The following is a 143,166-nucleotide window of genomic DNA, read 5'->3' as shown; positions in this document are numbered from 1 at the left end:
AAAGGTTAGCTGCCATCATTATTGTTGCTAATAACGAATCACCTCTCAGATTCAAGGCATCAGGCTTTTTTTCCACAAGAAAGTTCTCATTTTATTAGTATACTTAGATCTTATAAATCAAGAAAATGCAGTAGAAACATGGGTTCTAAGGATGAAAATCCACAGAAAACTTTAAAATTTTTCTGAATATCTAAATATGATCAGAGTAGAGAGGAGGAAAGGGGTCACAGTCTGGGTCTCAGGTACTCCCATATCTTCTTCCCTCTAGTGTTAAGGAAGAAGGAAAAGCAAACAGGCAAGTGCCCCTTCCTGGGAGGGGAGGGTTGGGGAGGTGACTTTAGGCTCCCTTCTCTGTGGGAGGTTTCTGCTTCTCTGGCTGACACAGCCTACCATGACGCCCTCCCTGAATGCCAGCTCTTAGAGAGCACACGTGTAGTTCTTTGGAGGTCACATATCTATTATCACACCCCTTAACACACCCCTCACCAGAAGTTTTTTTCTGGGACTTAACCAGTGATGTCTCATACACGCAATCCAAGAATTCCTGTGTGGCTCTTGCCATTGTTTCCTCCACTCCACACCTTGGAGTACTTCCCCTGTCCTAGGACACTGCTGTCACTGCTGCTAGGGTTTCACTACCTGGGAGCCATGACGTTTTCCTCCAAATGTAAGGGGGACACCCCACTCCCCACTCCATGCCACACAGATCCAAGATAAGTGGGGCGGTACTGTTCTCATACGGGGATTTTACAATGGGATCCTCCAGGGAGATTTAGCTGCTAAAGAATCTAAAGGGCCTCCCCTGGAAGTGGTCTCAGAGCATGAGCAGGGGTGAGTATTGGGCTTACGATCCTCTATTCCACAGTCAGTCCATTTTTCCCCCCTCTTTTCTACCTTTTCTTCAATTTATTCCCTTCTTGAGGTGTCAACAGGGCCAACATCCCCTGGAAAGTTGTTAGAAATGAAGACTCTCAGGCCCATCCACAGACCTTCTAAATCAGAACCTACATTTTAACAAAATCCCCAGGTAATTACTGAAGTTTGAGAAATACTGATAGGACACAATTTTTGAATTCTCCCAAAGGGGAATTTTAGCCAAAGGAGCTGAATTTCCCCCCATTTTACATATGCTGATTATTGTACAGGCATTCCTTGGCTGCTGAACTAGTCAGCCCATGGGGTCTGCCACAGTCATTCTGCGGAGATTCCACATAAGCAGCCCCACACCTGTTCTTTAGAGATACCCTAGTAGTTTAAAAAAAAAAAAAAAAAACCCACCCAGCCCAGAATGATAGGTTATCTTCTTTTTTTTTTTTTTTTTTTTAAAGATTTTTATTTATTCATGAAAGACACACAGAGAGAGAGGCAGAGACATAGAGAGAGAAGCAGGCTCCATGCAGGGAGCCTGATGCGGGACTCAAGCCCAGGACTGTGGGATCACACCTGGGGCCTAAGTCAGGCGCTCAACCGCTAAGCCACCCAGGCGTCCCAATGATAGGTTATCATACACAGGTAAATGGTAAATCTTGAAGGAATGTTGAAATAATCAGTACCTGTAATTCGATAATGCCTTCTTCACATATGTCTTATGATACTTCAGTATATTAGGGAAGGAAAATGATTGTAATGTTTTGTGAGTGATGTACACATTCACTGTACTTAGAAATACACAGCACAGCTTACACTGAAATTGTAAATTCACATGATCCTTGAAGGTAGTTCTCTCCTCGAGAGCTTGTATAACTTGTATCAGAGATTGGTCTGAGGACATGATTGCTCTCAGAAGAAAGGTTGAAAAGGGCTCTAGCTGGTGTCCACCTGCCACCCCAAGGTGCAGTGTTTCTAGAATTCATCCAGAGGTTCTTTGGCATGCTTCCTAGGATATAAGTCTCATAAAATACAAAGAACTGTCTTGTGAATGAGTTCTTAGAATTTGTTGCATCCTCCGGTTTGATTTCTCCCTGATTCTGACCAACTAACTGGATGAGCTGGCATTGTTGTTTTTCCTCCTCTGATAAACCGAGCTCTAGAACTTGCTGTCTGAGGAATCTCGTGGAATATTCAAAACAAGAAGATACCCCTCCCCCCCCCAAAAAAAAGAACATGTGAAATCATGCTATTATTTTCCTGCTTGGCTCCTGTGTCTATGTGGTTGACAAGTTTCTGAAAACCTGCAGGGTCTTTTTCTAGCTTGGATATGCTGGGGATGGAAATTTCTGAAGTCCTGTAGAACTATTTTAGGGCAACAGTGGTTGGCTTACTAGATAATCAGGAAAGAGGGGGTCTTCTTTGGAGCAAACTGGTTTACCCATTATGTTAAAAAGGGTAGCCTCGATAGGATGTGATCATAAAGCAACTTCATTTCCGTCCCTGCTCCCTCTATTCAGAGGCTGGTTCTTCAGGTGGGTACCTGTAGTTCTTGCAGACAATTAGAAAAAAGGTCCTCCAGTCAATTTTAGTCATGAAGTAGTCTCAGTCGTTAAAACGTCCAGTCCCATGTAATAGTTAAAACTCTGAATTTCATTTAAGGCAAGTATTTCTCCTTCCTCCACTTCCCCAGTTCAGGTTGCTGCAGGCTGGAAGCCTGCCGTTGTGGAAAGCGAAGTAGGGGCCAGAGGAGCTGGGTAGCACAGCTGGCTTCTTTGCTTTCCCACCTAATGCTTCTTCTGCTCCTTTCCCACACCCTCTAGGGTGTGGGTCCTACAAGGACTTCCGGGCTTCTGGTGGAGGTGGACTGAGGAAGGAGGGGGAGGGGGAGGGGGCTTCCTTTAGGGGAACTGAAGCGCTTAGTGGTGGTGTTCCAGGACCTCGGTACATGTTCAAAGTGGACTCCTCCTCTTAAGCCGCTCTTCGGTAGGGGTGGCAAGGTGGAGGGAGGGTTGTGGAGGGGTGAAGGGCTTGGGGATGGCTCCACTGAAAACACTGGACAACAGCACCTCCTCTGCTGGCCACTTGCTCCACTGGCTTCTGCATTTGATTCCAGGCCCCTGTTGCCTAGCAGCCTCTGGCAGGCAGCCCACTTGTGCAGGGGCTCCTTAAAAACAACCCTCACGTTCATTTTCTCCCTTCCCCCATGTGACCCACGGGGTGCATGTGCTTTTCTGTTCTGCATTAAGTAGTGTACACACTCCTCCTCCTACCCTGACTCCAGCCATGGCCTTCTGCTTTTAATTTTCTCTGGCATGCATCCAGTACCAGTCGATCTGGTCCTCTGGATTCTAAGGAGCACGGTTTGCCAACTAATCTTTGAAAACTCCTTCTGAGACTTGAGAGGAGGAGGAGCTCAGCCTCCCCAAGAGGGAGGAGGTGAGAGGGGAAAGGCCACAGTGCTGCGACTATGTTTCCCAAAGTCTTTTTTCAAATTCCTCAAACCTCACTTGAAGGGTTGAGGATTGAGTGTTAATCTCAGGGTCACAAGGCTGTCTCCAACAAGCAACCTTGCAAATCCTCGCAGGTGGTCTCTCAACCTGCCTTTGAAGTAAGGGGAATTGTCACTGTTTTCTCCTTTTCTCTGGATCTTGTCTGCATCCAAGACATCTCTCATTTTAACAGGTGCTTTCTAGCTCCACTATGCACCCATAGGATTTCATTTTAAATCCCCGCTAGGAGAAGGAAGCATCTTTATCTTTTTCAACATATGAATGACAGATTGCCTTCCTTTTTGTCTTTCTGTCCTTATTAACTGTTAATTACACTATATTTTTGTGAGAATGCCTTTTTTCCTTTTTTTAGCCGTTTAGAAATGAAATTGGACAATTCACCATAACTCAGAGTCGTGCTTCAGAGAAGTAAGGGAATCCTTCTGTTTTTCTTACTGAAAGTAGTCGAAGGAAAGTTCTTTTAGCTTTATGGGTGTTTACATTAGAAACTGAAGTTAGGGAGATTTTTAAACAAATTCAAGCTTAAAAATATACTTTTTAATTTTTAGCTTTTCACATCAGGATTCAGACATATAGGAGAAAGGTTGAAACATAGGAGAAAGGTCGGGTTTTTTCCCCATGTGGGTGGCCAAGCTGAGTATAATGTGGGTGCTAAGTGGGAGTTCCTGGCTTGATTGGATGAAAGCTGTGGGGCTGGTTGGGCTTAGGGGGAAGAGATAAATATTATCCTGGAGTAATAAAGTGGGGCCTGGGAGTGGCTGAATTATAGGCAGTTCCAGTAGCACCATATCTTCCTGGCCCAGGGAATGGCACCAGCATCTTAATGATAACCTTATGTAGGAAAAATTTTGAGCTTCAATAACACTATGTATTATCTATAATACCTTCTTCTCATTATCTGATTCTGATTTTCCTAGAACTTATTTTACAGCTCAGAGTTGTAGGTAGCAGCAATGCAAAACACCTGACCCTGACACCACTCCCCACTCTCTACTACATACACAATAAACTAACTTCGGCTCCATAATGCACATGCATTTCAGTATTCCTAATCCATAAATATGTCTGTTCTTTAGATTCCCCTTTAAACTGGTTATAACACCTTATCTACTTCCTCATTAGTGAAGATTTTAAATAAAATCTTTAATATGTATATATGCAGGAGAGTCATGCTTTTTTCTTATTTTGAAAATGACCTTTTTTCAGCTTTACAGTTCTTTCCCCAAGATGCCCAATGGATTCATCTGACAGAGGCAGGTAAACTTTGCCATCAGAGAAGTGCATCTCCTATAGGCTGCTTATATCTGAGTACAGCTCTTGGCACCTGGAGGTGAATCCAAAGTGACAAAGCATCTTTGCTATTTTTCTAATTTTAATTTTCCTCTCTGCTAATTTGATATTTTGGTTTTGGTTCATTTATAGCCACTACTCATTAGTAGCAGCAGTGATGGAGAATTTGCTTTTAGAGTCTGACCCTGTGGTGATCTTTAGAAATGGCTTAATGGATTACAGAGATCTATTCTATGCTGAGTGAGAAACAATGGAGAATCCGGATGTTAGTCCTTTTTGTTTGTCTGTTTTGAGCCCAAATCAATTAAGAGTTCTGTGCCCATTGGGAAGGAAACTTTCATACCAGGGCTGGTGGAATTTGGGGTTTCTGGTCCTACTCTTAACTGAAATTGCAGAATTGAAGCAATAAGCTCTCTTTATGTGTCTCTCTATGTGCCTGTAGTTCAGAAAAGCTTTCAACTCTTTTTTTATTTTTAAGATTTATTTATTTATTTATGATAGGCATAGAGAGAAAGAGAGGCAGAGATTCAGGAGGAGGGAGAAGCAGGCTCCATGCCGGGAGCCTGACGCGGCACCCGATCCCGGGACTCCAGGATCGCGCCCTGCGCCAAAGGCAGGCGCCAAACCGCTGAGCCACCCAGGGATCCCCTCAACTCTTTATTTTGTGATTAGATAATATTTTCCTACCACCAGAGGATATTAATACATTTGATTACCAAGAACTCTATTCTGATTGGCTGATAGGAATAAATAAGTGCTTATATATAAAGCAAATATTCCCAAAATTCCCAGAAAGCAATAAAATTGAACTTCTAATATTTTAAATGTGCTACATTAAAAAAAAAAATTCTTACAGAAACCAACTCAATAACATTTTAAGACTTCAAGTACCTAAATTTAATCTTCAGAAAATAAAACTAGTTTAATATTTGGGGTTTAATAATAACAGCTATGTTTTCTCTGATTTATTAGTGTTAAGTATAATTCCTAACAACATTCTACTTTGGTATTCTTTTTTGTATATCTTACTGATCAAAATAAGTTAACATTCTTCATAATGTTTAAGATTATTAAAAAAATGAAAATTGTGCTTAACTAAATTGAATCATTATTCTTAAAAACTTTTTATTTCAATGGTAATTTTTTTTTATACTATGTCAGCTTAAAGGTAACTTCCAAGTTATCTTTAAGGTAACTTAAAACCTTTGTGTACGTGTATATTGAAAACTGCAAGCTGGGGGAATGGGAGGTCTTAACCCTGAGATTTACCATATTAGAAATTGAAATTGAGAAAGGTTTATAATTCTTATTTATTGAATCACTTGAAAATAGCAACAATGAATGCATTGCATATTAATATTCTTAGGAATCTTGTACAACTAGTTCCAACATTGCAAATGCCCTGACATGGGTCTTAGAATAACAGATTAGTTTGTTCCAGAATATAAAATGAAGGACAAAACTTGGAAATAATTTATCATTTTAACATGCACAGTTCAGTAGCATAAAGTATACTCACATTGTTGTGCAACCATGACTACTATCCATCCCCAGAAATGTTTGATCTTCCCCAGCTGAAATTCTGTAATTACCCAATCCCCCCAGTTCCCAAGATCCTAGCAGCCACCATTCCACTTTCTGTCTAGAAATACATTTTAATTGTCTTGGTTTATAAAACCTGAGTCTGAAAAGCTACAAAATGTGTTTAAGTCTTTGCAAAGTTTGCTTGGTTTTGATGGTCTTGTTTCCTTGGTTTACTGTTTACCCCCTTTTCCTGTAGTATGAAGTTCTCTCTTCTGTGTAAACTGTCTAGATTACAAAATATTGTCTTACCAGAATAATTTTATGTGCTTTATGTTAACTTTATTATGCTCTTGATTATTTTTATAAAGCAAACAATGTTTCTTTACTTATGAAAGAACTAAGGTTCTTTACAGTCCTGCCTATTTTTAGATGTTTTGTTGTCACTTTCAGATGGAGCCAACCATTGTTCCTTAGGTACCCATGGTACTATGTCAACTGTTCATATCTCTTGACAACTTTGGGGGTTTACCTTCCTAAAATCCAATGATTTTTTCTTTTACCCTATAAAAGAAAGGTGTTAAAAATAATTAGAGTTTATTTGTTATGTTACTGTTGATGATTTTCATGGAAAGAGTCGTTCAAATTAGAAAAGATGCTCAGCCTTCCCTAAGTTAAATTTATATAGGTAAAATATTATTAATGTAAATATTTTAGAGCCTAAATGCTTATGGGAATACCCTGACAATTTGTCAATGTTTCTAGTTATCAGTGTCCTGATATGCTTCACCTCATGTTAGCAACAAGAATGTGGTATGACCAATATAAATTTCAGTTATTATTTTAAGTGTTTGCTTGGTTGGAATCTTCTTTAATTTGGACCTTGCATCTTCTTTAATTTGGACCTCTGGTTTTCATTTGGGGATAAACATCAGACTTAAATCTATAGGGTTTTATTAAAATGCTAATGTTTAAGACCTACTCTAAATCTCTTTACTTGATATTGTCGATATATTTTTGGTATATTCTTAGTATATTAGTATATATATTATACCTCAGGAATTTTGTACATCTCAAGAATTTTTCCTCTGTAAAAAGTGTGCTCATCCATTATTATAAATCAGATTTCATATTCAATGTATTTTTGGAAAATGGCCTTAATTATCTGTATAGACATGTTGACTAAAGCTTTATATTTCTTTTGGATCATCTTTGTTTTGCATGACATAGAAATAACCAGTATCTTTGTATATATATAAATAACCAATAATCTTTGTCTAGAAGTTGCATCAGTCTTGTTATGAACACTCCAGTAATTGTCACAGTCATTTTAAGTCTCTGGCATCTACAGATAGTGTTGGTATTACTTGGATGTTTCCCTGAAGGCTCTATAATCATCTACAGGCCAGAGTTCACATCTTCAACAAAGAAGCATGATCCCAGAGTCCATGGAAAAGGACTGTACCAGATACTTTAAAGAATAGATCTTGGGTACAGGTTTCTGATGTCATTGCCTAAACAACTTTAAGACTATACAGTGGGCTAAGTCAAGATTTCCAGAAACTTTTTTGATCAAGAAGCCAATGGGTTCATGATACTGCCAACCTAAGATCCAGCTGAACAAGACTTGATTACACAGGACTGAATGAACTGAAGAGAGATTATTGTAGCCATTTGTTCGAATGTTGTTGATGTCATTTTAATGTTCTATTTTCTGGGTATAAAAGGAAGCTCTTTCTCTTTCTTATTAAGATTATCTATAACCCATAACAATTTAGTAGATTCTGGTTATGTGAACTGAAATGGAATATTCTTTTTTTAAACTTTTTAAAAGATTTTATTTATTTATTCATGACAGACAGAGAGAGGCAGAGACATAGGCAGAGGGAGAAGCAGGCTCCCTGCAGGGAGCCTGATGCAGGACTTGATCCCGGGACCTGAGCCAAAGGCAGACGCTCAACCACTGAGCCACCCAGGTGCCCCTGAAATGTAATATTCTTGAATGATATTCTCCCTGCCTGACTGCCCCTCCCAAATTCAGAAACTTTTATTATGTGTTCTTACTTCTAATTGTAATAGAGTTATTTACATAGGTTCAATAAGAATCTACCTATCTTTTTACTGAATATAATTGGAAAAATTGTTATGCAACTAAGGTCTTGTCTGGAATGTCATACTTGAGAATGATGCTTAGTTAATTGGGTACTGCCAGCCACAATTTTTTCCCCAAGAGAATATTTTAAAATATTGCTTTCAACTGTTCACCCCAAATTATGGAGTACGAACCAGCCATTTACACTTTTTCCTTTGTAAAATGTGTCTCCCTACAAAATATTTTTCTTAATAATATTGTCAACAGGTTACTCATTTCCTGTACTTGAGACACAACATTCAAAATTAGTTGTATTCTGTCTCTTGATTCTTCTGGATTTCTCCAACTTTCCTCCATGCTTCTTACATAGGAAGCAAAAAACTGTTAACCAAAAATACTTTTTTACATTTTAATTAGTCTGTTATTTATGAAGATTAGCTTTTCAAAGCAGTACTGTTATTCCTGTTGTCTTTCTTAATATCCATCATTATAGACACAAAGTCCAGTTCTAAATTTAAAAAATTTTCCCCATCTCTGCAAACTATATCCCAGAATGGACAAGCTGGACTGAATAATGATTTGTGATACAGTGTGAAGATTTAGTCTATCAAGTGCACATCTGGCTTAAGACCATAACACATTTTTTTTTTTTTTGCTTTTACATACTCTTTATTGCCAATAGTTTAAAATGATCAACATAAAAAAGAAATATTTTAATAATAAATATTGATATTTTGGCTGTAATAAATAGTTTATGCATAAGGAATGCACTTTTCCAGCCACAAGAATCTTCAAAAATTAACAACAACAAAAAATTATAGATGGCCATCGTTCACAGCTGAGCATCCAAAACCTGCTCTGATTACAGCCTTTAAACAACATGGGAGCTTCCTCCCTTCTGCCTCCTCTTTGGGAAGTCTTCTATCTGAAATGCTCTCAACAGAGAGAAGAGACAATGCACCTTTCTGTGAAGTTGTCTGAAAAACCTTTTAAAACAGGTATGTCAAGAAAAACTGCATTCTGGTTCACTCTCAGATTGTCCAAAGTTAAGAACTGTATGCCTCAGCCTGGTCTGATTCCATCCAGTCCAGCAGGCCATAGAGGAATTGTTTTCGTACCACCACCGGTCCATTTTTTTCAACATGCCGTAAATCATCTGACTGGCTTCCCTGTAGAAAAGAGGAGTCCCATAGGGTCCAAGAAGTCTTTTAGTTACATCTCTGTAAGAGCACTTTCAGAGCATATTCCATTTGATTTTTTGATTCTGATGAACAGCCAGACATCAGCAGAGTTGTCAGTCTGAACGTTGTAGATATCCTGTCCTCATTAATGTAGTGAGCAGATATTCTTCATTTTGGCTACAGATGATTATCTTGTTTGATCGTGGTAGAAATTCACCTGAAAGGTGCCATCATTGAAGAAGCAGTTTGAAGAGACTGTCCTCAAGAATACTTCAAATGTTCAAGATCTTGCTGTAACCTGCACAGAAAAAGGCCAAATGGCATGGCTTAATTCATGAAACATTCAAATGCAATGAAGGCAACTATCTCTTCCAAATTGAGAATGGGCATTGCCTCAGTGAAGGACATCCCTTGGACATAACATCAGGTCTGTAACCTGAATATACTCCTAAGGTACTATGTAAAACATGATGACTTGGACTTTCTGAAAGAGGTAGAGGTGGAAATGCATAGGATATGCCTAGCTTAATTCCAGATGAGCATCTGAATTATCAACAGATACACACCTTCTGTATCACGTTTACGGAGAATCTGTTTCACCAAAGCCTTTCCACTGTTCCTTTCCTCTGGAGAGAAATAAAAGTTCAGGAGCAATATTTGGATCACTTCTTACAGCTAGACTCTGAACTTTTACCATGAACAGTAGGGGGCAATCTCTATACCCCAACTCTCAAACGTTTCTTTTACTGTGCATTACTTCCCAGTTGGAACAGTATTTCACCAGTCCAAATCACCACTGAATTTGTAATATACTTTTTCTCCTTAAATTGTTCTTTTTCCCTTTTTTTTAAAGATTTTATTTATTCATGAGAGACAGACAGAGAGGCAGAGAGACAGAGGGAGGAGCAGGCTCCATACAGGGAGCCCAACGTGAGACTCTATCCCAGGTCTCCAGGATCACGCCCTGGACTGAAGGCGGCGCTAAACCGCTGAGCCACGGGGGCTGCCCCCGTTTGTTTGTTTGTTTGTTTGTTTGTTTGTTTGTTTGTTTTAAATACTGCTTTACTTACTCAATTTTGAGATTCAGCCAAATGGTCTAATGTTTTTTTCAAGTAAGGTAAAGCTTCCTCCACAGATTTGACAGGAAGATTTCCCTGGAGTATGCAAAGTTTACTAAATAGGACACAAAAGCAATCCTCAATCACATGATGGCCCATACTCAAGAATCAGAATGGTGGTAGAATCAAATTCAAAATTCTCATATCCTAAAAATTGAAGTGGTGATTTATACGTCCACCCTATTCATGTTTCATATTCCTGCTGAATGATTTTTGGAAATTTTCTGAAGATTCTCTCTGGGAGGGTCCTTACCACACAATTTCCACCAGAACCACTATGGACAACTGATCTGAGCTCCTTTTGTCCTTTTTGGAAAAAGTTTCAGATGACCAGGGGCAGGTGGAGGAGCGCTCTGGCTGGGGATCCTCCTCAGACCCTCTTAAGGCCAACTCCTGGCTGCTCCAAGTCTGTTTTTGGATCCACAGCCACCAGGCAGCAGTACTATGGAGGACAAGGTGCCTATGTCATCAACCACTGCATTGCCAGGCTCCTTCAGGTGGGCATGACTCCCAGGACAAAGGAGGAGAGGCTCCTTGCTGACCTGGGGAAGTTGTCAGCTCCTGACTCGTCACTTTTATGGAACTAAGGTTGACTTTATGGAAACTGGTTTAAAAGTTCCAGCCTTAAAGCTGGTAAGGGAGGTTACTTTTATGGCGGGGCAGAAACCTATAGATTCTTTAAGTACTTTGAGAAGAGATGAAGTCACCCAGAACAGATGGGTACTGCAGACGTAATCTGGTGGATAAAGTTTCGTGGACTTGGCCTCCTAGCCTCAGGATAGCAAGTAATCAAGGCTTTCAGAAGTCCAACTGAGATTCCTTATGGAAACATCTAGCAGAGCAAAATGTAACCAGGTCTTTTGGTAAACATTCTTACTGCACCTATGTAAATAATTAGGCCAAGAGTAATGAGGCAAACTCACTTTGTAATCAAGAATCTTTGAGATATTTTTTGATCAGAAGTGGGCAAACTGTAGGGAAAAATTTGTGCTCAGATGGAAAATTATGTGTGGTCATTCTAAATTACACCTGGGTTGTCTGATTCTGATTCTGTAAACTATTGAGAACTAATAATAATGCTAATGAATTTTTGTCCATAGACATGCAAACAAATTATGTTCAGGAATTAAAGAACTGTAAAATCAATTTTGGCTCTATTTGCACATCCCTTACAATATCCCTAACCTATAACTGTGTCTGTCCTTGGGATTCTCCTTTGTCCAGGTTGTAACACATCACTAGTTTATTCATGAATGAGTTAAATAAAAATTTCATATCTGTATGAAAGTCACGATTTTACCCGCTTTTAAAAATTAACTTTTAATGTCTACTTGGAACTAAATTGCCATTTAATGATTGATCACGTGTGCCTGAGTCTTTGCTTCGGCCACAAAGGGCCTAGAGACTTTCAGACAAGTGTCAAGAGACTTTTGAGGCAACCCAGTTTGGTGATTTTGCAAGCGACCTAGCACAGGAAGCTTTATGGTGGCAGCCCTGTTCAGAACCCACTTTTTTTCTGTTCTACCAGTTAAAGTGGGCTGAGACTTCTTAGCAATCATTGTTCTGGTCATTAAGCTCTTCTTCAAGGGCTGCTCACACTCCAAAAGTATACTGAAGAGGAAAAATACAAATTAAATATCCTCATATTCTCTCAAAGACAAGAGCAAGATAGTGCTGAAGCAACTGCGACATGAAGATTTATAAGCTTGTTTAAATCAAAGTCATGTAAAACTTCATTCTTGTATCCAGATGGCAGGTAGAAAGTATGGTCATATAGTCCTCAAAGAGGGCTGACCTATTCTTTACTACTTTTTGATGACAGAGTACTACTTCCTCACACACTTTGTTAGAGGCTGGCCAAAAATCTCCTGACCTAGAGTGCAGCAACAGTCAGTTGGGCCCCGGGAAATCATCACCTACTTAGTTATCTCTTGATCATAAGGGCAACTCTCTTGTTTTCCATTTATTTGCTTTTTTTTAGAGACAGAGCAGGAAGGAGCAGAGGGAGAGGAGGAAATCCCAAGTAGGCTCCACATCCAGTATGGAGCTCCAAGTAGGGCTCAATTTTACAACCCTGGGATTATGAACTGAGCCAAAATCAAGAGTCAGATACTTAACCAACTGAGCCACCCAGGGGCCCCTCCATTTTTTAAAAATCAACTCTTGCTCTCTCTATAAAACAGTGTATCAAAAGAGAAATATATCCCTTCAGCAACTGAGGAAAATCTTTAAGAACCATAAGTAACATATGGTAAGGACTTTTGTTGTCATGGGGATGGTTTTATAAGTAATTCTAGTAGGTCCAAGTTACTCTACTTCAGTGCTTGACAGCAGTGTCCTGAAATATTACAGTCCTTCTTTCATGCTTCCTTGAGTATATGAGATGTGCATAGCCTGCAAAGCATTTGTATAAGACTCCTTCTAAAGCAATACTTGTCAGGGAGGAATTTTTAAGTCTATTAAGATGGTATTTTGTAGAGGTTCTTAGTGTTATACTTCTGGAAAAAAAGATGACAGAATGAAGGTATATCCGTTGAGCCAACATGGTTATAATTAGTCATGGTAGTTGTTTAAAAGAACTATTTAGAATTCATAATTTTATGGTGTGGTTTCTCTTTTCCCTCACAGGACACATTTTGAACAATGTTTACAGAATCCCTTAGGATTCTGGAATTCTTGACATAGAGAGCATTGTTCAATTATACTCTTGTCACAGGCTCTGTCCATTAACACCCACACTCACTATGTTCACAATCCATAGGAATTGGTTCATATAATTTTCCGTAGCTGTTTTCTAATTTGAACATTAGATAAACTGCATTGCACTCCCTGTACAAAGACTGCCAGAAGTGAGCACTCCCAAGTACAGTTTTATAAAGAAACTTTGATAATAAATATTGGGATATTAGAAGGCCCAAAACATGGCATCTCTTTTCCCTGCCTAACTTTTGAAGAAGTAAGGCAGATAGAGATGAAAAGCCACTTTCACTAACAAAACTTGTTTGGAAGTACATGGCTTATGGATGACAAAAGTAAACTTCCCAACCCCAAACTCTAGAATTAGACAAACTTACCTAGTTATAGTCCATCCTAAAAATCCACAAGGTTGGAAGGTGGGTGGGAGATGGGCTAGATGGGTGATGGATGGGTATTAAAGAGGGCACTTATTGTGATGAGCACTAGGTGTTGTATGTAAGTGATGAATCACTAAATTCTAATTCTAAAACCAATTTTGCACTGTGTCTTCACTGACTAAAATCAACAACATCATCCATGGGGTCAAATAAAATCAGCAAGGCTTTCCACCAACAGGCAGGCTCCCAGAGTGAAAGGGATATCAGGGCTGGGTGTACAAGCCCAGAAGGGAGAAATCCTTCTCATGAATACCAGAGGCATGGGAAAGAAATCTTCCCCCACTAACAATATTTTTTCTCAATTTTCTGGAAGTTTATTTTCCTACTGTGAAATAGCTTTGTCTCAAATTAGATGATCCAGAAACAAAGGACTCAGTCATGATAGGTTGTATAGCAAACTGTTAATGTCATTCTTGCAATACAACTTCTCGTCTTTTTTTCCCATTTATTTTGACTCACTTTTGACTCACCTGTTAGAGAAGCCTTGTGCAAAACACAGATGCTTCAGAGGGTTTCTTCCCTGTGCTATAATTAAATCTTCCAAATTGTGAAAATTGTGTCACCATGCTTTTAGTCTTGACAGTGGATTTGCCAACTGCTGACTTGGGGCTTTATAACTATCCGCCTTTACTTGCTCCCAAGGTAGCTTTCACTTATGGGTTTGCTTGGTAATACTCTGATATTTAAGGACATATTAGGAGGACCCCCGAGGGTTCCAACTCTCTACTGTTAAGAATGCATGTTTTGCTAATGACATTGGTCACACAAGTCCTAAAGACCCAGGGGGGCACATACTGTGGTGAAACTGGTGTGTGAAGATGCAGGTTGTCTGAGCTGTACAGGTATTCTTTTGCATTCTAACAGAAGCCACTATCACATCATCTATGAACTGACATAGCATGTATTAGCCATCTCTAAGGTTGAATGCACACATTTCAAGGGTGGCTCAAGACAGTCTTTTCTTTTTTTTTTAAGATTTATTTATTCATGAGAGACAGAGAGAGAGAGAGAGAGAGGTAGAGGGAGAAGCAGGCTCCATGCAGGGAGCCCGATGCGGCACTTGATCCCAGGACTCCAGGATCCTGCCCTGGGCCGAAGACAGGTGCTAAACCGCTGAGCCACCCAGGGATCCTCCAGTCTTTATTTTCTATTTTTTGTGTATCTGTTTATTAGTACAGTAGAACATGTATATAATTTGTAAATATACAGATATTGAGGTTTCATGTCCAACATTGTTCTTATAGGATGTGCAGTCAAGATGAGAAAATAATAGGATATATCATCAAAATATGAAAACATCTTGCTAATGGGTTTCCAAGGTATCTTCATCAAATTGGTAATAGGCAAGTTTGGCCATTATGCTCACTTATCCTACAATTCATTCAGAAGATGCATGTCAACCTGCTTCTGATTACATGCCTGAAAACTTGTTCTCTGAAAGGACCTTTTTCTGCTTACCTATTTCTAATACTCAGAAAAGTGCTTGGCGTATAGTATGTACTCAATATTTGTTGAATGAATCTTGTAGTGGTTTAATTCAGTATCCTATTTTAAGCAATCATTTCTCACAATATAGCCTTCCATAGTTTAGAAATGTCTCATTTTTATAGCATGGGTTGCTGATGAACATATTCACTTAGAGTTACATGAAAGTTTCTTTAAAATGCTAGACCATGCACACACACACACACACACACACACACACACACACACACAAGAATATTACTCCACCATCAAAAAGAATGAAATCTTGCCATTTGCAACAACATGGATGGAACTAGAGGGTATTGTGCTAAGTGAAATAAATCAGAGAAAGACAAATACATGATCTTACGCATATATGGAATTTAAGAAACAAAACGAGCATAGAGGAATGAAAGGAAAACTAAGATGAAAACAGGGAGACAAACTGTAACAGGCTCTTACCTATAGGAAACAAACTGAGGGTTGTTGGAGGGGAGGTGGGTGGGGGATGAGATAACAGGGTGATGGGCATTAAGGAGGGCATTTGATGGAATGAGCATTGGGTGTTCTATGCAACTGATGGAATCACTAAACTTTACTTTTGAAATGAATTTGCTATATGTTAATTTGAATTTAAATTTTAAAAAATGTTTTTAAAAATGTTAGACCTCATAAATCTTATTGGTTCCATCCACTTCAACCAGAGCCATATTCAGTTTTATTTGTTCAGCATGGGTAACCAACTATCTTGATTTGCCTGAGACTGAAGAGTTTCGTGGGTGAAGACTTTTAGTGTTAAAACAGCACAGTCCTGGGCAGACCAGGATGAATCAGTCACTTCAGTTCCACTGGACACAAAACCTCTAGAAGGACTGTTACTTTACTTTTTTCATACAATGGACAAGACATGAGCAGGAGCATCTGGACATCAGTTTTCTATGCATCCTAGAAAGCAGGACAAGGCAAAATAGCCCCAGGGTAGGAATACACTTATACTTTCCTCAGTGCAAAATAGCATTGCTTAAAATCAACACTGTCAATTTTCACTAACCCACTACAGCAGTTCACCTTGTTCACAAGGATCAGACTTGTGAAGACATGACTGTTTTATCCTCCCCCCAGGCTGAAACAAGGTGTAGGTTAAGCACATGTTTACAACAACCCACCAACAAAAGAGCATCCCAACGGTTCTAGAGGCTATGGGCAAATGCCATATCCGAAAAAGAACTGGAGCAAGAATTGTCCCTTCTTGGTTTTCTTTTTTTGTAATGGGTGACACCCAAATGAACAATATACTCAAGACCTGAGGCCGTCCACAAGGCAGAACTAACCAAAGGTCCACTGTGATGTTGCTCAAAGGTGATTTGTTTCACAAAGTTGTGGTTTCCTACAGTCATAAGGGGCTGGGAAAGAACAACCATTGAATTCAAAGGCAACTTGGCTCCTCTGATCACAGCAAAGCCATCCGGGAAGTAGTACTTAACAAGACCCTTGGCAGGGATGGCATGCTTGACAACCCTCAACTATAAGCCAAAAAAGCATAATCTTTGATGGAAGAGGAGTGCCAATGAGGGGATGATACAAGAGCTATTTTTATGGTTTAAAAGCTTATATAGATCCATAAGGACAGACCAGCATAGGGACACCTGGGTGGCTCAGTGGTTGAGCATCTGACTTTGGTTCAGGCCCTGATCCCAGGGTCCTGGGATCGAGTCCGCATCAGAATCCCCACAGGGAGTCTGGTTCTCCCTTTATTTCTCTGCCCCTCTCTATGTCTCTTATGAATAAAATAAAATCTTTTTTTAGAAAAAGGATGGAGCAGCATAATACAATAAAAGGAGTCAGTATCTTATGTTTGTTCTCGTTAGCTCACCCATCTTATTAAGAGCTAGCCTAGGGATCCCTGGGTGGCGCAGCAGTTTAGCGCCTGCCTTTGGCCCAGGGCGCGATCCTGGAGACCCGGGATCGAATCCCACGTCGGGCTCCCGGTGCATGGAGCCTGCTTCTCCCTCTGCCTGTGTCTCTGCCTCTCTCTCTCTCTCTCTGTGACTATCATAAATAAAAAAAAATAAAAAAAAAACCAAATATTTAAAAAAAAAAAAAAAAAAAAAAAAGAGCTAGCCTAGGACACACATAATATTGACCCAGGGCCTTGTTAAACGATGTGAGTGAGAGGGAGGTTGGGGTGACTGGGTGACGGGCACTGAGGGGGGGCACTTGACAGGATGAGAACTGAGTGATATGCTATATGTTGGCAAATTGAACTCCAATAAAAAATAAATAAATAAATAAATAAATAAATAAATAAATAATAAAATTTTTTTTAAAAGATGTGAGTGATATCCCCTTATTCACCTGAAAGGTCTTAGCTTTTGGCACCTTCAGGGAAGATTAAGGGTCATATGCCCAAGAGCTTCACACTCACACACTGAGGTGACCTTCACACTAGGTCACATGTTAGCCACCCCTAATCCCCACTCTGGACACAGAGGTGTTTGGTATTTACTACCTGGCCAAAAAAAATATTTTTATTTGTTCTCTGCTCACCCCCATCCTTCCCAACAGTCCCTGCTAAGTTTGAGAACATGTCTGCAACAAGCAATGAGTTACTCTAACATGTTTGAAATGTGTGATGGAGGGCAGCCTGGGTGGCTCAGCAGTTTAGCGCCGCCTTCAGCCCAGGCCATGATTGGAGACCCGGAATTGAGTCCCACGTCAGGCTCCCTGCATGGAGCCTCCTTCTCCTTCTGCCTGTGTCTCTGCCTCTCTCCCTCTCCCTGTCCCTCTCTCTCTCTCATTAATAAATAAATAAAATATTTTTTAAAATGTGTGATGGATAAGTTTCCACATGCAGCTCAACTGCCATCCCCACATAAGAACAAAGATTTGCTTGACCCTCTCCAATCCATTGGAGCTGAATGTAATATTCAGGACTTATTTCCTTGTGGTTTTGTTTTATCTCTACCCCTCTTGGCCATCTTCTGGGAAGTTAAACAGGAAATTCACCGAAATATTCAGTAGCCCCAGTATGATCCATAAGCCTATTCCAGTGCTTAATGCTTTCCAGAAATACATCTATCTCCAGACATCATTCTTTGTAGCCCCAGGCACTAGCAAGCTTCCCCTAAGCATTTCAGTACTTTCCCATCTTAGAAGGCCTCTCTGTTCCCTCCTCTGAGTCTTGGTTGAGCTGGACAATCCAGCAAACCATGCACTATGACAGTAAGGTGGCTGCTCTGATACAACTATGATTATAAGAAGCACAACTCTCAGGTCGGCTTGAGGCTCTGTTTTAAAGTCCACCTTGTTATAGGGGTGCCTGGGTGGCTCAGTCGGCTAAGCATTCGACTTTTTCAGCTCAAGTCATGAATTCAGAGTCATGAAATTGAGTTCTACAGTCAGCAGAAAGTCTGCTTGAGATTCTCTCTCTCCTTCTCCTTCTGCCTCCCCCCCCCCAAAAAAAATAAATCTTTAAAAAAAATCCTCTTTACAGTCAAACAAACTGCTGACAAACCTGGTCACATACACTGGCCTTAGTGCTCTTTTCTACATCATTAAGCCTCCTTTACCTTCCTGTGATGATGGTTATGTGTATCTGCCCTAGATTTACACGGTCTCCTTCTGCTTATGTTTGTTCATAAAAACATACAAAACAAATTTGTGGTTTCCTACAGTCATAAGGGGCTGGGAAAGAACAACCATTGAATTCAAAGGCAACTTGGCTCCTCTGATCACAGCAAAGCCTGTGTAATCACACCTAAATCACAATAAACATTTTAAAATAATTCTTAAATACCTTTGACAATGCATACATATATATATATACATACTCTAGTCCTCTTCCTAAAAACCACTTCTTGCAAATAATCTTATATACATTTGCTCACTTTCTTTTTAAAGATTTTATTTATTCATGAGAGACACAGAGAGATAAGTAGAGACACGGGCAGAGGAAGAAGCAGGCTCCCTGCGGGAGGGGAGCCTGATGCAGGACTCCATCCCAGGACCCCGGGATCACACCCTCAGCTGAAGGCAGATGTTCAACCACTAAGCCACCCAAGGATCCCTACATTTGCTTTTATTTTGCTTTGCTGCTGGTTCTGATATTGTTTGTTCACTGGTGCCTTTTTGATGACACATCCCAGAACCCTGTAGCATTTTAACAAAGACTCAAAGACCAGGTGTCTTGGTAAAGTGTGCTAGCATTTCTGAAAAGAAAAACAATAAAATTTCCCCCAAATTCTTATGAAAATACTTACACACACTGAGTTTTTTTGTTGTTGTGGTTGTTGTTGTTGTTGTTGTTAACATCACTGGGAGCAAAAGTTTACCCTAAATTAACTTTGCATCTTTTCCATCATGCACCATAGGCAGAGAATTAGACAATAGAGTCGTTGCAACTGAAATAGCTGGTTTTGGATTACTGGATGCCAGACTGAGTAAGGGATTCATTATGACTGATATTAAAAACCGTACAGTTAACGCTTCAACACAGTCTCTTATATTGAATGTTGTGGAGAAAGAGCCATAAGGAAAAAAAAATAAACCAAATCCTTTCTCTAAAAAACAATTTATCTGAATTATGACTTATCTCATTATAATGTTTTTGTGAATTCTAGGCAATGTCTTTTCTCTGAATCAAGAATAAGTAAAACTTAAAGTTCCCCCATTTCACCATCACTTATCAGGGGAATGTTTTTCATCCAATTTTTTAAATTAATTTTTTAATAATTTTTTTATTTATTTGAGAGGTGGGAGGGGCAGAAAGAGAGGGAGAGAGAGAATTCCAAGCAGACTACCTGCTGAGCAGGGAGCCAGATGCTGGGCTCAATCTCATGACCCTGAGGTTATAACCTGAGCCCAAACCAGGGGTGGAACACTTAACCAACTGAGCTACCTAGGGACCCCTCATCTAACTTTTAATTGTACATACCCATATGAGGAACAGTCTGGGTAAGGCCCAAACCAAGGATCAATCAACTGTGAAGTTTATCAATCTCAGTACTATTGACACTTTGGACAGGCTAATTCCGTCGTAGGGGTTTTCCTGTGAATTGTGAGATGTTTAGCAGCATTCCTGACCTCTCTACCTACCTGATGCCAGTTGTGACACTCAAAAGTGTCTCCAGACTTTGCCAAATGTCCCCTGGGGCAAAATCATGTCTAGTTGAGAACCAGTGGGTCTAGCGAAAGGACTGTGATGGACCCAGCTTGGATGTAAGGCTTAGTCCTAGGCCATTCAGCTGTGACCAGGGAAAACAGGGATCAGTAAATTAGAACATAACTCTAGCTGGATCTATGTGGCTGCCTCCTTAAGGGGTGCTGAAAGATACAACCACTCAGTGCCTACCACACTGCAGAGATTCCCTCTAGGGTTTGGCTTTTGCAGATTTGGTCTTTGCAAATGTTTGCAGATGGTGTTAAGCTCTTTAATTTATCATTATACTTGCGTTTTACTTTTGTCTATAGGTACTGAAATTTCTTGTCTTCTTTTGAAAGCTTTTCTTGTTTTGGAAGCTTTTCTTCTGTTTTTAGGTATTTCTAGTATCCTTATAGTTTTTGTATTGTACCATCTTCAAATAAGCTTTAAGTTGACTTTTGTTTCACCTAGTTCAGAGCTCCATTTTTCCTACTCAACTCCCTCTCATTAGTATAGCCTGCAAAGTACTAGGCAAACGGATGGGTCTAATTGTGCCAGTCCTCCAAGAAGGAAAAAAAAAAGGACAGAAAGATGATCATAACTAAAAATCCTATATTTACTTGCTTATAGCCCTTGGAAGTCTGGGACTATATTAATGGCTAAAAGCAAAAGCTTAGAGGAACAAACGCCCTCACACACTATGTTAATGTCTAGAGTATTTAATGGTTTGAGTAATTGCTTGAAAATCAAAGAGCCGGGCACCCTGGTGGCTCAGCAGTTTAGCACCGCCTTCAGCCCAGGGCCTGATCCTGGAGGCTGGGGATCCAGTCCCACATTGGGCTCCTTGCGTGGAGCCTGCTTCTCCCTCTGCCTTTGTCTCTGCCTCTCTCTCTGTCTCTCATGAATAAATAAATAAAACCTTAAAAAAAAAAAAAAGAAAAGAAAATCAAAGAGCCATAAGTCTATTTGAGGCACTCTGTTAGATCCCTCAACTCACTGGCCCAGAGAAAAGATAAAAATCCCAGCCCTTCTCTTGAGAGAAAGTTTGCACTGAGTTTTTCATAAGACAGAAAAATTCTATAACACAGGACCTTCCTTCTGAAATAAGAATACTTAAGTGGTGCCCGGGTGGCTCAGTTGGTTAAGCATCTGACTTTGGCTCAGGGTCATGATCTCAGGGTTCTGGGATCAAACCCCATCTTAGGCTCCTCACCCAGCGAGGAGTCTGCTTGTCCCTTTCCCTCTACCTCTCCCCTCGACCTGTGCTCTCTCTCTCTCACTTTCTCCCAAATAAATAAAATATTTGGAGAGAAAAAAAAGAATACTTGAAAGAATGAGCTTCCAGGGACATGGTGAGAGCACCCCTAACCATGGCTGGAGCAAAGGCAGAGAGGATCGACTTTATTGCAGAATACTGGAGCACTGGCAATGGTAAAGTGGAAGAGAGCATGAGGAACAGAGATTCCCAGCAACAGAGCAAAGAGCTCTTAGGAAAGTAGGCAGAGCATCCTTCATGGTGGTGACAGCGTAACAGCAATCAGTCCTGAACTATATGCAATTAAGAACTTGTGTCTATCAAAGTGGAGGAGCTGCATCTACTTGTGCCTAGTAGTAAACACTTTATGGGCAACAATCCCTAACAGAGATAAAGGTGCCAACACCTACCAGCAAACAGGTAGTTGTGGAAAAAGGATGATAACCTCAATATTTTTGACGGACTGCACATTAATGTATTTCCACCACTGACTGAGGATATGGGAGGCAACAGGTGCTCAGGAAGTAGTTTTGTGGTTCAGAGAGGAAGCATCAGCCCCATTTCTCTCATCTAAGGCACGCTTTAAGAAGGAGCTCCTTGGAACTGAGGTAAGAGGGTAACAAAGCTAAGTTAATAATTATGTATCAAGGGCCCACGATTATATGAAACAAGCACTGTTATGACTTTTATTTTTTTTTGTTATGACTTTTAAATACATGTAGCATTGAGAAGGACTGAAAAATAAATTCAATGTATCCTTGCCCTCAAAAAGTTTACAGTAGAGCAGGGAATGGAACAATTATACAAATAGAATATAACAAAGTATCACACAAGAATGCAACCTTGGCTAAGAGGAAGAAATCAAAAGTTTTTGAGAAAATCAATAATAACATTTTGATCAACCGATTATATCACCTAGATTTGAGTAGGAGCATTTAAGAGATAATTTCAAGAGCTCATGAGAAGCAATGAGATTCTAAGTGAGGATAATGGAAATGTAACAGAAATAAGGGACTAGATTTGTGAAATGTTGCGTACTTGTTGCATACTTGTTGAAGATTTGTTGACTAATTGTATATAGGAGATGACTGCAGAGAAGACAAAATGAGCATTGGGAATGGGGACAGTGGAGGTCAGGTTAACAGAAGTTTAAATGACAAAGTGAAGCATATTAAAGTTTTTTAAAAGATTTATTTATTTATTTATTTGAGAAAGAGCTAGAAAAAGTGGGTGGGGGAAAGTGGGGAGGGAGAGAAAGAGAATCTCAAGTGGAATACTCACTGAGCATGGAGCCCTAGGCAAGGCTGTACCCGGAGATTCATATGGGGTTCCACTCAGGGCTGGAGGCTGAGCTCCATCTCAGACCCTGAGATCTTGACCTGAGCTGAAACCAAGAATTCCAAGGTTCAACCACCTGCACCACCAGGCACCCCAAGTATATTAAAGTTTTTAAGTTTATTTAAGCATTTATTCATTCCAACCAGATAGCACCTAGTAGGAAGTAGCTAGGATCACAGGAATCAGGGTAAAGACTTATACAGAGAGTACAGAAGCAAGATAGGGAAATAGACTGGCTATTGCTTAAAGCCTAGCTGGCCATTTGGGACTGGTTGTCCTTAGGTTTCAATTTTTTAACCTCAAGGCATTTACAGGTTTAGAGTTTGGTTTGCTTAGATGGGCTGCCCCAGCATTAGAGCTACCTCTGTCTAATGGCCTTCTTCTTTATTTTTATTTTTTTAGATTTTATTTGTTTGAGAGAGAATGAGTGAGAGAGCACAAGCAGGGGGAGGGGCAGAGTAAGGAGAAGCGGGCTTCCCACCGAAAAGGGAGTCCTAATGCAGGGGTTGATCCCAGGACCCCAGGACCACAAATCATGAGCTGAGACAAAGGCAAACACTAACCTAACTGACTGAGCTACCCAAGTGTCCCTAATGGCTTCCTTCTTTAATTAACAGAACATAAATAAGGGAGAAAAAAGGAGATGAAATGGATGATGACAAGCTTACTTTTTGAAATGCTGCTTTAAATGCAGTATATATAAGAGGTTGCAAATTATATAGGGTGTGGCCATCTTTTCTTAGTTTTCCCCAGCAAAGACTCCTGTCTTTCCATGCTGTCTGTTCAGTTACATTCCCAGTTTGTAGATACTCTGTGCACCATAAGTATTTATGCCTTGAAAGCCGTGCTTAGGATCCATGCCATCACCACCCACCTCCACCCTGTCGCCTCTTTTTTTAGCTTTAGCTCCCTATGAGTAACTCAGATGCCTGCAGTTTTATTTTCTTCTATGTGCTGACAAGATGGAGATGAGCCTGCTCAGCTGGACCACAGGAGCACACCACTACTGAAGCTCAGTCAAGAAAGGAATGGCTGCCTGCAGAGATTTGGGCTCTAACGAAAGATTATCTATCCTCTGCATTTTTTTGGCTTCTCAGCACAATATGAAAGTCCCTGATTTGGATACTGAAAAAATAAATGTACAAGATCAAGACACTATTCTCTATAAATCAAATGAGGTCATCTTACTAAATAGAGTCTCTTCAGCTCTTCGTATTCTCCATGTGTCAGCATAGAATTGCCTCTATCTTCCTACTTCTGCTTCACATTCATAAATTCCATTCTTATTTCTGACAGCTTTTACTTATTTGAATCTATATTTTACTGTTTAACATTTTTAAAATATTTTTTTCCTAATAATAAAAATTATTACTCATTAGTAATAAGATGTACTCATTCAACTTGACTTGGAAACTAAGGAAAAAATATAAAGAAGAAAATATGTGACCTGTCCTCTCGCCACTGTTAATATTTTGGTCTATCTTCTTCCTCCTAGGCACATTTTAATTTTAAGATGTAGCTGGGATCACGCTGCATAAATGATTTGGTTTTCTCATATTTTAAATCATTGTATTTTGAAATTTTTCTCATATAATTAAAGTTTTAAAAATTTTTTAGATTTTATTTATTTATTTAAGAGAGAAAGAAAACAAGCAGGAAAGAGGGACAGAGAGAGAGAGAGGGAGGAGCAGACTCCCCGCTGAGCATGGAGCCTGATGTGGGGCTTGATCCCAGGACTCTGAGATCATGACCTGAGCCAAAGATAGATACTTAACTAAATGAGCCACCCAGGCACCCCTAATTAAAATTCTTTTAAGCCATTATTTTGATAACTGCATGAAATTTCATTACTGTGAATGAATCTTCTATGCTGATTCCTTAACTCTTCATAATGGAATTTTCCTGGGTTACAAATATTCCTATTACAAGAGAAAAAGGAAAGAATAAAAGCCAACATTTATATAAAGAAAAAAGTTACAGAACTCTTAATTCAAGATTTCTGCTCATTCTCCTGTGAAAGATATATACAGAGTGTTTAAGAAATACACAAATTTTCTGACAGTGATTGTATGAAATATAGAAAAATAGAAAAGTTAGAAAAATAGAGCTATTTTCCTTGTAGCCTAAGGACTTTTTTTCTTAAGAGAGAAGGTAGGCAGAGGGAGAGAGAGAAAATCTTAAGCAGGCTCCACACCCAGCACAGAGCCCAATGCAGAGCTCAATGTGGGGCTGGACCTAACACCCTGAGATCATGACCTAACCCAAAATCAAGAGTGAGACACTTAAAAGAAGATGTGGTATTCACACACACACACACACACACACACACACACACACACACACACAGAGGAACATTACTTAACCATCAAAAAGGATGAATACCTACCATTTACAGTGATGTGGATGGAACTGGAGGGTATTATGCTAAGTGAAATAAGTCAATTGGAAAAAGACGATTATCATATTGTTTCACCCGTATGTGCAATATAAGAACTAGTGAAAGGGACCATAAGGGAAGGGAGGGAAACTGAGTGGGGAAAAATTAGAGAGGAAGACAAACCATGAGAGACTCCTAACTCTGGGAAACAAACAAAGGGTTGCAAAAGGGGAGGTGGGTTGAGGGATAGGGTAACAGATGATGAGCGTTAAGGAGGTGCATGATGAGATGAGCACTGGATGTTATACTATATCTTGGCAAATTGAATTTAGATAAAAAAAAGAAAAAGAGTGAGACACTTATCTGGCTGAGCAACCCAGGTACTTCTAGCCTAAGGACCTCTGAATTAGGTAGAGTTTTCCATTTTTATTACCAAAATTCATACACATTCACAAGTGCAAACAATTGAAGATGAATAGAAAACAAAAAATATAAGTATATGTTACCAAAAAGTAAGTCCTTTTTGTTTTTTTAAGATTTGTTTGTTTGAGAGAGAGAGAGAAAGAGCAAGCACAACTAAGCACAGAGCCCAATGCAGGGCTCAATCTCACAGTACTGAGGTCATGACCTGAACCAAAATCAAGTGTCAGATGCTTACTGACTGAGTCACTCAGGTGCTCCAAAAAGTAAATCATTTTCTTTGATATAATTATACACATATATTTTAATGGAATCACACAATTCATATTGTCCTACATTTGTTAATATTAATGACATATTTTTATATTTTATTCTTTTTTCTTATCCTATTACATAGGGTAGAACTCCTAGAATAATTTTGAATCATAACAATCATAATGAACATTTTTGTGTAGATATGCAGAGGGTCCTTTTCACTAGTAGGCACTATAAGTAGTTCATCTGTTCACTGAACTAACAGGAGGATTCTTTGGTAGTGGGAAGCAGTTCCCATCCCCCTCTACAAATGCATCTCATGCCTGCCACATTTTTCACCATGGCCTCTGTTAAATCTACAGCACCATTTAGGGATCAGCAATTTCCTAGTACCAAAGCTTGTTCTTACGTGAGATTGCCCAGTCTTTTACAGGCTTCCCTTAATGGATGCTATTTGGGTTTTTTCCCTTTTGCCAATGCCTCTATCCTCTGATCCTCCTGCGTACCCCTGGGCACATCAACTACTTGAGATCCACATAATGTTCTGCAAGTTTTCAAAGCAAATTCTACTAAATCAAGAAGGTAATAATCCCCACATTATGTAAAATGCCTTCTACATGTCAACTTTAAAATAGAGAGGATCTAAAATAATGAAAAATTTTAACTCAGCAAAGTAAATTCAATAGAAGTCAAGGTTTTAAATATATGGATAGATAATAGTGTAGATAGGTATAGTCTCCAAATTCATTGACCCTTAAAAGTAGTTATTAAATTTCCATTCATAAATATGAGAAACTCCTTTCTGAAACTTATTTTTGATGAGTATGTTTTCACCAGAATTAATGTATGATTTATATGTGTGAGAAATTGAGAAATTATAAGTCTTATCAATTCTCATTAAATGTGTGATTTGCCCATGAAAACAATTTTTAAAACTACTAGTTTTGTGTATTCTAGATGATCAATGGTTCTCAAGTATACTGAAGTAAGGCGGAATCCATTTAAGGAAAGTAAAATGCCACGATGATCTAAATCATCCCTAAAGTCATAACTTTTTTCCAGAATGAATTTTTCTTGAATTTTTTTCTTTCAGCGATAACTATGATCTTGATAGACTGAATCAAGTAACATATCAGGGAGAAAAATACAGGTACTTAAAATGAAATATACCCAGAAAATTATCAAGATGTTTTTCCCAAATAGAGATTCTAGAGGGAGAAACAAGGATAGAGGGGGTTCTTTTGAGCCAGTTAATAATTCTGCCTTAAGAGCTGCTTCAGAATCAAGAAGGGAAAGGAATCTATCACAACTCCTACTTTAGTAAAATTCCTTTATGAAGTTTCTTAAATTAATTTGCACAACTCCAATTTTGGTAACTTTTATTCTAAATGTTTTGTTTAGCCCAAAAATACCACGGCAAAAGTATATAACAGAACTGAAAGATGTTTTTCCCCATCTCACTCAAGTGGGTATTTATCAATCAAGTGGGTATTTATTTGATGTTAATTAAAATAGAAAAATGTTTGTTGGTGAAATAAGTTATCTATGAACCTTAATTCTTAAAGACGGCCACATGCTTTCTCTCTGTCATAATTATGAAAATTATAGAATAATGCACTTGGAGGATATTCCATACAAAGAATCAGTTACGATTTATGCCAGAACTGAAGTGCCTGAAATTTTTTATGACTTCAGTTTTCTAAATGTTCTCTATTTATATAAAAAAATTATAACATCTGGCTTGATACTTGAGAAAAATAAATGTAAATGATATCATGAGATAAAATCTATAATGTCCTTTGTGAATTGATTTTGTTAAAATTAGCTGAATTTACAGATACTGCTCTACACAAACTTGCTTAAAGTCTTCAAAAATGTAATTTTATTTCTTTATTAAGTTTCATTTTATTTTAATGTTATACTAATTTAGTTGTAATTTGGCATTCTTAACTGATTGTGGAAATTTATGAAATATGAAAATTTTAAAATATGAAATATTTTATGAGGTAGAAAATATACACATTTGTATATATGTACTTAATTGTATATATATTTATGATATATAAGTGTATGTGAGTGTATTCATACATACGTATATGGGTATGTATGCACATGGGTATATAGATAGAGAGGTGTTTTCAAAGGTCTTCCAAGAAATTGAATTTAACTAAGGTAAATATTGAAATGTTTTAAAATCTCTATGTAAATGTGTCTATATGTGTGTATGAAAAAGTAAGTTTCGAGTTTAACTCTAAGGAAAAATTAAGTCCATAATTTAATTCCCCCTCCTAAATTCTAAGGACTGGAAATTTTTAGATAAAATTCCATCAATAAGTGTTTGTATGTGTTATCTATTAATTACTAGTCTCTGTTAAATGTAGGAGGACACCGTGTGAGAAACTAGGTATTCTAGTTTCTGGAGTAACTAGTAATTCTTGCTTCGTGTTCCCCAGTCTTCCCTGGATGAGTTTAGAGTTTCCTTTAATTTTCAGAAACGTTTGTGTTACGTTCAGATGATTCTAACATCCTCTTTGGATCTATATTCTATAAAATCAGTCTTAAGTTTCTTAAACTGTCAGGGGGATGAAATGGTACATACTTATTATAGCCATAACTGTTCTACCTATATATTTTTCTTATCATCTTATCACCGTGGAAAAAAATCATAAAGTAGGAAAGAGGAACATAAATGTAAATTCTGTCCATCTTTGATGAAACTAGGAAACATATGAAAGTCCTAACCACAAATAGGAAGTGCTGCTAAAAGCAGTGAAGATCAAAGTAAGGATGATCCCAACTTCAAATCAGAGAAGATACACATGTGCAGAACTAGCAGAATGTAGTTCTCCACGGTGAGCTACATTGCACACCCTCAAGTACAGAAGACACAAAATTTAGTTTGTAGCAATGAGACTAGAGTCCATAGGCTGCTGGCCTGAGGAGCTTCCTTAAAATGAGTAGTTTCCTTCTTATAGGAGTAGAGTTTGCAGAGCTGAACACGAAATCAGACAATCATCTTGCAGCAAGTAATTCCAGGAAGCAGAAGAGAAATTTTGCATTGTTAATTGCTAAAGAAAAGGAAAAATCCATACTACCAACTCTGTGGTAGTATGGTAATGTGGTAATAAGAATTCCTGCTAGCCTGGACAACTGCCCTGGCTCATTCACCATGTAATAAGCATCCTCCAAGTATAATCCACAAGAAATCATCTTTTTCAATGATAGCAAAGTTTAAAAACTTGTACGAAACTTAAATAAAGTTACTTGGAGGGGGGAAAGGGGAGGAAAAGAACTGGCAAAATAAATGGCAGATGAAAAATATTTTTAAAATGTTGCTATAGAGAAGATGAAAATTGTGATCTAATATTTCTTCATCAATTTTAAAGACTTGGCAGTTCAAACTACAGCATAGAGATGCAAAACATGGGAATACCAATGTGCTGTGGTAATTCAGGTCTTCCATTAGTTTTTACAGGCTATCAATTTTAAACATTTAAAGATCCAGAAGGTCTTGAATTGGGAATTATCTAAACTAGTAATCAAATGCAATACATAACTTGTGACATTAGGCCTGATTTTCTTTATTTGTAAAAATGACATGATAATGATCCCTACTTTATAAGGCTGACATGGAAATCCAATGCAAAAGTTTAGGATAGAGCTTGGCATACAGAAAGTCTTAATAAATGTAACCTATTTGTGACCAATTCTTGGGGAGTGCAATCTCAGGAAAGCAAGAGTGAGGTCAAAGGAAGAATTGAGACCTCCCCAGAAGAGGAAGGAAATGAGGCCCAGAAAAGGAAGGAAAGCAAATACAAGATGGTACAATAGGAGAGCAGGACTATAGCATCTCAAAAAATGTTGATAGATGGACCACATGACACCACTTCAACCTGAGAATAGTCCCTTTGGGCAGCTGCTTGGTTGGACCTGAGTGCTAGACATGCTGCAGGTTGCTCCCACAGTGCCTGGTGCAATGGACCTCAAACCAAAGCCTGGCCCTTGCCCCCAGATAGCCAGATCAGCAGTCAGTCTTAGGTGATGAGACAAATGTGGCAATTCTCAGGGCTTTGCCTCCTCAGCCAAGAAGCCAGGCTGGTGGCTGAGGGCCTGGGGGCAGCATGGGTATGGCTACATGGATCAAGAAAGGACATAAAGCAACAAGTGTTGGCAAAGATGTGGATAAAAAGGAACCCTAGTGCACTCTTGATGGGAATGCAAACTGGTGTGACCACTTGGAAACCAATATGGAAGTTCCTCAAAAAGTAAAAAATATAACTACCCTATGATCTAGTAATCACACTACTTGGTATTTGCTCAAAAAAGCCCCACAAAAACACTAATTCAAAGGGATACATGAGGGATCCCTGGGTGGCGCAGCGGTTTGGCGCCTGCCTTTGGCCCAGGGCGCGATCCTGGAGACCCGGGATTGAATCCCACGTCGGGCTCCCGGTGCATGGAGCCTGCTTCTCCCTCTGCCTGTGTCTCTGCCTCTCTCTCTCTCTGTGTGACTATCATAAATAAATAAAAATTAAAAAAAAATCAAAGGGATACATGAACCTCTAAATTTATAGCAGCATTATTTATAATAGCCAAGCTATGGAAGCAGCTCAAGTGTTTATCAAATTGATGAATGTAAAGAGAAGATACATAAACATACAATGGAATATTAGCCAGCAAAAAGAATGAAATCTTGCCATTTGCAACAATATGGATAGAACTATAATGCTAAGTGAAATAAGTCAGTCAGAGAAAGACAAATATCACATGATTTCACTCATATGCAGAATTTAAGAAACAAAACACAGGAAAATAAAAAGAAAAATCAAAAAACAAACTCTTAACTATAGAGAACAGATAGTCATCAGAGAGGAGGTGGGTGGGAGGATGGGTGAAATGGGTGAAATAAGTGAAGGGGATTAAGAGTATACTTATTATGATGAGCACTGAGTAATGTATAGAATTATTGAATCACTGTATTATATACCTAAAACTAATATAAATTGTATGTTAATTATACTGGAATTAAAACTTGATAGATAGATAGATGACAGATAGATAGATAGATAGATAGATAGATCTCTCCCTTAAAAAAAAAAGGTCATGGGGTGTCTGGCTGGCTCTGTCAGTAGAGCATGCAACTCTTGGTCTTGGGGTTGTGAGTTTGAGCCCCATACTGAGTGTAGAGATTAGTTAAAAATAAAATCTTTTAGACAGAGGTAAACAAACCAAAAAGGACTCTTAATAATAGAGAACAAACTGAGGGTTGATAGAGGGAGATAGATGGGGGATGGGCTAGATGAGGAATGGGTATCAAGGAGGGTGCTTGTGATGAGCACTGGGTGTTATATGTAAATGATGAGTCACTGTATTCTACTCTTAAAACCAATATTGCACTGCATGTTAACCAATAGAATTTAAATAAAAATTTAAAAATAAATAAATAAATAAATAATAGAGGCACCTGGGTGGCTCATTTGGCTAAAGATTCAACTCTTGGTTTCAGCTCAGGTCGTGATCTCAGGGTCATGAGATTGAACCCCAAGCTGGGCCCTGGGCTCAGCATGGAGTCTCTTTGAGATTTTCTCCCTCTCCCTCAGCCCCTCCCCCTCTTCTCATGTGCTCTCTCTGTCTCAAATAAATAAATAATCTTTTAAAAAATAATAAAATAAAATAATTTTTAAAAATAAATAAGGACATAAAGTGGGCCTAGAATATTTTTAATAAAAAATATTTGACATTAATTATAAATAATAGCCAAAGAACATATAGAAATAATGTGTCAGATCAAAGAGAAAATTAAGGGGATCCCTGGGTGGCGCAGTGGTTTGGCGCCTGCCTTTGGCCCAGGGCGCGATCCTGGAGACCCGGGATCGAATCCCACGTCGGGCTCCCGGTGCATGGAGCCTGCTTCTCCCTCTGCCTTTATCTCTGCCTTGTCTCTGCCTCTCTCTCTCTGTATGACTATCATAAATAAATAATAAAAACAAAAAAATTTTTTTAAAAAAAAGAGAAAATTAAAATCAAACTAAAGGACTGAGTATGTGAGAATGAGTGTGAAGGGAAAAAGAAATGAAAACTCTAAGGAGAAAGAAGACAAAGAACAGACAAAAGAAGCAAGACTGCATTGTGGCTTCCACGGACTCTTTGCCTTCATGACTCCTTCACCCATTAAAAATAATAATAATAAATAATAATAATAATACAAATACATACACACATATATATAATATTTTATGATTGCATTGGTATAAAGGCCAATATAATATTAAAACATTTCATTTTTTTACCTAAAAGTTCATTTTTTTCTTCTGATTAAAAAAAAAATTTTAAATACTCTTATGACCCAGAAAGGATTGTGGGCCCCAGCCATTGTCTCTACTGTGCTTTAATGGGCCCTGAGAGGAAACAACAGAGCTCCAAAAACAATTAACAGGGCTCCCTCCAAAAGCCAACTCCTTCAGGCAGGTTCTTGTTTATCCTTGTGTTCCCAGCACCTCCTGGAATAAATTTGCCTATTTTCCAAGTATTCAGCTAATGCCTACTCCATGCCAGGTGCTGTGCTAGATGCTAGGGATATGAAGAGAAATAAGATGTTGCCCTTGCCTTCTGTGTTGGTTACAGTGTCAATGGGACTATGTCTATTAAGATTTATATATTTTCAGGAGAAAACCAAATATACACACTAAAAAGCTAAAGCTGGGGCTAAACAAAAAGTATGTTTATTAGTTCACATAAATGAAAATGTGGCAAGTGCTGGATTCCTGCCTGACTGAATTTAAGGATCAAGTGTGATCATAACAAAACCACCATGACCAGTAAGCTCTCATGGGCCTGGCACCATCCTGAGCACTTTACACATATCCACTCATTTAATTCACAACAAACCTACAAAGTAGGTAGTGGGGTTTTTTGGTTCTGCTTTGGTTTGGTTTTTTGGTATATAGCCATGTAATAGAATGTTACTAAGCAGTAAAAAGGAATGTAGTTCTGATACGCTGCATAGTGTGGATGAACCTTGACAATAGTGTGCTAAGTGAAAGATGCCCATCACAAATGGGCGTATATTGTATCATTCACTTTATCTGAAATGTCCAGAATAGACAAATCTGTAGAACCATGAAGTACATTAGTGATTGCCAGCCTTGAGGGAGGCAGGAACGGGGTACTGGGTTTCTTTTGAAAGTGATGAAAATGTTCTAGGATTAAGAGTATTGATGCTTGCACAATTTCGTGAATAGACAAAAATCATTGAATTGTATACTTTAAAAAGGTGAATTTTATGGTACATGTGTTATATCTCAATAAAGCTGTTATTAAGAAAGAAAAATGTCATCCCAACATTCTGTCAGGTTGGTGGCTTTGGGATGGTGAAGTGAGCGATGGGACCAGTGTATCCTGTGTTCATGTGCCGGCACCTCTTTTGCTATAGTGGGTTCCTTGATCCCATAACAAAGTAGGCAGTGTTATTAACTCCATTTTGGCCAAAAGCAAATGAATACTCAATGTCTCTCCATTTCTCAATGTGTCTCCATTTCTCAGCTCTGCCTTCCAGTGGACAGTCTCTTAAGTCTTCATAGTGGCCCAAACTTATTGGTTATTTATGAGAGAAAAATTCACACGAATTCTTTATAAAGAATCTACAGGATTTGGTAACTCACTGGATGTAGGGATTGGGATGGTGTGGGGGCAAAGAGACAGATCTTTAGTTGTAACACTTTCTAAGGTAAATATAGAAGAGAATCTTGACTTTTGAGAAAAGATGCACACAGTTTGGCATATGTTGGATTTAGCATTTCAATAAGATACTAAGATGAATATACTTTTTTTTTTTTTTTACTATATCTCAGGTCCTTCTAAAAAGTCACTCGAGAAACTTACATAAAAATAAATAATACAGGGCTTCTGTGTGGCTCAGTCTATCAAGTGTCCAACTCTTGGTTTCAGCTCATGTAATGATCTTGCGGTCATGGGACTGAGCCCCACGTCGAGCTCTGTGTTCCATGCAGAATCTGCTTCAGATTCTTTCTCTCTGCCCCTCCCTGCTTGCTCTCTCTCTCTTTTATCTCTCTCTCTCTAGCTCTCTCAAATAAATAAAATCTTAAGAAAAAAAAAATCTTGAGAGATACTACAACAACATAAATAATAAATAGAAAAAAGAGAGATACTACAACAACATAAATAATAAATAGAAATCAGCGGGCACTGGGGTGGCTCAGTTGGCTAATGGACTGACTCTTGATTTTGGCTCAGGTCATGATCTTGGGACTGTGAGATAAAGCCCTGCACTGGGTTCTGCACTGAGCTGGAAATCTGTTTGATATTCTTTCTCTCCATCCACGCCCCCCACCCCTCTCTTCCCTCTCTCTCTCAAATAAATAAATAAAATTTTAAAAAATAAATAAATAGAAATTAGGTTGGAGGGAAGATCATTTCTCCTCAGGAAACCTCCCGTATAATTACTACCACCCCTGCTGTGTTAGAAGCCCTATTTGTATGCTCCCATAGCACCTTATATTTCTCTCAGCATAGCATTTATTTAAAACTTTATTATTACTGTCATTTTAATATAAGTTCTATGATGGTTCTATTACAGTCCTATTACATATCTATCCATGTAATATACCATCCATCTTCATTATGTAGCACAAGAAAGAGAAAACGAATGAATGAATGAATAAATTAAAAATCTTATTTAATCCTTCTAAGACAGCTGGAAAAAGGAAATTATCATTCACCAGCAATGAAGCTTGGATGTCTTTGACTATGAAAGCCATGTTTCTTTCCATGTACCTTGACACATACCTATTCAAAATGGATATGAGTAAACTAAAACAATACACAAAAGAATGGCCAAGATTTGGGATGCTGGTTAAAGCAACTGCCCTAGGGCATGATTCTGGAGCCCCAGGATCGAGTCCCACATGGGGCTACCTGCATGGAACCTGCTTTTCCCTCTGCCTGTGTCTCTGCCTCTCTCTCTCTCTCTCTCTCTCTGTGTGTGTCTCTTATGAATAAATGAGTAAAATCTTAAAAAAAAAGAAGAATGGCCAAAATTTGATAACAGATCCCAAGGAATGGCTGAATAAACCAGCAATGTTTGGCCTGAGGAAGATATTATGGAAGAAATTTTAGATGGGCCTGTCTTGTATGTCCTGCTGGAGCTGAACTCCAAGGATATACACATCATAAAAATAAATTTTGTTTTACAGATGTTGCTGAAGGGAAGCCAACCACCACATAGGAGAAACCATAAAGACAGATTTTGATCTTAGTATAAAGAAGTCTCCTATCAATCAAAGTTGCCCAAAAATAGAGATGCCTGAGAGGTAGTGAGTTCCTTGTCATCTGGCTTTTTCAAGCACAGGCCAACTAGGGATAGAGATGGTAGTGGATGTTGTGTTGGAAATGCAGAGGGATTGGATGGCTTTTGGTTCCCTTCAATGCTGAAGTTATGTGATCCAATTCTCCATAAAGAAAAGTCAAAAGGGTCTCCTGTACTTAACAGGGAAAGAAATTTCCTACCAGGAATGTATATATTTTTACCCAAGTTGGAGGAATGCCACAACAGAAAATGGTCATCGCAGTTACCTGGATAATCATGTCAATTATCTTCATCCCATTTCCACCATTCTATTTTCTTACACTTTAAGATCTTACTTTGGTTACCCATGTTGCAGAATGGAAAATGTTCTGACTAGCTAGCTAAATTAAATTAAAATTAAATTCATTTAGCATTTGGATTTATCAGGGAAATTAATGAATCCAGCACTTCTGTGGTCAGTTATTGCCTCTCTCAGCCAAATCATGCTGGGACGCATAATAAATGTGTGCTTCTTGTCTGAAGAACTGAGAACCAAACTCTGAATTTTGGTAAGCCACCAGTGTGCCTCCATCCTGTTTAAAGCGGTCATCTAAATGCTACATATGCTAGAAGACAAGTTGGTACTTTGTGTCAGTCTCCACTACTTTTTTTTTTTTTTTTTGCCTTTTTAAAAAAGTTTTATTTATTTATTTGAGACAGAGATACAGCAAGAGAGAGCATACGCAAGGGAGAAGGGCAGAGTAAAGGGGAGAAACACAACCCCGCGAAGCAGGGTGCCCAAAGAGGAGATGGAATCCAGGACCTGGGACCTTGGCCTGAGCCAAGGTTTCTCCTCATCCATCAATGAGGATGGCCTAGCAATAGCTCATTTTATACTTATTATCCAGTAATTACCATCCAGTCTTCCCTTGGATTCATATATACATTGATCTCACTAATATCTGAGAACCACCACTCAGGCAGTGATACTTATTCTGTGTCCTCCTAGATGTTGCCAAGGCTGTGTTGCCAGATTTTGTCCACCAAAACTCAGTGAATGACTCTCCACCCACTTCTATGATAAGCCTGTCCCATTTTCCCTGAATTAGAAATTCTACTCTCTTGGTTTTCCTCTTTTTGAAGTGAATACATGTAAGGTAATGAACAGTGTATTTTTTTCGGTTAAGGACCATTTTGGTGGAGTGTTGGAAGGGGAGGATGTTAACTGTGCAGTAGGGGACATTACTCAGAAGCACTTTTCTGCCTTGAATTCTGAATTTGGAATTGCTGCTTCAATCAACTAGAGATATCTATCCCCCCAGGAAAAGCTCATGCTTTCTCCATGGGTGCAATCTGTGCTTTCTTTGGGGGCCTTTGACACTACTATTGTTGCTCATTTGGTGTTCAATACTTACCAGAGGAACCAATGACAAAGTACACACATGAACTGACACACATGAACTGACCTCCATATTATCCTCTTTTATGTAACTGCAGGCCATCTCAGAAAGTACTGAAACTGGTATGTATTCTGGAATCAGTGTCTTGCTTAGGAAAAACTATATATAGTAAGGCATATGGGGCAACCTTGCTGTCCTCATTCTGGAGAGTCACCCAGATTCCATGTTCCTGAGGCTTGGGAGTGTGTGAGATAGGCAGCTTTTTTCCCAGGTGAGAAAATAGGTCCATGTTACTACACTCCTAGGAAATCAATGTACTCTCTGTGCAAGGAGTGAGTATGAGTGCAACAGGCTTGGAGGACGTGACTTGTTGACTCTGTGCAGTGTGTGAGAGTGTGACTGTGTGTGTGTGTCTGTGTGTGAGAGAGAACCAGAGGGAAAGCGAGACAGAGAGAGGATGAAGACAGATAGAGAAACAGAGAAATAAGAGAAAATGAGAGACACAGCGTGAGGTAGACCCCCCCAGAAGATATGTCCCAATGACACCAAAAGACGGACTCAGTCAACATTCTCAAAAGAACAAAAAACCAAAACCTCCTCAAGCAGTACATTTTAGAGTCCTAAGACCATGGGTGGTCAACAGTGCAGATGCTTGGTAACCAAGAGTCTCCATATTATCTAGGCCTCCATTCATAATAAGCAACAGTTCCAAAATTAGTATTTAGTATGGGGGTAGCTAAAACTTCCAGTTCATTGCGAAACAGAAGTGGTGAAAGCAGGCATCTTTGTCTTGTTCTTGATCTTAAGGGAACGCTTTCAATCCTTTTTTTTTTTTTTTTAAGCTTTCAATCCATCATTGAGTATGATTCTGTAAGCCTTGGGGGCCTTGAATCTGTCCACTCTGTACCCTCGTTTGTACTTCTTGCACCCTCTAGCCACTTGCTTGGACCACCACAACCACCTTCTAAAGTGAGTTTCCAGGAACCCTGAGTGGCTCAGTGGATGAACCTCTGCCTTCAGATCAGTACGTGATCCCAGGTCCTGGGATTGAGTCCCGCATCGGGCTTCCTGCAGGGAGCCAGTCTCCACTACTTTTAGTTTATAACATTAATAATAATAGCAATAGTGGTATGATTGAGCACGTATGTAACAAAGAGAACTATTAAGCAATTAAGCTAGTTTTAACTTGATGTTTATTATTTCTCCTGTAGAAGCACCAAGAAGGAATAAAAAGTAACACTCACCCCCAAGTTAACCAAGACTTTAGGTTCCTAGAGGTCAGAGTCTAGGCTCTGAGCCTTCACGTGCTACCCAGTGAGTAATCAAGACACTTTATGTAAGAAATGTGCAGTTGGGTTCTTAATTTTGTCTATGAGTTGAAAGGAAATTGGAACTGTGTATATTTCCAAGGATTTGGAAAAAGAACAAGAACTTGTTTTACCTTCGGGATAGAGAACTGAGCCTGCTCAGACCAGCCCCTCTTTGACGGCAAAACCTTGAAAGGAGTCGCTGCCAGGTAACTGATACAGGCTACATACTAAGGCTTAGAAGCCCACAGGGATAAGCCCTGAATTTCTCCAGGAGAAACAGAGCTACAACAGAGCCAGCCTCCAGGGAAGGACCCCTGGGCACAGAGCTGAACAAGGAGACCTCTGGCTTGAGGCGTCAGCCAGGACACCAGTACCCCAACAGTGGCATCGTGTGGACATAAGAAGCAATAGCAGCAGAGACATTGAAGGTCTGAGAGACAAGGAGATGGTATGAACTTCCTGGTATAACTGTACAATCTAAGGAAGGAGAGGAGCCCTAAAGTGATTTTTTAAAAGATTTTATTTATTCATGAGAGACATACAGAGAGAGAGAGAAGCAGAGACACAGGCAGAGGGAGGAGCAGGCTCCATGCAGGGAGCCTGACGTGGGACTCGATCCTGAGTCTCCAGGATCACGCCCTGGACCGAACGTGGTGCTAAACCGCTGAGCCACCAGGGCTGCCCTAAAGTGATTGATAATAGAATTCCTGCCAATCATGGGCAGTGGGGGCTTAGATTCTTCTAGTTGAATCCATTAAAAAAAATTTTTTTTAATTTAAAAAAATTAAGTCAACTATGGAATTCTCCCATTTTTTTTTTTAAAACATTTTTATTCATCTATTTGAGAGAGAGAGAGCACGTAAGCGGAGGGCGGGGGGAAGGCCAGAGGGAGAGGGAGAAATAGACTCCTGGCTGAGTGCAGAGCCCTACACTGGGTAGATCCCAGGACCCCAAGATCATGACCTATCTGCTCCCATTTTAAATCCCCTCATCTAAAGTACTCCCCTGCCCCACCACCATCTGTATCCTTACTCCTTTCTTTCCTTCAGAGCCCATTACCAGAAAGTCCTTCTAGTTCATGTTTGCTTGTTTTTATCTGTCTCATAAGTATACTTATTTATTCCTGGTCTTCCCCTACATAATCCACAAAGGCAGGGATCTTGTCTTCCTTATGTGCCACTGTATCCCCAGCTTTTTTCTTTTTTTAAGATTTTATTTATTCATGAGAGACAGAGAGAAAGAGAGAGGCAAAGACATAAGCAGGCTCCATGCAGGAAGCCCGATGTGGGACTCAATCCCAGGACTCCAGGACCACACCCCAGGCCGAAGGCAGGCGCCAGAGCGCTGAGCCACCCAGGGATCACCTCCGCAGCTCTTAAAACAGTGCCTGGCAAAAACACCAAGTTCAGTAAATTTTTTTTTTTTTTTTTTTTTTTTTTTAGTTCATGAGAGACACAGAGAGGCAGAGCCACAGGCAGAAGGAGAAGCAGGCTCCTTGCAGGAAACCCAATGCAGAACTTGATCCTGGGACTCCAGGATCATGCCCTGAGCCGAAGGCAGACGCTCAACCGCTGAACCACCCAGGCGTCCCTAAATTCAGTAAATATCTGTTGAATAATTGGATGAAATGAATTATGCCCTTGAAACAAACTCTGCTCCAGGCACTGTGCTAGACATTTATGTAACTTAATCATCACAACTGCCCAATTAATAGGGGCTATCATTATCCCATGTAATAGATGAACAGAGAAATCAAACTAGAACTACTGAACTCTCCTGCCACTTACCATTCCTGTTTTCCATCTCACTATTTACCTTTCCCAAGAACACTGCCTTAAATATCCCCCACTTCTCCTTCAGGTTAGGTTGTGTCCCTTCTGTCTTTCCTCTGAAAATAACATATGTATAACAATCACTACATTTACATCATTCATGTTTGAATCTCCCTAAACTCTGAAGTCCTTGAAGGCTTCAGGATTGTCATTTTGGTGTTCACAAGAGTTCAGATAGAGCCTGGAATACATTAGGTACTCAAAAATGTTTTTGTATGACAATAACTGGATGAATGGGCTGACGACCATGCTCCCAGCCCTAGTGAATTCCCTCACACTTCTCACTTCTTCTGTGATGCTCTTGCTTCATGAGGGCCTACTGTGGGCCAGGCATGGTATGTGGTATGGGAAATACAGAAATTAAAAGAACAATCCCTACAGCAGAAGAGCCACCGTCTAGTGGAATTGGGTGGGGGGAGTAACTACAAACACAACCAGCACAGTTAGTACGGAGGTGTACAGGTGGTACTTTGGGAGCAAGGAAGAGAAGCAGCTGGCCCTGAAACAGGGGTCCCTTGCTGAGTTTTGCAGGAGTAGAGATTAGAAGGACAGCACATAGCTCAGTGTAATTCAATAGAATGACTGGAAGTGGTGCAAGCAGCGAGGCTACAAAAATAGGCGGAAACCAGATCAAGAAAGGTTATAAAGATGTTGAAAGAATAATCAAGAACTCAAGACTTTATTCCACAGGTGATGGACAGGCCTGAATCAGGAGGATGATGGAATCAGATCGGCAGTTCAAATAACAGGGAAGTGAAAGATAAGGCCTCAAGTAGAGCAGTGGTCATGGGTCTTTAAAAAGTAGTCAGACTGCAGAGGTCAAAGCAATAGGATAACTGTTTCTGAGTGGGAGTGGGGGAGAAAGGGAGCAGCCAAGGAGGACTTCCAGGTTTCTGTGTGGATGATGGTGCCATTCCTTGGTAAACAAAACAAAACAAAACAAAGAGGAGGAGCAATTTTTAACGATATACCGTAAGTGCTCAATAAATATCTGTAAAATTGAAATTGGACTTAATTAAAAAGGTAGATTGCTTGCTTCGGACAGATTGAGTTGAAGTACATTTCAACTGCAGCTCAGGACAGTGATTTTAGGGTGTGTGTGATTGGTGGGAAATACCTGCAATAAATGTTCACAGAATATCCAGAATGAGAAGAGGGCTGAGAACAAAAGAAAATCCAACTTTTATGTGGTGTAAGAGGAAAGAGAAACTAAGAGGAAAATCACTTGTTGACATTTATTGAGCACCTACGGCAAGAGACTATACTGGTGGTTCTCCACTAGTACTCAAGAAGCAAGAGGCCAACAGATGATTTCTATGTACCACTAACCAGAGACCAAGATTCATTGGGAACCTGAGAAATGACACAATAATCTTTTCGAAATTGAGCCACACTGCAGGTTCCAACATTTATCTTATGCCCCAGGAGTCTTTTCCTCCCACCCCCTTCACATGGGAGTCTGGATTAGGTGACATTACTTTTATTGACGGTGACTGCAAGCAGGTGTGAGTGGCAGCTCCTCTTTCAGAGGACACAGGCTGGCCTGAAGGAACTGGGAAAGGCAGGCCAGAGTGGGGCTGTGGATGCAGGATTCACTCCTTATTTGGGCGTGAATGCTGCATTCTGAGAGGGAGATTTATTTTAGGATTAGGCATGGAGTCTGGATTAGGTGACATTACTTTTATTGACGGTGACTGCAAGCAGGTGTGAGTGGTGCTCCTCTTTCAGAGGACACAGGCCAGCCTGAAGGAACTGGGAAAGGCAGGCCAGAGTGGGGCTGTGGATGCAGGATTCACTCCTTATTTGGGCGTGAGTGCTGCATTCTGAGCGGGAGATTTCTTTTGGGATTAGGCATAGATAGGCACAGAACGGGCGGCCAGCACCAGCCATCAGGCTGCACTCTCTATTTGAAGCACTGCGGCTTCTTCGGCAGCCCCAGGTCTCCCAGGATCTTCCTTGGTGTCCTGCGGGGGTTCTGACTCCGGCTGGGGCTCCAGCGCAGGCCCGGCTTCCGCGGGCTGGGCGTCAGCGCTCCGGCCGGGCCCAAGGCGGGGCGGCTTGACCGGCGTGGGTGTCGGCGCTGCCGGGCCTTTGCGGCCGGACAAGGCCCTCCGCAGGCTCTGCACCTTCTGCAACCCGGTGCGCCGCAGCCGCCGGGCCCGGGACTCCACCGGCTCCTCGTCTGAGCTCTCCCCGACTGCGGCCTCCGGCTGCTCTGGGGCGGGCTCCGACTGGTCCGCGGCGCCCAAGGGCTCGGGCCCCTTGTGGAAGGCGCCGGCTGGGATTTCAGCCTCGTCCTGCAAGTGATGGACACAGCTCCGACCCCGGCAGCCCCTGCCCCGCGGCGGGCGGCCTGGCCCCCACCCCTGCATGACACCGGGGGGCCGGCCCCACCCCCGGCCTCCGCGGGCCTAAGAGAAAGGACGGACCGTGGGAAAGTCGGGGGCGGGGGGGGCGGGGGGAGCTACCGGGCGAGCTGCAGAAGTTGGCAAAGCAGGGGGGGCCTGCTCAGGCAGGGCGGAGGTCGCAGGGGCAAGGACCGGAGGCAGGGCACAGCGCGGGGGGCGCTTCTGCCGCCGTCACTTCCATTCGGGACGGGCTGGGGCTTGGAGCAGATTCGGCCGACGTGGCCTGAGCTCGAGCCGGGCGAGGGGCGAGGGGCGGGGGCCGAGGGCAGGGGGCCGGGGGCGGGGCCGGGCCGGGCCGGCGCGGCGGGAAGCGGGTGCGGCTGCGCAGTGCGCGCCTCCGGGAGGGGCCAGGAATGCGGGTGTGGCAGGTGGGCGCGGGCCGGGGGAGGCGGGGGCCGGAAGTCACTGACCTTGAAGAGCAGAACGTGGAGCTTCCCGCGCGCCACCAGCAGCCCGTGGTTGGCCTCCAGCCGCTGCACCTGGGCGGCGCGGCGCACGGCGCGCTCCTGGGCGGCATCCGCGTGCGAGCCCACGCGCTCCGCCTTGGCCAGCAGCTGCGCCAGCGCGTCGCTCGTCGAGTCGTGGCTGCGGCTCAGCGCGCCCAGGCCGCTCTGGATGCGGCGCACCGAGCCCGCCAGGCCGCCCTGCCTCCGGGCCAGGCCCCCCTGCCGTTCGCGCAGGGCCTCGAGCATGGTGGCCAGCTTCTCCAGCAGCGTCACCACCGTCACGGCGTGCACCGGGCCCCCCGCCGGCGCGGCGGGCCCCGGCCCCGGCCCCGGCCCCGGCCCCGGCCCCGGCTGCAGAGCGCTCTCCCCCATGAGCCCGCCCGCCCTGCCCCGCGTGCTGTCCCTGCGGCCGCTGGCTGCGCTCTGGGCCGGGGCCTCCCTTCCCGGCTCCTCCCCAGCTCCAGCCGTGACTCAGGCGGGCGGAGCGGGCCCTCCCGGAGGCGGGAAAGAGGGCGGGGGGGGGGGGGGGGTCCTTCGGCCGCGCGGCCCCGGTGCCCCTCCGCCCGCCTTCCATCCGCCCCCCCCTCCCCAAACTCTCCCTGGAAGTTTGAGTTCCCCTCCCTCCGCTCCAGTTCCCTGGTGAGCCTCTTTCTGAACCTACTCCCACCATCGCAAAGGCTGAGCCATGGAAAATTCTGTCGTGCACATGGAGTGGGCAGAGAAACTATGTAAGTGCGGCCCAAGGGTAACCCGAAGGGCTTCCAGAGCCTCGGCCTGCGGCCTCCCTCGCCTCCGAGGGCTGTACTTGTGCGCCGGGGCTGGGGGTAGGTAGGCAGAGAGGCTCTGGGGTGCGCCGCCGCTCAGGGACCCAAGACTGTTTAGGCCTAAGGCCTCGCTTGCTGACCACACAGACTGCTCAGTGCGCACTTGCAGGCCGCAGGCGGGGCATCCCCTGGTATTTTCCTAATAGTCATCGCCAGGGTTTAGCCACAGGCCTCCTAGTATTACTGCCTCTCCAGTTGGGTAGCATTACCCTGTTTTCTTTCTTCTAGTTCTCTCACCTTCTTTTCTTTATGCTTCAGGGGTAAAGCCCAGCCACACCTAGCTCTTAGACTTTAAGCCTGGAGGGCCGGCAGAACACCTCTTCCTTTGAAACCCTTGAAAGAGTTATTGTAAGTGCTGGTATGTCTTTTTGTTTCCACAGAGGTTGGCTGTGGCTCCTGCCTGATTTTTCTTTTTTTTCTAGAAATAGCTGAGAATAACTGCAACGAGTGAGAAAGATTTGAAATTGCTGCTGTAGAGGGGGAAGGAGTGCACATGGAGGGTCCAGTTACTGTGGATCATGAATTTGTAATGTCATCAGTTTGGAAAACCCCTTGTCTTGTCTTTAGCAGTACTTGGTAAACTGATTGTAGGCTCAGGAGTCCAAGCAATCCTTTGATCCTGATCCCTCTCCTCACCCAATCTGTGATGCCCACTTGATAACTGTGGAAGAAACTGTAACTCACTCTGCAAGTTACATGGGAAGGACCCACAGTCTGACACTTTACCTCAGAGGATGGTAGCTATTGCCAGATTTCTGGGGATGCTAAGTTGATGATTGACTTCTACAAACATGAGGCTCTGGAGCCTGAGCCCCCCTAACACAGAAGAAAGACTCCCTTGGGACCCTGTTGGAATCACTGTCTTCCATTGGTCTGTATTTGCTCAAAGAGATGCATCAGGATGTGCCAGATAAAATGCTTTCAAACCAAGGTAACAGAAAACCCAATTCAGTTCTTAAAACAAGAAATCCAATCTAAAGGTAATTGTAAAAGACCATAGAGTGATGATAAATTGTGGGTCAGTCACAGCATCAAATCTAGTTCTTTATACTGCTCCAACTGTGCAGCTTCATTCCCAGGTGTCAGCTTCATTCCCAAAGTAGGCACAAGGTGGCTAAAATACTTTCAGGCCTCATATCAACACACAAGGTCAAGAGGATAAAATGGACCTTTTTTTTTTTTATTATAAACTTATTTTTTATTGCTGTTCAATTTGCCAACATACAGAATAACACCAGTGCTCATCCCATCAGGTGCCCTCCTCAGTGCCCATCACCCAGTCACCCCCACCCCCCACCCACCTCCCCTTCCACCACCCCTAGTTCATTTCCTAGAGTTAGGAGTCTCTCATGTTCTGTCTCCCTTTCTGATATTTCCCACTCATTTTTTCTCCTTTCCCCTTTATTCCCTTTCACTATTTTTTTATATTCTCCAAATGAATGAGACCATATAATGTTTGTCCTTCTCTGATTGACTTCTTTCACTCAGCATAATACCCTCCAGTTCCATCCACATTGAAGCAAATGGTGGGTACTTGTCGTTTCTAATGGCTGAGTAATATTCCATTGTATACATAGACCACATCTTCTTTATCCATTCATCTTTCGATGGACACCGAGGCTCCTTCCACAGTTTGGCTATTGTGGACATTGCTGCTAGAAACATCGGGGTGCAGGTGTCCCGGCGTTTCATTGCATCTGTATCTTTGGGGTAAATCCCCAGCAGTGCAATGGCTGGGTCTTAGAGCAGTTCTATTTTAAACTCTTTGAGGAACCTCCACACAGTTTTCCAGAGTGGCTGGACCAGTTCACATTCCCACCAACAGTGCAAGAGGGTTCCCTTTTCTCCGCATCCTCTCCAACATTTGTGGTTTCTTGCTTTGTTAATTTTCCCCATTCTCACTGGTGTGAGGTGGTATCTCATTGTGGTTTTGATTCGTATTTCCCTGATGGCAAGTGATGCGGAGCATTTTCTCATGTGCTTGTTGGCCATGTCCATGTCTTCCTCTGTGAGATTTCTGTTCATGTCTTTTGCCCATTTCGTGATTGGATTGTTTGTTTCTTTGATGTTGAGTTTAAGAAGTTCTTTATAGATCTTGGAAACTAGCCCTTTATCTGATATGTCATTCGCAAATATCTTCTCCCATTCTGTAGGTTGTCTTTGAGTTTTGTTGACTGTATCCTTTGCTGTGCAAAAGCTTCTGATCTTGATGAAGTCCCAATAGTTCATTTTTGCTTTTGTTTCTCTTGCCTTCATGGATGTATCTTGCAAGAAGTTACTGTGGCCGAGTTCAAAAAGGGTGTTGCCTGTATTCTCCTCTAGGATTTTGATGGAATCTTGTCTCACATTTAGATCTCTCATCCATTTTGAGTTTATCTTTGTGTATGGTGAAAGAGAGTGGTCTAGTTTCATTCTTCTGCATGTGGATGTCCAATTTTCCCAGCACCACTTATTGAAGGGACTGTCTTTTTTTTCCAGTGGATCGTCTTTCCTTCTTTGTCGAATATTAGTTGACCTTAAAGTTCAGGGTCCACTTCTGGATTCTCTATTCTGTTCCATTGATCTGTGTCTGTGTTTGTGCCAGTACCACACTGTCTTGATGACCACAGCTTTGTAGTACAACGTGAAATCTGGCATTGTGATGCCTCCAGCTATGGTTTTCTTTTTTAAAATTCCCCTGGCTATTCAGGGTCTTTTCTGATTCCACACAAATCTTAAGATGATTTGTTCCAACTCTCTGAAGAAAGTCCATGGTATTTTGATAGGGATTGCATTAAACATGTAAATTGCCCTGGGTAACATTGCCATTTTCACAATATTAATTCTTCCAATCCATGAGCATGGAATAGTTTCCCATCTCTTTGTGTCTTCCTCAATTTCTTTCAGAAGTGTTCTGTAGTTTTTAGGGTATAGATCCTTTACCTCTAAAAGGGACCATCTTAAAATTTAGGACATTTCCCAGAAGCCCCCCAGAATCCACTTGCCTTCCACTGGGTTACATGACCTTTCCAAAACCAAATTCTTGTGCTCGCTTCGGCAGCACATATACCAGAACCAAATTCTATGGCTAGAAAAGTGTTATGCATTAATAGGCTTTAGCTTCACCCATCTGTGACAAGAGAGCTGATAATTACGTTTTGACAAATTAGAGCCACTTCTTAAGCTTCACCAGAAACATGGATGGTATGGGAGGAAAAGTGGATATCTGTATTAAAAAAAAAAAAAATCTCAGTACTGCTAGAATTAGTCAAAATATCTATTAGAGGAAGCGTATGAAAAAAATGACCAGCTTTGAGGAGTAATGCTAAGGGAGTCCAATGCAGTTGGAAGCAAGATGACATGGGTAGGTTCTCTTATAAGAAGAGAACATAAGGAGAATACCATGTAATGATAGAGGCAGAGATTGGAGCTAAGCTGCCAGAAGCCAAGGAATGCCTGAAGCACCAGAAGCTGAAAGAGGCATGGAAAGGTTCTTCCCTAGAAGCTTTAGAGGGAGCATGGCCCAGGAACACCTTGATTTCAGACTTCCAGCCTCCAGAACTCTGAGAGAATAAGTTTCTGTTGTTTTAAGCCATAGTTTGTGGTAATTTACTTTGATAACTCTGGGAAACTAATATATCTATTAATTAATCACCATCATTATCATAGTATCCCTTTACATAGGTTGCCCCCTCAATGACATCACCAGGTAATTCTGTGGAAGTATGAAGTTCTCTGTAGGAAAAATTAATGGAGCTTGAAGACTCCTGGTAGCTCATAAACAATTAAATTAACATTTGCCCAAGTATAATGACTCTTGCAAAAAATAGTGGAATGCTATGGTGATGGAGCCAACACACCCTTTAAAAAACTAAAACAAAGGTATTGCCCACTCTACTTGTCAAAGTTTCCTTTTATACACTGGCCCATCCTCTTCCTAGAATTTCACATACTATGAGGAAAGACTGGCTTTATTAAAAAAAAAAAAAAATCCACTACACCTTTCAACAGGGTTAAATCTGTGGAATATGTCTGCCTAACAAAAGATATGCTCACGGATGGCCCTCTGTCTCTGTTCCCTTTACTTTCAATGAGAGGAGGGTAAAGGAAACCTCTGAGAGAATAGACCAGGTTACAGTGCCTTAGGTGGTATAATTTGTAACCTTGTTTTCTTCCTTCTTTTCTCAGTGGTCAGGTGCCCCACTATATGATGTTGCAAAGATCCTCTGAAACAAAAGTGGCAGTACCACTGCAGTTCTTAACAGCACACCTGAGGGGATGAGTATGGGCCATTAGTTCTGGGGACCAGTGACATGAATCCAGCAGACAGGGGTTAAGAAGTAGTGGTACTTAAGCCTGTGGCAGGTAGTGAAGCATATGTAATACCTCCCACCAACAAAGAATAGCTGCAAATGGGGGGTGTTTGGGTTTTAGAGTTGGCATATGCTCCACGCTGGGATTCTTACACATTCCATCTCTTGGATTATCCAGAAGGCCACATACTTTGAATAGGGTTCAGAGGAACCTCAGTGACTGGCCTTGGCCAGGTTACAAATCACATTCTGGTCAGCTCTACCTCTTGTGCCCTATACATCAGAAAGAAAGATATGCCTTGAGATCTCTGTGATTTCTGCCTCTCTCACAGATGATTTGGTGGGGAGGGGAGGAAGGAAAGGGAGCAGATCCTAGCAGGAAAAATACAGCAGAAGTATTCTGGGTTTTAGATTAGGGCAATGCTTCCAGCCTTTGAGAATTATCCTGTTTTTGAAAAAAAATTGATTGCTAGCTTACCACAAAAGCTAGTGGTGAGATTTCACCAGAGGTTGCAGGGTTGTTTTGCAAATTGGAATGCTCTGTCTCACATAGCAAAACAGACTATAACAGTCTGATTATTAAATGCGGGGGGCGGGGGGGTGGTCCTAAGAAAACATGAGGTATGGCTATATGAGTTAATTGTACAAGAAGCATCCCTGGCCCTGAACCTCACCTTCAGCTGCCCAGACAAACTGGGGCATCCTCCAGGGACTTACTTAACCCTTGAATCAAAAGTAACAATGTGCAACACAAGCAGAACCGTGCATTTAACAGGGAATAAACCCCAGTGGACAGGCACTACCTTCCACCTTTTGTCATAGACATCCTGTCTACGGAAGGGGTAAGGCCATTCCACACAATGACAGAGCTCTGTGTCACTGGTGATTAAGAGAGCTGTAAATTTGGGGCAACAGGAAATAAGAATCTGAATTGACTCCAGAAATCAAAATCACCAAATGGATAGAAGATCCTGGAATGGTACACTATAACCAAGAGGCCTGAGGATGCCTTTTTATAAAAATCAGGCATACTATTAAATCAAACCACTATCTTTTTATCTCATACTTTTAGTGAGTTGAATACTGTTCCTAAAAAAAGATATGTCCAAATTCTAACCCCTGATACCTGTGAATGTATCTTATCAGATATAATTATGGTAGTAGCGTCTTATCAGATGTAATTCTGTTAAGGACAATGAGATGAGATCATCCTAGTTTAAAGTGGGTCCTAAATCCAATGAATGGTACCCATGTAATGGAGAAAACCGAGACACAGAAAAAGGTGATACACAGAGATCAGAGAGTAGCCACGAGACCAGTAATACAGAGGATCACCAGCAGCCTCCAGAAGCTAGAAGAGCAGCATGGAATGGATTCTCCTTCTGAACTTTCAATGCAGAAGTGCCTGAGTGGCTCAGAGGGTTAAGCACCTGCCTTTGGCTCAGGTCATGATCTCAGGGTCCTTGGATTGAGCCCCTGAATTGGGCTTCCTGCTCAATGAGAAGCCTGCTTCTCCCTCTGCTGCTCCCCCTGCTTGTGGCCTCTTGTTTGGACTCTCTCTCAAATAAATAAAATAGTAAAAAACAAACAAACAAACAAACAAACAAAAACCTTCCAATGGTGGGTGGCCCTACCAACACTGACTTATACTTCTGCCCTCCAGAACTGGAAGTGAATAAATCTCTATTGTTTTAAGCCACTAAATTTATGGCAATTTGTTATGGCAGCCCTAGGAAACCATTACACAGAAAGACACCTACCGAAAGGATTAGGGGGAGAAAAAACTATTTTGACAATGAAGTAAATTAATATTCCATGGATGGACATTTTGGCTGAGGCACATGGGAGCATCATGTACCTGAGATGAGACCAAGGTTGGCAAGAGCCCACAATTTTGGAGCATGTAATTGTCCCTGGAGCTACCAGTCAAGACGTGGGAGCTGAGCTTTTCTTGCAAAAATGTCCTGGGACATTCCAAAAAGCAAAAAGCCTGGAACACTTACTGAATAGACTCTATTGAACCTCCTTCTGTAATCTGAGGAACTCAGTGGACTCTGACATGGAGGGCCTTAGCCTCGCCTGGATTTGAGCTTGCATTCTTGGGCAAATCACCAAGAAGCCACCATCAAAGCCACTGCAGACCTCTACTGTGTGCTAATATGGCATTTCTCAACTACAGCCTCTGATCCAGGACCATATTTTGCCCCCCACATAACAAAGGACAGGGCCAATCATTAGGAAATGGTGTGCCCTACCACTCATAGGGCAGCCCCCTGTACGGAGAGACAGAATGGGGCATGGAAGACAGACTTGACCAGGATGCCATGGGCAGTGACTCCAAACCAGTGGTGACTAACGGGAAATTGTATATAGCTAGAATCCTGCAGCTACATTCATCTTAGTACAAAGAGACCCCTGTATATCTCAGGCTGGGCCCAAGGAAGGATAAGTCCTTATGAGCCACCCAGTATCTATCACAACTGGGAAATAATGTGACTTATAAGATTTAACACTACATTAGTTGGATGGTATTTAGTTGTAAGATTTTGTTTGAAAAATAACTCATTTGTTTGGTGTCTTAAAAAAAAGAGATAGTTGCTAATCAATTCAACTAGAGAAGTGGGGGAAGTAAGCTTTACCCTGGCAGAGAAAAGCTTTGGCTCTGTCATCCCATCCCACTCTCAGGCAATTGGCATGGTTTAGCAATACTGCACAACACAAAGTACCGTATTAAATATTTCTTATTCTATTTGAATTCAGTGGATTTTGGAAGCAAAAGAGAAAGCTCTCAGAATCAGACCATATGAATAATCATTCACTAAGCCCGCCAGGTATGGCAGTTGAAAGGCTTTGAAAAGGGTAACAATGTTTTAATAGGTCTGCAAGTTTACCCATTTAATCCAAGATTGAGAATGATCCCTATGACTGATGGAATGGTCCTTGAGGCTGGTACCCCAGCTTTTTAGTATCAGACCCTTTCCCATCAAATGGGGTGGTATCACATTAATCCACTGAATCTCATAGAAGTAATATACTATATAAAATCAGTCTACTGCAAGCTAATTTGCCTGTTTGTGGGAGCTGCAGATTAATCATGACTCCTCCTTATTGTGGGGAGTTGGATGAAGGAAGTATTAATTGAACACTCAAAACATAAGTTTTAAGACACACTTGCTGTCACCAAGTTGCATCTAAGCCACACAATGATTGGGCCAGAGAGCAATAAACGAGCACTCCTGCCCCATAGGAGTACACAGGGTTGTTTCCGTGCCTGGACCAAGGAGAAAGACCAGGGGGAGGAGGTGTTGCTGGTCCTGGAGGCATGAGATTCAGCCAAAGGTCAGTTTGCTTGGAAGCTAATGTAGATGGGGGAATGTAGGAGAGAGCTGGAGCCATCCTACTGATGTGGGCTAGAAATTTATGTTTAAAAAAAAGAGAGAGAAAGAAGGGAAGAAGGAAGTCCATGGAGGGGGGGGGACAGAGAGGAAGGAAGGAAGGAAGGGAGGGAGGGAGGGAGGGAGGGAGGGAGGGAGGGAGGGAGGAAGAAAATAAAGAAAAAGGAAAAGATATATATTTACTGATTTATATTTCCACGACTGGAAAATTTGTGCAATATGTTAAGGAAACCATGTACTTACATGGTTCCAATTAGAATATGAAAGCTTATAAAGATAGAAAATTATAATGTCCAGACGCTGCTGAATTATAAAGGTTGTAAAATTGCAACATAAATCCTCAAACAAAGAATGGAAATTACTCTTTGCAATTAAGCTAGGATCCTTGGGAAGTCAGATTACAGTGCTACCTGGTAAAGCCTAATACAAGCGGTGTGATCCAAAACCCAATTTCCTAAATTTGTCTGAGGATTTTTCTAGCCTGACACTGTCCAAAAATCATAGCTACTAGCTTGTGGCTATTTAAATTTAAATTACAATTAAAGGGGGCTCCTGGGCAGCTCAGTTGGTTGATAAGCATCCAACTCTTGATCTCAGCTCAGGTCTTTTTTTTTTTTTTTTTCCTAAGATTTTATTTATTTATTTATTCACGAGAGACACAGAGAGGCAGAGATATAGGCAGAAAGCAGGCTCCTCATGGGGAGCCTGATACAGGACTTGATCCCAGGACCCTGGGATCACACCCTGAGCCGAAGGCAAGACACTCAACCACTAAACCACCCAGATGTCCCTCAACTCAGGTCTTGATCTCAGAGTGGTGAGTTCAAGCCCCACTCCCAGAGTGGAGCCTACTTAAAAATATATACAAAATAAATTATAATTACAATGAAATCCTCATTCACACAATCCACATTTCAAAAGCTTAACAGTCACGTTTGGCAAGTGGCTATCCTACTAACCCAGACACCCCTAGTTAATTAACTACTCTAGTTAATACTACAGGAGTGAGCCACCCCAAATGTTAACAATAACAATAACACAGGTTTTTCTGAGAAATGAGACAAAGAAATCTTCCATTTCATCTGAAAGCCACATTTTGACAGGAAATGAGCAGTATGAATGAAATCACAAGCAATTAATGAAGAAGTGATTTCTTCCATCAAATTTAAAATTTGTAGATAAGGATACAGGAAAATAGTTTCTAAAATGTTTTAGGACCTGGATCAGCACCCTCTAAAAAAATACATACCTTCCAACATGATTTACCTTGATTGTGGGAGTATTATTAGGGTTTTTTTAAGATTTTTTATTTTTTTTTTTAAGATTTTATTTACTTATTCATGAAAGACACAAAAAGAAGGCAGAGACAGGCAGAGGGAGAAACAGGTTCCCTGCAGGAAGTCTGATGTGGGACTTGATCCCAGGACCCCAGAATCACAACCTGAGCTGAAGGCAGACACTCAAGCACTGAGCAACCCAAGTGCCCCCAAGATTGATTGATTGATTGATTTGAGAGAAAGAGAGAAAGAAAGAGCATGAGTGGGAGGGGCAGAGGTAGAGAGAACCTCAAGCAGACTCTAGACCTGAGTGTGGAGACCAACTCAGGGCTTGATCTCATGACCCTGAGGACACGATCTGAGCTGAAACCAAGACTCGGACTTGTAACTTACTGCACCACTCAGGTACCCCTATTATTGTTGATTTTATCATTTGGGGGGAAGTAATGAAGAACTGTCTGTTGAAGTTAACAAGATCTCTTCTGTCTATATAGTAAAAATGATCGAGATGTACACTGCAAGCCTGCCTCACCCTGGAAGAGGGATGTGAGGGTTATGAGAAGGATGAGCATGTTTAGATTGGAGCATACAGGGGCAACCTGGATTCTCAGTGGTTGAGCATCTCCCTTTGGGTCGTGATCCCAGGGTTCTGAGATTGAGTCCCACATCGGGCTCCACGTGGGGAGACTGCTTCTTCCTCTGCCTATGTTTCTGCCTCTCTCTGTGTATTTCTCATGAATAAAGAAATAAAATCTTTAAAAAGAAATAAAATAAAATCTTTTAAAAAAAAAGATTGAGCATGCAGTTTTGAGTAAAAAAGTAAGTATAACTTTACACCTACCTACAACAGATATTTTAGTTCTTAGTTTTAATAACAAATGTTAAGTACACAAGAGCCTAGAACAAGAGGGCACCCAGTACAAATTTGTTAATTGAAAAAAACAAAAAATTTGCTTTGCTAAGCAAGGTAGATCATGCTTACAATGACAGCCTTCGGAGTAAATGTGTTAATAAGAATTAAGCCCCTGCTTCTGATTGGCAACCTTGGGAGAGAGAGATAGCAAGGATGGGAGTAGGGGGAACACCACACATGAGCTGGGTTTGGTCATGGGCCAGGACTACAATATTTGGAGTAGTGAACCCTGCTAGTGTCACTGAGGCTCCTTAGCTTTTCCTGAGGCCAGCTCACCTGTCAAAGAGGAGTCACCATTATATTCATTGCCAGATGTCCCCACCCTGAAGGAGATCCTGTAGACAATGGTGATATCTTGGCAACAAAAGTTGAGAAAGGAAAGGAAGGAATACACTGCTTTGCTTTGTGTCTATTCCCTTCCCTTAAATAACCCTCTGCTTACACTCTTCACAGGACTTGCTTTGTTTTAGCTACACAAATGAGTGAAGGGGAGGCAAAAATAAGCTTTTTGTACAACTGAACAATTTAAGCCCCCCACCCCACCCCATGATCCCAGGCTCGATCTAGGACCTGAGCCTCTATAAGATGCCTCAAGAGGCCAACACATAGTGTATTGGTTGAAACTAAAAGCAATAGCCATAGGGAAACCCTTTGCTTACCTGTGTAGTGCACAAACCTTGTGGGACCTGGATCTTAGGGAAGGGGCTACAGAAAGACCTGACACAACTCTCAGAAAGTGGCCTGCACTACAGAGTCCTTGACTGAAGCTTGTGTTTGCCAAGCCAAGGACTCTCTCTCTCATCCTTCCAGTCAATCAGGGACCATTAGAATGAGAGGGCAAAATAAACTGGGAAGACTTTAAATGTCAAATACTATGAGAAAGAGGGAAAGAAAGAGAGAAGATGAAGTTGGTTAAGACTAGAGTTCAAAGTTCAGAAAGCAGATTGTGTTAAACATATACAAGGGCACCTGGATGGCTCAGTCAGGTAAGCGTTAGACTCTTGGTTTTGGCTCAGGTCATGATCTCAGGGTCCTAGGATCGAGCCCAGCATCAGAAGACCATCAAGGGATGCGTGGGTGGCTCAGTGGTTGAGCATCTGCCTTTGGTTCAGGTTGTGATCCCGGGGTCCTGGGATGGAGTCCTGCATCGGACTCCCCACAGGGAGCCTGCTTCTGCCTCTGACCATGTGTCTGCCTTTCTCTGTGTGTCTCTCATGAATAAAAAAATAAAAATCTTTTTAAAAAAAGAGCATTGAGCCCAGCATCAGGAAATGAGCCGTGCCTCAGTGTTCATGTTCAGCGGGGAGTCTAGTTCCCTCTCTCTCTGCCCCTCCCCCTGTCATGCACATACTCTCTCTCTCTCTCTAAAATAAAAATTTTTTAAATCTTTAAAAAGTATATATAAAATAAAATAAATATAAGCTAAATATAAATTCAAATTAAAATCCATCCCAATTGGATGATAAACTAATGGTTGAATTTTATTTTTTTTATTTTTTTATTTATTTATTTTTTTTTTAAATTTTTATTTATTTATGATAGTCATACAGAGAGAGAGAGAGAGGCAGAGACACAGGCAGAGGGAGAAGCAGGCTCCATCCACCGGGAGCCCGATGTGGGATTCGATCCCGGGTCTCCAGGATCGCGCCCTGGGCCAAAGGCAGGCGCCAAACCGCTGCGCCACCCAGGGATCCCTAATGGTTGAATTTTAGAAGTAAAACTGATCTTTATTTTGTCCATCTTCTTCTACATTGCATCTCATGTTGCCTAGGCTCTTAACCAGTACCTACATTGGCCAGAGTTTCTTTACTAGGTGAATTGACCCAAACCTTAATACCAGAAGAGTCTGAACCCTTAATGAATTAGCCTAGAATCGTGCTAATATTTTAATTTGCTTTTACTACCAGACATGGCAGGATAAGAAGTCATGCTAGGTGTTCCTCACATTCTACCCATATTTCTCCAGACTTCTGTTATATTGGATCCTATGCAGGCCTCACTTTTTTTTTTTTTTCAATAAACAGAAGCCCATTCAAGCTGGCCAGGCTTCACCAAACTGCTCTTCTCAGGATGAAAGAATCTTTACCACTTGACAACATGCAGCAATGCTGGAGACAGTATCCACATTGTTTTGAGGCTCTACCGCTTGCAAACCTACTTGTCAGAACCTCTTTCTCTGGTTGCAAGGAACAGAAACTATCCTGGTTAATTTAAATGAAGGTGGGTTTATTATTAAAAAAAAAAAAAATTAGCAGCTACCCCAGCTCCCGAAGCAGACTATTGAAACAATTTATTGAGTCTGGAGCCCTTCCTGAATTACCAAAAGGGAGGAGCCATTAAAGGATAATATAGCTTATTTATTCTTTCAATAGCTTCCCAGGCAGAGCAGGAAAGAAACCAGACCTCTTTTCTGAACAATAATGGGGCCCACTAACTCTGGGAAAAAGGCGAGATGTCCTTCTAATTGAGGAAATATATCCTTTTTCAATATGAGTCTAGATTGTACTCTCCAAAAATTAATGTCTGTTCCTGGGAGCAGTGGATGAGCTAATATAACAATTCTATTAATCAAATGAACTGACACAATTCCTGCTCACACATGTAGGAATATGGAAAAGGAAATCTGGTCAGGAAGATCTAAATCCACAACTAACTACAGACCCAGAAGCTCTTCTGCTCCCCTCCTTCCCCCCGCCCCCACCACCCTGCCACCTTCTCCTCCCCTATATGCACAAGTTCTGCAAGACCTGGGTGACAGCGGCCATTATTTTGAACTAGCTTAACATCCTAGGGGCTTACCTCAAATTGGCACATTGAGACTTGGGATGTTGGGGGTGGGGGAAGGATGGTGAATTTGGAGAAAGAAAAGATCCAAGAAGCGACTGGATTTTCCTATGATTGGTGTGGAAACTGGTGGGTTTTCAAATGGGACACATTTTAAAAGAAGACCCACGAAGAAGAAAAAGTGTCCAGCTAAAATCCAGGGAGCCTGAAGGATCTAGATTTGTACATACCATCCCTCTGAGAACTAAAGAAAGTTTCATAAAAGGTTGGGAGCACTTTATCCTTCCCCTCTTTAACACTGTCTCTCCCTTCTGAAATTGCTTCAACTCTTCAGTGAAGAAACCTGCATTGAACTACTTATGCTGTTGGTCATTTGGGAGAGACGAGAGGAAGAGACCTGTGAGGGGAAAAAGATCTGCCCCAAACACCTCTTCATTTAATGTACTGGAAAGAGACCTAAAGTGGGCTGTAATGAGGTGCTCCTGGTAGTGACAGGCTATGCTGAGGGCAGGGGGAAATAACCATCATGATAGAATAGCCTGGCAGAAATGACAAATTTGAGCAGCAATATGACCAAAGCTTTGGGGTCTTTGTGTAGATTACAGGACTCTGCCCTCTAAAAGAAGTGAAGGAGGCTCATGTTCCAAGAGACCCGATATCATCCAGTAACAATCGGTTCTAAACCTTGGTTTCAAGCCCAAAGTTCTATATACTCTGATCCACTTCTACACCCCCCCACATACACACACACACACACACATTGTCAGGGATCCTACACTCCCTTGTGCTGCCTTGATTCTTACAAATGACTCTGGGTGTCAAGTACAGCCTCTTCATCAATTTTCACTATGAACATTGAAAATTCCTATTTCAAAAGATCAGAACTCTGAAGTTTTGGAGGGTTGGTCATGGGAAGTGTCACATCAATGTCACGGACTACCCTCTCCCCCACCACACATACACATATGCACTCTTACTCTTTCCAGAGTAAGCAAATGTTTTTCCTAGCTCTAGCAAATGTTTTGTCCATACTGAGACTCCTTGCCTTCTGCCTCAAGTGAGTCTGTCCTGACAGTTCTTCCAGAAAACTAGTGTTGTCTCTTCAGCAAATCCAATGAGTATAATTCCCTCCATCTCATCAACATAGGGTGAAGTGAACATCTCACAGACTCTAAGAAAAAAACAAAACAAAACAAAAACCTTCAGGACTAGAATCAGGAGGTCAGAGAGCCAGTCTTCTCCCTCTGATTCTCAAAGGTCTCCTGATCTCTTACCTCCAATCCTCTCTGTGTGCCTACCCCATGCTGCTTCCCTGAAGCTGACTCTCTGTGCCTACTCTCAGCAATGCACAGGGCCAGAAAATGGCTCTCCCAATCCAGCTCGAGTGCCTACTATCAAATTATTAAAGTCACTGTGTCTTAGTAGAATTTCCTGAAAGATAAAGAGAATGAGCATCTAACTGGTAGCTTTGGGTCTGATCCAATCAGCTATTGCCCAAGGGTGAGTAAGATGAATACAGTAAATATAGCCAACACTTATAGGACCTGTGTGCAAGGCAGGCATAAAGCTTGTCTAACACAGGTAGCTAGTCTATTTATCCCTGGTAGTGGTTGTAGATTCTAGAGGTTCCAATAAATAATACCCACCCTGTTCTCTGCCTGAGTTCTGAATCAGTTGAGAAATAATCCAAAAGAATAAGGTAAATGAGAGGTCAAAATAACAACACTACTGATAAAGTTGATACTGACAGATGTAGCTTTATCACTTAGTAATTAGGCTTCTTGATCCTAAACCCCAGGATTAGAGAAACTAGCCCACTCATTCATAGATTGTGCAAGAAAACTATAGCTCTCCCTGCTCCCCACTCCATCCTCCACTCCATCTAAGGAAGACCCCTTTGAATTTCACTTCATGGAAGAGGACAGCAGAATATATATATCCTGGGGGAGTCTGGCTAAAAAGAGCCAGAGGAGTTGTGTTGAGCATACCCAATTCATTCTTTCCAAATTTACCAGAGAAATGACCACTGTGCCCCAAGGGGTCAAATCAAAAATCAAATCTGAATCTCATCAAGTCTCTAGATCTAACTACTAATTCATCAGCAATATATGAGACAAACATTGCCAATGATACTTAAGCAATTTGTGCATACTGTGAGACATTATGCAGAATAAATGACTCAGGTTCCTCAGCCAATAAATTTCAAAGAAAAGAAAGATGGAAGGTAAATACATAGATGAAAAGAGATCTAAGAAACTTATAAACTAATACTAATGATTGGATCTTATTTGGACTCTGATTCTAAAAAGAAGCTAAAAAAGATTATGACATAATCTGGGAAATTTGAACGCTAAATAAATTTTTTAATGCCAGGCAGCCCGGGTGGCTTAGCGGTTTAGTGCTGCCTTCAGCCAAGGGTGTGATCCTGGAGACCCAGGATCAAGTCCCGCGCCAGGCTCCTTGCATGGAGCCTGCTTCTCCCTCTGCCAGTCTCTCTGCCTCTCTCCCTCTCTGTGTCTCTCATGAATAAGTAAATAAATAATCTTTAAATAAATAAATAAAAATTTTAATGCTAACTGAACATTAAATAATATTAAAGAAATAAGTTTGAGTGCCATAATGGCATTGTGGTTATGCTGGTTTTTTGTTTTTTTAAAGTGTTTTGAATTCCCATGCAGTTGAGGGTACTATAGTCAAAAACTCATGGAGGTGATTTGGAATGTTCTTGGCTACTAATCTCAGTAGATAAACTTATAAAGTCAATAGAATACTGCCAGCACACAAAAATAGTAAACTACAACTTTATAATTTGCTCAAACTATGATCTCTCCCATTTTGAGAAGCTTCCTCTTAATGGTTTCCTAATTTTAGAATCCTTTTGAGGTAGTCCTTCCAGTCAGCTCTGAAATCTAGACTTTTTTCTCTTTCTAGATTTTCTTAGGATCTAATCTAATCTAACTTCTGAGCTAATAAAAATTCAGACATCTTACTCTGTTCTTATACCTTCTTTAAGAGTAATTAGACCTAGATGCATCCTCCTTTTCCCATTTTTATTCATCCATTCTGGTCTTCTCAACATGTGGTAAGAGGAGGTTCATCTCTCCATGGTTCCCCTTCTTGGGTGAGACAAGTTCAAAACAGCATTGTTTCGGATCAAGTTTGGAACAGTCTGATAAATAACACAACCAGTAAACAATTGTTCTGCACCCTCCCTATGCCTAAAAGGCTCATATACAGAAGGCCTCTCCACAAATGAAGCTTTGCTTCAGCCACTTCTGTTAAAGCACTGCAGCCCATGAGCATCTCTGTGTGGCCCCTATGTGGCCCATGCACAAATGCTAAGTCTAAAAGCTGTGTAGTTGAAGGATAAACTGCAACCATTATACCCAAGCCTCTCATTTTTACTGTGGCCATGCCTTTTCTGAGAGCAATGTGGCCAGCACATGCTTGCTAGATTCTGTGTAGCAGGCATCTGCTGAGGCTGGTGTCAGCTGAGCCATTCCTACCTTCCCCACTCCCCTAACACCCTGGCCCAGGGTGGTGTCTGCCTCAATCTTACCCTTACAAATGTTGAGGCTCACCTACATGCACTGAGACAGAGGCATTTTGGCCTCACCAAAAGCCTCTTCACATGTTAGTTGGATCCCCAAATTCTACTCCCTGTTTTTTTTCTTTAGGCCTCTGATCCAGTGAATTGGATGTTGAGGTTCTGTGGATCCTAAGTAAATAGCCCCCTCTTTCCCTCTCCTCAGTTCAAAACCAGTTAAAAGGTAGAAGTCAATATACTATCTTTATTACAATATAAAGATATTGAAGAAGGTGATTTATATAATTGGATAAACTTTCTTATAGCGAACCCTAGAAATAGAGGCTTACCTACCCAGTGACAGACCATCCTGGAAAACTAAGGTCTCCCTGCTGGGGCAAGTCCCTTGAAAACATCCTACAGAATACACGAGACTGTGGTCAGTCTGATTGTCAAAGAGAAACATGGAGGAGCTGAACCAATTGTGCCCAGTTTGTTTTTCTCACATTTTCAGATAAGTTATTGACTTATCTTCTGTGGAGACCAAGAGTGTTACTCCAAAGGAGCTCCTTCCAGATGAAACAAATGCCTGAGAGGGAGGGAAAACCACTTTTTCTCCAATAGCTATGTTAAAAAGAAAACCATAGGCACACACCACTTGCCTGAGGATTTCTACCCCAGTCCACCTGCTCCTTCCACACTTTCATCAATACTTGATGAAATACTTGATCCCAGGACCCTGGGATCATGACCCAAGCTGGAGGCAGATACTCAACCAACTGAGCCACCCATGGGCCCTATTCTGTATTTCTAAGATGTGTTCCTCATAATGATATTGATTACCAGTTCTGAAATGATGTGTATATTAAGGTTGATCAATCATGTATCTATAATGTGGATAACGAGAGCAGTTTCTCCTGTCAAAGAAATATGTTACAAACAAGGAAAAAGAGAAGGATGGATAGAATAAACACTGTGGCATTAGACTGGAGAAAAAAAGAGAAAAAACCACAGGACCAAAATGGAGTCACTTAAGCCAAGTCACCAAATCAGGTCTTAACAGTAACCTAATTGTGTTAGCCAGGATGCAGTGAGAAGTTACTCAAAGAGGGCTGAAAGCTATCAGCAGAAGGGAGGAGGGGAAGGGAAAAAGCAGAGAAAGAACTATTTTGTTTTGCAGAACCTACAGTTTCAGCCAAGGAGATGCCCAACTAGGTGTTTCACCTGATAACCCCTTGCAAGGTGTGTCTCGCCTGGTATCTCCTTTCTGAGCCAGTTTGAGCCGGATTGGAGCTGAGGACCTGTACAAAAGACCCCCTGAGTTGTCCTGAGGTTGACCTCTAGTTCATTAGAATACTAGGATCTCTTTCTACAGCAGTTTTCCACCATTTTTAAAATGTATGATGTATGATGTACGCACTAGAATGTTGCCATGCTAGGCATGTCCAATTGAACCAGAAGGGCCTAAGTTCTGTCCTGCCCACTAACACGCTGAATAAAAACTTCCTGTGCTAACCCCACAGGGAGACAGTGCTCTAAGAGCTATCTCCCTGTCTCTGTACTTGTAACAAGTAATGAAAAGTTCTTTGCTTACACATTTCCTTGGGTTATGTTCAGTTTGATGCCCCCCAACTGGCAAACCCCTGGAATTCAGTTACAATTGGCAATTTCAATCTCCCATAGAAATGTAATTTTAACCAGCCAGCCAGAAATTTTCTGGTCAGCACCAAGGAAGTATTGGTCACATGGATTCCCTCAATTCCCCCACATACACCCCCCATGCTCCCACACACAGGAAGACAGCTAATCCACAGGGTAAGACCCCCTGCCATTCCCCCTAAGGGAAGGTGACTCTCCCTAAAACAATCCTTTCTTTTCTTTCTGCTAATAGTCTTGCCACACCTTCTTTCCGATAAAAATCTTGTATTTTTGTACAACTTCTCAGAGGATCTCTCTAACACTTGCTAGATGGGGTACTATGGGATTCATGAATCACTTAATAAGGCCAATTAGATCTTCAGATTCACTCAGTTGAATTTTTGTTCTTTAATGGTCATCAAGATCAATCATCCTAGACAACACTAGGACGCTTTTTGTTCCCTTTCTGTTGTGTGTCATTAGAAATGTAAAATGACCAATTTGCAGTTTCCAATTTAGTGAAATTATTACTACAACCCCCTGGCGGAAATGTTCCTGACTTGGGTAGTAAAAGAATCTTGGTATCAGGAAGCCAACATTTTGAAAATGGTTATTAAAATATAATTATGAGTAAGGACACTCCCATCTTCCAAAGGACATCTGTGTCTTTAGCAGAGCTTTCTGCAAATCAGGCATTTTTGTTGTCACAAAAAAGGCTGCAATTAATTCCTGTTAGGGCCATCCTGTCAAAGAGCCTGAGGGTCTAGTGGAAGAGACTATTATATCAATAGTTATGAAAATAATTACTTAATTATCATTGTGATAAATGTTATGAAATGCTGGGACAGGACATTATGCAAGGTCCTAACCTCATGGGGTTGAGGATGAGTCACAAAAGGCTAAGAAGTCACTAAGGAAGTGACATTTAAGCTGAGACTTGGAGGATAAGTAGGAGCTGGTCAGGCAACAGGGTAGAGATAGGTACAGATGAGGCAGAGGGTCAGTATACCTTAGGTTTCCATGTGAGGCGTGCACCCGCAACACACCACATATACAAGTGCATATAGGCAAGAGAGGTAGGCCCTTTAGGGAGTTAGTTACCAGCAGCCCAGTCTGCTTGATCCTTAGAATGGGTGTGGAAAGGTTGATGGTGGCTGGGACTGGATAGACAAGGACTTCATATACAACTGTGAAGTGCTTTGTCTAATTTATCCTATACACAGTAGAGGGCTACCAGAGGGTTTTCAGGAAGGATTTTCTGAAGCTCTATCTTGTGGCAGTGTGAAGGGTGGTCTGTAGAGGGACAAGGCTGAAGATAGGAAAACCAGGCTGGGGACATAAACAGCTGTGACCTTCGGCAAATCACACAGCCTCACTGAGCTCATTTCTCCATCTGAAAATGTGGATAATTATTCCTACTTTATGAGCATTGTCATGATGGCTGAGATAGTGTTACATGCTCAGTAAATATTCACACTTATTATTTTCCTAATTCCTCATTCTTCCTAACTTTTCACATCTACTTTGGCACAAAATCTTATTCATCCTCCCTCCTAAATACCCTAAATCTGTTTTCTCCTCCCTATCTCCCTTCTTCACTTAACCCTCATAAATTCTAACTTGGTTGCCTACCTGGATTCCTGCATGCAGTCTTTTCCTCCTCTAAGCCACCCCACATCTTGGCCACTAGGGAATTAAACAGAAACCTGAAATTCATCTGCCTACTTGAAAACTCTCCTGATTCTTCATGAATTGAACAGCCATAACCCATAACTAAATATAGGTTATAAGGTTCTTAATGATCCCCCCCCCCCACCTATGTATCTGTCATCCCTACTATTTACCACCCTCTCTGCCCATCCTCACCCTGTTTTCTCTACTGTAGAAATTTGGAGTACACTATGATCCTCAACATCCCATGGTCTTTCACACCTCACATCTTTATTCACATGTTTGCTTCTACTCCACCAACCTTCCCCCATTGGTGCCTCACAAACAAAAACACGGATCATACTTTGAGACCCTGGTTTAATGTCATTTCTTTCTTCCCTTACATTCACAAACTCCCCAAATTCTATATTCTTTCCTTCCCTGGACTTTTACAGCATTGGGTACATTCTTATTGCAGTCCTTATTATATGTATTATAGTTTGTTTATATTAATGTTTCACCTCCAATATTATGGATTTCTCAACAAGAGCAATCTGCTTTAATCACCCTTGTATCCTCCCTCAGTGCCCAGCACAAACTCTATCAGGTACTAGACCTGCTGAACAAATGAATGTATAAATGAATCAAATGTAAAAAGTCACAGGGCATTGAGTTGGCCTGGTGATTAAGACGACTTGGCCTCTAGGTGGCCTATGTTTAGGGGATTGCTTGGGCCATCATAGCCTGGTTCCTCCCTGCCTCCAGGGAATCTGGTCAGAGGAGCAACTAATTCCCTCTCTCTTGTCTCACCTGCTTGCACCTGGACCCCACCTTGGGACTCCAGCCACAGCCCTGTCCTCGTGTGAAGCTGCAGTGCCATCTACTGGTGACTGGAAGATCTGCAGATCAAGCTGAAGGAGGAAGGGGAGGAGGAATTACGGGCCACATTGGCTTAATCTGGCCATAGAAGCTGTTATTGGACCCCACACTGGGAAGTTTTCCCCTATACAAGTCCATACTTGATTGAGGCCTTATTTATATTTCCTATTGACCAAAGACACTCAGCTGTATCTCATTAATCAGAGCTCTTTCTTCAAACCTCTCAAAGCCAGGATGTCCAATCCACCGTTGCAGGGCATTAAAGGCAGAGACCCTAATTTCATGACCCAAACATCCTCCTTGGTCCCCTCAGGGAGTAGAGATTCTCACTTAGGGCCCATGGACCACACTCAGGAATTTGTGACAGAGGACTCTCCTTTAGGCTCTGGTAACTAGATGCCTGCATCAAAAGCTTCAGTAAGCAGGGCTACTGACAGACACCTCAGAGATTAGGAACCTTTCCTCAGGTCTTCACTGACCAAGGCACTTTGTTACACCCCTCACTGACTAAAGCCCACCCCTGGCACTGTCAGGGACTGGGGACCCTCACTCAGGCCTCAGTGGCAACATCCCAGGCCAACCCCATGGGTGGCTAGAACCCTCAGAGACGCTTCAGTCAGGCTTTTCCTTCCATGCCCTTAGCCCCTTGCTCAGCCTCTCAGTGACAGGCCTCTCTCCCTCACATTCCTCATCAGGGGTGATGTTACTGAAGCAGAACCACCAAAACACGGGCAGACCGGGTGGCTCAGCGGTTTCGCACTGCCTTTGGCCCAGGGCCTGATCCTAGAGACCCGGGATCGAGTCTCATGTCAGGCTCCCTGCATGGGGCCTGCTTGTGTCTCTGTCTCTCTCTCTCTCATGAATAAATAAATATTTTTTTAAAAAGAACCACCAAAACAAAACTGAAAAAAGTTTGTAAAAAGAATTTGATATTTGCAGAAAAGCATCAATATGACCATCACAGGATAAACCTGACCTGTATTACTGAACTGAACTTATTTTATGATTTAACTGTTTTACTTTGAATGACATATGGAGACCAACCACAATCTTTAATGTGTTTAGACCTTTCACAGTCTTGATTCAGCCCCATTCCCTTAGGGGCCTGGTGCCCATCACTCAGGGCTCAGAGATCAAGAGGCCTTAATTAAAGTCTAGTAAGCATAGCAAGAGCTGGGCAGTCCCTTCAGACTGCCCATCTACTTTCTGCTTCCCTCTGGTCCCCGAAGAAGCTGTCAAAGCCCCTCGCCTCTAAGGTTTCTGCCTCCTGCTCTGTCCCTGGATCCCTTGTCCAGACAGGGACCACAGCTGGACCAAGGTCTCATGAGGAAGTGTAAGCCTGCTGGGCTAATTGGTAAATCCCAGGTATAATCTCCCCAAAGGCCAACTGTGGCCACCTCTGCCCCAGCCCACATGTATCAGAAGTGATTAGCAATAACCCTCCTTGAAACACTGCCGCCAAACACTAATTCACATGAACAGTGTAACAAATAAAGAAACCAACTTCTACTTTTACCCTAGATCTCCTGGGAACATAGTATGTGCTCCAAAGTAAATATGATCATGGAAGACACTGGTGAGATGGATGTAGGAAACTGTGACTCACCAATCCCACTCCCATTCCCAACCCTCCCAGAACCTTTTGTTCCCTCTATTTTGGCCCAAGCAGGCTCCCCAGCACTTGACCAAATTGCCCATGGAGTCACTTTAAGCATTCATCGCTGCCCTCCGTCACCAACTGCCCCAAGGCCTGTTTTCCCCTTCCACAAACAGATCCTTCAACAAACATTAAGCCTTCTTTTCAAAGAAACAGAACCATCCCCCATTTATCAAAGTCATTGTGGGTCAATTCAATTCACTCATTCATTCATTCCTATCATGCATCTTTTTTTTTTTTTAAGTTTGTATTTATTTATTTGAGGGGGGGAGGGGACACAGGCAGGGAGGAGAGGGAGAAGCAGGCTCCCCACAAGCAGGGAGCCCAGCACAGGTCTCAATTGCAGGACCCCAGGATCATGACCTGAGTATCATGGCCTGATGTTTGACTGAATGAGCCACCCAGGCACCCCCTCTATCATACATCTTTATTGAACTCTACTATGTACTGGGCCTGTGCTAGATGTTCGGGATACAGCAGTGACTAGAACAGTCAGAATTTCTGTCCTTATGGATTTTACCTCCAAATAGGAGACAGAGATGTTAGATAAACTATACAGTTACTTATTTCATAAGCAGTATGATATATACTGCAAAGGGATGGGCCTAACATATATCTAGGCCTGTGCTACACGCTCTGGGTGATCATAAAAGAAGTGGAAAAGGCATAAGTATACAGTCAGTGAGTTAAAATGTAGGTGGAGAGCCAACCTAGAGCTCCTGCTGGGGGAAGGAGAAGGTTAGAGAAATCTTGCACTCTAAATAGAGCCCCTAATAATATCTCCAGGGCTCCTGATGACTGGAAAAGACAAAATGTGGGTAAAGGAGCCCAGGAAATAGGGTCAACAACTCAGGGCTGGAATGCAAGACTTGTGCCAACAGGCCAAATAAGAAAGCAAACTAAGTTTAGACAATGTAGCCCGAGCTGCTGGTAGTACTGGCTGGGTGGGGAGAGAGGAACAAAGGGAAGGCTGGGTTTCTTAGAGTCAGGGCAAGAGGGCTTCACTTATCTGTTCAATCAGTGTGCACCGATCAATGTCATTGTGCTGGGTACAAGGGATACAACAACTAACAAAAAAGTTTAATGAGGGAAATGCACACACAGTGCAACACAAGAATTGCTATAAAATATATGCATGAGGCTCAGTGGTAACCCACTATTAAGGCTAACCCTATAATAATGTCATCCTCACTAATTTGGGAGAAAAAGAGGTGGTGTCACAGCCAGTACCCAGGAATTTCTTCTCCAGGGCCTGTGCCAGATGCACAGTAGCCAGGAGTGGGCAGATTGCTAACATACCAACAGTCATGCCAATTTCAAGTCATCGTATTGCATTGAGATGTAATAGTTATTTTTACCACCAACTTTCATTTCCTGCAAAAATCCTGTCCAGGTTTCGATAAAATTGGGTTTAACCTTTGAGAGCGTGTATGAATATGGATGCCATCCATCACACGTGGTGGGTGGAGAAAAGATTGAGAATGGCTGATGCACATGGCTAAGAATGAGTCTAGTTCCTTAGACCGGGAAGACAGCTGAGTGGGAGGCCAGAGGGAAAGAGCTGCAAGTATGAATCAGGGTTTTGTGTCCTGGAGGAAACAATGACATCAGGAGACCCCTCCCATGTAAAGGAATGGAGGTGCCCAAAGCTAGGCAGGTCTGGAACTGGGAGGAGAGGAAGCCAGCCCAGGTGCCTGGAAAGCCTCATGGCAGAGCAGCATCTCCTTACTGCGGGACCAGCATGCTGTCCTTGGAAATCTAACTGGTGGTGAACTATTTCTGTTTTCTATTTTCTCTTCCCCTTTATTCTTCAGAAGAACTCTCAGAAATGCCAGCTATATTTGTACTTTCTCAAATGAATATGTATTGCCTGCATAATTTTTAAAAATATATTTATTAAAAGTCATATAATGAAAAGACTCTAAAATTATAATGCTAGTTGAGCTATACTCAGAGGAATTAAAGAAAGTTTTGCCTACGTTTCCAGAAGAGTTGTAAAAAAACAAAACAAAACCAAAATATCCAAGCCGTTCAACCCCAGTTAGGAGCTGGGGTAGAGGTAAGCAAGCAGCTGGTTTTTAGGTCAGAAAGCTCCAAGACTGTAGAGAGGATAGGACAGGACAGAGTCCTTGGCCAGCTCACTACCCTCATGGACACAGAATTCTCCTTCTAGAACACCCCTCTGCTAGACCTCCCCGAGGTTCCACAGTGGTCTGTCCCCATGAAGAAAGCTGTTTCCATTACAGATGGGTAATGGTGGTTGGAGAGACACTAGGGAGATTATCCAGCTCTAGGTCTCAAAAGCCCTGCAAATTAAGAGGGAAGCCAGGATAGTCTAGTGAGCAGGAAATGCCACCCAAATGTGTGGCATCTCTTCCTTCCATCTCTGACAGTCCATATCTGTAAGAATAAACCCACACTCCACCTCACCTGTCAAGTTTTCCCAGACTCTTTTGGCCACTAAGGACCTCTCCTTCCTGGGGTTGGTGATCTTTAACTATGCAGATTAAGCACCACAGAATGGTGCTTAATCTATCTGCTATATACTCTGTTTATTCACTGGGGCCTCAGTATATTCTTTTAAAATAAATTTATGGAAGTTCTTGTGGCAGCTGACTGCGAATATTTCCCTAATTTGTTTGCCTTTTTATTTGGGTTGCCTTTTTTTTTTTTTTTAACATGCGAAAGTTTAAAATACTTCTATAGTCAAGCCAATTAACCTTTCCCTTGCTGTTTGCTTCTTTTGCTTCTAAGATGGAAATTTACTTCCTTCCAGAGATGTGATAAATACTTTAGTGTTTCTGAGGTTTTTAAAGCTCTTCAGTTCATCTGGAAAGTTTTTGTTATACAATGTGAGAAAAAGGTGATTTTTCTTTGATGGTAGCCAGTTTTCCCAGAGCATGTATAGAATAAATCTGTTCCTTTAACTGTGATTCCTGATTCTACCTTTATCGTATATTGAACTCATATGTATCAGAGCCATCTTTTTTCCAGGCAACCTTTCCAATCCCAAGCAACAGTTATTTTGACACTCAACAGTGCATTCTCTATTACTCCCTGTTAATTCCGCTTGAAATTGTTTAAAGAAAGAAATCACATATTTTCCTCACAATTATTCATTCAACAAATACTGGTTAAATGTTGACTATGGGCCAGCATTTGCTGGGTGCTGGAAACAGAGTGGATAAAAAGACAGGCAGGGTTTCTGCCACTGTTGTTCTCACAATCAAATAAGCAATGATGATAAAGTGTGGAAAGTGGTTAGCAGCAACCCGTGTATATTAGAGGTGATGGAGGGAAGGCATAGAGAGGGTGCCTGGGGGCTTTCTCCTGACACCTGAGAGATGAGTGGTACTAATGCAAAGAGGAGGAGGTAGGAAGAATCTGGGATGTGACTGGAACTGGGCTAGACCACCCCTACTAGAACTTTGATTCCAACTCCTAGAGGAAAAGGAAAAGGTGAAGATAGGAAACTGATGACTCTAGCTGGCTGTGCTGAACAGAGGGAAAAGGGAGCTCCAGCTCCATGCAGGTGTCAAGACATTTCCATTTCCTCTAAGAACCATTTCTCATTTCCTTCTCAGAACCCTCCCAGAGGTTGCATTCTTAATTTACCTCACTGCCTATAAGGGGAGAAATGCTCAAGTGTTTACACTTGCTGGGGGCCCAGATCACAACATATTCAGGATGAACGGAAGCCCTGAAGCAAGGGGAAAGCCACTTTGTCCTGGTATCTTCCTTCCTCGGGGGAAATGCAGCCATCCCTGGACCTTTGAGCTTCCTGATCTCCTGTCATATGATCCTACACCTGAGTCTTCCTCACCCTATACAGACTCACCAGAGTCCATAGACTGGCAGGGGCCTGGATCAGACCTTGGAATCCCTGGGACCATACACATCATTGTCTTTTCAAGTCCTACATTCTCTACCCAGACACATGTATAGCTCAGTGAGCTCACACGTAGTCATCAGGACCTGCTGCTTGCTGCAGACATTTACACTGAAGCTTCAGTGCAATGCACAGAAATGCAGAACCACAGCCTTACTGGGTATCTTTTGGGATTTCTTTCCCAAAAGCATCCCATTCCCACCATCTTGTTCAAAGCAGGCCATGCGCAAGGCCCACCCATATGGCTGCCATCTTCCTTTGTACCCTCTGCTCTAACTTCATGCCATTTGCCTCCTACCCTTCTCACTCCCCTGCTGTGCCACTGTAAATATAGTAACTATTCTTCATACTAGTGCTGTCAAGTGTGGCCTATGGACCAGTGCCATGCCACAGATTCTTTGTACCAGCCCATGAGGAGATAAGTTCAGAAATTAAGAGTAAGTGCTTAGAAACTTGTATAGCAATTTGACAGAATGATTATTGAATCCAATAATAAAACGTGCACTAAATGTAGTGTAGTAATATTGGCTTGGATCCTGAAACAGAGAAAGCAGGAAAACTGCTAAAATCTGAAGAGTCTATAGTTTAGTTAATTATACTATACTGATGTTAATTTGTTAATTTTGACAAATGTACCTGGGTTATCCAAGATGGTAGTTTAGCGGAAGCTGGGTGAAGGCTACATAGCATCTACACTCTCTTGGCAACTTTCTGCAAAACTAAAATTATTCCAAAATGAAACTTAGATTTTTTTAAAGTGTGGGCTTACATTTTGTGTTTTTTTTTCCAATTTCATTTTTTGAGCAATTTAACTCTATTTTACAAAAGTGTCTGTCAGTCCACAATAGATCCAAAGTGGAGATTTTAAAAAACAAAACTGGTCTTTCCCCACAGATAGCTGGAGGAGAACTACTTTATCTGTATCCTCCATAGCAATTGTCACTATGATCGCTATGAACGCTGGTCACGAATACTTGCTGACGATGGCCAAACTCAAAGGTGCAAGTCTGTGGCCTAGTTACCATACCGTGGCTACAGTCACAGCCCAGGGCTCTGTATCACTCAAATTCAGGCACATTTCAGGGCTCAGTCACATACCCAGTACTGTCACAGCTCAAGGCCAAGCATGGGCTGTGACAGGACTGGCGAAGTGCTGACAGGACAGGCTCTGTGCTGTTAACAAGATCCTAGGATGTGCCCTTATTCAAAGATGACAAGCCCTGCTCTATGACTATATCTGAGGTATAACAAAGCCCTGACATGTGACATGGTTCTGGAATGTGACTGGGTCCTGGAATATGCAGTACTGATGAGTTCTGGGCTGTAACAAGTCTGGCTATGGCAAGGAACAGACTAAGTCTCTCTGGGTTTCACAAGGCACCGGATGTTCTGAGAAACAATAGCGCTAATGTTCAGGGTGGATTCTGGTGTGTCTTAGATCTGTGGACTGGGACAGCTGAGCCAATTCAGAGGTGAAAGTGCATCTGAGTGTGTTAGGCCAGATTTCAGATTTTTGTTCTGTACTCCAGAACTACTAACCAAGCTTGTCCTGGTTTCTGGGGTTTGGAACAGGCACAGCACGGAATTATTTGCCTCCAGGGGATCTGCCTTGGGCCATCACCCCAGGGAGTTTGGTTGGAGTCCACCTAATGCCCCCCCCCAGGTCTTGCAGCTCCCAAAGCTGGTGGAGGCTGCCGCTGAGCCTGTCTCAGCTGAGCTTCACCCCAAGGACTGTGTGCCAGCTGCCCCTCTCCGAGTCCAGGCTGCATGGGGCCACAGTGCCATCTGCTGGCTACTGTGAGTCATGCTCGTCAGACCCAGAACCTACAGAGTGCGCCGGGTAGATTGGGGGCACTAGGAAGCCTTCCCCAAGTACCTCAGTTCAAGGTTAATGGAGTGGCCTCCCCCTTAAGAACCCAGCTACCAAAGTCCTCACTAAGACTGCAATGAGGACCCTTTTCATATCCCTTAATGGCCATGGCCCCCCGGTCCCAGGGATCAAGCCCCTCACTCAACCCCTAATTCCAGTCCCCAGTAACCAGGGCCTTTCACTCAGGCCCCATAATGACCAAAACCTTCACTTTGGCTTCAATGACCAGAACCTCTTGTTCAAGTCTCACAGTGACCATGGCATCTCACATAGGTTCCCTCAGTGACCTGGCCTTACATTCAGGCTACTCAATGACCAGGACCTATAGCTTATGACTCCCAGAGACCAGGGCCCCTCAGTGACCCAGAACCCCCCATTCAGGACTCTCTGCATGTCATTATCTAGAGACCCTTACTCAGAGCCCACTGGGCATATCGAGTGGCATTTTGGGGAGCTGCTGGCTCCCCAAAAGCCAGGCAGGTCCTATCCGCTTCCCTCATCTATCTTCCTTCCTTCTGTAGTCTCCAAAACAGAGGCTTCTGGTCACCAGGGCTTTCTATCTTTTTTTGCCATTGCTCCTGGCCCCTGCTGCAGATGTGGCCACAGCTATGCCCTGGTCTCATGAGGATATTGGACTCTGCAGGGGTAATGAATCCCATCCCAGACACTCAGGCCTGAGAAGACTAGATTCCATAGCAGGGCAGCCTATCCATTACCACCTGAAGCTCACTTATACTGGCCTCTCAACACCAGGCCACATATATATGTGTCACTTCACACACACACACACACACACACACACAGACCCATCATAGACAAGGCCCCCGTCACCTCTGTCACCTCATGGTCCTGCCATAGAGAGGCCAGCATCCCACCAGGCCTGACACCTACCCCAGGCTCTAGCACTGACTCTTCCATCGTCCCTTTCTTCCATTCTCCAACACGAGTCAGGCCCTTCCCTCCTTGGTCTTTATCCCACTCAAGTTCATCTCTTCATTCAAACAAGCATTAAATGAGCCTCTACATGTGTTGGAAATCACCTAAAGGAGGGGTTAGGAGTTTGCATGCAGGAGACAACAGCACAGAAGGGGCATTTGGGCTGAGGTGTGAAGGATAAATAGGAGTCTTCCAGAAGGTCAAAGGATAGGAAGGTATTTGAAAAAGGAACTGATGTATACAATGCACAGAGGGCCAGGCTATTGAGAGAACTCCATACCCATCTGGTGGGGCACAACACGAACAGTAGGCAAAGAGAGGGAGAAAATAGACTTGGACAGAGTTGGCTACAGAAAGTAGACTACGGGGTTGGGGGCAAGGGTAGATGAAGGGAAACCAGTTAGGAAAACTTAAAGTCATCTACACAACAGATGATACAGCTTTGGCTAAAACAGTAACTGCAGAGATGATTAGCAGCACAGCAGGATTTAGGATAGATTTTGGAAGAGAAATAGATGTGACTTGGTGACGAATAAAATTTAGAGATAAGAGATGAATGTCAAAGATGACTCCAAGTCTCTGGTACAAATAATTACATAGATTGGGGCACCTAATCCCAAGTTGAGAAGACTGGAGCAGTACCAAATTCAGGAAGAAAGATCTCAAATTCCATTTTAGAGATAGTTAAGTCAGAGATACCTGTGCTTGGAGGTGAGAACTGGAGATATAAATCTGGAACTCATCAACATAAGAAGTATGTGAGGCTGTGGGCATAGACAAGATCACCTGCCTCTCAGGAGAGGCAGAGATGCTTGGTTCTGGGTCAAGCTGACTCCCAAAATTCCCAGAATAGCCAGCAGATCTTCCTTATCACTTTGTAGACAGCTAGATTTCCCTTATCTTATTTTTTTCCTCCTTGGCGAGAAGTGAATCTCCACATTCCAGTAAGGCCTTCAGACTTCTATAAGCAAGGCCCCTGCTCTGACCCAACGATTCAGGGGATCAAAGTTTTCTGTGTCCTCTGGTGCCTGGGACTGGCTGGGGCCGGCAGTGCTGCCAGTGGGTCTGTGTCCAGATCCACGTGGCCATGGTCCCTACTTCCTCCCTTCAGAAAAAGAAAGCACAGAATTTTTGCAAAAAGGATCTTGGAGGATGGAAGATCTTTCTAGGTAGGTACCAAAATTCATAACCCATAAAAGAAAAGATCAAAATTTTAACAACAGAGAATTGAGATTCTGCATTTAAAAAAAAACTACCAGGAAAGAAAAGACAAACTGGGGGGGGGGGGGGGGGGGAACATACTCATATTAATGACAAATGCCTAATTTCTCTAATATGTTAAAAACTCCTAGAAATCTATCATAATAATACCAACAGAATAATAATCCAAGAGAAAAATGGGCAAGGGAAAGGGTTCCAATAAAAGTATATATGGATGGCCCTAAATATGAAATAATCAACTTATAAAAAGAAAAAACACAAACTAAAACAACTCCGAAATATCATTTTTTATCTGATCCTATTAGAAAATATAATGCTTTGCTATGGTAATATTGTTAGGAGACAGGCAATCCAAGTATTTATTTTTATATGCACAAAAGATCTCTGGAGAGACACCAAAGAAACTGGTAATAATGCTTGCCTCTGGGAAGGAGAGCTGATAGGGACAGGAAATAGGGATGGGACACAGATTTGTTTTCATTTTAATGTCCTTTTGTACTTTTTCAATTTTGTACCATGCAAATGTGTTACCTTTTTAAAAATTTAATAAAAATTATTTTAAACAATAAAAGGATATAAATTGAAATAATCGAATATGCTTATTGCCTGAGCCCAGATCTTTGTCTTCAAACTTGCTTGGAATGTACTGCCCCTCTACTCAGCCCATCCAAATCCTATATAAACTGTATGGCCCAGTTCAGGTACTACTTTCCTCTGGAGGCTTTCTTGATCGCTTTAGCCCACATTGACCTCTCCCTTCCCTGAACAGTCACCTTCTATAATCTGAGTCAAGTAAATACAGGTGGTAAAGAACACTAAACTAAAAATTAGAATCCTTGAATTCTTATCTAAGCTCTAGCACTAAGTCATTCAACAATTCCACATAGTCTCTGAGCCTCTATGGGGAAGACACTGAACAGGTGAGAGCAAGGAGGGAATGTCAAGATAAGTTTAAGCAGCCCGGGCAGCCCTGGTGGCTGAGCGGTTTAGCGCTGCCTCCAGCCCAGAGTGTGATCCTGGAGACCCTGGATCGAGTCCCAGGTCGGGCTCCCTGCATGGAGCCTACTTCTCCCTCTGCCTGTGTCTCTCTTTCTGTCTCTAATAAATAAAATCTTTAAAAAAAAAAAATTAAGGGATCCCTGGGTGGCACAGCGGTTTGGCGCCTGCCTTTGGCCCAGGGCGCGATCCTGGAGACCCGGGATCGAATCCCACGTCAGGCTCCCGGTGCATGGAGCCTGCTTCTCCCTCTGCCTGTGTCTCTGCCTCTCTCTCTCTCTCTGTGACTATCATAAATAAATAAAAATTAAAAAAAAAAATTAAGCAGCCCTGGCACTGAAGGGTTACATATTGTAACAGAGGCTATAATACTCTGCAAGATCCCTGTTTTCCTCTCCTTCTTTGGTCCACAGACTCCCTGGGCCTCCTCTTTGCCCCACTTTCTGCCAAGGGAATCTAAGCAGTAGCAGCAGGCACTATTCCAGGCTGGTGCCTCATGAAAACTGCTTCCAAGCCTAGATCATCTGCATGATCATCTCTCTCTCTTCCTACTCCTACTACCCACATCCCCAGCTGCTGCCTGGATTTCAACATCCAGGCAATTCTAGGAGTCATGAGCTGAAAGTGATAGAAACTCTGTCTACCTACATTCCCCTCACCTCTCTTTCACTGCAGATCCACAATGGACAGTGACAAAAGCCAAAAGTAAATTCATATTGGGTTAAGTCGCTTATATTTTAAGACTGTTTCTTAAAGCAGCTAATGTTTATCCTAATATATAAGTATGGAAATAGAATAATAGTCCTATAAATCCAAAATTGTCCCACATTATTAACTATATGTCTCTAATCAATTGGCTTTTGTGCTGTCCATAGCACAACGTTCTCATTTTCCTCAAATCACCAACTGCCAACCACACTCTTCATGTATGTCTTCATACCACAGTGATAGGGATCTGTCTGAAAAACTGAAACTAAAGTTCCATTTTTAAGCTAAGTTTTCAGACTACCTCCTTAGTCATTTATTACAACTCCAGCTATCTTCTTACCCAGCCAAGTAGTAGAAAAAAGACCTTTTTTGTTTGCTTGTATTAATGTTACTCATTTTGTTCTTGGTAGACATTGGAATACCACATACATTTCCCATCTTTTCAATGATGTCCAGTCCCAGGGCACACTCTCTCAGAGGTTTACGTGGCATCCTGATATCTACAACTATTTTCTAAATGGGAGGAAAGCTTGACATTTTATGGCCTGTCTCTAGCTGTCAAGATTTTCACAATGGAATATGGACACAGAGAGGCATGCATTAGAACTTTGAGAGCATGGCCAGGGTTTGGACAACCTGGAAGCAAGTCCCAAGTTTTGATTCTACTGGTCAGATTAAATCTCTCCAAGCCTAAGTTTCCTGGAAACTGGGGATGATAACACTACCTGCCTCAGGGTCGTGTTGTGATAATTTGATTAAATTATCTACTTTGGGGGATCCCTGGGTGGCTCGGTGGTTTAGCGCCTACCTTTGGCCCACGGTGTGATCCTGGAGTCCCAGGATCGAGTCCCACATCAGGCTCCCTGCATGGAGCCTGTTTGTGTCTCTGCCTCTCTCTCTCTCTCATAAATAAATAAAATCTTTAAAATAAATAAATAAATAAATTCTCTACTTCAAGGCGTCTTCCTTCCATTCTTAGTTGCTAAGATACTAGAGCTCAGCTCCAGAATCTGATTTTACTCCCCACTCCCTCCAAACTGTGTGCATTAAATTCTGACTGCAGTAAGTGAACATAAGAATTTGAATATTTTCAATCCAAAGAAATGGCATGAGGGACAAAGAAGATTTCAACATAAAGGATATGACAGGCCTGGCAAATTCTAGACAGTCACCTGCCCTGCCAATACTGCACAGCTGTGCAGGACTTGGAAAGCAACCAACTTTCCAGTGAGGCGGGACATACTGACCTCAGCTCCAGTGATTTCCATGAGTCTTTGAGTAGTTGAAGTATCTACTTTAGCACACAAAAGTTAAAGCAGGAAAGTTAAAGCAGGAGGCTTGCCTTTAGCTGGAGCTTTGCGGCAGATAAAAAGCAAAAGAAAGTCCATTACTGGCTACTGTTAACATTGCACACAGTGTCACAAGGGAGGAATTTAAAAAAACAAAAACAAAAACAAAAACAAAAACCTTCTTTTAAAAAAGAAGAAAACTGTTGCAGAAAATAATATACTTGCCTTGCCTCTTGGTGTAGATTTAAGACAAGAAAATAGGGGAAATAAGGGTCTGAGCCAAGCAGGCAGGAGCCCCAGTTATGGGATATATCCTTATGTTAGACAATGACTTCACATACTTTTAGGTGATGGAGGCTGAAATCAGCTGCCTTAGTTAAGAGGAAGCTCCCTCTTGCACCCCCACTAAGGGCAAAATGCGAGTATATTACAGGTTGCTTATCTGTTCTAAGGGGAAAGAGCATAAAGCCAGGAAGGCCATCCCAACAAAGGGCAATACTAGGAACTGAGTGTTCAGATAGGATCTAGAGTTTTTGATGCTATTTGAAGCTAAGAGCAGAACCATGATTTTGCTTTTCAGCCCAGATTACTTTCCTTGCATCTTGAACCCTCTACTGATTGTAGGCTGGGTTAGCAGGTGGCTTCTACAACCAAGCTTCTTCTATCTCTCAGTAATATCAGATAATGGGTGAAAAGCATATGTCACCACATCACCTCATGTTTGCAGCACCTAGAGAAAGTCAACATTGCAAGGGACTGAGAAGGAACAGAAAGGGGGAGGGGTGGGAAAGACCAGCTAAAACTGAAGTGTCAAAGAAGCAAAGAGAAGGGAATGCATGAAGACAGAGTAATCACATAAGTCCAGATCCAGAAAAGAAAGACAGAAAAGTGTCCACTAGATCTATTAATGTGGAGGTCATAAGTGCCTTAGTTGTTCTGGTAGATTGGTGGGGTCAAGACGAGCTAGGAATGTTTTGAAGTACAAATAGGTGAGGAAGTGGAGACAGCACATGTGGAGAGCTCTTTTGAGATGCTCCCTGTTTAAGAGAGCAGAGAAATGGGGATAATTGGACATCAGTTTAGGTCCAGACAGGGGATTGCATTTGTTTTCTCTTGCTTATATTTGCTTCACTTTTAAAGAAGGAGTGTCAATTGGACTTTCAAGTTGAACAGGAGAGGTTGAAGATGCCAGAGAGGGAGAGAACACTAAGATTGTTAATGTCCTCAAATAGCCTTTCTCCCATTTTCCGTGCTAGTTGAATCTATGAATTTCAACTAGGTAAATGGCCTCCTGAGGATAGTAGGAGAGGCTGCTCAGCCACTTGATGCTGACCCTGACATAACAGTTCCCCCCGAGTCTGACTTTCTCCTCCAGACTCCCAGTCCATCTTTTACCACCAACTGCTCACTATCAGAGGCCCCAAAGGTCCTTTTCTGGTTTCTCCAGAGCAAGAAGGGGGGAATTAAATTACCTGCCTTGTTCTGTTCTCTATGACTGTAATGACATAAAGTCTATGCCTTGATTTCCTTTTCCATTTTATTCTCAAAAACTTAATTGAAAATAAACATATATACCAGATACAAACATACCACTCTTAACAGCAGCCCTCTACTTCCATTTGCATTCCTACTATTACAACAACCCTAATTTTCCTTGAAATAATATGGCTATTCTCACTGTCTAGCACAGGGCTCAGCAAACATTTCCTGTAAAAGGCCAGATGGCAAATACTTTGGGTTTGAGGGTCATAGGGTTTCTGTTGTGATGATTCAGCTCTACCATTCTGTTGTAACATCAGCCACAGACAATAGATAAATAAGTAAGGGTAGCTGTTTCCCAATAAAACTTTATGGATATTGAAATTTGAATTTCCTATAATTTTCATATGTCCTAATATACCACTCTTCTGTTGGTTTTTCTTTAATCATTTAAAAATGTAAAAAAATCATTCTTATCTCATAGTCTGTCCCAATAAAAGGCAACAAGTCAGATTTGCCCACCCCAGTCTAAAGCTGGAACACACAGAAAGGAAAAAAACACATACACAAAAATATTCCAAGATAGCTCACGATAGTGGATACTACACTAACTTTAAGTTTCAAAAGTTGCTTATTACTTCATTCTTTAAGTTTTCATGGAGAGGAAGGATTCTGCTCCATTCTCCAAGATAAAACTCTACCAGAAGAATACTTCTGGTCTCTTTCTCCCCTCACCGAACTCATAACTCAGTTGGTGAGATGTGGTGAAGTGTCTGCCAAACCACAGTCCAGTCTCTTCTCTCCTAGGACTTGCAGGCCCACATGGAGCACACTCTTTCTCCACTTCTGTTTTCAAGTCAGACCTAGATTCTTCTTCTATGGTAGCGGAGTATACACATCACAGGCAATACTACATAAGCCAATCTATTGAGATAGAAGAATAAGATATTAGAACTGTTATTTATTTTTATTTCATTCTCAAGTTTATATCTTAAGTTGTTAAAGAAAAACTGACTGTAAGTTTATATGTAATTTGTAAATGAAGGAATATTTGAGGATGAGTAATCAAAAATCATTTATTCATAGGGATTTCTAAATAAAAAGCTTGGGTATTATGATTTTAGAGACAGTAATGAAAATGTGTAGATGGGCCTCATGCCAGGCTATGATCCTGGATGAGGACCCATCCCAGAGTCTAAATCTAACTGAAGGATGGCCAGGGGAGAAGATGCATAGGAAGTCTTGCTGTGGCCTCAGGCCCAAGCATCCTTCTCAGTACAGTACCAAGTTGAAGCAGATGGAGCACCTCAACCCTCATCTGCTTCTGGGCATTTACCCTCCATTCAGAATACAGTGAGAAGCCCATGTGACTCACTGGCTCCCTGGAACTCTCCAGAAGTTAGCTCTCTGCCTGTTGATATGAAAAGATACCTTACTAAGCAAAAGAAACAATGTACTGTTTTCTCCTTTGTGAATTTTGCACGATAGCCTATAAATACAGAAGTAATGGATGATTTACCTAATGAACTGAATTCAGTGGAGCACAAATATGCCTCAGCTTTCTTTCTGAACACAGCCTTCACACATGCTGTACTAAAACCGCTTCTCACACCACCCCTCCCATGATGTCTTGAGCTAATCCCACAGACTGACAGTGTACTTTCAGATAGAAAAACACTTTTGAATTGGTCATTACAACTAAACTCACTTCCGTGTATTAAGATGATTCAGTCTTGCCTAAATCAAACAGAAAAACATTTCCAATTCAAAATTTCCCCCTGAGCCTTGCATATGCAGCTCAGGCCAGCACTGTGGCTTGGGAACTTTTAATAATGAAAGGAGGTGTGAACAGTGCTTCCATTTTCTATCCATCCTCCTTCACCTCTGGTAATTGGCTCCTCTGGAGTCCACATGGGGCGTCTGGGTGTGAGTTTATAGGAGTGGTGCTAGCCTGTTGTAACTGAGCTCTATACAGAAGGTATTCTGTATAGAGGTGTCTAAATTTGGCTCTCTCCTGGGGACATGTGCAGATTGCCGAGACCCTGTAGGGATATGGACAATATACAGTTAGTTCCCTGACCTGGAGGATGAGGAAGAAGTAGACAGGAAGGGGTATGCACCCTCCAGCTAATCTCCTGAGTCCCCACCTCCCCACTGAAGTACACCCTATACTCTCTTTTTGCCACTACCAAGTACCCCCCCTTGGACAAGTTTCCTTCAGGTTCAGCTCTCTTCCTTGGTACTCACTTGACTTAGACACATCATACTCTGAGCACACAGACTTCTCTCCTTGCTCTAACACTGAAGCTACTCCAGCCAGCCTCCACCTGAAACTTATATAGGTAGAAAGGAGGCAGCAGGTTCCATGTTCCATATGAAGCTTTTCTCAAGAACTCTCTCCATCATACTTTGCTCTGGTAGCTATTCTGGGATTGTGTTGGGTACATGTATCTGCAACTCCCCAAGCCTTTCTCCCCAGGAAAGATACCAGATTCCCAATCACTCTTAGTGGTTTTCTTAGCAGCCTACCCCCTGTCCCCCCCAAACATGTACACAAACATACACATACATAGAAAAATCATAGCACTTGCCCCTATTCTTTAAATGCCATAGAAGGGGATCCCTGGGTGGCTCAGCAGTTTAGCGCCTGCCTTTGACCCAGGGCATGATCCTGGAGTCCCGGGATCCAGTCCTGCACATGGAGCCTGCTTCTCCCTCTGCCTGTGTCTCTGCCTCTCTCTCTATGTGTCTCTCATGAATGAATGAATGAATGAATGAATGAATGAATAAATAAATAAATAAATGTCATAGAATTTTTAGACTTTTTTTTATACAGACCAAAGGTGGATGTTAGGATGAGGGTCAAAGGATCTGTTCAGCCAACGCTTTTTTCTTTAAGTAGGCCCCACACCTACCATGGAGTCCAGTGTGGGGCTTGAACTCACAACCACAACCATGAGTTCAAGCCCTGAGCTAAGATCAAGAGTTGGACACATAAATGACTGAGCCACCCAGGCACTCCTGTTCAGCCAACTTTTAAGTAATCTTTTGGGTATATATATTGTCTAACCTTAGAGCTTTGGTCAAAATACTAAGGCATCATAAGTCCCATCCCATGTTCTATTATACACACACACACACACACACACACACACACACACACTTACTATAGTAGAAACATTCTAGAAATTTTCTAAAAACACACAAATAAAGAAGCTATGTTTCTCCAGAGAAAGGCTCAGGAGTCTGCAGTAGGAAGAAGCATTCTCTATTTAAAGCATACCTTTTAGGGGCATCTGGGTGGCTCTGTCAGTTGGGCATCTGACTTCTGCTGACTTCGCCTCAGGCCATGATCTCTGTCTGGGTCCTTGGATCCAACCCACATTTGGCTGCCTGCTAAGCAGGAAGCCTGCTTCTCCCTTTTCCTCCACCCCTCCCCCTGCTTGTGCCTTTCCTCTCTCTCTCACAAATAAATAAATAAAATACATACTTTTTAAGCATACCCTTTAAGTACTTGAAAAAAAATTTTTAACATGTGCATATAGTACTCTTCTGGTTTTAAGAAAACTGGCTTTTTAAAAAAAATTATTCATTAGAGACACAGAGAGAGGCAGAGACGTGGGCAGAGGGAGAAGCAGGCTTTTGCACGGAACCCGATTCAGGACTTGATCCCAGGACCCTGGGAACACACACTGAGCCAAAGGCATATGCTCAACCACTGAGCCACCCAGGTGCCCCAGAAAATTGGCTTTTAAGATGAAATACCTTACTGGGGTGTAGTCCTCACACTGATGTAATAAAAAAGTGTGGGTGTTATTACTCACAAAGAAGCAAAGTAAGCAAAGTAAGGGCTTTGTTAAAGCAACTTAGACAAGTTGATTTCAAACAAGGGTTAAAGTTTTATTTCAAACTTCCCCTTGGAAGCTAAGCTTCCAAGAAAAAATTTCTTTGGGGGAAAGAAGTTTTAAGGGGGGATAAGGGGTTGTGTATATAAAATTATTAGATTAGATACAAGAACACCACTCCTTTCTCTTTGAACAAATAAACAGTGACAGTGTGCCTTTACTATGCCCCAGATATTGTGCCAAGGACTGGGGATGAATGGAGACACTGAAGGTCTTGTCCCCTAGCCCCCAGCCCTATCACTCATAATCTGGTGGGGAAATCAAGTAATTGTCTAGTGTTAAATGCCAGATGAGTGTGCTGGGGGTGGAGCATGGGGAGGGCGCCCTGTGTGTGCTAGAGTGGCTGAGCTGAAACCTGATGGACAACAAGTTAGCCAGATGGAAGAGGAAGCAGGTCATGAGGGCCCGTATGACCTCGATTCCTGAAAGATCAACTGTCTTTGAAAATCTGTGGTCTTTTATCCTCCTTCTACCCCAACCTTCAGCCTCAGGGGAAGCTATATCCCTTTTCCTGTGCCAGTCTAGCTTTTAACACGTATGCTCCACTTCCTGTCAACCAAACCAGAGACCTTGGTGTCTTTAATTCAAGTGTTCCTTTTGTTCCTCTATTTACTTAGAGAGGTGAGATGGCCACTTGGCAGGTATCAGGGTGGTTCTGTGGACGCTGGTTTTCTTGTATCTCTTCGGTCTATTTCCACTGCTGGACACCCATCATCAATCCCACTTTTCAGAATTCATCTCTAACCTCACCTATTACAAGCTGACATCTCTGGCTCTCCTCACTGAAGCTCCATAGCTGAGTCAGGACAAACTCCAATAAAATCCTTTAATGACTCAGTTGGCCAGATTTGCAACCAAATTCTTCAAGATCTGAGCCCTGCCTACCTCCCTGCATCTCTCCCCACAACAGGCCTTCATTTAAACTTTTGGAAATTCCCCCTTGTGCATAGTGTTTCATGCCTTTGGCCCTTTGCTTATACTCTCACTTCTAATTTATTCAAGTAGCCCATCTTATGGAGGCACTGGCAGACATTGTAGAGAGTACTGGGGACATGATGGGAACAAAACCAGACATGGTCCCCACCCTCATGAAGTATACAGTCTACTGGATAAGGCAAGCATTAATTAAATAAAGACAGAAACAAATACAACATTATAACTGCAATGAAAAACTATGGTGGGAGATGAAGAAGAAGGAGGAGGAAGAGGATGGGGAGGAGAGGAGGGAAGAAAGATGAGGAGGTGGAGAAGGAGGGGAAAGAGGAAGAAAAAGAAAAAAATAGATCAGGGAAAATGTCTCCAAGGAAATCACAACTGAGCTAAAGAATGCGTAGCAGTTAATTAAGTGCAAGGAGAGGGAAGATCTTTGTAGGCAGAAAGAACAGCAGGTGCAAAGGCCCTGAGAAAGCCAGGAGCATGTTGTATAGGCTCTAAAAGAATGTTAGTGCATCTCAAGCATTGAAAATGGAGAAACCCCTTCCCAATCTTGTCTTCCAGGCAAATACTAACTCATATTTCAAGACTGGCCCCCTGGGAAAATTTTTCTTATCCCTACCAACCTCTACTCTCAGGCCAGTAGGAATCAACCACTTCTTCTTTGACCCCTACAGTACCAAATAAACATGTCACCGAAAGCCCTTTCCTGTAGGTCTATGTTTCATGTCTGTTTTTCCCCACAGGTCCATGAGTTGTCTGAGGGAGGTGCTGGTGCACAGTCATCTCTGTGCATCAGGGTCCCTAGCACACTTGTCACAGAATAGACTTCTCAGTGTGTGCCATCTGAATGGGTGGGTGGATGGATGGATAAATGAACAAAATTAATATTAAATGCATCCATTCCTTTGGAGATTAAGACTAAACACTGATATATATAAACACTTCCTACTCTGGCCAGTGCCAGTCTCCAGTCTCAGCCTCATACACCATCCAACTCCCTCCCAGGGCTTCAGGGGTCATACCGTCTTCTCCCTCAGTCCTCAAACTTGCCAGCCCTTCCCTGCCACAGGATTATGTGTGTAGTCCCCTCTGTGGAGGCATTAATCTCACCCCACCTGGGCATTCTTCAAGCCTGGTACAGACATAACTCACTTCCTGGGGAACCTGTGCTAAGGCCCTCAGCTCCAAGCGACATGACTTCTCTCTGCTCCCACAACTGCCCACACATCCCCCATAGAAGTTCCTACTGCATTGATTAGAGCTGCTCAGGTACTAGTATAACAATATAGGGAAATTTCTAAATTATATTTATCTTAGATGTAAAATTTCACTCTTTCCCCTCTAAAGGGAATTGTTGTTATTGAAAGAATCCTTTCATAGGGAATTTTGTGTAGGGAGATGAGGCTGTATGAATAACAGTAGATGACTATAAGGCTTTTCTAGGGACACTGAATTCTGTGAGGGTTTTGTTTAGACAAGTCAGTGTGTGTGTGTGTGTGTGTGTGTGTGTGTGTGTGTGTGTGTGTGTTGAGCAAATAAATGTATGACTACTTGGCAATAAAAGGAGCCAAGTCGCTGTCTACTAAGTCAATTCTCCACATCTTCCATGGGTGATTAAGGGAGGTGGGTCAGGGAAAAAGTTTTTCAGTTTCCCCACATTCTCTCCTTTGGCCCTCACCTCACTACAGTCAGTTTCTCTTCCCTGGCAATGGACGCTACGAATGGGGCCTGTGGAGCTGGGAGCCCTGGGAGCTGGACCTCATTAAATCAATGATGGTCAATACAGATGGGTGATACATCTTAAAAGAATGGCATCAGATACTAAACACTTCCTCTGCACTACATACTGCCCTAAACATTCTGGATCTCACTGAATCCTCACGATAACCTTGTGCCATTGTTATCTCCATGTCATCTTGGAAGAAAATGAAGCTCAGAAAGTGATGTCTTGTCTGGGTCACACAACTAGTAAGTGGCAGAGCCAGGATTCTATTACAGGAGGCTGAATCTAATGCCCAACCCCTTAGCCACTGTCCCTACCACTGAGGGTTTGGGACACACTGTTGGAATTGCCTCTCAGAAGATTCCATTTTTTCAGGGTCCATGCCCTTAAATTCATAGATTCCTAGCTCTGGTACTCCCAAAAAAATCCACAAGAGGGGGACCTCTTCCCATCAGTTCTAGGCTGCTGCGGGGGGAATTATGTATTTAGTTTGTGGTTGCACAGGCAGCTGGGGAGTTGGCTCATTACCTGTATAGAATTTGAACAGGTTTCCTGACAACGATGGAGCATAGGTACCCTAAGTGGGTGCCTGATCCAATCAGCCCAAATTAACTAGGAAGTTCTGTGTCCCAACCAGGCAGCCCATATTATGGGCTCTGTCGATCACTCTCCAAGCATGGCACTCAATATTGCTATTGACACAGGAGCTATGTGAGCCTTAGATCTTTAAACCCCAGGCTCCTCTCCCCTTCTCCAAGTTTTGCCCATTGTCTAGTAGCCTAGGAGCCTCCAAAATAGGTTTCAGATGTTCTAATATCCAGAGAAAATAAAGAATAAAGTTGTCTTTACCACTCTCCCTCCTAGCCCCACAGAGCTCTGCTCATCATAACTCTTAGGCCAGAGCATACCCAAGTTGTGTCTATGCCCTTTCTTAAGGACCCTAGGAATAGGAGTGCAGTGGACACTGCTCTGGGTCACCCAGGTTCCCTTTAGGAATAAAAGACTTGGTCCCACAGCTACTAGGGGTGCTTCTGAAAAATACCCCTTAATGATGAGCCCACATAGGAGCCTCTGCCTAAGAAAGCCACCTCTCCCAGGACCATACCCTCCTTCTCAGGCCTCCTGTGACTGATCAGTTTGGGAGGAAACAAAGGTCCAGTCCCCTTGATTCAGCCTTGAACACTTCTGAAAGGTCATCTCAGCTTCAGAACTCATTGTAGGGTCAGCTGAGGCCTCTGTGGAGACTGCATTAAAGTTCATCCTCTGCCTCTGCCCGATTCTACTTGCTTCTTTTCCTTCACAGATAGCGATCCTTTTTTTTTTTTTTTAATTTTTTTTTTTTTTTTTTTTTTTTTTTTTTTTTTTTTATGATAGGCACACAGTGAGAGAGAGAGAGGCAGAGACACAGGCAGAGGGAGAAGCAGGCTCCATGCACCGGGAGCCGGACGTGGGATTCGATCCCGGGTCTCCAGGATCGCGCCCTGGGCCAAAGGCAGGCGCCAAACCGCTGCGCCACCCAGGGAACAGATAGCGATCCTGAGAGTACTCCCTAATAAACCTCAGACAAGTTCATCTCCATCTGAAGGTCTGCTTTTGGGTAATGCAACCTGCAGAAGTTGGTACCAGGCTGCTCTAAGAAAGCAGATGGAAGATAGGGTTTTAGAGCTGGATCCTGTGCCACCCAGTCGACAAGGACACCAGCACCAGTGAGGTAGAGTTGAAGAGTCCCTGGTGAACCAAGATGGTATGCTGGTGGTAAGAAATGCCCTGGCTGGGTCATTGCATAAGGCTTTTGAGAAACATGACAGAAATTGTAACTATAAGAATAAGGAAATTGAGTGATTGTATGAAGTTCAACTGATGCTCTAGAAAAAAGTAATGAAAAGCTTTAAATAATCAGAAATGAGAAGCATGGAAAAAGTGATGGCCTGCACCAAGTGAGGCAGAAAAGCCATAACTGGCAGGAAGGATAAAAAGGCTCAGAAAGTGGGTATCAAGAATGGATATATTATATAAGGCTAGAAAACTCATGAAATAACTGTGTTCCCTGGGATACACAATTTTCCAAAGCAATAAGGAATGTTTAGTAAGAGAAGCACCAGCAACACCAAGAAATTCCATAATGGCTCTCCTTTACATGCCAAGGTGATGGTAGGAAACACTACTGCTGAGCTGGGCTTACTGATAGTAATAGAAATGATAGGACTTTCCTCCCAAAATAGAGGCTAGGGGGCCAATAGTGTGGGCTCCATCTACCAAAGCTTGTATTGATTTCTTCAAATATCAAATGTCTAACCTACTAGCAGCAAAAACAGAAGCCAAACCTCCAATATGGCACCATACCTTGATGAGACCAACTAGCCTCTTGGTGGCAAGTTGACTACACTGGATTCCTTCCACTCCTAAAAATGAAGCAATTTGTTTTGTCAGGAATAAACACATATTTCAGGCATGGTTTTGCCTTTCCTGCCCACTGAGACTCAACCATCACCACCATCCAAGAGCTTATTTACAGTGTTTGAACAACAGGCTTGGGATCCCATCACATCAGACCAAGGATCCAGTCCTTAGCAAAGGAGGTGTAAAGTGAGCACATGACTAGTCACTGGTCTAGCCACTGGTCACATTACATATCACATCACCCAGAAACTGCCAGCCTGATACAGTGATGGAATGGGCTGGTAAAGGCACCACTAAAGCATAAACTTGAAAGTGACACCTAGAGAAGACAAGGTGCCTTCTTCCATCATGCAATGTCCACTTTAAAATATCAACCTTTATATGGTGCTATGTGCCCAACAGATAGAACTCATGAGTCCAGAAACAAAGGAGGAAGCAGGAATGGTCTTCTTACCATTACTTCTATGATATACCTGGAAAATCTGTGCTTTCTGCCCCTACAACTCTGGGCTCCCCAGGTTTAGAGGGCCCGATTCCTTAAAGGAAAATGTGTCCAACTGGGGACAGAGTATGGCTCCTGCCCAGGAACTTTGGGCTCCTTGCGTGAAAGGACAATTTGGCAAGAAGAGGCATCTTGGTTGGCCACAAAGTGGATCCTGATTACAAGAGCAGAGGAGGCAGGGCAGCTGCCACACAAAAGAGATGAAGGGGAAATAGTATGGCACCAGCTCATCCACTTGAGAGCCTCTTGATACCCTCCTCCTCTATTCCAATAGTAAAATAAAAAATGCAGTAGCAATGGCTTGAGGAAGGCATGGATACCAGGTGCTCCAGGTACCTCTAGAGTAAAAGTCTGGGTCACACCATGAGGTAAACCACTGAAATCAGCACAGGTGCTAGCTGAGCGTGAAAGAAATCTAGAATGTGTAGTAGAAAAGGAAAGTGATGGGTATCTGTTGCTGATACTGTCCTAATATCAGCTACAGTAACTGTAACTCTTCCCACTAGCTTTCCTTTCCTAAGTTTCCACCATGAGGGGAGACTCACCAGAATGCTGAAGGAGCTGCTCCCAGACCTTATATGAAGAAATGGATCCAAGTGGCACATGAGATAGATGGACTGTGGTGGATGCTGTCCTTGCCACCTGGCCTCCCTTCAGGAATGAAGGACTCATTTTCCCATTGTTCGGAGTGTTCTCAACAGAAAGCCCTCAGCTATCAGCCCCCTACAGTGATTTTCCAAATGAAGCAGGTCCCCTCATGCCATTTCAGGACAACTCTAAAGGTCATCCCAGCTTCAGAACTCCCAGAGGGTCCACTGAGGCCTCCACTGAGCATCAAAGCTCAACTTGTCCCTCTGCCCAATCCTGCTACCTTTCCCTTCCTTCCATAGCTGTAGATTCTAAGATCACTTCCTAAGAAATCTCTTGCATGTTCATCTCTATCTCAGAATCTAATTCCTGGAGAACACCCACCCAGAAGGATACGTGCGTGTGATATGCAGCAACAATGGTGCCACCAAAAGCAACTATATGAAACACTGTGAGAAAGAGAACTAGGCAAATGAGCAAGGAGGGAATGGCAAGAAAGATGTTGTGAAGGAGATGGGATGCAAGCAAAGGAAAGAATCTCCTGGGATAAGGTCTTGGAGAACAGATAGAATTTGGGCCCTGAGGATCATCAATGTGCTCTTATATAGGAAGGACAGAGACGGAGAACAGTAACAGTTAGGGAGAAATGGGGCTATTTGAAATGCCCTTCTTAATAACCATCTAAAGATATCCATCCTGCTGTCCATCAAGATGGATCTTGACTCTCCCCTTTGTGTCTCCCCATTCTCTTATTATTCTAATGTTTTTATTAGCATCTATAAGACCCATGAGGGGAAGCTAAGACAACAAATTTGATAAAGCTTCTTGGACTGTTGCTTGATTTTGCAGCAGAAAAGATGCATGGGGGTGGGGGGTCATGTAAAAGTGGTCTGCTTAACCACAGTGCTTACCGAATATAAAGCCAGGGTCATCATAAAACCAGCCCCACCTGGCTTGCATACGAAGCAGATCAGCTGCCTGATATAGGGCATTTCACTTGGCATTTTTAGGGATTGTATATAGTCTCCCTTGTCAGGGTAAACAGATCTCACAGTGGCTTTTATCCAATCCAGCAAGCTGGCCATTTTCTCAGGAATAATCCTCTGTCTCTCTGGATCATGTATAGCCATCTGTGGTTGTTCCATAGTAAGCTATGGGTCCTGTAACAACCCACGCTGAAGCATGTAAAAACAAAGACACTGCCCCTAAATTAGTCATGCTCACAGTCCATTTCAGTAATAGTTCTTCAGGAAGTTGATGATACTGATCTACAAAATAAAACAATTCCCTCGCATTATATCTCCTGATTTCAGGAGTCTCTTGGTCTTGTCCTCTCCCCCATGTGTCCTATCTTCTTGTGACCAGAGTATTAGAAATACTCTCAGTTTTCCCCACAGGGGTAGATTTGAGACTAGTGGCAAAAACTAAGACCAACCAAAATCTGAGCTTGGTCCAGCATCAAGGTCTCCCCCATCACTCTCCCCACCTTTCGTTTTAGCTATTACAAATAACAATAACTAAAAGGTTATATAGTTTGCTTTTTTCATATTAGTTTCCATTGCCTTAAGCATCCAGTGAATCAATTCCCCAAGAGTTGGATCCACCTCTAAATTCCATTGGTAAATGTTACCTTTAGTAATTGATTATGGCACAACTACTATTCCATACTTTGAGTGACTCTGTGGCCATGGCCACCCTGGAAGCAAAGGTTCCTCATCCTCTCCTCTGCCCTTTCATCCTCTCTTTTCCCAAACTACATGTTTCCATGAGTTAGGGCCTGGCTAGCAAACCCTAATTCTTTTTTTTTTTTTTTTTTTTAAGCAAATCCTATTTCTGACATGACTTCTGGTGACTTCAGGCAATTCTCCAATTCTCCAAAACAAACTGGCTATACAACAACTCATTTAAATTCTGACACTAGGGGCGCCTGGGTAGCTCAGTGGTTGAGCATCTGCCATTGGCTCAGGTCTTGATCCTGTGGTCCTGGGATCCCACCCCCCACCCCACCACCACCCCCCCCACACAAACACAAGCATCCGGCTCCCTGTGGGGAGCTTCTTCCTCTGCCTATGTCTCTGCCTCTCTGTGTCTCTCATGAATAAATGAAAAAATCTTTTAAAAAAATAAAATAAATTCTGACACTACCTGGAGTTAGCATCAGACCCACAAATTAAAGGACTCAGTCCCACAAGATTGCCCAGCTTCAGATGCCATTTGAAAGCTCCAGGTTGCTTTCTGTGCTTCTGATCAACCAGCTACAAATTCTGGGGTTCCATGACACTCTCCTCAGGTTTGATATTGGAACACAGAACTTAGAAAATACTTTGCTTACATTTACCAGTTTATCATAAAAGGTACAAATCAGGGATCCTTGGGTGGCTCAGAGGTTTAGTGCCTGCCTTTGGCCCAGGGCGTGATCCTGCAGTCCCAGGATCAAGTCCCATGTCAGGTTCCCTGCATGGAGCCTGCTTCTCCCTCTGCCTGTGTCTCTGCCTCTCTCTCTCTCTCTCTCTCTCTCTCTCTCTCTCTCTGTGTGTGTGTATCTCATGAATGGATAAATAAAATCTTAAAAAAAAAAAAAGGTACAAGACAGGAATAGCCAAATGGAGGAAGTACATGGGACAAGGCATAAAGGGGAGTGATGTCATGGAGCTGCCATGTGCTCTCCAGGTATGCCACCTATTAGCAACTCAACAAACTCACCAACAGGAAACTCAAAGAGATAGAGAGTTCAATCTCTAGTCTTCCTTCCTTCCTTGTAGATTGAGGGTGGAGCTGAAATTTCTCATCCTGTAATCATTTAAGTCACCAGCCCCATCCAGAGGCTATCTTGGGGGCCCAGCAGATACCATCCCTCATTAGCATAAATTTAGGTGTGATTGAAAAGGGCTTGTATAAATAACAAGAAAATTTAAAAGATTTTAGGAGCTTTGTGCTGGGAATAGAAACTGGAGACAGGGGATCCCTGGGTGGCTCAGCGGTTTAGCGCCCGCGTTTGGCCCAGGGCGCGATCCTGGAGTCCCGGGATGGAGTCCCGGGATCGAGTCCCGCATCGGGCTCCCGGCATGGAGCCTGCCTCTCCCTCCTCCTGTGTCTCTGCCTCTCTCTCTCTCTATGTCTATCATAAATAAATAAATCTTAAAAAAAAAAAAAAGAAACTGGAGACAAAGGACAAATATATTTCTTATTATACCACAATTACTCTTGAGGTAATGACCACAGAACCAAGGAAAAAGAGTCACTTGAAAGAAATTCTTAAAGAACTGACAAGACTTAGTAGTTCTGCCCCACCGCCCTTGGAGAAGCACTCTAGAAATTAAAGAGCTCAGGTTTTGTGTGTGTGTGTGTTTTTAAGATTTTATTTATTTATTCATGAGAGACACAGAGAGAGAGGCAGAGAGACAGGCAGCGGGAGAAGCACCCGACGTGGGGCTCGATCCCTGGACCTTGGGATCAGGCCGAGTCAAAGGCAGACGCTCAACCGCTGGGCCACCCAGGCTGCCCCAAGGGACCTGGGTTTTTGTTGTTGTTGTTTTATTCATGAGAGACAGAGAGGCAGAGACACAGGCAGAGGGAGAAGCAGGCTCCATGCACCGGGAGCCGGACGTGGGATTCGATCCCGGGTCTCCAGGATCGCGCCCTGGGCCAAAGGCAGGCGCCAAACCGCTGCGCCACCCAGGGAACAGATAGCGATCCTGAGAGTACTCCCTAATAAACCTCAGACAAGTTCATCTCCATCTGAAGGTCTGCTTTTGGGTAATGCAACCTGCAGAAGTTGGTACCAGGCTGCTCTAAGAAAGCAGATGGAAGATAGGGTTTTAGAGCTGGATCCTGTGCCACCCAGTCGACAAGGACACCAGCACCAGTGAGGTAGAGTTGAAGAGTCCCTGGTGAACCAAGATGGTATGCTGGTGGTAAGAAATGCCCTGGCTGGGTCATTGCATAAGGCTTTTGAGAAACATGACAGAAATTGTAACTATAAGAATAAGGAAATTGAGTGATTGTATGAAGTTCAACTGATGCTCTAGAAAAAAGTAATGAAAAGCTTTAAATAATCAGAAATGAGAAGCATGGAAAAAGTGATGGCCTGCACCAAGTGAGGCAGAAAAGCCATAACTGGCAGGAAGGATAAAAAGGCTCAGAAAGTGGGTATCAAGAATGGATATATTATATAAGGCTAGAAAACTCATGAAATAACTGTGTTCCCTGGGATACACAATTTTCCAAAGCAATAAGGAATGTTTAGTAAGAGAAGCACCAGCAACACCAAGAAATTCCATAATGGCTCTCCTTTACATGCCAAGGTGATGGTAGGAAACACTACTGCTGAGCTGGGCTTACTGATAGTAATAGAAATGATAGGACTTTCCTCCCAAAATAGAGGCTAGGGGGCCAATAGTGTGGGCTCCATCTACCAAAGCTTGTATTGATTTCTTCAAATATCAAATGTCTAACCTACTAGCAGCAAAAACAGAAGCCAAACCTCCAATATGGCACCATACCTTGATGAGACCAACTAGCCTCTTGGTGGCAAGTTGACTACACTGGATTCCTTCCACTCCTAAAAATGAAGCAATTTGTTTTGTCAGGAATAAACACATATTTCAGGCATGGTTTTGCCTTTCCTGCCCACTGAGACTCAACCATTACCACCATCCAAGAGCTTACTTACAGTGTTTGAACAACAGGCTTGGGATCCCATCACATCAGACCAAGGATCCAGTCCTTAGCAAAGGAGGTGTAAAGTGAGCACATGACTAGTCACTGGTCTAGCCACTGGTCACATTACATATCACATCACCCAGAAACTGCCAGCCTGATACAGTGATGGAATGGGCTGGTAAAGGCACCACTAAAGCATAAACTTGAAAGTGACACCTAGAGAAGACAAGGTGCCTTCTTCCATCATGCAATGTCCACTTTAAAATATCAACCTTTATATGGTGCTATGTGCCCAACAGATAGAACTCATGAGTCCAGAAACAAAGGAGGAAGCAGGAATGGTCTTCTTACCGTTACTTCTATGATATACCTGGAAAATCTGTGCTTTCTGCCCCTACAACTCTGGGCTCCCCAGGTTTAGAGGGCCCGATTCCTTAAAGGAAAATGTGTCCAACTGGGGACAGAGTATGGCTCCTGCCCAGGAACTTTGGGCTCCTTGCGTGAAAGGACAATTTGGCAAGAAGAGGCATCTTGGTTGGCCACAAAGTGGATCCTGATTACAAGAGCAGAGGAGGCAGGGCAGCTGCCACACAAAAGAGATGAAGGGGAAATAGTATGGCACCAGCTCATCCACTTGAGAGCCTCTTGATACCCTCCTCCTCTATTCCAATAGTAAAATAAAAAATGCAGTAGCAATGGCTTGAGGAAGGCATGGATACCAGGTGCTCCAGGTACCTCTAGAGTAAAAGTCTGGGTCACACCATGAGGTAAACCACTGAAATCAGCACAGGTGCTAGCTGAGCGTGAAAGAAATCTAGAATGTGTAGTAGAAAAGGAAAGTGATGGGTATCTGTTGCTGATACTGTCCTAATATCAGCTACAGTAACTGTAACTCTTCCCACTAGCTTTCCTTTCCTAAGTTTCCACCATGAGGGGAGACTCACCAGAATGCTGAAGGAGCTGCTCCCAGACCTTATATGAAGAAATGGATCCAAGTGGCACATGAGATAGATGGACTGTGGTGGATGCTGTCCTTGCCACCTGGCCTCCCTTCAGGAATGAAGGACTCATTTTCCCATTGTTCGGAGTGTTCTCAACAGAAAGCCCTCAGCTATCAGCCCCCTACAGTGATTTTCCAAATGAAGCAGGTCCCCTCATGCCATTTCAGGACAACTCTAAAGGTCATCCCAGCTTCAGAACTCCCAGAGGGTCCACTGAGGCCTCCACTGAGCATCAAAGCTCAACTTGTCCCTCTGCCCAATCCTGCTACCTTTCCCTTCCTTCCATAGCTGTAGATTCTAAGATCACTTCCTAAGAAATCTCTTGCATGTTCATCTCTATCTCAGAATCTAATTCCTGGAGAACACCCACCCAGAAGGATACGTGCGTGTGATATGCAGCAACAATGGTGCCACCAAAAGCAACTATATGAAACACTGTGAGAAAGAGAACTAGGCAAATGAGCAAGGAGGGAATGGCAAGAAAGATGTTGTGAAGGAGATGGGATGCAAGCAAAGGAAAGAATCTCCTGGGATAAGGTCTTGGAGAACAGATAGAATTTGGGCCCTGAGGATCATCAATGTGCTCTTATATAGGAAGGACAGAGACGGAGAACAGTAACAGTTAGGGAGAAATGGGGCTATTTGAAATGCCCTTCTTAATAACCATCTAAAGATATCCATCCTGCTGTCCATCAAGATGGATCTTGACTCTCCCCTTTGTGTCTCCCCATTCTCTTATTATTCTAATGTTTTTATTAGCATCTATAAGACCCATGAAGGGAGGCTAAGACAACAAATTTGATAAAGCTTCTTGGACTGTTGCTTGATTTTGCAGCAGAAAAGGTGCATGGGGGTGGGAGGTCATGTAAAAGTGGTCTGCTTAACCACAGTGCTTACCGAATATAAAGCCAGGGTCATCATAAAACCAGCCCCACCTGGCTTGCATACGCAGCAGATCAGCTGCCTGATATAGGGCATTTCACTTGGCATTTTTAGGGATTGTATATAGTCTCCCTTGTCAGGGTAAACAGATCTCACAGTGGCTTTTATCCAATCCAGCAAGCTGGCCATTTTCTCAGGAATAATCCTCTGTCTCTCTGGATCATGTATAGCCATCTGTGGTTGTTCCATAGTAAGCTATGGGTCCTGTAACAACCCACGCTGAAGCATGTAAAAACAAAGACACTGCCCCTAAATTAGTCATGCTCACAGTCCATTTCAGTAATAGTTCTTCAGGAAGTTGATGATACTGATCTACAAAATAAAACAATTCCCTCGCATTATATCTCCTGATTTCAGGAGTCTCTTGGTCTTGTCCTCTCCCCCATGTGTCCTATCTTCTTGTGACCAGAGTATTAGAAATACTCTCAGTTTTCCCCACAGGGGTAGATTTGAGACTAGTGGCAAAAACTAAGACCAACCAAAATCTGAGCTTGGTCCAGCATCAAGGTCTCCCCCATCACTCTCCCCACCTTTCGTTTTAGCTATTACAAATAACAATAACTAAAAGGTTATATAGTTTGCTTTTTTCATATTAGTTTCCATTGCCTTAAGCATCCAGTGAATCAATTCCCCAAGAGTTGGATCCACCTCTAAATTCCATTGGTAAATGTTACCTTTAGTAATTGATTATGGCACAACTACTATTCCATACTTTGAGTGACTCTGTGGCCATGGCCACCCTGGAAGCAAAGGTTCCTCATCCTCTCCTCTGCCCTTTCATCCTCTCTTTTCCCAAACTACATGTTTCCATGAGTTAGGGCCTGGCTAGCAAACCCTAATTCTTTTTTTTTTTTTTTTTTTTTAAGCAAATCCTATTTCTGACATGACTTCTGGTGACTTCAGGCAATTCTCCAATTCTCCAAAACAAACTGGCTATACAACAACTCATTTAAATTCTGACACTAGGGGCGCCTGGGTAGCTCAGTGGTTGAGCATCTGCCATTGGCTCAGGTCTTGATCCTGTGGTCCTGGGATCCCACCCCCCACCCCACCACCACCCCCCCACACACAAACACAAGCATCCGGCTCCCTGTGGGGAGCTTCTTCCTCTGCCTATGTCTCTGCCTCTCTGTGTCTCTCATGAATAAATGAAAAAATCTTTTAAAAAAATAAAATAAATTCTGACACTACCTGGAGTTAGCATCAGACCCACAAATTAAAGGACTCAGTCCCACAAGATTGCCCAGCTTCAGATGCCATTTGAAAGCTCCAGGTTGCTTTCTGTGCTTCTGATCAACCAGCTACAAATTCTGGGGTTCCATGACACTCTCCTCAGGTTTGATATTGGAACACAGAACTTAGAAAATACTTTGCTTACATTTACCAGTTTATCATAAAAGGTACAAATCAGGGATCCTTGGGTGGCTCAGAGGTTTAGTGCCTGCCTTTGGCCCAGGGCGTGATCCTGCAGTCCCAGGATCAAGTCCCATGTCAGGTTCCCTGCATGGAGCCTGCTTCTCCCTCTGCCTGTGTCTCTGCCTCTCTCTCTCTCTCTCTCTCTCTCTCTCTCTCTCTGTGTGTGTGTATCTCATGAATGGATAAATAAAATCTTAAAAAAAAAAAAAAAAAGGTACAAGACAGGAATAGCCAAATGGAGGAAGTACATGGGACAAGGCATAAAGGGGAGTGATGTCATGGAGCTGCCATGTGCTCTCCAGGTATGCCACCTATTAGCAACTCAACAAACTCACCAACAGGAAACTCAAAGAGATAGAGAGTTCAATCTCTAGTCTTCCTTCCTTCCTTGTAGATTGAGGGTGGAGCTGAAATTTCTCATCCTGTAATCATTTAAGTCACCAGCCCCATCCAGAGGCTATCTTGGGGGCCCAGCAGATACCATCCCTCATTAGCATAAATTTAGGTGTGATTGAAAAGGGCTTGTATAAATAACAAGAAAATTTAAAAGATTTTAGGAGCTTTGTGCTGGGAATAGAAACTGGAGACAGGGGATCCCTGGGTGGCTCAGCGGTTTAGCGCCCGCGTTTGGCCCAGGGCGCGATCCTGGAGTCCCGGGATGGAGTCCCCGGATGGAGTCCAGGGATGGAGTCCCGGGATCGAGTCCCGCATCGGGCTCCCGGCATGGAGCCTGCCTCTCCCTCCTCCTGTGTCTCTGCCTCTCTCTCTCTCTCTATGTCTATCATAAATAAATAAATCTTAAAAAAAAAAAAAGAAAGAAACTGGAGACAAAGGACAAATATATTTCTTATTATACCACAATTACTCTTGAGGTAATGACCACAGAACCAAGGAAAAAGAGTCACTTGAAAGAAATTCTTAAAGAACTGACAAGACTTAGTAGTTCTGCCCCACCGCCCTTGGAGAAGCACTCTAGAAATTAAAGAGCTCAGGTTTTGTGTGTGTGTGTGTTTTTAAGATTTTATTTATTTATTCATGAGAGACACAGAGAGAGAGGCAGAGAGACACAGGCAGCGGGAGAAGCACCCGACGTGGGGCTCGATCCCTGGACCTTGGGATCAGGCCGAGTCAAAGGCAGACGCTCAACCGCTGGGCCACCCAGGCTGCCCCAAGGGACCTGGGTTTTTGTTGTTGTTGTTTTATTCATGAGAGACAGAGAGGCAGAGACACAGAGAGGCAGAGGGAGAAGCAGGCTCCACGCAGGGAGCCCGATGCGGGACTCGATCCAGGCTCTCCAGGATCAGGCCCTGGGCTGAAGGTGGCGCTAAACCGCTGGTCCACCCAGGGATCCCCAAGGACCTGGTTTTAATTGCTATTCTGCTACTTAATTTCCCCATGCTTCATTTTCCCCATCTGCAAAGTGGACTGTTAGTATTACATACTTACTTCTTAGGGTTGTTCCAACTGAAGATAGTAATATAGTGTCTGGATCCGTGTGGGAACATGAACAGAGCTCAATAAATGTTAGTTTCCAGCATCATGGATCCACGGAGATGAGACACCCAAGTTCTAGTCCATGTTCCTGGCCTTCCTGGCTGTTTGACTCTACCCCTCCTTAGTCACTTCACCATCTCTGAGCCAGTGTCCTTATCCGTAGAGTGAATGTGTGACTGTCCGCACAAGTTCAGGGTCCCTTCCATTAGGAAGAGTCCGCATCAAATGGGACCCAAAGACTCTCAGCCAGGGCGACTCGAGGGTGCCAGTGCCAGTGGCAGAGCGCGGGAGACGTAGGGGCCCAGGTAACACACGCAGAGACCTGCGGGGCCGTGCCCGCCCCCAGCCAAGTGGAGGGCCAGGTGGGCTTGGCAGTTTAGCTCTTCCAGGAATTGCATCCAGGTGTGGAGAGAGGGGGCGCCTGGGAGCCTCGGCGGGCCTCTCGCCAGCCGCACCAGGGCTGCACCACGATCGGAGAGAGGGCGGCGGCAGCATGCGTCCGAGGTTAGCACTGCAGGCAACTTCTCCCCGCCGGGCGGGCGGCGCAGTCGCAGTCGGGGGGGCGGGGCCCGGGGCGGGGGCGGGGTCGGTGCGGTGGGCGGGGCCCGGGCGGGGGGCGGGGCCGGCGCGCCCCTCCCACTCCACCTCCCCCGCGGGGACAGGAGGACTCCTGACAGCAGCCGCGGCGATCAGCTGCTGGGGAGCAGAGGAAGAGGAAGGGGCGGAGCTGTCTTGCGGCCAGACGCGGAGCAGTCAGCCGACCGCGGCGGGGGCAGGCCAGCTGTCCCGGGCGCTGTCCGGTCCCTGAGAGCCAGCTCCGAGACGGCGGGGTCCGGGCAGCGAAGCAGCCTGTCCAGGAGCTCGCGCCATGCCCCGCCACGCAGTGTCGCCCGGCCAGGGCCACCCCAGGTCCGGACGGGAGCCGGAATCGGACCGGTCCCGGAGGTCCCCCAGACTGAGGCTCCTGTGGATAGGCCTGGCGCTGGCCCTGCCGCACGCCCTGGTTCTCTGCGCCCCCGCCGGGGCACACCCGCTCCCCCCCCAGAGCCATCCCGCCAGGTTCGGTCGCTTACTGCCCCAGCTCCGCAACGCCTTTGGGTGGTGGAACCTCACCTGCCCAGTCTGCAAAGGCTTGTTCACCGCCATCGACTTCGGGCTGAAGGTGAGCGCTTACGGGGGCTGCCTTGGAGAAGCCAAGGGGAGCGCTGGCGGGGGCAGGGGCGAGAGAGGGGCTGGGCCTGGAGTCTGGAAGAGCAGACCTGACCGGAGGCTGGCACGCGCTAGCCTTCACTGGGTTTGCTGTCCTACATGTAGGGACACCCATGACTACAACTCCACCTCCACCTCCACCGTGACCTTGTGAAGAAAGGAGAGTTCAGATTGTTTGCCGGGCACTGTGCTAGCCATTTTATGCTGGTTAAATCAAACCCGTGAGGTGTTTTCATTATGGTTGTTCTCTCCACTTTACGAATGACTAGAGGCTGGGAGAGGTGAAGTCGCTTGCTCAAGGGCAGACAGTTGGTGGCTAGGGGAAGGGCTGGGTCTCCTTTCCTTGTATATCTGACTCTGAACCCCTTTTGCCTTAAACTTGGCATCTCTAGTCCAGAGCACCAGGCCTTGTACCAGGGACTTGAATTCAGAAGCATCCAAGGGTATGGGATGGTATAGGGGTGCCTTGACCCTGATGGATTATGATGAGTGCTAGTTGGTAGGTGAGATTTGCAGTGCTCTCCAGGGCCTGCCCCTGTCCCCAAACTATGGACAGCCAAACTTCCCAGCCCAAGTTTCAGGGCACTGTGCAGAAGCCAGCTGGACAAGCAAAAGACCTGAAATGCCACTGCCTACTGAGCTGAAGAAGTACTGGCCCGCTGCTGCCTGAGTCACTGGGCAATCTCACTGGGAGGCAGGGAGTGCATTGAGGTCTCTTCACCAGGGTGGCACTGAGTCCAGCCTGGCCCCCCAGTTTGGAGATAGAGGCACAAAGGGTGGTAGCCAGGGGTTGACTTGGTCTCTGTGGCTATCTCCGACCTCTCTCACCACTGGTTCTTCTCACCACAGAAGGAGCCTAGTGTGGCCTGGGTGGGCTCTATGGCCACCAAGATCTGCAAAGTGCTGAAAATAGCACCACCCACTGTGTGCCAGTCAGCTGTCCAGCTCTTTGAAGGTGACATGGTGGAAGTGTGGACACGCTCGGTGCTGAGGCCATCTGAGGCCTGTGGTCTGCTCCTGGGCTCCACCTGTGGGCACTGGGACATCTTCTCATCTTGGAACATCTCTTTGCCAGCTGTACCAAAACCTTCCCCACAGCCACCCAAGCCCCCAGCCCCAGGTGCCCCCGTTAGTCGCATCCTCTTCCTCACTGACCTGCACTGGGATCATGACTACCTGGAGGGCACAGACCCTAACTGTGAGAACCCACTGTGTTGCCGCCGGGATTCTGGCCTGCCACCTGCCTCCCGCCCAGGTGCTGGATACTGGGGAGAGTACAGCAAGTGTGACCTGCCCCTGCGGACGCTGGAGAGCCTGTTGAGTGGGCTGGGCCCTGCTGGCCCCTTTGATATGGTGTACTGGACAGGAGACATCCCAGCCCACAATGTCTGGCACCAGTCACGTCAGGACCAGCTTCGGGCCCTGACCACCGTCACAGCCCTTGTGAAGAAGTTCTTGGGGCCAGTGCCTGTGTACCCTGCTGTGGGCAACCACGAGACCACCCCTGTCAATGGCTTCCCTCCTCCCTTCATAGAGGGCAATTTCTCTTCCAGCTGGCTCTATGAAGCAATGGCCAAGGCATGGGAGTCCTGGCTGCCTGCTGAAGCCCTTCACACCCTCAGGTAGTTGAGGTCCCTGGAAACTCAGGAAGAGAAAAGGTGGATGATAGTGAAGGGAGCAGGGGACCTGGGCATTACCTGTGACTGTGTTAGTATGAGTCAGCTCTCCTCATTGGCCCTTCCTGATCGACCCTAACTTCCACCTCTACCCTTATAGCCAGCCACTGTCTCTCACAGGGCTGACAGTATGTCTTCTCCATGCTGGTCTGTGTCTTTGCTCATGTTGGCCCTCTCTAAAATGCACCCCCCACTCTAACATCCCAGCTTTCCCAGACCCAGATCATGTTCTTTGTGAAAGGCCTTTGCTTCCTGTTCTAGCTCACTTTTATCTTTCCTCTGAACTCCTAGAGCCCTTAGTCTTCTGAGCCATTCACCTCAGTCACACCGACCCTATAATTAGTGCTGTTTGGTCTTCAGCTAGAATGTGAGCTCCTTGATAGGAGGATGTCCTGTACGCCTCTGCCTCCACCCAAATGCTTAGCACAGGACTGGGCATGCAGGACCAGATTATGAATGAGTGGTGACCCTTCATGTTCATTTTGTTTCAGAATTGGGGGGTTCTATGCCCTCTCCCCACGCCCTGGCCTCCGTCTCATCTCTCTCAATATGAATTTTTGTTCTCGTGAGAACTTCTGGCTCTTGATCAACTCTACAGATCCCGCTGGACAGCTCCAGTGGCTAGTGGGGGAGCTTCAGGCTGCTGAGGATCGAGGAGACAAGGTGAGGGAAAGCAGTGAGAACATGATGGAGTATGCACTGACAGGGGTTGGAGGAGAAGCAGGCCCTTCATGACCAGACTCCTATCTGGAGCCAGAGAAACTTGGTCTTCTGGAGTTTCCAACAACAGTGTTCCCTGGTTGTTCGGCTCCTGGTCCCCCTTTGAAGCCCTTTCATTCACTCCCCCTCTCTGGCCAGCAATGCTGGCCATTGTAGGAGATGAGTACCACCTCTTCCTGGCCAGGCTGTCTGGACCCCTCCTTGTCCTGATACCCTTCCTCTTATTTCTTTTTATTTTTTTTTTTAATTTTTTTTTCTTATTTCTTTTTAAAATTTGAAGCTCTAATTGGCTTTATTGAAAAATTCATGAATCAGGCAGCTTCCCATCTAGCAATTAGAAGGCATTCTATTCTCCCTGATAACCTTCCTTAACTCTCCCTGCAGGTACATATAATTGGCCACATCCCCCAAGGGCACTGCCTGAAGAGCTGGAGCTGGAATTATTACCGGATTGTAGCCAGGTAGGAGGGAGGTGGGGAGAGGGGTAGATGAAGAGTCTGAAGGTTGGAAATTCCTTTGAGCATCTTATCATTGCTGCCACCCCATTGGGGTAGAGAGGCATGTACTTCAACATGTGGAGAAGGAAAGCATCCCATCTCTCCAGGTTGCCTCTCCCTTCCTAGAACCTTCTGAATAAAATTAGTGTCCTCCAACCAGGTATGAGAACACCTTGGCTGGTCAGTTCTTTGGCCACACCCACGTGGATGAGTTTGAGGTCTTCTATGACGAGGAGACCCTGAGCCGGCCGCTATCTGTAGCCTTCTTGGCGCCCAGTGCCACTACCTACATCGACCTTAATCCTGGTGAGTGAGGTAGGGAGGGAGTCATTGGGATAGAGGAAGCTGGTGGAATAGAGGAAGCAGAAACAGAGTCAGAGCCAAGGCTGGTAAGGGGCAGGTAGGACATGTGACCCCTCCCTGGAGTTGCCTTGGCTCCTTCCCTCTCCAGTCAGCCCTCCTTTCTTGCAGGCTACCGTGTCTACGAGATAGATGGCAACTACCCGGGGAGCTCTCATGTGGTCCTGGATCATGAGACCTACATCCTGAACCTGACACAGGCTAATGAACCAGGAGCCGTGCCACGTTGGCAGCGTCTCTACAGGGCTCGAGAAACCTACGGACTGCCCAATGCACTGCCTGCCGCCTGGCATGACCTAGTGTACCGCATGCGGGGTGACACGCAACTATTCCAGACCTTCTGGTTTCTCTACCATAAGGGCCACCCGCCCTCAGAGCCCTGTGGCATGCCCTGTCGCCTGACTATTCTGTGCGCCCAGCTCTCAGCTCGCTCCGACAGCCCTGCTCTATGTCGCCATCTGGTGCCGGATGGAAGCTTCCCTGATGACCAGAGCCTGCAGCCAAGGCCACCTCTCTGCTAGGAGCCCCAGAGCCCACAGTTGGCAAAGTACAAATCTTCAGAAAGGAGCAAAAACCCCAGAGGATAGCTGTGGTAAGAAGAGTGGTGGAAGACCCCACCTCTGGGCCCCAAGAACACCAGGGAAATAGGACCTTCTTTCATGGAGCTCTGTCCGGGGCTCTGCCTCTGCCCAGCATCTAAAGTGCTCTGGGACTACTGTCTTTCATGGCTGTGGAGCAAAGGTCTAAGTTGGTATGCCCCAGCAGACCAGGCATAAGCCGTCACTTCAGGCCTGTGCTGGCCAGCCAGGAACCCTGTACTGCTGCTGTTGCCTGGTTGCCAGGCTGTTAAAATAAAGATGAGACTTGGACTCCAGACCCCTCTGTGACTGTCCCACTTTATTAAGCTGGGAGGGTGAGATGCTCAGTTGGTTAAGCCTCTGACTCCTGATTTCAGCTGGGGTCACTGATCTCAGGGTCCTGGGATCAAGCCTCGGGTGGGGCTCCGTGCTCAGCTCAGAGTCTGCTTGAGATTCTCTTTCTGCCTGCCCCTGCTCTCTCTCGCTCTCGCTCTTTCTCTCTCAAATAAATTAATAAAATATTTTTAAAATAATAATAAACAAATCAGGGAGGACAAGGTGGCTTTGGGAATATGATCTGAACGAGGGATTGGGGTACTGCAGGTGATGGTGTGATGCAGGCACAGGAAGGCACACAGCTTAGCAGGGCAGACAGACTTTATTAGTGATATCAGTACAGCAGAGGTGCCCATGGAACAGGGGGGAGGGGACCCATGCCTGAACCAGTCCCCTCCTACTGCCCCTGCCGGACCCTACCAAGATGGGGCCTGGCCTAGACCAGTTCCTCCTGCTCCACCTGAAACATGGGGGTGGAGAGCCCGGGGCTGGCCTTGCTTCTTGCTCCTCTTATCAATCCAGTATTGTCACTTCATTGCAGGGATGAGGTCTCTCTCTCCCCAGCCCCTAGGCAGGGAACCCCAGCTACTGGAGTGGGGCAACTTTGGGGGGGACCTAAGGCCTAACGCTAGCCTCTAGGGCCCCTCCCTGCTCCACACCCTTGAGTTCCCTGGGGCTCAATGCAAGCAGGTGGAGGGAGGACTGAGGGCTTCAAGGGGTATGGGCCCCCAGGCGTTTGGGCTTGAGCGAACCCCACAGCGACTGAACGCCCCTGCGGACAGTCCACCCTACACGCCGGGCAACGGACTCAGCAGGGGGTGCTGGGAGGCAGGAGGTGGAGGCCTGGGAACGTGCATCCAGACACTTCTGATAGCGGAGCTGCAAAGAGGCAGGTGGGGCAGTCAGTCTCCAGCCTGCCCCATGTGGAGTGGGCGTCATCACTCCACCACCCTACATGCTTACCATGCACGCAGCCTGCACAGCCTCTGAAAGGCTGGCAGCATTGGGCTCGCACCAGAACATGTGGCAGCAGAAGGAGGCTGGGCCGGCAGCCATGATGAATGCAAATGTGTGGACATCTCTGCCCACAGCCAGGAAGGAGAGGAAACGCACCCGACATTCCCCCAGCACTGCTTCCGTCTAGAGGGACAGAACCCAGTTAAGAAGGAACAGCCCAACCCTCTCTTCTACTGGCATATCCACTTACTGGAAGCTCTTCCTCAACCACCCCAGGCTCCCCTCCATGGCAAGGCATAGCCAAGCCTTCTCCCACCCTGGTCTTTACCTGCTGATGCAAGATGGTAAGAGTAGCAGGAGCCACGCTGACGTGACTTGGGGTCCACTGCTCACGGCTACTGGAGGACAGGACTGACTCCAGGGCCCCGTTTATCACATCTACCCCTGGAAGATATGGACACAAACATGACACCACTAGGGATGGGGAGAGGATGCCTTTGCTCCATCCCCACCTCACCAGTCAACAGCCCTGGATGATGCTGCACAGATACCCCTTCCTGGGTGCCCTCCTCCTTGGCTTCAGTGATTTAGCACTTTCCTGGTTTCTTCCATATTGAATCCTAGGCTTGGTTTTCCTTATTTGACTCTGCCTCTTCCTTCAGCCTCCAAAATGAACTGATTCCCCAAAGCTCTGACCTCCCCACATCCTGGCTCTCAGTGTTTGCCCACATTCAGACATTATCTTGCATCATACAACAAGGGCACATCAGCCCCTATAAGCCACTCCTCTCCCACGACCCAATCTTTGTTTTGTTTTCTATCCACTTAAGGTATGTTGACTTTTGTATCCCACTGTGCATGCCAGTCATTACAGTGCACAATATCATTTACACCTTACAACAATCTCCCAACTGATTCTTTAACCACCATTTTAGATAAGGAAACCGAAGCTTACAGTTCCTCTGCTTCTTCTCTATATTTCTAGTTTTCAGAACTAGAAGGACTGTCAAATCTTAGTTGGGTTCAGTAATTTTGGTAATTTCTATAATGTATTAAGAGGACAAGGAACAGAAGATTCCTAGCTTTTAGATCAATCAATCAGTATCCCCCTGTAACACAGTGGTTCCCTCCACTCAAACTGCTATTAAACAGTTCACTCTTGCATCCCACTTTTGCTTGCACTCAGCAGAGATGCAAGGCAGAGGAAGCACACGGCACAGTGGAGGCATGGGTTCCAGTCCCACACTTCTCATGAATGGGCTGTGATCTACCATGTCTTCACCTTCACAACTAAGAGGTTAAACAGTGCCAACATGAAAGCATGCAGCTCTGCGGCCCACTCCAGGGCCCTCTTGCCCCTTTCAGTGCCTCTGGGTTCCCAGAGGAGCAGACCACATGGACCCTTTGTGGGCAGACAAAGAAGAGGACAAATGTCTTCCTTGAAAGTCTTCCCTCATCTTGGCCTTGTTCATCTTACCTTTGGCTGGATCAAGGCCTAATTCCTCTCCTAATTATGTAAGTCCTCCAAAAACTGGCCTCATCTGAGCTGTCAAGCCTCATATTTTACTACTCCCTGAGCTTCAAATGATTTATGTAGCATTTATTAACATCTAATCTTGGCAAATGCCCTGCTAGGCAGATTGGGAATACAAAGTAAGAGAAGAGGATGCCCTCAAGGGACACAGGCTGTAACTGTGGAAAAGCCTCTGTCTAGAGTGCCCTTTCCCTCTTGATTGTGTGAGAAACTCCTGATTCTCATCCTTCAAGGTTCACCCAAGACCCATCCAGGAAGCCTTCCCTGCTGCAGGGCAGAGTGAGGATGCTGCTGGGACAACTATTAGCACATCTTGTAACTCCTGGAAAACCTTTTTCCACCCTGGGCTGTGGCCATCTCAAGGAGGGAAGGCAAGTTTAATTCATCTCTGTGTCCCCAATCCTAGCACAGGGCTTATCTATTATCTACTTAAGGAATTCCAGATGCTTGAGCAAATCACCCTCAAGGCAACATGGGCAAATGCAACCAAACTGGTATAACCAAGTAACCTAGGAGCCCACAGAAGGGTGAAAACACAGGCAGTTCCTGAGTGGGTCAGGTCAATTGACAAGGGCTGTGGTGTTTTTGATGTTTATTCCAGTCTATGGAAAAATCTTGAAGACCATGAGTGTGGACAAGATATCAAAGCTCATGGGGCCATGGGGATGGGGCCTGACCTTGGAGTGTGGGGAGAATTGGTGTGGAGGTAGGGAAAATTGTGGAGCAATGTGGCCTACAAACAGTCTGCCATATTTGGTAACAACTCAGGATTAAAACCTATACCCTGACCCCCAGCCCTGCACTCCCAATCCCCTTTATCCTACTGTGCATTTTTCCCCGTATCATGTTGCCTTCCAACATATTACATAATTTCATTATTGTCTGTCTCTCCTGCCTAAATTGTCAGCTACCTGAAGGCAAGAATCTGTCAGTTTGGTTCATTAATGTGAACCAAGAACTGAGAATAGTGCCTCACACAGATAGGCATCCTACAGATACTTGTTAAATAAATGAATGATTTATGAATGAATGCTGCAGCTTTAGGAGGAGCCAATGTTAAACTCCTGGAGGTTAAAAGGGAGCATAAGACGAAGCAGGAAGTGAGTTTAGAGTTTAGGGAGCTGACCATTGAAGTGACGGGCAGCAGAGGGGCAGTCAAGGATCGTAGACAGTTGCTTCATCGTCGTGAGAACCTATGTAAGGTGGATAGAGAGGGGGGGTAGGGACAGTAACTGGAAGAAGCAACAAGGGTTTGGAAGTTGAGGGTGAAAAACAGAAAGAAATGAAAGCAAAGATGTAGGAGACAGCCAAGCTTCCTTCCTGCTCCACACACATTATTTTCTCACCTCTGGCTCCCTGTCTGTGGCACTGCCACTGAATCCAAGTGGAATACCAACTACCTTCTGTAAAGACAGGCCCCCTTTCAAACTCTAGCTCAATTTCCATTCTTTCTAAGAAGGGTTTCCTTATTGGATCTAAGGTGCTCGTCATTAAAGTCAGTATGGTTTAAGGGAAAGAGCAGAGAATTGAAGATGACTAGGTTTGAGCCCTAGGCCTCCCACCTCCTGGCCATGTCATTTGAGGTAAGTCTCATTCATTGTTTCGTATGTTCATTTACCCATTCATCAAACAGTTGAGTTCTTCCTAAGTATCTTTTGATGTGACACTTGACCGCCTCTTGAAGCAGTCTTTTTGCCTCCCACTTCTCTTCTTCTGCTCCCACAATCCTTGTCAATTTCATCCTCCTCTGTCCATTAAATGCTGAGGGTCTAAAAGCTAGGCCTAGCCTCATTTCTCTTTTCACTGTGGGCTGCTTATTTTCAGGGATCAGTCTCCTCTACACTCATGGCTTTGATTACCTCTATAACCCAATAATGCCACATTTGAATCTGCAACCCAGACCTTCCTCTGTGAATCCAACTGCCAACCTGAGTTTGTCACTCAGCTTCCCCATCAAATTTGGCATATCTGAAACTGAACTCCAATCTCCATACCAAAACTGGCCTCTTCCAATGTCTACTACCTTTACAGAATGGCATCACCATCCAGTTAGTTTCCAAAGCCAGGAAGCCAGGAGTCAGCCTGAATGCCTCTGTCCCTTGTCCTACATTCAGTCAATCACCAAGATCTGTTGATTCTAATTGTTTAAACGTCTCTTCAATCTGCATACTCTTCTTCAGCTCCACCATAGCCCGTGATACTCTTCTTACCAGCCATAACTACCCCAAGATCCTCCTAATTCATTCCTCACATCCACCTCCACCTGCTAAACATTTTATTCCATGGTATAACCAAAGCCAACTTTTACAGAATTCAAATTTGATTATGCAAAGTATTTTCCTGAAAATTCAACTATAGCTCCATACTGATTTTAGGATGAAGAACAAATCATTAATGTGGTCCATAAGGTCTGACTTGCGATCCAACTCCCAAGCCTCATCTGGTACCAATGGCCTTCTCTCAATGCCTTTGAAGTACCAAAGTGCCCTCCACTGTGGATCCACTTCTACACTGTTTAACCTGCCTGGAATGATATTCCTCTGCTTTATTCCTATCTCCATCCCACTTTACCACATTAGCCTCAATTCATTTTTTTGATCTCAGTTTAAATGTCACTTTCTCAAGGAAGTCTTTTCTGACTAAATGAAGTTCCTCTCTCACATAGTTTTATAGCACCTTGCTACTTTCTTTCAACGAATGACTCAATTTGTAATTACACATTTATTATTAATATGATTATTTGACTACTTCCTGTTTTGTTTTGTTTTTCTCTGCTGCAACCTTCTGTAACCTCCATGAAAGCTATGGTCATTGTTCTCCCAGGACCCAGCACATGGTAAGCTTCATAGGTATTTGTTGAATGAATGAAAAATAAATAACAAGTACTGTGAAAGCACTAGAAATATAAGACAGTATCAGATAGTCTCTACTCTCAGTTTCCTTATCTACAAAATGGATATTAACATAATCCCAACCTCATAGGAACATCAAAACTTAAACGACATATAAGGAAGTACTTCATAAGCAATAAAGCATGTCACAATTATGCTCACTGCTTCCTCTTTGGATGCTCACAGCTCATGGTTAGTGCTGTAATACCCAACCCAGCTCCCAGCTGCTACCTGATATTTCTAGTCATCTAAGACCCACCTCCTAACCCAATCAAAGCTTCTCTGTGAGATGCAAGAGTGGGTCTCCTGTGTGCCTAGTTCAATGGTTCAAACTCAGTGAAGGCAGGCCAACTGCTGGTATAAGGCAGGACACAGAATGCAGATAGGACAGAGGTACAGGAGGTGGGATGCATTTTAAAGAGCAGGGCGACATCAAGCATGAGGAAGGTCTGGTAAAAAAAAAGGTTTTAGAAGGCAGAGGGTGGGGGCATAGCTTTGGGATCAGGATGGTGGTCCCTGGGTGAAGAAGAACATACATACCAACAGGTTTAGCAACAGGCACATTCCCCAGGTAATAGACTTGGAACTTTTGTACCAACTCATTCTTAGGCGCTGGAAATTCCACTGTGGAAAAGAAAAGGAGGAACAGCCATGGTGGCAGACCTTGCTCACTCCCAGGCCCCACCACTAGGGCATAAGCTGGATATGCACCCATCCAAGGCCCTACCTCCAGCCCTTCCCCACCTCCCTTTAACCAAAGTCCCTCTACTTATTTGATCCAAAGAATTTAGTCACTATGTGCCCATTTTTTATCATGTCCATGTAGTAGCTTATGCCTCTTCTTGGGTCACCTCACCTTTCTAACAAAGCTGAGCTGGATCTGGCAGGGTTGTGGCACTGACCTTGGAAAGGGACATCCACCAGTTTAGAGTGGTCCAGGGAAAGTCCGTTTACCAAGCAGCGGGCATTACGCCTTTCGGCCATGATCTGAGGAGAGGAGGGGAGGAGCGAGAGAGAGTCCATTAGGGCTTCATTGCCCCAGAGTCCCCCACCCCCATTCAATGACCCCACCCACATCCTTGTAGAGCAAAGGTGCCAGCTAGTCCAGGGAGCGGAGGGGGCCGTGCCTTAGAGCAGATCTCATGCAGGCTGGTGGCGATGTTCTTGGCAGGTGCCTCACAGCGAAACACGTGGCACTTGAGCATCTGGGTCAGCTTATCGCGAGCTACGTAGGCAAAGTCCCTGTTGGGGGAGGGGCACCTCAGTGTCTCCCAGTGCCATCCAGTGCGAGGCATCATCCTTACCCCACCCATGCCCTCCCTGTCCATCACAGCTCCTTCAGGGCTTCTGCCCTCAGGATGGTATCCTGTGGGTGCTGCCTTCTGGCTGGTGGGTAGACAGGCAAGCATGCCAAGGTGGGGGAAAATGGGCGAGCACAGCGGGCAAGAAGGGGCAGGGCGGAATAGGGGAACTTGGGTGCTTTGAGGTATCTGGTCCTGGTCTGGGAGGAGGAATGGTCAGGGTAAATTAGGTATAAGTACCTCTCTCTGGTTCCGGCAGCATAAGAGAGGCAAAGAATAGAGTCAGGAAGGAGGGCCCCCACTCTGACTGCCAGATGAGCCCCCACCCTAGGGTCCCAGGCACAGCTCCCACCTTCCACTGTCCCGCCCGACGCCCCAAACTCGAATGCTGACGATGGGCTGGGCATGCAGTAGGGCCTGACTCTGCGGCTCCACCAGCTTTAGTGTCTCGTCCTCCAGTTGTAGCAGCAAGTCCTTTCCCTGTGGGCCCAGGAAGCAGGCACTCAGTGGAGCCCCAGCTGGGGAGGTGACTCATCTCTGCCACCTCCAGCTCAGGGGAAGTCAGCCACAGCTGTGGGGTCCTGGCCTTGGTGGTGGAAGACCCACCTTGCAGGCTTCACTCTAGTAGAGGTCACATCTGTCATCCCTTACGTGACTCCCTTTATCATCTGGTCATTGCTAGAAACCATCTCCCAAGGCCCCAACCTGGGATCACACAACAATCTCACTAGGCTGTCACTTGCAAGGGGTTGACACCTCCCTCCCCCAGCCACTGCTCGGGCAGCCCAGCTCTCCTCTCTCTCACAGCTCCCTTCCCTTCTCCACTGAACCATACCCACCAGCTCAGCCCTCACCTCCCCCCAGCCCCCAGACATGGGGTCGTGCAGATTGTTTTTGTGGTAGGAAAGCTGACGGATGCAGTTGTTGACTGCCACACTGCTGCGTCCAGGGGCCAGCTCCTCCTCGGTCATCTCCACCCAGCCTAGGGAGCGCACGGCGAAACACTGCCAGACATAGAAGAGGGGGTGGGAGGTATAGGGTCTGAGCTAGAACCAGAGGACCTCCAACACAGGACACTCTCTGCTAAGAGCAGAGGAGTTCCTGACTCAGAACATGGCAGCTGGGAGGATGCTCTGAGCTAAGACTGAAAAGCTCTCCAACAGGATATAGTTGGCGGGAGGGGGATGGTCTCAGAGGAGACCCCTGCTAGCACAAGGAAGCATCTGAGTCAAGCCTGAATGGAGCCCCTGCCAAGCCATTGGGCTGCTTGAGTGAAACACTGATGTGCCTCTGGCTCAGAAACAGGGATCTATGCTAAGACTGGAAAAACTCCTAACTTAGGACCTGGAGAGGTTACTGAGACCAGAGATGCCCCCCAGAATATGACACAGGGGGTCTCCTGCACATAGAGGAGCCCCAGCCTGAGGAATGGGCATTGGTCTTAAACAAACCTTGATTCCTGGGTTGGCATTCCGTGGGGGCAGCTTCTCCTCCTCTTGGGGTAATGGCTCTGGGCTGGAGGAAGATGGTAACATTTGGTACAGATGCTCAAACGTGGAGCTGTCCTCATGCCCCTCCCAGAGAGGTCTATCCCCCTGCCAGCCCACTGTATCATGCCTTCCCACTCACCTGAGGCTCTGAGCTGGGAAGGGCAATGCCCCCTCCTCAGCGTCCTTCAGTCCCAAATCCATAGGAGCCTCCTCACTGGGTTCATCCTTGGAAAGGGGAGAGAGGAGTCAGGACCAAAATGATGCCCCTTCTCCAGCTCCCCCATTGTAGAGCAGGTCCCCTCACCTTCCAAAATTCTCCATCCTCAAAGCCTTCTCTATGGGCAAAGCCTGTCCAAGTGAGCTATGAAGAGGGATAGGAGCAATAAGTGGGTAGCTTGTCTTGTTCTGGCAGCAACACCCCTCCACCCCTGTACAAAAAACAACAGGCCTGTGAGCTTACCTGAGACTCCTCTTGGGGGCTGCTCCCCTGTGAGGGAGAGGCCCGGCCTGGGGGCTCCCACTGGGTGGTCCCTGTTGGGATGTGCCAGTAGTAGGTCCCTGAGGTATCCTGGACCCTCATCCATCCAGCTGGCAGGTCGGAATCCGTCTCGAAGGCGTTGGGGTTCCAGAAGGAATCTGCTGGGTGGGTGGGGGGACTGATGAGGGTCTACCCACCCAACAAGCAGACAGTGGGTACTTATGCCAATCCCCTCCTGGAGATCCCATGGTGGACAGGAAGGGATGGGGGAAGGGTTCCAGCACAAAGTTCCTGCTTTCTCCTAGAGCTTGCAGTCGGGAGCCACACACAACATGGGGGACCACCAGCAGGGGACATGACTCAGGTCTCCTCCTGGACCCTGCTCCTGGCTAATGTGCCCACAAAGAGGGAAGGAGGAAGACAGAGAGAGGAGAAGGAGGCTGGGTGACCCTAACTGACCTCCTATCATATATGCCCATATCTCAGGCGCACACACACTTGTCAGCTCTTGCACACACACGTGCACTCAAACACACAACACATACAAGCCCTACTACACACCTGTGCAGCCACCACAAACACAAGGGTGTACACACACAGAAAATACCAGCAGAGACGGTGGGTATCACAGGTGCACACACATGTGCAGGGGCAAACACACACACAACCCAACTCCAGCCATACCTTAACGCAGTCACCACATAGAGGTATGCACACACACGGTTATATGTATCAGCTCCTACCACATGTGTGCAGAGACCACACCCACAACAACCCCCAACACATGTGTGGGTACCACACAGATAGTGAATGCACACTCAGTCAACCCCTGCCTCGTGTGTGCAGATACCACACACACTCACACCTTGACCCCTGCCACACACAGATGCAGGCAAACGTCTTATGCACATGCACGTATACCTGTGACATACACCCCTCTTCTTCCAGCAGAGCCACACCACTCCAGCCCTGTAACCCAGCTTATGCCTCCTCTGCCTCTCCTCCCTACCCAGCCCCACCTCATATTCTGCCCAGCCTCATGCTACCCCTCACCTGGGCTGCTGTCCTGAAGGATGATGGCCAGGAAAAAGTCCTGGGAGAACATGGCGCTGGTTCCCAGCCCCTCCTGCCTCCACCCTCCCTCCTCACAGCCCCTCCAGCCCAGCCAGCTGGGCTCACAGCCTGGTGCTGGGCTGCAGAGAAAAGCTCATCCCGCCCCCTTCTCACCAGGGCAGAGCGCCTGCCAGGCAAGATCCTCCCCCGCCTGGCGCTCACTAAGGAGGGGCCAGGACCACCATGGGAGGGGACCTCCGTGGAGGGAGGAATAGAGGGTCCTCATAAGACCCTAGCCCTTCCTGCCCACATTTCTTCTTTCTAATCCTGACTCCCCTCCCCCAATTCTGAATCTCCATCCCACCCCGTAATGGGCATCAGAGTGCCACAGTCAAACCTAGTCTGGAGGACACCAGGAAACTCAGCCCCTCAGGAATACCTCAGCCACCTGGGGCCCTGCAAAGACTAGCTCTCAGCACAAAAAGGGTGTGGCTTCGGAGCTCCCGGGGATCCCTCCCCTGCCCAGGACCTGCCCTGCAGTTTGAGCCCAAAAGTGGGCCTTGAAGGCTGGGCCCCAGCAAGCTTGAGGCTGGGCTTGGGGCTTCCCTGCACAGCCCCCCTCACCTGCCAGGGCCCAGCTAGGCTGCAGCGTCTCCTCGGCAACCGCAGCACCAGGACGGTTGGGAGCGCCCAGACTGCTGACGTGCTTCCCGTTACCAGGGAAACCAGGAATCCTGACTGGTCCAAGAGGCAGCACTGAGGATACAGGCAGTCCCCAGACCCAGGCTGCTGGGCAACCAGGCACACAGAGGGGCTGAGAGCAGGTGTGGTCACCCAAGGTGGCCGCACACCTGATGCAAGCAAGATTCCTCACCACCCTGTTTGCAAATGAGGTAGGCCCATGGAGGAGGGGCTCTTGCCTGTTCAGCCTTCTAGGTAGCCATTATCACCTCTTCTCTCTCCACCCAGCCTTCATCTCAGACCCCAGGGAATTAAAATGCCTGCTCTTCCCCAGGGACCCTCCAGTGCCTTCGGGGCTCTCCTGTGGAACCTTTCAGGAGCACCAACAGCAAGAGCAACCGTGCCCTCCACAGACATACCCTTCTTCATGAAGGGTCACACACCTCTTGAATCTGGGGACCAATTCACCATCTTCTGACTGAGTCACACACCAATCCATCTGCCATCCCTGTTAGCCTGTACCTTCCTGCTTCAAAGAGCTTCATCCTTCCGATCTGTCCTGGAGGGGCGGGCTGCTCTCCCCCTCTGACCATCTGGGAGGCCCTTCTGGAGCCTGGCACATCTCCCTCCAAGCACAGCCCCACTAAGGCCTTTGCCGTACCACATGCACACATTTATTCAGGAATGTACATCTTCACTCCTGCATCGACTCATTCAGGCACTGACGCACGAATTCAAAGGTTTGTGCATCATTCATTCATTCATCTGTGCGTGCCGTCATGGTGAAACAGGTATAGCCATTTGCTCGGGAGTCAGTGAGTCACATAATGCTCTTTCCTCTTCTCCATCCCCATGTCACTACAGTAGTTCAAGCTTCTCCCTTTTACCTGGAATTCTTACCTGGATCACAGCAACAGCCTCACAGGTGGGCTCCCTCCTCCAGCCTAGTCTCCTCCAATGTGGACTGCACGCTACAGCCCACATGATTGTTTCAAAATGCTGAACTATTCTCTACTTTAGTAATCTTAATTATTTTCTCTTGCCCTCAGGATAGAACTCAAACTCCTCGCAGGGTGTGTGTGCTGTTATGAGCCTCTAACCTTCTGCCTTCGAGCCTTATTTCTGATCACCAGCCCCCACGCCCCTTGTCTCTCTCTCCCTGCTCTTCATGCCCCTCATCCTCTATAAGCCCAGCCTCCTTCCCTCAGGTTTCACCTGACTATCACCCACTCCTTCTTCAGGCCTACATGTAAAGGTCACGTATCAAAACTGACCCACCCCCTCAACCCCATGCACACAGGCTGAATGTCCTCCTGCACATCTTCCATCCCAGTGCTCACCATGCTGATCAGAGCTGCCCGTCTCTCTCTGTACCCCCCTAGACTGTGAGCACCATGAGGACAGGAACCTCTGTCCCTTGTGCTATGCCTTCTCAGCATTTAGGACAAGGTCTGGCACTGAGTATGAACTCAACACAGGTAGTAAAGTTCATTCACTCTTCCATTCATTTATTTATTCAATCAACAACTCTGTGGAGATCCTAGGCTGGGAAGGACAAAATAACTTTTGCCCAATGCTACTCCATTCCTACAGGAACCAGACCTCCTCCATGGCCTTTATGATCACAGCACCACAATTACAAAAGAGTAAGCAGTGACTCAACCCTTTCCGAGGCTGGCCCCACCTCACTCCCTCCACCTTCCATAGCCTCCACCAGAGCTTGATCCTTGGCTGTCCTCTCTCGCTGAGGTTGATGCCCGTGCCCAGCAGGCCCTTCCCACTTCTTCGGCAGTTCTGGTCTCCTTCTCCCAGATGGTTCACATGTGCAGCTACTACAGCGACCACCCCAGCAGCCCCTGGACCAATCAGGCTCTCCAGTATCTGGCCTCTGTCTCATACCCCACAGCTAGGGCAGAAGTTCCAAACTAGCAACCTACAGACAAATACAAGACTCAGATTTTGTGTGGCCTGCGTGGTACTTTGTAAAAAAACAGAACTGGCTGCTAACATTTAGAAATTGGGCTATTTCACATCAATGTCCAGTTTTTGGTTTTCCTTGAAAAGTGGCATGAACTGACTGGATGAGATTCCCCCCCCCCCCCCCATGCAACCCTATAGATAACCAGCTGGAATGAAGTAGCAGCTGCTCCTTTAAAAGGAGGTCCAAGCAATGACCATCGAAGGCTACTAACATCACAGAAAAGAGAAGCAACCAGACTTTGTCTTTGATAAAAGTACTCAATACCACCTATGAAACGTTCTTGCAAAAGCAAAACACACACACACAAAAACCTCTCAAATCCAAATCTGATCAAGGCTCTAGAACTCACTACCAAATCTGCAGGAAATCTAGGGGAAGAGAAACCTGCTCGATGCCACCACAGGGAGAGTCTACAAATCCAGACTCTGGAAAACCCAAGATAAATAACACTGTGTCTCTAATTTAAAACAACACTCTGCAAGCAAAAATAAAGAGAGACAGACGGAGGAATGGAAGCATGACATACAGACCCAAAGAAACTTTAAGATACACATCCACCATGGGAAGGTCTCCAACTAACTGGTTATTGATCCAAATAATCAAAACTTTAAATAGCAGGATGTGTGTGTTGGGGGGGGGGTCATTTATTAAACAATTAGGAAATTATAAACATTGACTGGATATTTGATAATATTAAAGTTATTGCTGAATTTTTGTACTAATGATAATGGTTTTGTGAAAATTTTTAGAAGAATTTTGTTGTTTAGAAATGCATGAGTAAACAAACACTTATGGATTTGAGTGTCTGCTTTGAAATAGGCTAGGACCCAAGAGTAGGTCAGGGTATAGATGCAGCAAAATTAGTCATATGTTGGTCACTGTTAAAACGGAGTCATGGATAAACTGGGCTCATTATTCTATTCTCTCTACTTTTCTAGATGTTTGAAAATATCCATGTTAAGTTTTTGGAAAGGGGATGCTGTACTGCCTTTGGCTCACCTGCATGAACTACATGCTCCCCTGCAAAGGCTCCACAGTTTGGGGTCTGGTATAGTGCCTGCTGCCAGGTGCACACCCGAGTCTTTCCTAATCTTTACTTGTCTTCCAATCCAGAAAACTCTGGGCTTGTAGCTACAACCCATTATCTCTGTCCTCTGTTGCTCAGCTCTGTCTGCATCTCTATGTGACATCAGGAAATACAGAAATTCAATTTATTTAAATGGGACACATTTAATGATCAGTCCTTGGAGTCCAATACCTATTGTCCCCTCTTGCCCACCCCACAAAGATGGATATATTCATTCTTTCTTCTTTTATTTCCTAACTTTTAGTTAGTATTCTATTCCTGATACAAAGAATACAAAACGGTATCCTTACAACGCCCAGAGAGTGCTCTGCACACAACCGACCTCAGTCTTTCCAAGTAGACATCTGTGGGGTGGTGCTGCTGTTGCCTCCAGATCTGGCCTGTTAAAAGCTGACTTAAGTATACCTGGCTCATCGTGCTGTGTGCATCAGTGGCAGGATAAGCAAGGACAAGAGCTCAGGTCTAGACTCAGTTCTACTATGATCCCAGACTGTCTGTGACTTGGGAAAGCTACTTAACCTCTCCAGGCCTACTATGTATGATGTATGGGCATCATAATAGCATCTAACTCACAGTATGACTGTAAGGATGGAATACAATTAATGATAAGCATAGGGCAGTACCTGGTAAGTGCTCCATAAATGCACCTAAGTCCACCATCCATCAGTGTGTGCATGATGGATGGACCTAGCAACTTGTGAAAACACTCTGAATATCAGGAATGGTTTCATCCAGGAAAACCTGGATATGGCCTGCTGAGGACTATGAGGACACCAGCTCTGTGGCTCATGTCTAGGCTGGCCCCGACATTGATTTGGAGAGGCCTGACCCCTGTCCACTTGCCCTCCCGGATCCCCCATGTCAAGCTCCATAAGGTACCTGTGTCCTCTGGGGAGCCGTAGGAGGGGCTGCCCTGGGATAAGGTAGCCCAGCTGGAGTCCTCGTCACTGGCTGCACTGTTCCGCATGCCAAACAGGAGGCTGGCACTCTTGCTGTGTTCTCGGGGACCGTCTGCAAGGGCCTGGGGTCTGGGGGGCACCTCCACACTCTCCGGGGGCTCGGGCAGCCCTTGGGGAGAAGACAAGTCCTCCTCCTCCTCCTCTTCGTCCTCTTCCTCATCATCCTCCTCAGCCTCCCCTGCCGCCTTCTCCTCTCCTTCATCTGGCCCGTGCTCTTGGGTGCTGATGATCAGGCCAGATCCTCGGAGCCCTCTGTTGGCTGCATTGTGGGCGGAGAGCTCCAGCTCAGAGTACAGGTGCATCAGGCCTTTGGGGCCCAAGGGTGCCATCTCAGGCTCCTGACTGGCCTCCTCTGCCAGGGTCAAGGTCACGTTGCGGTTCTGGTCACGATGGGCTGTGGCAGCCCGCCGGAGCTGGTTCTGGCCCTCTTTTAGCCACTTGGCATTGGCAGGGCCTGGCTCAGGCCCACCACCCTCCCCCATGGCACTGCGCAGGTCCTTGGGTCCCACAGCCGTGGCCTGCAGCTTGGAGTTGAGCAGCTGGTTGTGGGCAGTGTGCAGGGGCAGGGGCAGGCTCAGGGCAGGGCCTCCGTGGCTGTTGGCATTAATGGCCGACTGGCTCAGTGACGATGGAACAGACATGGCCTTGGCAGATCCTGTGGGGTGAGGATAGGAGACTGTGGTTGAGCCTCCAGGTCAAGACAGCAGCACCCCTGCTTCTGCCTGGGGCTGTGCTCCGTACCTCGTCATCTCCCTTATGCTCAGCAGACTAGCACCCACTGCTGTGTCCTGTGAGCTATTTTCCCATGACAATGACTAGGCTCAACTCCTGTCCCCCCACACCACCACCCACTCAACCACCATCTCCACCAAAGGCTAGGGCCAGGCCTACAATCCACCCCAGCCCCAAATCCCCAGCCCTGAGCTTTCTGAGACAGCACAGCCAGCCCCTGCTTTGCCCTCAATCTCAACAGCAGAGCTTCCACACAATGGCTCTCTGTGCATCCCCACCCCCACTTATCTGACCGGGGCTTACTGTGCCAGGGACCCAGCTGGTGTGGGACTGGCTCATGTGTTCTGGGACTGGACACTGACTGCCCCCTTCCTCTTGCCACGTTGCTATCCACAACTTCCTACTGTGAGCTCCCTAGGCAGTGTTCCTATCATCAACCAGCCCCGAAGCCCAGGCCTACTAGGGACTGTGAGAATAGGAGAGAATGAGCTGTAGACCATCAAGGGCATGGACCTGGGAAGGAAGGTCACAAAGGAAAGACCTTCAGCCTCAATTCATGAATTGAATTGGCCAGTTGAAGCTACATCTTGATGACTGTTACTATAAAGTATCTTACTTTGGACACCACTCCATCTGCCAGGCCCTATAATGCCTCGTGCCTCAATCAACAGGAGCTTTTGACCTGTACCCTCCAGCCCTTTATGTCTTGATCCAAATGTCATCTTCTCAGTGAGGCTTTCCCTGACACCCTTTTAAAACTGCAAGCCACCATGCCCTCTCTCAGCAACACGCAAACCTTCCCTAGTGCCTAGCACCATCTGTCAAGCTATTTATCAATATTATTACCACTATTTGTTTAATCATTGTCTCCCCATGATTGCAATTTCAGTTCCATGGTGGAAGATTTTGTCTTTTTTTTTTTCTTTTCAATACAATATGCCTAGACCGTAACAAACCCTGGCACAGAACAGGAATTCAATAAATATTTGTTGAATGAATGTGTAAGTCTGCTCTCCTATCTCCTCCAGGCCCGATTTTAGCATCTCCTCTGCCAGTTGCAGGAAACACATTTTGGTCATGTCACTGTGTCTCAACCACTGCTCGTGGTGGCCCAAACAAATCCCACCTGCCGCAGGGGAGGGGATCTCCTGTTCCACAGTGACAGCCCTCCCCCACTTCCTGCCCCTTGGCCCCTCTCTCATTACAACCCATCTGTGGAACACCTTCACTGCCTAAATATCCTTACCCAGTGATCCCATCAAGGCCTCCTTCCATCCTCACCTTCTACTGCTCTAGTGTCCTCCTTCCCTGACCGCCACTGTAAAGTGCTTACTCCCTGGACCCTCATTGTCACCACTTCACAGGCCACCCTCCCTGACCAAGTCTTTCTCATCCTGGCCCTCTTAGCTCCATGTCGCCTTCCACTTCCCCCATTCCCTCTCTGAGTCCTCTCTTCCTCCTCAACCCTTCTCTTCAGCACACAACTCTGTCTCACTGGCTGCCTCTCACTGCATACCTCTCTCTCTGACTCCCACCGTGTGGTTCCTTCTCCCCCATTTCTCACCTGAGCGTTCTCTCTCCCCCCTAGCCCCCACTGAAGAGTTCCATCTCCCCTAACCCCCTGTCCTGGTTCTCCCTGCACCTCGGGGTAGCTCTCAGCTCTGAGCACACATTGCCAGTGAGGTGCTTTAGGCTGTCTGACCAAGGCTCTGCTGTGCCTCAGGTACAGCACATGGTCCTGGGGCAGGAGCCATAGCTTGCTTTTCCATCATGCCTAGCTCCTCAAACCCTAGCACAACACTGTGCACACATCCGTGACCTGGATGAAAAAATGTTCCTGTGTGTCTGCCTTATGTGGAACTGCAGATCTGCCTGGTGTGGCTCCACCTGGGTAATAAGCAAACTCATGGTCACTGGCATAAACAAGAAAAATAAACAGCTCTGCCACTACCTAGAACCACAGTAATCTTCCAAAAATGGAAACCAGATTGTGTCACTCCCCAGTTGGAAAATTTAGATGGCTCACTGTTACCTTCAGAATAAGATCTGTGCTCACTAGCAGGACACTGAGAGCCTCCTTGAGCCAATCCCTATGACCTCTCAGACCTCCTCCCCCTTCCCTGCCTCTTTCACACTTTACATTCCAGCTTCACAAAATATGGCAGATTCAGATTCTAGAACATGTCACACCCTGACAGCCCTGGCTCTTTGTTTACAGTGCTCCCCCGGCTTGGAATCCTGTCTCCCTGAGTGAGAACCTCTGCTCATGTTTCAAAACTTGGCTCGGCAGGCACAGCTACTGAGCAGTGAGGCTTTCCTGTTCCGTTCTCTCTCTTTTTTGCTCAGGGGACCATTCCCTCCTCCATGTCTCATGATACCCAATGCCCCATTCCATCCAAACACCCGAGACTGTCTTATTCGACTTCACGTTCCCATTACCAAGGAGTGTGCGTGGTGTGTGTGCCACACAGTGGAGCCTCGATGTGGACAGAAGGGAAGGATGGAGGGAACAGACAACGTGTGCCCAGAGCTCAGAGCTACCCTGAGGTGCTCTCAGGGGGTAAGAGGGATTTGGAGGCTGAGACTAGTGGGATCAGACACTGAGGACAAACCTGTGTGGTCCCATGGGCTGCAAGTGGGCAATAGGAGTATTAGAGAGGCTGCTGGAGAATGATGAAGGGTACCTGAGAAGGCAGGAGGTCCCAGAGCAGTGAGACCAAGATCTGGGACAAAGGGAGGGAGGGAATTAGTGTACACTGACGTCTTGACTTGAAGGCTATTCCACAGTGGCATCCTCATTGAGTTTCAGGATGTGAAGACCCTGTGACTATGGCAAGCTGAGAGGATCACAGAGACGATGAGCCCTTCTCTGAAGCAGCAGTGTATGGAGCCAGGTTTTTAAGAGGTCAGCATGGTATTGACCTCCTTAGCACTTGGAGGTATGATCTGGGAAAGGCACAAACACTGTGAGGCTGGGACAGTGAAGAGCCAGATCAACTCCAAGGCAGCCCTGTCCCTCTGGTCACCAGGGCAGAAAGTACTGGGGGAGAAATGCAGAAGCTCTGTTGTGAACAAGCACTGAAACCTAAGCTCCTGGTTCAAGGCATTGTATGGCACCATCACCTAACTTTTTGAGATCAAAGGATAACCAGCGACCCAGGATCCTCAAGAAGGGGCACACATTTTGGGGTTAGGTGTACCTGAAGCCTCTCAAAGGACGGAAAGAGCCACATGGATTCTGGCTCAAGGCAAGGAGCTAAGAGTGGCCACTAAGTGTGAAGGGGCTCAGATTGACTACAGGGATGGGGGTACATCCTACTCAAGGTCAAGAGTCCTCTAACCTGACAGCTTACTATTTGCAAGGCACTGTGCTAGGCATGGGGAAGAGTGATGAATTATGAAGAAATGGTCCCTCCCCAGTGGAGCACACAGTATAGCAGGGAAACCACCCCCTACAATGCAGTGCAATGCCAGGGTCTGGACGGTCCCTGGCACTGATAAGCACTCCCTATTTGTTAAATAAATGATGGAGTATGATGGGGGTAGGAACAGAGCACTACAGGAGTCTGAGTTGTACTCTAGCCCAGACATCAGCAAGGAGCTGCTCAAGGAAAGACTTTTAAGTTGAGACAAGAACACAACTCTCCTTGGACCACCTGGTGCACCACCCCTCCCTCCCAGAGGAAGATCTCCCCCTCCTCCTTCCCAGAGGAAATGGAATGGATTGGGGAATGTCCACAAACATTAATTTGCTGACCTCAGCACCTATCCTTTTATCCTTCTTCCTAAGACCAACTGCTTCATCTCTTAATTGGTTCCTTCCTTTCATGCCTTTCCAGGAATTTTATACCACTGTTCACCCATTTTCTCTTCTAAATAATCAACCTCTCCTTCTCAATGGGATCTACTATCTACCAACTTAAAAGCAGAATGTGTCTTGACCAATGGTCCTCCAGTGCCACTAGCTGCTCTTTCTCTCTCCCCATCCAGCTCAAGCAAACCTCTTGAAAGAGCTGTCTCTACTCACTGTTGTCATTTCCTCACCTCGCACTCAATGCTCAACCTCTCCAATACTGCTTTCACTCCCAGAATGTCTCAGCAACAGCTCTCGCCAAGGTCAGCAGGACCCTGTGTCATCTAATCCAACCCGCATATCATCTTGGTTCTACTCTCAGCACTACTTGACACCCTGCCTCCCATCCAACTTTCACTCGTGGCTTCCCTGTACTACATCTCCCGGTTTTCTTCCTACATACTCTAGTTCCTGTCCAGTGGCTTCTGAGACCCTTATGCTGGCTCACCTTCCTCTATCAGCTGTTACATGCTGATATTTCTCATGGCTTGTTCTTAGGCCCTTTTCTCTTTCTCATTGAATATTCAAAATAAATATTTATTTGTGCCCACAGCTTCCGGTGCCACCTATACACTGCTTATTTCAAAATTTACATCTCCATTTCAGACCCCTCATCCAAGCTCCAGACGTGTACATCCAACTTCCTATTCAGCATCTCCGCCTGGATGTCTCAAAGGCCTCTCAAACAAACATGCCTGCTTATGTTTCTCTCTCCCATACATTTACTGGTCCTCTTTCAGGATCCTGGTTTATGGACTAATATAACCACCCATCCCGTTGTGCAAAACAGAAGCAGGGGGTAGCATCCTTAACGCTACTGCCTCCCTGCCTCCCTCACTCCCCACATTTAATCCATCCCCAGATACTGAAAATTCCCTCTCTGAGAAAAACGTCTGAACTTCATCTATTCTCCACATCCACTACCATCACAATCTCCACCAAGGACAAAGATCTTAAGATCAAAATTATTAACATGGCCTAAACTGTCATGCTCAGTGTGGCCTCTGCCAGCTTCAGCACTCTGCTCTCCAGCCTTACTGGCCTTCTCTTGATTCCTAGAAGACATCACGCTCTCTCCTTCCACAAGGCGTTTTGCAGGTGATTCTTTTCCCTTCTGCCTTTTTCCCTTCTGCCCTTCCCTTCTGCTAACCCGCAGAAATAACTCGAACTTACCCTTTACATCTTAGTTCAAATGTCAGGTTCTCAGAGAAGCCTTCCTTGGCCCTCTCTACACCTCCCAGACCAATTTAGTTTGTGCTCTTATGTAGTCTCAAGACACTATCCACCATCCACTTCATGGTATTTATTACACTTGTCATTTTATTCTTATCTGATTCCCTCCTGGATTATGGGACAAGATCTCAGTCTATTTTGTTCATAGTTATATCTTCAGTGCTTAACACAGTATCTAATATATGAAAGGTGCTCAAAGTATATTTGTTGAATAAATGATCAGATAGATGCATTTAAAAAAAAAGATCACATTGTGTTGAGAGTATTTAAGGGGAGGTAGACAAGAGAGTATGATGTTAGAGCAATGAGGGAAAAAAAGAGTTTTGGCTTAGGTTAAATTTGGTAGCAGTCAGGATGGAGCACAACGAATGGATCTGAAAAATACTTAGGTAGCGGATGTGACAAAATTTGGTGACATGAGATGGAGAGTGTGAGGGAGAGAGGTTAATCTAAAATATTGCCCAGGATTCCAGCTTGGATAACTGATTGGAAAGTAGCCATTTCTGAGAGCTGAAGGAAGAACAGATTTGGAAGAAGGGAAAAGAGGGAACGCAGGGACGGTAATTCAGCTTGGGATCTGTAGGTATGGAATTTCTGTTGAACTTCAATGGAGATGTCATGAGGGCAGCTGAATCTGGAGTACATATATACATATATATGTATATGTATATGTATATATGTATATATATATGTGTATATATATATATATATATATATATATATATATCTGAGAATCACTAACAGGTATATATGAAATTTGAAGGCTTGGGAGTGAATAAAATACCAGAGGAGAAAGTACAGAATGAAAGAGCACAGCTCAGGATGGAAACAAGAGCTTTACCAACATCTAAAGGGAGGGGAAGGAGGTAGCAAATGAGACCACGAAGGAGCAGACAATGCCAATGCCGGACAAGAGAAACCAGAAAAAACGCTTCCAGGAGCGTTAATACACACCGCTGAATACTACTGAAAGGAAAGGGGGATAACAGGAAGGTGTCCATTGGAGTCGGACACATGGAGGTCTCCGGTGACCTTGGCTCCAGCATGTCAGTGGGTGTCAGTGGTTTTAGGAATGAATGGGAAGTGAGGACATGACAGCAAGTGCAGGCAAGGTGTGGGCTTTGAAAGAGTAGAGGGAGATGGGACTGTGCTGGAGAGGCTGGGAATGCGAGAAATGCACAGGCAGATGCAAAACGGGATTCGGAATAACCTCTGAATTGGCGGCTGGAAAACTGCTCTCCAGGAGTGCTGCTGCTAGCGCTAGGCCTCCTGGCCAAGCCGGGGCACAGTGGGCCCCAGGGCACACCCCTCGGTCGCCGAGGGCAACTGAATGCGGCTTGACAGATTCCAGGCCCGGGACCCTGCAGAAATCCGCGCGGGCCCTGCCTACCTCACCCCACGTCCCACCGCCAGCCCCTTCCCCCTCCCCCATCGCCCCTCGCTGCGTGGCCCCCGGACTCGCCCCCCTCCAGCCCCGAGGGGCCAGAGGTAAATAAAGGTCGGGGAGGGGGTCTTGTGAGGACCGAGGTGGCGCCCACAAGGTGGGGGCTGGGGGACTGGCGACGGTCCGAACGCGCGCGGCGGGAGTACCGCCCCGGGGATGTGGCCTGACCAGGGCCCCCCAGGCCGCCGCGGGGAAGGGGCTGCGGGGTCCGCTGCCCGCAGAGGGGGGTCGGGATCCGGCCTCCGGGGCTAGGCCCGGGGCTGGGGCAGCTCCTACCTGCGCGGGGAGGCCCCAGGCCCAGGTGGCGGAGGTGGCTCAGGCTGCGGGGCTCCGGCTCCGCGGCGCCTTCTCCATCACAACATCCCCCGCCCTGGAGCGCGCGGGCCGCGGGGCCGCGCCCCGAGCAGCGGAGGCGCGCGCCGGGCGGCGGGGGGGGGGGGGAGGGGGCGGAGGGCCGCCATCTTGGGCCGCGCGCGGGCGCGAGCGCGCGAGCCCGTCGCAGAGGGCCCTTGCCGCAGCTCCCCCGAGGGACCCGCCCTGCGGGACCCCGGGCCTCAGCCCCCGGGTCCCAGAGCGCTGCCGCCGCCCGGCCCGGCACCGCCCTCCGCCGCGAGGCCGCGGACTCACCGAGCGCGCCCCGCAGGGCCCTGGGCCCGCACCCCGGCGCGCGCCGCAGCGGCGGAGCTGGAGCGCGAGCGGCTGTGGCGGCGGCCGGGCCGCGGCCGGGGCCGCGTGAGGAGGGGTCTGAGGCGGCGGCCTGCTCCGCCCGGGCGGCCGCAGTCCCCGGGGGCCTGCTGGAGAGGCGAGGACGCAGCGAGGCTGACAATAGTAGAGCGCGCTTACTGCCCGCTCGCGCCGTGCCCGGCTCCGTGTTAAACCGTTGGCAGGCACCGTCCTCACATCGGCCGTGTGGAGACACCACCGTTCCCCTGACAAAAATGTCAGAGACAGATGCTGAGATTCTGAAAGGTAAAGCGACTTGCCTGCAGTCACAAGTAAGTGGTGAAAGCAGACCGAGACCGCGAGGTTTCGTAACCCTCCACCCCTGCCGCTGGAGGTAGAGCTGTGTGACACCAGGGTCCCTCGTCCGCGCCTAGAATAAATCCTCCCCTGGTGGAAATTCACAAGACGGGAGGAAAAAGGGAAAGTGTGGAGGAAGAGTGTGAAGGAGGGAATGGAGGGGCGCCATGCTGCGCAGACTACTCCCCGGATGCTGTGTTAATTCCCGGGGGTCAGCTCAGTGGATGAGAGGCCATCAAGGATATGAGGGGAGATGTGTTCCCATCCAGAAACCTTCCAGTGGTTCACTCCTCTAAGACAGAGGTTTCAATTTATTGTAAATGCTAACCGTGGAGCAACTGACTGGAGAAGCCCTCAAAGTACCCAAAACTAAAGGTGTCCAAATCTAAATTCCTTATTTCATCTGTTTTATTTGGCCTCCTAAGAAGTTTCACTGGGATGAAAAAGAATCCTCCCAACACACACACACACACACACACACACACACACACTACGCTGGATGCAAGTCCACTTTGTCCATGGCACTATCACCTACTGGATTACCCAAGCCAGAAGCCTCAAGCTCATCCTTGACTACACTTTCACTTAACTTGAGGTGAATATAAATGTTTTAAGTTTATTTATTATGGAAAACTTCAGATATATATAAAAGGACACTGACAGTATAATGAACCTTCATATGCCCATCATTCATTTTCAATAATTATCAACTCCTGGCCAAGAGTTTACTAGGATTTGACAAACATCTATGATGTGGGAACCATGTACGAGGTCCCAACCTAGAATCGAAGGACTCAAAGATAAATCAGATTTAACTGTAACCCAACCTGAAGGATATAACATCTGACCTTCATTCTTAAAAGATGAGTAATTACCCAAAAGTGGAAAGGTATCTTCATTCATCCATTTATTTTCTTTCAACAAATTGTTATTAAGTGTGAGGCACTGTCCTTGGTACTAGGAACAGGTAAAGAAACAAGATTCAGTCCCTATCTTCATGAAACTTGAATAACAGGGGAGAGATATTAAACATGTGGTTAGAAATGTGGTGAGTATCTTGAGAGATGCTATGGGTGGACTAAAATTGACCTGGGAGGTTTGGAAAGGCTTTCATAAGGAAATGGCACTTATGTGAGGGGAAGGGGTAAAGGAGGTGGAGGTCAGCCAGAAGAAGAGATTATTCCAACTCCAAGAAGTACAAGAAGGCCGGTATGGATGTGATTATAGCAAATTATTCTTATTTGAAGTATTTTCATCATATTAGATGAGCTGGAAAGGTGGGTAAGTACCAAAACAAAGAGGGCCTTATGTATTACATTATTTTAAGGGGAATGGAAAATCACCAAAGTGTTTGAGGCAGCAGAGTGGCATGTTCCGCCTTGAGTTTTAGATCACTTCCAGCTGCTAATGGAGAATAGATAAGAGAAGAGCAAAATTGGTAGTGTGGGGGCCAGTTAGGAGGTAATTGATGTAGTCTAGGTAGCAGATAATTATAGTGGTAGGAGTAGGGATGGAGAAAGTTGCATAGGTTTAATAAATATTCAATAGGTAGAATTAACAAAAAAAATAGTGATCATTTGATTGATTGGCTGTGGAAGTATGAATAAAGAGATGACTTCCATATTTCTGCAGGAGCAAATGAAAAATAAATCCAGAAATATCACCTATTTACAAAGCAGATACTTGTCTTCTCAACCTCATTGAGTAGGGTGTCTTCAATATTCAGGGAAATCTCTTCTGATAATCAAAAGCACAGATTGGGGGAGGGGGTGACGAAAGAAGTCTAATTAGCTAAGATGTAAGAAGGAAATTGTGCAGTTCACATGTAGTGCAGTTTGACCCACATGCAGTCTTCTTGAATCCCTGACCTCTTCCTAGGTCTGCAGAGCCTCCTGATCAAGGGGAGTCAACCTGTGCCCTTCATCCATCCTCTCTCTAGTGTATCTCTTTCCCCTTTCTGATGTTCTTCATGGCCTAGTAGCAACAAATAACCTAATAACTGCCTCAGATGTTCAATGTGTGGTTCTGACCAATGTAGGTCCCTCTGAGGCAACAATCTTTTAAAATTATTACCTTAAACCTATTTAGGAAAAACCTGAATTGGAAGCAAATCTATCCAGAATCATTTACCAAGAGTACTGGCTTTACACTATTCGGATTAATAGATCGGCCATTTAACATTACTGGGCAGTTGGCACCATATATGGGAGAATAGATCTTTCATCTCTATTAGCAACGAAGACAGTAAAGCAAAGCAGCCTTTTCTACCACTATCTTGATATTGCAGTCTTTCTTGTAGTCAATCCAACAAATCTCCTTCCTTCTGGGTGTTATCATTTGAAAATCTGTAAGGAGTAAAATCTTTCCAAATATTATATGGAGTAGAATTCATAAGTCCCATGGTAGACCTGGCAAGGGCTCGCTCAACACCCTTCTTCAACAGGGCTATTCTAATACATTCCCAGGATGAGCATATAGGATGAGAAGAGAAAAAGACTGAGGCCTGAATCTACTGGAAGTACCAGCATTTCGGATGCCAGCAAAGAGGAAGACAGCTAAGAAGAAAATTGAGAAGAAACAGTAAGAGAAGAATCAGCAGAGAGTAATGTCATGGAAGAAATCCAGGGGAGGAAAGACTTTCAAGGAGGAAGAAGTGGTCAACAGCACCAAATGCAGCAAAGATTTCCAATAAGTTCAAGGCAAAAAAAGTATCCTTTGAATTTGGCAACATTGAATGCCTAGATCCCCATGATATGGTCTGTGTCAGCAGAAAACAAGGGCAGATGCCACAATGCAGTGAATTGAACAAATGAAAATGAAGTAGAATGAAAAAGTGCAGACCCCCTCTTTTGAAAAATTTGGAGGGAGGAATAGACTATAGCTGAAGAGTGATAGTAAGTTAAAGATTCTGATTTTGTCTTTTTAAAGATGATAGAGACTTAAACATAGGTATAAACTACAAAAAGATACCTGTAGAGAAGATGAATTTAAAAGTAAAGAAAAAAAGGTGATGAGAGATGGAGGGAGATCCGGGAGGCAACAAGTGGAAGTAGGACCAAGGACTCATGGAGAAGAATCAGACCCCTTAACTTTATAGGCTGAAGGGATAGAGGTGAGGGCAAGGATATAGGTAGGGTAATTAATAAAGTGGAACAGGCAAGAGCTTGTGGGATTTCATGCCTAGTAATAGCAACATGGTCAATGTCTTTAGCTGAGGAAGAGAAGAAGTTTGGAGGGAGAACACCACCAACAACAAAAACATGCAAGGGATTATCCTGTTATGAATATATCATTGCCTTTGTTATCTGCACAACATGCACCCACCCCCTTCTTATTGGTAACAGCACATCAGTGTTCTTTGAAGGTCCAGCCCACCCCATTCTAAATCTATGAGCTTCAGACAGGAATCATCCTAGTCCCATACCCACATCAGTGCTGGGTTCCTAAACCACAATCAGGTCAAAGTGACAAATTCAGAAATGGGAACATGTTGAAATTCGATCCAGGAATTTTCCTGCAACTGTTGAGCAAGAGGTGCTCATAGAAGGCAAACCTGGTGGACATCTAGCCACCGGGAAGAATGAGCCTGCCTGAGAACAAAGCTAACTCAAAGAAAGCAGAGCTCAGGGTTGGAGAGAGACTGATCCCTGGTAACATCAATTTAACATGTATATTTACCTCTGCCTGAAGTCAAATATGTCAGTAAACTTCCTTTGTGCTTAACACTAATTTGAGTTGAGTTTTATTACTTGCAACCAAGAGTTATGATGAATCTGTGTTGGAGATATTGCCTGCTGGAACTCATCCCCACACCCATTCTTCTATAATCTCCCCTATACCAACAGGACTAGAAGTCTGAAAACCACATTTCTCAGATGCCTTTGTCACTTAATTCCAGTTAGGTTCCACCAGTGGGAACCCTCACATGAGGAAGGGGAGAGGAAGGCAGACATCCTCCGGCTCTTGTCAGTGCTTCTGGCAACATCAGCAGCAGCGGTTCCTGCCTAGCAAAAGTGGAAGTAGTTCCAGTAGCATCAGCAATATAAACTCCAGGTGCAACAACAGCTAGTGCAGATTTGTAGATTCCAGCTCCTTGATCTTTGGGCAGTAACTTTTCTCCGTTTTGCTCCTCTAAACCAAGATTGGTGGTAGTTTCCTGGTCTCTGGGTAGCTGCTTTTGTTTTTATGCTTCTCCAGGCTTCCCTTACAACTTTGTTGTTGTTGTTGTTGTTGTTTTTAAGTAAACTCTGTGCCCAACACGAGGCTTAACCTCACAACCCTGACATCAAGAGTTGCATTCTCGGGATCCCTGGGTGGCGCAGCGGTTTGGCGCCTGCCTTTGGCCCAGGGCGCGATCCTGGAGACCCAGGATCGAATCCCACATCGGGCTCCCGGTGCATGGAGCCTGCTTCTCCCTCTGCCTGTGTCTCTGCCTCTCTCTCTCTCTCTGTGTGTGACTATCATAAATAAATAAAAATTAAAAAAAAAAAAAAAAAGAGTTGCATTCTCTACCAACTAAACCAGCCAGGCACTCCCCTCCATTACAACTTTGTAGCAAATTCTTTGTATTAAACTCTTGTCTGCTTGGAATATCTGGAGTGAATTCTGTATGCTTACTGAACAGTCATTGATACAATACACATTCCTATTTTGATTATATGCATGAATGTACACATACCTACACCACCACAAGGTTCAGAGAGGCTAAATTTCTCAAACATACTAAATTAGTAAGTGACCTAGCTGGGATTGGAATTCAAACATGTCTGATTCTAAAGTTCCCACTCTCTCTATCTAACAATGGTTTTTGTATTTCTTTTTTTTTTTTTAAAGATTTTATTTATTCATGACAGAGAGAGAGAGGCAGAGACACAGGCAGAGGGAGAAGCAGGCTCCATGCAAAGAGCCGGATGTGGAACTCATTACCCAGGACTCTGGGATCACACCCTGAGCTGAAGGGTGAATGTTCAACCATTGAACCACCCAGGCGTCCCTGTATTTCTTTTCTTTCTTTATGGCTTGATTAAATAGAAGTTAAAGGAGACAAAGACATAAAAGTATTGTTAAGGAAGTTGTTCAGGTGATTGACCTTGATGTTTAATTTGGATAGGAAGAGAATGGCTTTGAGGGAATGGAGGACTGAGAGATAATATAGGGATCAGGCATTTCTAAACTCAAGGAGCAAGAGAAGATTGAAGTTGTGCAAGAAGCAGAAGGATAAGAAGTTGTCACAAATGGATGGGATGGTGGAACTTAAGGAAATTTTTCAAAGATGGAGCAATTGTGAATAATGGCTAGGGTCAGAGTTTGGCCATACTAATTGGATGGCTTTACCAATTGAGAGGACATAGGCAGGAGGTTGGTAGACTATGGCCATAAGAATGATATGGCTCTGGATGCCTGGGTGGCTCAGTGGTTGAATGTCTGCCTTTGGCTCAGGTCGTGATCCCGGAGTCCTGAGATTGAGTCCAGTATCAGGCTCCTTGCAGGGAGGCCTGCTTCTCCCTCTGCCTGTGTCTCTGCCTCTCTTTCTGTGTGTGTGTCTCTCATGAATAAATAGGTAAATAATCTTTTTTAAAAAATGGTATGGCTCACTTGCATGATGCCAAAGAAGGAGAAATTTAATCTGCATAGAAAGAGGAAGAGAAATGGTACAGATGTGTATGGGAGTCATCCTAATGCTAATACTGTTGCTCATCTATTGGGACAGCTATAGGGAAAGGAGGAGGGACCATAGGGGTAGAGCCTGATTTCAGTTAAAGCTGAAGATAAAGAGATAGAGATGTGTACTAACTATGGAGTGTGTAAAGAATATAGAGAAACGTATTAACCATGGAGTGAATTACAAGAGGGTGCCATGGAAAATTCCCAAAATTTCCAAACAAACATGCAATTATGAATAGGGAAAAGGGGCAATGGAGCAGTTTGGAGGAGATATCTCACTTTCCCCCACCCCTCTATCCAATCTATCAGCAAGTCTTGTAGACTGTCTTCTAGATATTTTTAATCTGCCTATTTCTCTTCATCTCCATTGCCATCCAGTTTCCAGGCTGATGTGGTTTCCCACCTAAGCCACAGCATCAACCTCCTCAGTGGTCTCCTCACATCCACTGTGACCTCCTTTTACTCAGTATCCTCTCTGTCACAGAGTGATCTCTCTAAAATGCAAACCTCAGCAAGCCATGCCCATGTCTAAAATCCCTTAGGTCTTCATTGCCCCAAAGACAGACAAAATCCATGTTTCTTAGTCTGACATGAGCTGACAAGCCGCTGCCTCCTTCTCCAACCTCACCTCCCACCAGCCCCTCATTCAGCCCTTCTGAATAGCTGTGGTTCCCAATCCTGGCTATTTCTTCTACTCTGGCTTTTCTTTGCTCATGTTGCCTCCTCTACCTATAATGTTCCTGGCATGATAGTACATAGTAGGTAGTGTGTATAAAGGACTTCCATACATTCTACTCATCCATTAAAATTCAGATGGATTTTAATGGATGGCTCACTGGTTGAACGTCTGCCTTTGGCTCAGCACATGATCCTAGGTGGCTCAGTGGTTGAGCGTCTGCCTTTGGCTCAGAGCATGATCCCAGAGTCCTAGAATTGAGTCTCGCGTCTGGCTTCCTGCATGGAGCCTGCTTCTCCCTCTGCCTATGTTTCTGCACCTCTCTCTCTCTCTCTCTCTCTCTCTCTGTCTTTCATAAATAAATAAATAAAATATTGAAAAAATTTCAGATTAAGTGTTACACATGAAGCCTTTCCTAACCCCTCCAACCTCCACTCTCCTTTGTATATAGGCTCTTCCATCTTAATATCTATCTCACTTTACTGCATTTATCTAATGCCTTGTCTGGGGTCCCCTGTTGTTGTTGTTTTTTTTTCAGATTTTATTTATTTACTTATTTATTTATTTATTTATTTATTTATTTATTCATGAGAGACATACCCCAAGTGCCCCTAGGGTCCCCTCTTGATTGTAATATAGAGTTGGAGATTCTTGAGGGCAGAGATTGTGTGATTCACTGAGTGACACATTGTTCTACACATTATGAGGTGCTAAGTGAATGGATGAAAGAAGCATGAGTGGGACCTTTTCTTGGAGTTCCTTTTTTTTTTTTTTTTTCAACGTGGAGTTCCTTGAAGACTCTGTGTCAGAGCAGGTGGGAGAAGAGAAGACAAATTTCCTCCTTCGATAGAGAGGAAGAGATTAATCTTGAGTGCCAGAGTTGCTGGATTACTGTATAGACACCTTCAAGCTCTCTGGCATGATGCATTGATGGCTCCAGATGTAGCACATCAACTATATAAGGCCCAGATCTGGGACTCTGGCCTTATACCCACCTCTCAGACTGAAGGAGAGGCACCCAGCCCTATGTGAATCATCCAGACACATTAAAAAAAAAAAAATCATCCAGACACCATCCAGAGTGAAGGGGAAAGCTCAGGATACTTCTTGAGAGTAGACCCCACAGCTCTGGTGCCTCACCCCTAACCTCTGTTCCCAGCCCCAGCCAATCTCAAACCCTGGGTACATCCTTATCTAAGAAGCCGAGATTCATCTCCTGCCCTCCTTCCCAGCCAGTGAGATGGGTGAAGGAATCTTAGGCAGTTCTCCTGGTCCAGTGGAACCTGGAGCCTGTCAGGAGACACTCTATGGCCTGGCCTTCCATTACAAAGCCCTGTGTAGCAGTTGGAGCTTGTCAGTCTACTCTTCTACCCATCAAATTCCTACAAAGCAAGGTGCCAACACATCAGGAGGAGTTGGCCTTAAACTAGATGAGGCCATGGTGCGGAGTATGGGTCTACAGGGAAATTTTCCCTCAGCCCTCCCCTCCCTTGCTTCTTGCAGCCTCATCTGAACTTGACACCCTCCAAAGAGGCTCTCAATTCAAAGAAAGAAATGAGACTCTTCCACAACCAGGGCACCTTAAGTCCAGCAAAGTAGCACTGTGGTTTTTATTGTGAGGAAAACAGAGAGAAGGGGATGGGCCAGAATCATCTCAAGAGCCCTCCTCTCAATGATTGCAGCCCAGGAGGCTCTTCACTCTCTGGGGCTGTGGAAGGGACTTGGCTGTGCTCAGTTTCTCCACATCACTGTAGCAGTACAAATCGGAGCCATGGATGAGATATAAGCTGGGACCATTGGCAGAACATGAGTTGGGGCCGAGGGACTTTTCTACACACAGGGCCCCGTCAACCTTCTCATGTGGCCAAGGAACCTCCGTCCATGTGGCTTGAGCTCCTAACTTCAGGTCCAGCCACCACAGATGTCGTCCTGGGAAGAAGGTGCCAAACAAAACATGGCTTCTACATCATGGGATCCTGGCCTTGCCCTTCTCAAACCCTGATGGGAATCTATGCCATGGAGAAGTAGCAGAACAAGCCACCCTTTAGTACCCAGATGCCCCTCACCTGCTGCAATATGGAGCCGAGAAGTCCCAGGACAAGTAAAGGCTGCATCCACAGTCTCAAGGTTGATCCCATGAGGGCTCCCAAATTCCTTCTCCAGCCTCTTCGGATAACCATCTACTAGAGTATAGCCTCCCTTTGTCAGGAAGATATATACCTGAGTGCCCTGGAGAACAACAGACATTAATCAGCATAGAGTTGGATATTCTCCTAGTTTCCATTTCAAGCCTCTCTTCCAGCACATACTTGGATTAGGTAGACTTTATTGTCCCAGGAAAAGGCAGCATCCACTGTTGAAGGACCCTGGGGCCACTGATGGACAATGGGCCAGCTGTGCCACCCATCCCGACTGGTGTCCAGACGCCAGTAGTGGGACCCTGTGGGATATGAGATAACTCTAGTGCTGGCGGAAAAGGCCAGACAATGAATAGGAAAGGAACATGTGCAGGGATATGTCTTGAGAGGGAGAGGAGAATACATCCAGAGGCCAAGAGGGAAGAGACCAGGTGAGAGGAGATAGGGCAGGACTTGATCAGTGGTGACCTGGTCATGGTAACCTGCTTATAGAGCTGGAGTTACTAGGGCCCTGACAGAAGTGCAGGCATGGAGAACAGTGGCTAACGTGCCAAGGGAGGCTAATGTCATGGGGTTTGGCACGGGCTCCCTATGCATCTCAGACATCCATATGCAGAGATACTAAAAATAATGAGGGATAGTGACCAGAAGTTAAAAGGGAAGCACCACAGCATGCTCCCACCAAGTGTTCTCACCTAGCTGTGTTCTCTAATCCCTGGAAGTGGCAGGAGAATGAGAGAGTAGCCAGACAAGCCCTGACCTTCTTTTCCCCTTCTCATAACAATTTATTAAAGGAATTGTCTATATTCCCACTTACCTTTCCTTCCCCAACCCATTCCACTTATACTGTTTCCCTCCCATTGAAACTGTCCTTTTCAAGGTCATCAGTGTCCTCCAACTTGCCAGATCTAATCATCAATTCTCTCCATCCTGCTCCACCTCTCAGCTGCATTGGATTGCTCACAACTCTCTTCTTGAAATATCTGCTTTTTGGATCTTGGCTCCTGTGATACCAGCCTCTTCCAGTGTTCCTCTTATTTTTAAATTTTTATTTATTTTTTTACTACTCTTCTCTTCAGCCTGATATCTTATATCAAAATCCTCTAGTTTGGACCTCTTCACTACCTATACTCACTCTCTTGATGATTTCACCTAGTCTGGGGCTTTAAATATCATTTACATGCTAATGACTTTATATCTGTTCTCTTCAGCTTTCATGGACCTCTCCTTTGAGTATCAGGCTCAAAGGAGAGGCTTAATTGCCTACCCAACATGTTCATTTGGGGCCATTAGGCACCAAAGCTTACAGTGTCCAAGCTGATTTCTGCCCCTTGCCATACACAGACACATACACAGACACACACAAACACACCCCTACTCTTTCCCTAGTCTTTCCTGATTTTAGAAAAAAGAACCACCAATCACCCAGTTGCCTAGTCCCCAAAAGCTAAGTCATTCTTAAAAACCTTTCTTTTTCCTTCCCCACTCCAACCAGTATTCAATCTATTGGTTAATGCTGTCACTTTGACCTCCAAAATGTATCAAGATGACTCCTCACCACTTCTGCTGCTATTATCTTAGTCTAAGCTATCATTGTCCCTAATCCAGACAACTGCAAGAACTACTAGCTGGATTCCTTGCTTACACAATTGTGTTTCCTATAGTTAGGAATCTCTTATGGTTTGTCTCCCTCTCTGATTTCATCTTATTTTTTTTATTTCATCTTATTTTTTTACCTAATGCCTTTTTTTTTTCCTAATGCCTTTTTATTATTGAAATCTCAGCTCAAAAAGCATCTCTTCAAAGATGCTTTTTTTTTAGAGCAACAGAAGATCTTTTATTAATCACGTGAGCAAAAATACAGAATATATTTATTCATTAATTTTCCCCTAAAGAGAATATACTTCGTATTTAGAGAAGTAAAAGATTAGTTGTCAGGGTTTGCTTTTGGAATAATCAATCAGCACCTTCTCAACAGCTGGATACTGATAGCAGGGACCATCACCTCTCGCACAGCTCATTTTCCTCACCTCTATCTCATTATCCTGTCTTAATTTCGTCACAGCTTTTTTGGACAGCTAACATTTTTATTTTATATTTTAAAACATGAATAATTTTTAAATCCATTTATACTACCTCCAAATGGTGTTTGAGGATAAGAAACATTTTGATATTCCCAGAACACTTCACAATGACCTAAAAGTACTCTCTTCTTTCTCTTGATTACAGTCCTCTTTCCCTCTGTCAGGCTTTATGAGGGCATGTGTCTCATCTGCCACATTGGCTACTGTATCCCAGTGCCTAGAACTATGTCCATTGTTTCTCAGATGCTCAATAAATATGTGTTACATAAACAGCCAATGTTCTCACTATAGCCACAAATTCTATAGTTGTTTACTGGGCATGTCATAGTGACTACATATAGACCTTCACCTCCTGCTGAAATTGCCCTGCTATGACCCCTGTTTTAAGAATGAGCTGTGGTGGGGATCCCTGGGTGCCTCAGCGGTTCAGCGCCTGCCTTTGGCCTAGGGCGTGATCCTGGGGTCCCAGGATCAAGTCCCACGTCAGGCTCCTGGCATAGAGCCTGCTTCTCCCGCTGCCTGTGTCTCTGCCTCTCTCCCTCTCTATGTCTATCATGAATAAATAAATAAAATCTTTAAAAAAAAAAAAAAAGAATGAGCTGTGGTTCTCTTTGTGCAGAGGAAATAAGTGATGGGTCCCTAATGCATCACTAGGAAATGCACAGAGTGCAGAGTACACTTCAATGTGGTCTAGAATACAAATATGAGCTGGGTCCGTCAGATTTCCTCTCTGGCAACCCCAGGTGGAAAAAGAGAGCAACTGAGGCAGTCTCCCTTTGGAACTGAGGCTGAAAGATCATGAATATGGAGAAGGGCCAGGGCATGATGGGCCTTGTGCAAGCCAACATTGTGAAAAAGTAGAAAGAATGGGTAAGAAATTAGGAGGCAGAGGAAAAAGAAAGATCTACCAGAAAGAGTAGAGGACCAGCCCTATGCTGAGGACCTGGGTCACACTAGTTTTTTCGTCAAGAGACTGAGCTCTCTCCTCAGCTGGAGAATTTTAACAAAACAGTGTTCCTCCATATCTGAGTGCTCTTTCATCAGCTAAGGAACGTAGCTAACATTTTTTATTTAGGAGTTCAGTTGCATTCTATTCATGGCCATGTTGCCTGCAAGTTCTGTGATCTCTCCATGGCAAGTTGTATTCTCTCTACATCTCTATGTGGTCCCTTTGACCATGTTTTCTCAATATCTCTACCTATCTACATACCTACCTCTATCTCTGTCTCACCTTTTCTGTCTATCTTCCTGATGGTCCCATGCACTCACCGTAGCTGCATGTTCTGGTAATTATGTGTTCTTACTATGGCATATATTCTCAGTACAAGTCTATATTTGCACTACAAGTGTGTGTGTTTCATCATGGATGAATGCTCTCCTTCAGCATGCATTCTTGTTGTGTAGATATACTCTCCTCATGACTGTGTCTTTTTCATCATAGTTTGATAGTCATATCTGATCAGATTTGTCCAGGGGTTAGGAGCAAAAAAAGATTTTCACTGTTCTACGTTCTCACTCCTATTTTACATTTGTATCTGATCATATGTATGTCTTAAACTGAGTATTGTTTACTCCTTCTCTTGGAGTTATTCTCAAGTGTGGATCAAGACTCATCACTTGGAAGGGGAGGAGGGCGGGGGGTGGGGGTGAATGGGTGACGGGCACTGAGGGGGGCACTTAACGGGATGAGCACTGGGTGTTACTGTTTGTTGGCAAATTGAACACCAATAAAAAATAAATTTATTATTAAAAAAAAAAAGACTCATCACTGTCTGCCTGACTAATGCCAGAACATCCCGAGGTATCATTACATGACTTTTACCTATTAATGCCACAGGTCTGGAGAAAAATGTCTCTCTGGTCACTAAAAGAAGAAACCTCCTCAAACCAGCAAAGCTATCTCCTAAAGTTCTAAGGGACCCAAAATTTATTGGCTTATTCTCAGCAATAGGAACATCTTATCCCCAGGTAATTCTTTTTTTTTTTTTTTAAGATTTTTAAAAAATTTATTCGTTGAGAGACACACAGAGAGAGGCAGAGACACAGGCAGAGGGAGAGAAGCAGGCTCCCTGTGGAAAGCCTGATGTAGGACTCAATCCCAGGACTCTGGGATCACGCCCTGAGCCTAAGGCAGACACTCAACTATTGAGCCACCCAGGTATCCCTTCCCAGGTAATTCTGTATCCAAAGCCTGAACTAAGAACGAGGCACTTGGAAAAATATGGAGCTCCTGAGAATATGCTTAAGGGGAGCTAGAGGACCTGGCAAGACATGCAAGAGCAAAAGGAATATGAGGAGTCACAGAGATCCAAAGAGGGCACAGACCTGAGAGTAGATGGTATTATAGGGCAGACAGATAAATGAAGTTAGAGGCCTGGGGAATGAGAGACAAGGTTGAACAATATGAATCAGAGGAGATGAGAGATAAAAAATCACATGCCAATGATGCTAAGGATGGGGCCCAAGGGGACAAAAGAAGGGATGCAGTGATGAAAATAGAGGAAGTATATCAGAGATGGGAGACACATGAAAGAGATGGGAGGTATGAAGGGCAGAGATGGGGGAGTCAGGGAGGCATCTCTCACCACTGAAGGCATATGTGGCACCATGGTTGTCAGTCAGCAGTGCAGACAAGACTGGAAATGCGCTACAGCGCATATCCTCATGGCCATGATGGGTATCATTCCCATGGCCTGTCCCATTCCTGTGTCCATGACCTGGGGAGAGAAATAGGTGAAGGGGAAAACAGAGGGAAGCAGAATGAAGTCTGATTGGAATGAAGTCTGAGGTGGAAGAGATGGCTATGGTTAGTGGGGATGTGGACTTCTCCCTTAGGAGGACAACTGGGAAGGTCCAGAATGGAGATGGGGCTAGGGCAAGGGCCAAGGTGCTATACCACAGAATTAAGGTAGGAGCTGGGTATGTGGGGTCTGCAAACTCAGGGAAGGTAGATGAATTCTAGTAGATTTCAGGGGCTCAGACTTTCTCACCTCTGCCAGGGCAGGGTATGAAGTAGTCTCGAACATCCAGAGGGTACTTTGGAAGCACCTCTCCCGTGACAGGGTTGAACCGCAGGAATTGGTTACCCCGGAAGCAGTAGTAACGGCTGAGCCATCGTAAGGCAGAGGAGCAGTGCCCAACAGCTGGCCAGGAACGTTCCTTTTTGGTTCCCGTTGTCAAGTCCCAGAACCATGTTTGGTTACCTTTGTCCAGTCAATCAACAAGCATTCAGTGAGGCCAGGCTATGCCCTCTCTTTTGCTAGCACTGGACCCCAGGATGGGCCAGGTATGATCCTGGCCACATGGAGCTCACACCCAGCAGGGACACAGGTGAAGAGAGTGATCATATAATAAAATTCAGCAGCAAAACGCACATGATTGGCTCAGCAAGTGCAGTGAGGAAAGACAGGGAAAGGTTTCCAGAGAAAGTAATATTTAAACTAATACCTGAAGCCGGAGTTTCAAGGCAGAAAAGAGGAGGAGATGGAACTTAAAGAAAGGAAAGTCTGAAGCATGAAGCAAATGGGGTGTACAAGGAACATCATAGAGTTTTAGGAGCTTCATATTCAAGGTAAAGGCATGATGAATGTTGAGGCTGGAGGGTCAGTAGGAATTTAGTGATGGAAAACTTTGTATATAAGACTAAGGGACATAGATTTATCCTAAAGATCATGGGGAGCAGTGAAGAACTTTTAGCAGAATTACACCCAGTTACCTCACCCAGGATGACTTCCTCTCCTTACCCTATTTGACCTCTAGACCATAACTGACTTCTCTATTTCTTCCCTTCCTTGGGAAGCCACATGGTGTTCCCTCACCACCATCATCCTTGCCACAACCTCAATCACCACCAACCCATCATGACTCCAGGCTCTCTTATTCCAGCCTGGGCTGACCTTTGAAGAAGAGGACACCTTCATCTTGGCATTCCCCACGGTGACATTCTACAGCTGCATCCACAGGGGATGGGATTCCAGGAAACTCTTCTTGGAGCAACTTTGGATATCCTTGTTCTTTCTTCTCAGGAGGATACACCCAGACTTTGTCTCCCTGCATACAAATCACTCAATGTTTTTAACTGTTTACCCACATACTGCCACCTGCATTCACACACAACATCTTTGATCTATTGCATGTATACAGTATTCCCCCTGTGGCCCTACACACTTTTGATCTACCTGTGGACAGCAATGTGTTACCCCTTGCACAAATACATACCTTAGTTTGTGCAAATCCCACCACCATTACTATAACATATGCACACATCTGACTATGTATAACCAGACACTCTTATGACACACTTATCTATAACACTATTAGTCTTGGCAAACATATCCACAAATAAAATAGTCATCCTGCAATCATCCATCCATTCATATATTCATTTGGTCATCTATCTATTTATTGATTTATCTATTCACTCGAGAAATAGTTGCTGACTGACTACTATATACCAGGTATTGTGAAAAGCACTGAGGATAAAGGGATGATAAGAGTGTCTCTGCCTTCAAGAAGTTCAGTGTAGAAAAGCAGAAAATCCTACAGTCCTAGCCATGCAACCACCAAAGTGGAAACACGTGAAGTGCATTGGAATACAGGGGAAATGCTTAAGCCTACCTAGAGAATTCCTGAAAGGCTTCACAGAGGAGGAAGCATTGGGGCCAAGAGTTGAAAACTGAGTAGGAATTCAGTAGGACAATTGTGGAAAGGGTGTTACCAGCAGAGGGAGCAACAGATACAGAGCATGCTCAGAGTACTATATTTGGTCTCATGTAACTGACACACAGTGAGTGTGATGGGGGAAAAGATAAGCCCAGAAAGATCACCAGAGGCCAAATCTTGAAATTCATGTGTACCTGTCTTGCAGGAAATGGGACAGGGTGGTGCCACTTAATGAAATAGGGGACACAACAGGATGGGTGGGTTGGGTTTGTGAGAAAGATACTAAGTTCAGTTTGAGGGATACTGGATCTGAGGTGCCCACAAAACATCTAGCCAAAGATGTCTGCCAGGAAATGGGAAAGAGATGTCTGGAGCTCTGGGAGAGATACAGATCTGGTGTCCACAATAGAGTCCTCAGAGCCAACCACTAGTTAAGATCACCCAGGGAAGGTGTATTGAAATGGCTGGAGCAGCTCTCCAAAGAACATTCAGGGACTGGCTGAGGATGGGAAGCTGTAAATGAGCAGGAAAGAGGCAAGAGGGAAATAAAGCTGGCAGTGAGGGCCACCCCCAGGACACATGGCCTTGTGCAAGTTAGAAAATTCCCTTCCTCCAAGTGGACACAGCCTTGGCCAGAGCATGGGACTCAGTGAGCACAGCAGGCTGGATTTCATCTTCCCCTCACCCCTCAGCCAGGTGCCTTGTTATGAACAGCCTGGCCACCATATGAGAAGTACATGATGCAGAGTCTTGGAGACTAAGGGAAGAGATTACCAAGAAGGAAAGGATGGCCAATGGCATGAGGAGTAGCAGAGAGGACAAAGATTGGGCCTGAAGAATAGCCACTGGATGCTGGGCCTGCTAGGCCCACATGCACATACACTCCCTTATCATAAGCTTTTTCAGGAAAGGAAGGTACAGGGGAAGGAAACCTGGAACCTACTGTAAGGGGTCCATGCTAGGGCCACCCAAGGGAGTGTCTAACATGCCCATTCCAGCACTTCCTGGCCCAGCCCTGACCTTGACCAAGCAGTACCTTGAGCAGGAAGACACTGTTGTGACCACGGCGGAAGGCCGCATCCACGGGGCTGGTTAAATTCCTCCACCTCTCTGAGATTAGCTCCCGGACCCATCTGTGACTCTTCCACACAAACTCCCCTGAAAAACACACACTCACTGAGGGACCCAGAACAAACTTTTGGCCTACTGAGATAGTTACAGAGAAACTGTGGGTGGTGCCCTCAGATAATTCCTAAGATCTCCCACAGATAGATACACCCTCGGAGAATGGGACCAAGTCTGAAGTCCCAAACAGCCCAACACCAGCACCTCCTACCTTTAAAAAACAGCATGGCCCCATGTTCATCCAGGGTGGTAGCATCAAAGCTCCAGCCATCTAAGCAGAGTTCTGGGGTGGAGGTGGGGGATGCAAGTAAAAGACCAGTCAGGTAATATAGTGCAGAGACACAGCCAGACAGACAGACTCAGGAAGTCAGGGCCTCACCGGTCACATCTGGCTTCACTCTGGCCCCACTCCCACCTTCAGTTCCATTCCCATGGGTACCGTCCCTAGAGAGAAGACAGACAGTTGCTGGATCCACTGGGCCCACTGCCTCTCCCTTAGGTCCTATCTTCAAACTTGCCCAGGCCTAAACGATGTCCCTAGCCCACTCTAGCCCACTCCCTAGTCCTTTCCCAGCTCCAGTTTTACTCACGGAGAAAGAGGGTGGGCAACAGCCAGAGACCAGCACAGGCCCAACAACCCCAGTGCCCAAGCCATACTGAGATGCCACAGGAGAGCTCTGGATGCCTGGCTGGGTTCCCTATATAGAGATGGCAGCAGCAGCACCACCCCCACCACGAGGCTGCTGAACCTCCAAGTCCTGTCTCTCAGAACTATGCCAATATTTGCTGATTACATCACTGCAAATAAGGTCAGGGTCTGGACAGAAATCTGAGTCCAAGACTAACTCTTCCCGGCAAGAGGCCCCATCCCCCTTCGATGACTTTTGAGCAGTAACTAGCCCAATGCCATTGATGCTCAGTTCATCAACTTGGTGACAGGTCCAGGTGCCCATAAGGTCAAGGAAGGATGTAGATTGATCACCTTTTGTGGTTGGATTTATCTCTGCAATGGGAGGAAAAAGGTAGAGGAAACTATCATTTAACTATCATCAACTATCATGACAGTGTACTGTCAAGCCCTGCTCTAAGACAGCTAAAGACACCAATACTCCTATCTATTTAGCAAACACACTTAGAACTACTCAGAGAAAAGCTCTCTCCAAGCTTCTTCAAGGGTCTTCCTGGGGCATTCCCAAACCCGTTCAGCTTTGCCCTTGATGGGTCAATAATATATCACTGTCACCAAATGTCAAAGTCCCACCCACAACACCACTCCTGCTGACAAAGTGC

The 143,166-nt window shown here is 44.6% G+C and overlaps 5 protein-coding genes and 1 long non-coding RNA gene across 10 annotated transcripts; 3 read left to right on the top strand and 3 right to left on the bottom strand.

The window, feature by feature from the left end:
* Positions 1 to 41,275: 41,275 nt before the first annotated feature.
* Positions 41,276 to 43,109, bottom strand: CAVIN3 (caveolae associated protein 3). Its single transcript, XM_041730672.1, has 2 exons — positions 42,630 to 43,109; positions 41,276 to 42,108 (listed from the first exon to the last, which is right to left on the bottom strand). Exons 1-2 carry the CDS (start codon positions 43,035 to 43,037, stop codon positions 41,701 to 41,703), a joined length of 816 nt encoding a protein of 271 aa, XP_041586606.1. The 5' UTR covers positions 43,038 to 43,109; the 3' UTR covers positions 41,276 to 41,700.
* An 89-nt stretch (positions 43,110 to 43,198) lies between these two features.
* Positions 43,199 to 44,727, top strand: LOC121476579. The gene is made up of 3 exons (XR_005983966.1): positions 43,199 to 43,393; positions 43,748 to 43,837; positions 43,912 to 44,727. It is a non-coding gene; the product is annotated as an uncharacterized LOC121476579 (long non-coding RNA).
* A 53,444-nt stretch (positions 44,728 to 98,171) lies between these two features.
* On the top strand, positions 98,172 to 102,793 carry SMPD1 (sphingomyelin phosphodiesterase 1). Its single transcript, XM_041729633.1, has 6 exons — positions 98,172 to 98,619; positions 99,516 to 100,288; positions 100,834 to 101,005; positions 101,447 to 101,523; positions 101,720 to 101,865; positions 102,031 to 102,793. Exons 1-6 carry the CDS (start codon positions 98,326 to 98,328, stop codon positions 102,438 to 102,440), a joined length of 1,872 nt encoding a protein of 623 aa, XP_041585567.1. The 5' UTR covers positions 98,172 to 98,325; the 3' UTR covers positions 102,441 to 102,793.
* Positions 102,794 to 103,136: 343 nt separating this feature from the next.
* APBB1 (amyloid beta precursor protein binding family B member 1) lies at positions 103,137 to 125,590 on the bottom strand. 5 transcript variants are annotated; one of them, XM_041729632.1, is made up of 15 exons: positions 125,491 to 125,590; positions 117,166 to 117,900; positions 111,467 to 111,645; positions 111,311 to 111,367; positions 111,146 to 111,231; positions 110,968 to 111,031; positions 110,371 to 110,520; positions 109,869 to 109,996; positions 109,757 to 109,762; positions 109,343 to 109,457; positions 109,118 to 109,202; positions 108,756 to 108,839; positions 104,119 to 104,234; positions 103,797 to 103,973; positions 103,137 to 103,712 (listed from the first exon to the last, which is right to left on the bottom strand). In XM_041729632.1, the coding sequence occupies exons 2-15, from the start codon at positions 117,884 to 117,886 to the stop codon at positions 103,545 to 103,547; spliced, it is 2,136 nt and encodes a 711-aa protein (XP_041585566.1). In that variant the 5' UTR covers positions 117,887 to 117,900; positions 125,491 to 125,590; the 3' UTR covers positions 103,137 to 103,544. The 5 variants fall into 5 exon arrangements, with proteins under 5 accessions (XP_041585566.1, XP_041585562.1, XP_041585563.1 ...); XM_041729628.1 differs by lacking the exon at positions 125,491 to 125,590 and adding an exon at positions 124,784 to 124,931; XM_041729629.1 differs by lacking the exon at positions 125,491 to 125,590 and adding an exon at positions 124,784 to 124,930 and having other exon boundaries at positions 111,467 to 111,642.
* On the top strand, positions 124,394 to 129,827 carry LOC121476092 (translation initiation factor IF-2-like). The gene is made up of 3 exons (XM_041729839.1): positions 124,394 to 124,551; positions 124,689 to 125,476; positions 127,993 to 129,827. The coding sequence occupies exons 1-3, from the start codon at positions 124,394 to 124,396 to the stop codon at positions 127,995 to 127,997; spliced, it is 951 nt and encodes a 316-aa protein (XP_041585773.1). The 3' UTR covers positions 127,998 to 129,827.
* A 3,621-nt stretch (positions 129,828 to 133,448) lies between these two features.
* Positions 133,449 to 142,621, bottom strand: HPX (hemopexin). Its single transcript, XM_041729635.1, has 10 exons — positions 142,467 to 142,621; positions 142,256 to 142,320; positions 142,088 to 142,159; positions 141,788 to 141,909; positions 139,986 to 140,139; positions 139,080 to 139,292; positions 138,675 to 138,806; positions 134,177 to 134,307; positions 133,934 to 134,096; positions 133,449 to 133,796 (listed from the first exon to the last, which is right to left on the bottom strand). The coding sequence occupies exons 1-10, from the start codon at positions 142,529 to 142,531 to the stop codon at positions 133,537 to 133,539; spliced, it is 1,377 nt and encodes a 458-aa protein (XP_041585569.1). The 5' UTR covers positions 142,532 to 142,621; the 3' UTR covers positions 133,449 to 133,536.
* Positions 142,622 to 143,166: the final 545 nt, after the last annotated feature.

The sequence above is a fragment of the Vulpes lagopus genome, chromosome 15 (genome assembly GCF_018345385.1).
Source record: "Vulpes lagopus strain Blue_001 chromosome 15, ASM1834538v1, whole genome shotgun sequence".
In the NCBI taxonomy this organism is placed as follows: Eukaryota; Metazoa; Chordata; class Mammalia; order Carnivora; family Canidae; genus Vulpes; species Vulpes lagopus.
This window is presented reverse-complemented; position numbering and strand designations above follow the sequence as displayed.

Bases quoted from the DNA above. Each gene is read 5' to 3' on its own strand.
- CAVIN3 (XM_041730672.1), bottom strand. From the start codon at position 43,037: ATGGGGGAGAGCGCTCTGCAGCCGGGGCCGGGGCCGGGGCCGGGGCCG. The intron at 42,109-42,629 runs GTCAGTGACTTC...CATCACTTGCAG, and splicing joins TCCACGTTCTGCTCTTCAAG to GACGAGGCTGAAATCCCAGC.
- SMPD1 (XM_041729633.1), top strand. From the start codon at position 98,326: ATGCCCCGCCACGCAGTGTCGCCCGGCCAGGGCCACCCCAGGTCCGGA. The intron at 98,620-99,515 runs GTGAGCGCTTAC...TTCTCACCACAG, and splicing joins CCATCGACTTCGGGCTGAAG to AAGGAGCCTAGTGTGGCCTG. The intron at 101,866-102,030 runs GTGAGTGAGGTA...CCTTTCTTGCAG, and splicing joins CTACATCGACCTTAATCCTG to GCTACCGTGTCTACGAGATA.
- APBB1 (XM_041729632.1), bottom strand. From the start codon at position 117,886: ATGTCTGTTCCATCGTCACTGAGCCAGTCGGCCATTAATGCCAACAGC. The intron at 110,521-110,967 runs GTTTGTTTAAGA...TATGTCTGGCAG, and splicing joins ATGCCAACCCAGGAATCAAG to TGTTTCGCCGTGCGCTCCCT. The intron at 108,840-109,117 runs GTCAGTGCCACA...TCTTTTCCACAG, and splicing joins GGTGGATGTCCCTTTCCAAG to TGGAATTTCCAGCGCCTAAG.
- LOC121476092 (XM_041729839.1), top strand. From the start codon at position 124,394: ATGCGGCTTGACAGATTCCAGGCCCGGGACCCTGCAGAAATCCGCGCG. The intron at 124,552-124,688 runs GTAAATAAAGGT...AGGGCCCCCCAG, and splicing joins CCAGCCCCGAGGGGCCAGAG to GCCGCCGCGGGGAAGGGGCT.
- HPX (XM_041729635.1), bottom strand. From the start codon at position 142,531: ATGGCTTGGGCACTGGGGTTGTTGGGCCTGTGCTGGTCTCTGGCTGTT. The intron at 140,140-141,787 runs GTACTGCTTGGT...ATTTGTATGCAG, and splicing joins ACAGTGTCTTCCTGCTCAAG to GGAGACAAAGTCTGGGTGTA. The intron at 138,807-139,079 runs GTGAGAAAGTCT...TTCTCTCCCCAG, and splicing joins CATACCCTGCCCTGGCAGAG to GTCATGGACACAGGAATGGG.